This window comes from Plectropomus leopardus, chromosome 3 (genome assembly GCF_026936395.1).
Source record: "Plectropomus leopardus strain MGB_pleo_1.0 chromosome 3, ASM2693639v1, whole genome shotgun sequence".
Classification (NCBI taxonomy): Eukaryota; Metazoa; Chordata; class Actinopteri; order Perciformes; family Serranidae; genus Plectropomus; species Plectropomus leopardus.
The window spans coordinates 25,530,305-25,652,735 of record NC_142178.1 but is presented as its reverse complement, the minus strand read 5'-3'; the positions used below and the strand labels follow the sequence as shown (position 1 = coordinate 25,652,735).

At 38.5% G+C, this 122,431-nt stretch overlaps 2 protein-coding genes and 1 long non-coding RNA gene across 3 annotated transcripts; 2 read left to right on the top strand and 1 right to left on the bottom strand.

Annotated features, from left to right (window-relative positions):
* The first annotated feature begins 35,755 nt into the window (after nt 1-35,755).
* On the top strand, nt 35,756-83,509 carry fbxo41 (F-box protein 41). Its single transcript, XM_042485985.2, has 13 exons — nt 35,756-36,525; nt 37,980-38,209; nt 57,170-57,377; nt 64,913-64,986; nt 69,854-70,242; nt 73,582-73,820; nt 74,319-74,434; nt 74,843-74,995; nt 75,149-75,244; nt 75,362-75,480; nt 76,288-76,446; nt 77,552-77,667; nt 79,448-83,509. Exons 1-13 carry the CDS (start codon nt 35,977-35,979, stop codon nt 79,508-79,510), a joined length of 2,511 nt encoding a protein of 836 aa, XP_042341919.2. The 5' UTR covers nt 35,756-35,976; the 3' UTR covers nt 79,511-83,509.
* A 3,123-nt stretch (nt 83,510-86,632) lies between these two features.
* Nucleotides 86,633-121,622, top strand: LOC148190002 (uncharacterized). The gene is made up of 3 exons (XR_015776278.1): nt 86,633-87,080; nt 117,616-117,681; nt 120,226-121,622. It is a non-coding gene; the product is annotated as an uncharacterized LOC148190002 (long non-coding RNA).
* On the bottom strand, nt 89,977-112,127 carry smox (spermine oxidase). The gene is made up of 7 exons (XM_042485882.2): nt 111,985-112,127; nt 102,507-102,741; nt 100,211-100,437; nt 96,447-96,620; nt 94,439-95,183; nt 92,530-92,690; nt 89,977-90,519 (listed from the first exon to the last, which is right to left on the bottom strand). The coding sequence occupies exons 2-7, from the start codon at nt 102,712-102,714 to the stop codon at nt 90,367-90,369; spliced, it is 1,668 nt and encodes a 555-aa protein (XP_042341816.1). The 5' UTR covers nt 102,715-102,741; nt 111,985-112,127; the 3' UTR covers nt 89,977-90,366.
* Nucleotides 121,623-122,431: the final 809 nt, after the last annotated feature.

The following is a 122,431-nucleotide window of genomic DNA, read 5'->3' as shown; positions in this document are numbered from 1 at the left end:
AAGTCTCCTCTTGTCAAAACGCCTGTGCATTCTTGTAAATGCAGTTAATGGTTTCTGAAACCTCTCTACTAGAATTTAAATAGCGGTGCACGCCATTGCTTATTTTTATGAGCGTCAAAGCAACAAAATTTGTATGTCACTACAAAAAACAGACCCAAACGGTGCTGAATTTTTATTCAAAGTGGTAAAATTCCCAACGCCTTGAGCATAGCACAAATAATGTTTAAGGTAAGCAACTATGACTTGTTTATTTAGAGTTCTTAGGGAGAAGACAGTACTTAAAATGAGAGTCCAAGATGTTTTGTGCTGTGCATCTTTACAGGGTGCCAAGATCTTATAATCTGTCCTTGCAATCCATGCAGGCATGTATAACCAGGAACTCCGCTGTGGTACGTAGAACATGCATGTGCCCATGACGCAGTCGGCTGGCAGAACACTACTTTGCTTGCCCACGGCAGTGCGTAAGTGCCTGCGTTGTCTGTAGCTGACAAACATACTGTACCAGTGTGAAAATGCAAGCTGCCACATGGAGCACTGTGAATAGTATGTACCCATCCTCTCCTGTCTATCACTCATCATCACTTACAATAGCATGGGGCCCCACCGGCATCAACACACACTCCCTTATCCATGTTGTTTTAGTGGCAAACATTGTCCAGTGATGGATAGTTGAGGTTTTTGAATTGCAGTGATGTGCAGTCACAGTGACCATTATCCAGACACTTGAAGATTGAAGAGTTATTGAACTCTGGCCAGTGATGGAATTTCTGCATTTGTGCATTTGGAAGCTCAAATTCACATTTGCATACTGTAAATGGTCCTTGATACATCTACAGCATGTGCGTACGCTTTCAGCCGCGTTGCCTTTCTCGAATACGTTTACCATGTCATAAACTCATGCTTTGATACAGACTAAAGACATAAATCAGTTCTTTTCCACTGACTGACATTTATATTTTTTTATTTTTTTTTTTTTACTCCTGTAGATATGCGTAATTGCTGAAGCCATTAAGTAATTGTGCAGGGAGGGCACATGACCGCCACTGAGAACCATGATTTCTCAGAACGCGGACCTCTGCTGTGAATGGTGGCACATCAAGTCCATTAAATCCTTGCCAGGATATTACTAATGCAAACATGTTAACATTAGGACTGTTGCACCAGAGAGGTTTATCCGAGGTAGTGTCTGTGTGTGACTAACATATTCCATATGAAGAAAACCATGAACAGATTTGATTTCACTTCTTCATTGTCTCATCCAATTAATCGCTTACTGTAGGATTGCTTCTGGATAAGTCAATGGGACTATTTATCTGCTGTACCAAATGAGTACTTTGGCTCAGGATTAAATGAAAAAATCCTTAAAAAATGACAGTGAAGGATTAGATGGGCCCAAATACTGGGGATAAGTGTCATTGCAGAATGATATGTACTTACATGTTCATTACTTGTAAGATTTCTCTTTCGTCTGATTGGCACACAAAGGTTTATTCTGCATAATCTTTTTTTTTTTTTTTTGCATCACACACAAGCAAATACTGACCTCCAGTAGATCTATATTATACAGGCTGATAACTGGAGCACATCTTTTAAGTATCAACCCCATCCACATCTGTGCTGCCATTAAATATCTGAAGTCTATCTCAAGAGGGACAAGTACAGCCCCAGTCATCTCTGAAGAGCCCAGCATCCCTTTTATCCATGCTTGAACTCCAAACAATTCTCTCTCTACAACAATAATCCAATAATGATTTTCAGAATGTATGAAAATGAATTTATTTGCTTACATGAAGGATCAGAGGCAGTTTTGGTGGTTCAAGCTTCAGGTATCAGGTCACCTCAAGTACCTATTAATAATCACAGTCCTACTTGAGACAGTCCATATGGCCACACAGTCTCCTTCGCTCGTGGATTGATCTATTGTGGGGTAATCACCACATAATTTTATGCGCACCTTTAAAATGTGCACCGAGGCACGTCATGGTCCTTGGGGTGGGCTCAGTAATCAAGGTGCATAATCGCATGGCGGTAATGGCAATCAGGCTTAGCAGATTAACTCCTCAGATCATACATCAGCCCGTTGGTCCTGTATCTGATCATGAAGAAGGGTGTAGGTGGTCTGGAGAGTGCAGGTGATTAAAAAGAAGAGAACCATTGCGACGAGAAGGAGCTCGTTATGCAAACATTTTTAAGTGCCTAATTCTTTCCATTGTTCCGGCTCCCAAATTCTTCATTTGTATTACTGATCAGGCAAAGCACAAGACTGAGAAAATAACTTTCTCTTTGCTCCTTCATGAACTACATGTCAACTCTTGGGGTCAAGGAGTCCGATCTACCACTTTTGTCCTGGACATCTCTATGGTAACTAACTCAAAGGGTTTGCAGTATATGCTGCATCTAAAGTGAATGGGAAGTGGCAAGCATACCCTGGCTAGCTGAATGACTTCATAGCAATTCAGTTAGTCAGGAAAATTTACAGCTGCCCTTGGAACATTCCAGGTTTGAGCCCTTACAATGCTGCAGCGACACTGTGGTGCACATGCGTGTATACTGTGGCAACCTCCAATAATCTGGACAGTCAGTGGAAAAAATCAGCCTATACAAACAGCTTTATAGCCGTGTGTTCATTCCTTTTCAGCCTGTTGGTCTTAAATTCCAGTGTGTTGGATGCTTCTTGCTTCACGTTAAGAACAGGGTGCTGTTTAGTAGCTTATAAAATGAATCATAAATTATTTAAAGATTGTCATTTATAACTCAAATGATGATAGCCCCTCTCCCACTGCACAAAAACCCCACCAAAACCCACTAAAATCTGGATTTAGTATTTTATGGGAAAGGTCATAATCTATATACACTTGCAGGACAAGTGGCCCGGCAGTAGTCATGGGTTTTTATCTTTTTCAGCTCTAATCGGTAGTGATGGAAATATGTTACATGGGTGGACCATGAAGCATGAAGCCAAAAACATTAAATTAGCGCGTATAAAATTACCCGGACGATCGACGCTGCCTCCACATTATTGGAGACATGTATAGCTGCAGAAACATTCCATGTATAGTGTACACAACAAGCCCCTACAAACCGTGCCCACCAAGGCCCGAGATATAATTTCTGTGTAACCTTGCGCTTGAATACGTGCTGTCACGCTGTGACATGAGTGCGTGGCAGCCATCATGCCTATGTGTAGTTAACAGCAACTATATCACTGGATTAATGGTACAACACAAACCTACCATCATGGAGGATTTCTGATTGCTGCTACAACACAATGCTGTAGTTAATAAATATGAGGGCAAAAGTCGCAATAATCCACATTGTAATTCATTTTACATAAAAACATTATTCACTTCATAAGTTATGAATTGTAACCCCTCTTACCCTAACCTTAACCACCTCTCTTTTAACCTAATGTTTCATAGCTAATTGCTAACATAGCATTTCCTGGGCTTATGCTTACAGGCAACAGGGCGAAGGGGCTGATTGTGGACTGACATGTAGGTATGGTGGATGAGTCATGTAGCCAGTGGGTGGGTCACGTAGCTGCTCCAGCTGCAGCTATACCTACTCAAATTATTGGACCCAGAGAGCAAGCCCAAGAATGACTTCTTGGCCAAGAGGATTTACAGATGTCTCTTTTGCCATGTAAGTCCTTTATATAATCCATCTTAGTCTAAGCAGTGCACTATTATTGTTCAAAATTAGTCAGCACAGACTTTGAAAAAGAGACTGAATAAATGGATAAATGGAAAAGGATATAAAAATGAAGAAACCGCCATAACAATTTCATTGGCCTCCATGCTACTTTTTTAGTATTTACCAACCCTGTTTTGTGACCTGTCAGTGATGTTGAACGTGACACACCAGAAAAAAAAGAAAGGCACATTTGGTGACCGCAGAAAAATGTACACGGCTCTTGTCTACTGGCAATGGGAAAGGAGTCTATCACCAATTTTAACCAGGTTTTCCCCCCATTTTAAAACCTGCATTTACACACTAATTTTGGTGGAAAAGGTACAAGGTACATAGATTTATTAACTATTTTTAAACATAGTTTTAAAAATGAAATTGCAATTTGTCCTTGATGCTGCATCATCTTTGGATTTAAGGGATAAGTTCATTAAAATCACCAGCTACTATGAAAATTCCATCCGGTTGCTTGGGCATGTTGCTGCTAATGGCATCATACAATTCCTGCAGTGCAGTTTTTGAATTTGCAACAGAGTCTTCTGTCCTGTTGGCTCTGAACAAGGTCCGTCCATCCAGTGCAATAGCTCGATCTGGGATGTGAGGGGTTAACCATGTCTCTGTGAAGATGTGCGCAGTGCAGTATCTGGTTTCACGTTGTTAAGTGATCCTCAATTGCATCTCATTCACTTTATTCTCCTGCGACCGGACATTAGCCAGAACAAGGCTTGGTAGAGGAACAGCTCTTGGTCCAAGTCAGGTCAGCCTCGCCCTGATGCCAGCTCTCTTCCTTTGTTTATCCGATGCTTTTGATGTTGTTTCTTCCCTCTGGTCTGACTGGCTGCGCGGCATATGCTGTTGGTGTAGATCTTCTTGCAGCCTGCTGCATTCAGTCCAAACCCCACACAACTTTTCTTGATGTTGATAAGTGCTTCTTTATTGTAGAAAAGTCATGCTTCGGCAGAAGGGCCATAGAGTTAAAAAAAAAAAAAAGAAGAAAAATACAGAAAAAAGTAGCAATGATTTGAGGAACTTTGGCTGCTGTATCTATATGCACTGCTGCCATGGTAGCGAAGAGTTTATGTTTAATGTGAAAAGGGGACACTCAATGAACCAACAGAGAATTATCACTAGATTCTGTAGTTCACCTCAGCTCTGTGAAGCAACGATAACTGTGGTCCAGGGTAGTTTTGACGGCTGTGACAGCGGCTTGTAGTGACAATAAAATGAAATGTTATCCATTAACCCAATCAGCTGGTGGCAGAGTACTACAGCTTCCTCTAACAGTGAATGATCAGTCAAAATATTTATGTCAGAGTTGATATGCACCAAAAAATAATCTCACCTATGCTCTCATCACTCAAACAGTTAAGTTGTTAACAATGAAATGGCTGGCACAAACACTTTGATGCTTGTGGAGGAAAATAATCTTCGGGTGCTTATATATCATCACCGTAGCTGGGTGCATCCTAGATTGACAGTAATGACTCTGAAGGAAGTTTGTGCCTGTGGGTAAAAAAACTATTACTTGTTGCAAATATCCAGAAACCTGCTGTCACATTAGCATGCAGCCATCTCGCAAAGCATCTCAAATTTAAAAATCCACTCATCTATATAATACCGCCGTATACACATAAGTGTTAACCCCTCTTCCCATAAAATAAATTACCGTATGACCATGTGTCCAGTAGAGCTCTGAGTGATTACTTTAGTGCTTTGACATTTGCAACAGCAGTAATGAGGCATGTCTGTGACAGCTGTGTCACTACCAGCAGCCTATGTCTCGGCTTTTCAGTTCAACGCTGGGAAGGAGGCATACTGTGGCCAAACACTGGCACTCTCTCTAGATAATGATGGCTCACCCATAGAGAAGCAGAGAGAATGTGTCGAAGTCTAAGGAAACTGTGCGCATGTGTGTTTTCGCTGAGAGAAAGAAGTGAGGCCGATTGAGAGTGTATGTGAAGTGTATTAGTGTGTGTGTGTGTGTGTGTGTGTGTGTGTGTGTGTGTGTGTGTGTGTGTGTGTGTGTGTATGCATGTCTGTCATTGCCAAGATGGAATCAGAGACTGGGAGAGGAGGCTGGGCTGGGACATAAAGACTAGTAGTATAAAAATGAGTGGGCTGAACATGCTCAGCTCATACAGTGCACCCTCCCGTCAAGCAGGGCGGCGATTTGCATGTGCACACCAGCCATCGATGCCAGCTGCAGTATGTATTCTGCATCTAAATTAACCATCAAAATCAAGCATGGCTCTTTGGAGCTCCATGAAATGTATGCAAAATGTAGCTACTTGAGCATCGACGGCTTGCTTTCTCTGCTTCAACAGTTGTTTTAATGCCCGCTGAGTTCTGATAGTTTGTGAATTGGGGCCATTAGTGAAGAATAACAGAGAACACAGAGCCTCATTATTTTCAACTCAGGTTCATGAGTGACCTAATGGAATCAGACATCAGTTGTTTGTCAAGGTTTTAGGTCATTTATGCCATTCTTTTCTTTTTTATTCTCCTCTGTTCTGTTATATTCTTTTCTATTCTGTATTATTATTTTATTTTACTTTATATTATTTGTATTCTATTCTGTTATTCTGTTCATTCCATTCTATTTTGCTGTGTTCTATTCTATTCTATTGTATTTTATTCTATTCTATTAGGTTAGGTTATTTTCTATTTTATCAATTTTGCATTCTGTTCTAATCTATTCTTTTCTGTCCTTTCTTGTTCTACTTTATACTTTTCAGTTATGTTAAGAGTTTTTTTTCTGTTCTATGAGTTGTAGTTCACTACATTTTGCTAAAAAATAAATCTTTCTTACGTTTTTAGTCAAATTCATATCAGGACTGACAGATGGACTGTGGCAATATTTATACAATCATATATATATATATATATATATATATATGTATGTGTGTGTGTGTGTGTGTGTGTGTGTATATATATATATATATATATATGTATGTATGTATGTATGTGTGTGTGTGTGTGTGTGTGTGTGTGTGTGTGTGTGTGTGTGTGTATATGTATATATATCTAGAGTCTATAGAGTCGTATTTTCTGTTGCTGCAAAGTTACAACAGCTATATTTTCCATCAGTGGACAGAAGAGGTCAAATCTTTTACTGAAGTAAAAATAGCAATTCCAAAAAGCATAAAAAACTGCCATTACAAACTACAGTGTTTCAGATTTGTTCTTGATTTGTCTGCGTCAGGCTGTTGAAACCTCATATTAACCTTGGATATACTGTTGGAATATATTTTTACACACAGCAAGGACCGTTCTCCATCACTTACACTGACGACACATAAGAAAGGATTCTTTTGACGTCCAGTGTGAATAGCAGTAATGATTAGAGCAATCAAAACCTGTTTCCGGTTCATAGGCACCCGACCATTATTTCATTACAGACTAAAAAAATGCAAACTTATACTTGACGAAACATAAATATACGTTATGTTGAATAGACCCTTTCAGGCAATGGATTGTTATTGTGCATTGGTTAACATTTGGGTTTCATTTTACATATGTAAAAAGTTTAGTTGATACTAATTGTACTTTGTATACTGTTGGATATATTAATTCATATCATTGCATCACATTTTATGCTAATTATATCACTTACTTGCAAAAAACTGCACTGTAACTGCTAACTGCATCTGTCAGATAATTTAAGTGGATTGAAAAAGTAAAATATTTCTGTCTAAAGTGTAGTGGAATATACTAAAAACAATAAAGCAAGACAAAGTTGAAATACTCAAGTACCTCAGTTATATGTAAAAGATCATTACTTGAGTAAATGTTACTTTCCACAATGGTTTCCATGTGGGTCAGTAAGGATATCCTATTACACTGCTGAGCACTATTTCTCCAGTCAGCCCTGCTTACTGTGGTAGCAAGTAACTAAGTAAGTACCTTTACTCCAGTACTATAGCGAAGCACCATTTTGAGGTACCTGAGTATTCAGTTTCCTCCTATCTCATAGTTCTACTCCACTACAATTCAGAGTAAAATACTAAACTTTTTATTCCAATGCATTTACTTGACAGTCACAGTTACCTGTCAGATAATACCAGTATTTAGATATCACATTGGAACAGATTAAACTGTCCAATAGTTAAAATTTACTTCACTTATTCCAGGTACAGCATTTAAGTGTGTACGCCTTCACTCTAAAAACAAATTATTTGGTTTAACAAAAAAAATATATTACAAAGATTTTTGCATCAATCTTTTTGAGTTATGACAACTTCTAATGAAATATCATGCAACAAGAGAGGAATTAGCTTCTCTTCTACAATCAAGGGCATTTTTAAGTAGCTCTACTTAATAGCAGTAAAACACAAGTTTTTAAGTAAGAAAATTTCCTTTGTGTTGTAGCTGTTTGGCCTGCAGGTCTCTAACACAATCTTAACTGCTTGAATTCGTTCAGGCATTTTAAGTAAAGGTGGAGAGTTAGAAGTTAAATTAAAAAAGTTAAATCAAAAGTTAAATTATCAAGCCAAATGCATTACCTTACTACTGCTTACATTTTGTTTTACATCAATTAACACATAAATTTGAGTTTAAATTGCTCACAATATTAAGTTGATGTAATTATCAACATTATTATATCATACCACCAAAATTATGTTTGCAACTTAAAAGGTTTATCTAGAAATTAGAATTTTTATCCTCCAACTATGCATTTAATTAGGCAGTGGTGATAGGTCTCCTGAATTACTCTTTAGAGAGGTGCTAAAAATTCTGATTGCAGAAATTTGATCTCTGTGGAGTATCTTTACATTGTTGTATGACTAATTTAACTTAAGTATAGGATCTGAATACTTGCCTGCTAGTACTTGCTGCCTTACCTCTGGCAGCATAGTGAAGCTATGACACAGTCCCCTCCCCTCCTTATTCCTCACTGTTCCTCCCCTCAGTAGTGCATAATGGCTAGCTCTGCCCCCCCAGTGGCTTTTAGCTGGTGACGGACTGTCACTTTCCTTGGAGGGGGGTTCACCGAGTGACGTCTCTCCCTGTCTGAGTGTATAGGAGCCATGCTGGGGTCACACAGGGGCGTATACAGTACAGTATGTTTCCCAAGCCTAAAAGCCCCGGCCATATATCAGACAAAAGCTGTCTCTGATCTCAAACCTGTAGAGTGTTGCAAACCTAAAGAGACGTGTTTTGTCCCCCTCCTGTGATTCTTGGTGCTTTAAATGGGGGCTTTCATATGTATGAGTCAGATCAGCAGTACACATTTAAAAATGAAAAACACTTTCTGCTCATTGCAGGCCCCAAAGTCTCTTGTCTTGCGTTGTAAGCAATCACCATGTGAATTAACAATGTGATTTAGGTTGTAATTTTTGTAACTGCTTTGGTAGCTTTAGAGAATGTTATGGCCAGTTATAGTTAAAAATGTGGAAGCTGATGGATTTTGAATTTTGGTTTACAGTGGAGCACACTAGAAAGGGATATACAAAACTACACAGTGACTAAAATCTATGTATTAAGCCTTTGAAACCTGAGAAAATTGTCTTGATTTCTTTAAAAAGACACAGGGAAAAGGCAATTAGCAACAAAAGAAGGAGTGGCTTTAAAATTGACAAGAAATGTTAATATAATAAAATAAAATAACAAGAAAATCACCTGATAATAAAAAAGACAAGAAAAAAAGGAAAGAAAAAAGGAAATGACTTGGAAAAAATACTTTAAATCATAATAAGTCTGTGCTATAAACATAGTTTTCTCCTAGCTTTTTTCTTTTTTTCCCTAGCTTTTTTAATAACACTTTTAAAAATCTTGCGTTTTTTTCCTTCCATATTTTTTGAAGAAATCACACAAATTCCCTAATACTTTTTTGCCAAAGGTGCAAATCATTTAATTTGCTTGCCTTTTTTCTGCAAAGACTGAATACAGGAATTAATTCTACATTCAGCTCTGAAAAATTAGCAGCAATTCTTAGTGAGGAAGCAGAAAAGGGAAAAAAGAGTCTGCTCTGTTGTTAGTCATCCATGATCCTGTCACTCAATGCTGTGGCGGCATAGGGTCTGCTTCCTGTTAACAAGATATGTTTACAGCATCAGCATTGGGCTCCCACCGTCTGTGTATTTGTGCATTTATACTCCTTGTCACTCCTTAGGATTGATGCATCCACATGTCCATTAACTATTAACTAATCAGGAACTGCCATCTTTGGGGAGACAGATAGTGACAGGGACCCTGGTCCTCCTTAGGACTCAGTGGCTGAGGCAGGCCTTCCTTTGTTATGGAGCCAAAATGGTGCCCAGTGGCAGGATGCTGTGTCTAACCATTAACTAGATGCTTGGCACATGAGCTTACTACCGAGGTGACAGATCACAATGTCCCCCAGAAACTTAGGCTGGAGAAATATTAACCCCATCTCAGCTGGGGCTCTTCCTCTATCGTCCTGCAGATAAAGAGAGAGATGCTGATCCTTCCATCACCATCAGCTCCTGCCTCCTCCTACTCATCCACTCTCTGTGTTTGTGTCTCTTCTGGCACCACTGACAGTGGCGTCTTGTGAAGGAGGAAGAGATTGATATGATGAGAGGTAGATGTGCTGCTTCCTGCCTCTGGACGAGAAAAAAAAAGATAATTTATGGACTCATCACTTTGCTGGTCGTGAATTTTTTCTAACAAAGAATAACTCTCAAAGAAATTATCATTATGAACGAATCCAGAAGTATGATTGAAGTTGAACAATCACTTAAACAGTCGCAGAGCTGGTACAATCAAGGGCTTTAATTTATGTAGCAGATTCTCTTCATTTGTGATCTCCTGCAGCACCTGTGCTGTACACAGTCATTTTTAATGTGACCGTGCTTCTGTTCATATGGCCCATTCACTGTGCCCTCAAACATTGTAGGTCTCCCTGTGTTTAACACCTCTGAAATATTTCCTCCCTTCTTCCACGAGAAGTTAAAAGGGTGACAGATTTAGCTGTTGCCTCCATCATTAAATCCTGTACCCCTTCATAAAGTCAGCAGACCTCCACGGTGTCTCGGGCCCGCGCCGTAATGGCCGCTCATGGTCCAAATGGACTGAAGAGCTTTCATGTGTCCTGAACAGTCTACTCCTCTCATTACAGCCCATAGTGGTCTCACATCAAACAGCCTCATTATTTTCATCGAGGGAGGAAGCGCACATGTGTGACGAGTTGGAGCTACAAAGTGTCTACCAAGTTCAAATAAAATCTGCACTTTGTGGTTATGCTATGCAAGCAAAATGTTGCAGAGATTAAAATGTTTCTCCAGACTGGTGACATGGGGGCTTTAAGTGACTGGTTTCACTCATATTTATATAGAATTTGGCATGTGAAATCAGGAGCTCTAATATTTTAGCTTCTTCATCAGCAAAACTGCAGAAATCTGCTTCATGCATGCCCAGCCATTACAGTATTAAATACAGTGATTATGATGAACAAGATTAACATTCAGCACCTCTGAATATCCTCTATCATAAATGGCTTTTCACAATCTGATCATTAAAGCGCTGCAAAAATGTTTTGATATCAGTGAGACCATCATATCAGCCCTCAGCTGAATTATGACTATTTATAGTTTTAAAGCATTTTCCAGCATTTACATAAAAAGCCTCTATTACTCGCCTAATTTAATATTAGCTGACAACAATTTGACAAGGCAAGATCAAAGGTTAAGCTAACACACAATGGCTGTTAACTCTATTAACATGGAAATGAATGCAACAACTCAATAGCCTGTTGTCATACCTACAGTGAACAGCCTAAATAAGTTGCAGTGAAAAATCACAAGGGCCGTACTTGATAAGACATACTCGTGTTACTATGGCAACATCCATGGCTCAAGCAAAGAATGCAGAGATCTGGATAATCGTTGTCATTGTGATACATGCTTTTTTTTGTTGTTGTTTTTTTTGCTGTAAGACCTGTGTATTACTATGTTAGAACATTAATGCGTTTGCAGTCAGAAAGATCAGTTTCCCTTCAGGAATCATCTCAACATTGACTGTACATACACTGAGCTGCCTGCAACACAAAAGCCTCTGTCCATCATTACATCTCCATCCTCAAGATTAATATACTCCTTTAATATATTATTATACTCCTTCCTCCACATATTGTGTACATTACACTAATCAAAATGACAATATTGTGACAGTTTCTATGAATGAAATAAGATGACGTTTTTTTGGCAAAACACATGTAACATTTGTTTAACATTCTGCAAAAATTCTATTATTCGGCAGAGTTTAAGATGTATAAAGTGAAGATTAATGTATTCTTTTTTTCTCTTTTTTAACATGCACATATTCTTAAGATAGAGCATTTTTTGAAGTGTTTGCAGGTGTATCAGTAGGCCGGTGGTTTTTCTTTTAAATGAGAGACCAGTATGGAAACAGATCACTCAACACATTGTGAACTGTTTGATTTGCTAATGTTTTCATTTGACAAATACATACAAACAGTCAGCCAATAAAACATCTGATCGGATATTTTAGTGAAAATGAAAACTGGCGCTTTCTGCAACACCTTCAATGGCCTTTGAACCAAACCACACCATTGAAAATGCTTTTAAATATACATTAGCATCAGTGGAGAGATTAGATTATAAATCATCAGTAGCTGGTGCCATAGTCATACCATTTTTGCAGAATACTGATACATTTGTGAAGTGCCAACTGTAAGTAATAAGGCTAAAATTACTCGAATAATTCTTCAATTGATTTCCAAATGTTTTACATCAAGTCATGTGGCCTCTGGCTCCAGAGTGTCCGCGCACACTCGTTTTCAGAGCCGGACTGCTTGATGATAAACTGTACACTTACAGTGGAGTTATATTGTTGTGCAGTAAGTGCGATAATGATTTCCAAGCTGTTAGCCTGCAGTTTCATCACATTTTGGACCTTTAATGAGTATAATTGGCACTTGAGGTGATATATTGATATTGGCCGAGCTCCCACAGGCTTGTATGTTGTTTTATTGTGTTACTGTGAGTGAATACAGGCGGCAAAAGCCCATTTGACTTAGTGATGTAGCAAGAATTCCTCTTCCTTTGAGGAAGCCAGGCTGGGCTGTCATTATGTGTTGTGTGAGGTCTCTGATCAGTGAGTGGATATCACTGTGACATTTCTCTCCAGTGTTTGTAGAATATTTGACAGCAGTCAGCTCCTGTAAACACATTACTCTGTTCAGCTAATCAGTTTCCAGCATTAAGCCGTTTTTTTAAAATAATAGAAATACAGGCTGATAAAAAGGTAACAACCATCCATCAAGACACAATGTCTGCACACACTTACAGACATTTCTGATATATGATTTGATCTTATTCTAAAAAAGTACAGTAACATTTGTCTCAGTAACTGTTACAATGTGTATCAGTTAATCCGTGTATATTACTGGTGCCCCCTGCTGTTCAAAGCTTTAACTGCCTTCTCTCTCCTTTTTTTTATCATGGTGTTGTTCCTAAATCAGACAGCCGTAGCTTATTTATGTGTTTAAAGGTGGGTTATTAAGTCTAACATGACCTATTGAATAAAGTCAGTCTTAAAGTTAAATAGAGAGGTTCATCTTTCATTTGAGAATATGATGATAACTACCTCGGGAGGGTAAGTATTGCCCCAAAATGTTTAATTAAAGGTGTCCCTTTAAGATGAGTTAAATGTGATCACCTCAGTTGCTTCTTTGTGTCTCTGCCCTCCACTGATTTTACATTTACATCACTTAAAAGCAAAAGTGTTGAATGTTGATCGTCATACGTAAAAATAATAATAAGAGGCTTTTTCTCTCTTCCTCTCATTCTTCTTCTCCTTTTCACCCCCACCTTTTCAAAAAAATCATTGCAGCCAAAATAAAATAAACTCCGGGCAAAACGTTTTCATTGTACAAAAATGTCAGACATGTGTTGTGGTTGCTAAGCAAACAGTGACTAATAATATCTACATGGAAGAGGTTTGCATTAGTGCAGCAAGCCAAAGCACAGCATGTCTCCGTCTCTACCAATCTAAAAACAATGAAGGTTCACCACACTGTAATTACCAGACAATGAGTTTGTCAGTCACGTCTCATAAATATGAATAAGGAGGGATGGATAAAGGTGTTCGGTCTAAATTTGCCACGGTTTTTGACGTGAGAACGAGAAAACGGCCTAGCATCATATTCATCCTATCAAAATCTCCCGAAGGAGAGAGTTTTTAAGCTTTTGTGTGTCAGTCTTTCCCTGTCATGACTGGATGAGTGCGGCATGTAGAGGGCGTAGAGGGGTAGAGATTGATGTAACAGGTTTGGGTTTTTACTTTTTTTTTTTTAAATTATGAAAGGGGTTATAATTTTTTTAGAAACAGCCTGAAGGTGTCAGCTGTTAACTGTGTAATGTGAAAGAATATAGCAGACAGAATAGCCTTATAAATCACAAACATACATCTGTGGTTGTTTTATCGTCTAGTTTATTTAAATACTAATGGCATATATGAAAAGCACCACTTATACTGCTGCATATTCGTCACTTAGCATCTATGGAGAGTGCACTTAATGCCACCAGAGTAGGCTCCATCACAACCAGCGTTCTACATTTACATTTCAAATGAACAATATTAAAGGTTATTTTCTCATCAGAAACCATAATCATCAATTAATCTTTATTTAGTCATGGAATAAACCTCCAGCTCATTACGCTGTGTGTCTGGCTCCTTGTTTAATGGATATGTTGCTGTACATTAAGAACAGCTTAGACAGTGCTAGGAACAACATAAGCTATAACAAATCCCCCCTGGCTGCCCAGAGATGACTAAAAAAATACAGCTGAATGGGTTCATGCTGTTATCAGATACTGGTTTGATAACAGCAGGTGTAGTAAAAAAAAATAAAATAAAAAATCAAAGCAGACAAACGTGCAACAAACTTAGTATTCTTATACTGCCTATTAAATGAAATTAAAATTCTGATTATTATGTAGAGTATTGATTTTGCATGTTGGCTAAATAAATATTATTTAAAGGTCAAATGTGTATGATTTTGTGACATCCAGAGGTGAGGTTGCAGGACTGAAACGTCTTCTATCTGCCATGCATGTTGGGGAACCATGGTGGCTGATGTGAAAATGCGAATGACCTTATCTAGAGCGAGCATTTGATTTGTCCTTGCTGGACTACTGTAGAACAACATGGAAGACTCCTGTAGTGAGTTTCTATAGTTACATTGTTCTTCAGTCCAGACACTCTTGCAGTCTAGTAACGTACTACGGCAGAAATGGCATAGCTCTCATGTCATTCAGTTGTTTTGTTGAGGATATTTCTTTTGAATCTAATTCTGCAATGCTTTAATTCTTTCATTAATGTGCAAATATGCAAATAAATTCATGGTGTCATCTGATGACTTTTTGCAACTTTTGGGGCTAGTGCTAAGCTCTCAGGGGCGTAGTGCCAAAATGTGGGCTCTATAGATAAGGAGTCTCAGTGGGCTCCCTGTCCCTCCTCTCTTGATCTATGCCTTTCTCGTGCATCTTTTTACCTTATAATTGTTATTATTGTTATTGTTATTATTATTACTTTATTATTTTTACAATGTTGCTTTCCTTTTTTCCCCATTTCATTCTTTCTTTTCTTTCTTGGAACCCAGATTTCCCTTTCTTGGGGAAAGACATGACAGTGTACGTTGGTCCTCTTCAAACATAAGCAGTCACTCTCTTGTTCCTAGCTGTATGTACAGATGAATTCTAGTGCAGGGGTGGACTAAACCATTTTGTGCCTTAATGGATGAGAGGGGCCTCAGAGAGCTTCTGTTTTTTAAAAAAAAATTTATACAAAGTTCAGTCTTTTAGCCAGGTTATTTCAATTTAGTTTTGGCAGTAATTACTAAGAAATAACACAAAATTGTGAACAAAACCCGACTTTTCAAGGGTCCTCCACACGCTTGGGTCCTGGGTAATCAGTCCCACTTTTCAACAATACTTCTGGGTACGTTCATTGGAAAAGAATTAGTGCTCTTAAGTACTGCACACCTTTAACTGGTATTCAACACTCCCCCCCAACCTGACATTACTAATCACAACACTGACAAATGCCATATGTATATACACAGAGGATGAACATATAACTAACGATTTTCAAAATGCCAAAGTTTTAATTTTACAGGAGCAACAAAACATCAGATTTGTGTACGTGTGTGTTTCCTGTGCATACACATTGACATTTAAAAAGAATAATTTTAGAGCAAAAAAAATCCATCTCTATAACATCAGCATGCTACTAACTGCATGACCACAGAACTATATTTTCCACAGTAAGAAAAGCTTTAAAATGAATTCTCGTCTGCTGTAAAGAACATAGTGTAGCTTTGATCTCCTGTGAGTTTTACTGAGAAAATTAGAGAGGAAAATGTTGACATTTGGCATGAGTAATTTGTCAGGTGCAGGAGTGTGATGAATTATGGACCATTTGACACCTTAATGTTCTGTGTACTGAAGGCAAAAAGGGTTAGACTTTTTAATTGCGATTTCAAAATTAAGCCAGGGCTTTTACATTTTAGACATCACTGTGAAATGAGGAGGGAAAAACTCTCAGTTTACTGAACAGATTTTATCAGTTCATTTGGCATCCTGATGTAGAACACCATAACAAAATGTGTTTTTGTCTGTCACTGCAGGTGACAACTTGTACTTCATTGTGTTTGTTTCACTTTGTGTTAAAAACTGTAATTCTGTTGTGTGTTGCAATGGTAATGATGCAGAGATTTTGTTTAACTTGTTCTAATTTATGATGCGACTGTTTATAGCTTTGAGCTTGTTCTGTTTATAGCAAAACTGTTATCAGTTTACATACCGAATCTGAAAAAAGAGTGCTTTATGAAACACAGTTGTGTGTTTAAAAGCCTGTACTTAATCCTAAATATATCAAGGTCACCCCAGGAGAGACAATTGTGCGTTGCACAGTAAGATTGATGATATACAGTATATTATACCTCATACCATATCAATTCATCACATATAGCGGGAACATTATGGAGACAGTGTGGGAAGTGTTAACTTATGTATTTCAGTTGTTAAATAATGATATGTGCATTCACAGTATTTCCAAATGGCAGTGTGTACATGGTGTACTTCTTGTCTTTGACCAGTAAGTGGTGCCTGAGCTCCTATATGGGATTTCTGGAGAACCTGCAGCTCTCTCTCTCTCTCTCTCTCTCTCTCTCTCTCTCTCTCTCTCTCTCTCTCTCTCGCTCTCTCTCTCTCTGTCTCTCTGTCTCTCTCACACACACACAAACACAAATTTTAAGATAAAATCAAATCAAACCTTACCCTGTACGTTCACTCCAATTTCTCCAGCTTCATCTTGTTTAAGCTAAAAATTACCATATAAATAGGAAGATTTTGTGTTTTCCACCCTGATCTATGTCAAATCAGACATTAATACATTATAGAAAACTTGCCTTAGTTGAAATAATAATAATAATAATAATTATTATTATTATAAATAGTAATAAGTTAGATTTAAATAGCGCCTTTCAAGAAACCCAAGGACGCTTTACACAATTGAATAAAAAATGTAACACAAACTAACAAACAAACATGTGTTGACTTCTTTTGCCCAAACACAGCCTTTTAGTCAGGCATTATCAGAAGTGTTGCACATTTTCAAACTCATGCCTCCGGTTTGCTCCTCAGACAAGATATGCTCATCCAAATACTGTATTATGCCACCTTTGGGGACCAATTAACATCACATGTGTGACGCTGTGTTTAATAACAGGAGTGCAATTTGACAAAAGGGACTGATACTAAGTGAGATTTAGGATTTCTCAATCAAGTCATTGTTTTCACTGTTTTAGCATGCTGTTTCACCATGCAAAAATATTTTTTGTTGGTTCACACCAATTTAAAGGAGCACTTCACCCACAATTTGGTGTACCAATTCGTCGTGCTGTGTTAGCTTGAATTCAAGAAGAAAACTTTTTTTTCCCCGAATGCCTCTGATAAAAACTGTGAATATATTTATGTATTTATTTAATGGGCACCACATTCAAAAAAACGTGTTTCTTGCTTTTTTTCCTAAAAAAATATTATTTAAAACTGAACTAAAAGTTAAACATATCTATGCTCTCTTCAAAGCCAGATGACAATACTAAGGTTTTTATGGACAATGCAAGTGTTTGGAAAGTACAGAGCAAAGGACAGGATAAATGAGTTTGTAAACGGATGTTTTGATATAGTTTTGCTTTTGTTAAATGTGGTCCCCAATCAGTCTGTAGTAGCCAGAATATGTATTTGGCCTGTGTTTTTTTTTTATTAATTGTTTAGTTTGCATGCTTCTTTTGGTTAATTTCAGTTGCAGTAATCTGTCATGAATGAAGCATGCATTTGTTTGAACATGTCACAGTCAAGAGCCTTTTGAGCCTCTTAGTGGCAATTTTACATTGTTAGTTGTCACTTCACAATCAGTAAATCAATATTTTTGCCATTTTCTGTTGAGACATGTGAGAAAAACAAAACTTTCTTTACAAATAACTAATGACTGATTGATCTCAAATGGTCATCTTGTTGATGAGGTATTTCTTTAAAGAACTGCAATGAAAATTCAGTTCTGCAGGCACACTACACACCCTATATTAAGGTTTTGTTCACTGGAAGGTTGGTTGCTTTACATACGTAATCCTAATTGTTGCATCACTGCAGCAACACTGAGGCCTGGTGAACCAACCAGTCAAACTCAAGGATTACATTTGCATCATACAGTAGTAGCACAGAAATTAAATTTAAAATGATATAAGCTAAAAAGTGGATAACAAATGAAAATAGTAGTTGCTGTAAATACACAGCTATTTTTAAGCACTGAGTTAGAAAACATCCTCAGGCTGTGACGCATGGGACCAAAACATCAGCTGGAGAATGAAGCACTGGAAGCAGATTTGTAGTTTTGTTCCTATTTTTTTCTCATTTCTGTCACCACACAGAGACTGGATGTATGATTAATTGCCACAGTTATGACCTGCATACTAACACCCAGCATACAAAGGTCCAGAGTGCTCTCAAACTTTGGGAATTAAAGAACACAACTGATACCATATCTAAGTATCTTGTAGATATTTTGTTTTTGCTCTGTATTCAATTGATTAAAATGAAACATCTAAGACTAAGAAAGACCTTTCGCTCTCAAATTTTGTTCACAGATTTGTTTAAATCAGTTTTAGTGAGTACTTGCACCTTTACTAAGAGAATCTATCCACCTGACAGGTGTGGCATTTCAAGATGCTGATTAAACAGCATCATTACTCCACTGGTGTATGACAGTGTGCTCCAATTCCTGCCAATATCTGGCAACTTCACACAGCCATTAAAGAGGAGTGGGGTAACATTTAACAACCTGATCAACTCTATGTGATGGAGATGTGCTGTACTGCACAAGGCACTGGTGGTCTCAGCAGATACTGATGGATTATTTGCAATACCTGTGACCAAAAAATGCATTTCTGTAGCCCTGGTCATGTAGATTCCTTAGCTGCGAGTGGTCTTTTATTGTAGCCATCCCAAGGCACAAATGTGTAGTAATGATGCTGTTTAACCTTTTGAGATCTGGTCAACTTGGCCTCATTTCTTTCAAAAAGACGAGAAGAGGGCATTGAGAAGCTTAAGAAGAAAAATGGCCAATAAATAAATAAAATGTAAAAAAAAAAAAAAAAAAAAATCTGAAAATTAACAAAAATAAATAAATAATTGGAAAGAAAATACCAAAAATACAATAAGTACATTTAAATACAGTTCTCTGGACATATTCCCTTTTTCATTTTAGTTTATTTTTATTTTTAATATTTCTTAGGTCAACATATTTCTTGACATTTGTAGAACATTTCTTGCCATGTTGCTCATTGCATTTTGTCCCATGTTTTTGAAAAACAAAAAACAAAAACAAAAAAACACTTTGCTTGGGGTTCAAAGTTTTGATTACTTGTGAGAGACAATGAAAGCAGCACAAGAAAAGCGATGTGTATTGACTTGAATATGCTCTTGGGTACTTTTGCACCACATTTTATCCTTTAATCAACCCACATGTGGCCACAGTTTGACCGTCTTGTTTTAAAGTGACAAATCCTTGCTCATTCTAAACAAACCTTATGTAAATCAAACAGTGCTAAGACTGAAATTGACCCTCTTAACCACCATCTATTTAGCCGAGGTGGACCTCCAAGAACAAACCCCACTGGGGGCCCATAGATTGCATGACTCCTCATGTCCTCCATTGTTTCTGTGAAACATATTGTTGGGATGACTGACGGGATGCTAAACAGTAAAAGCGATACATGACACATGGAATGATGTTTCACAATCCCACCCTGTACTTGATTGCCATTGATTTACAAAGGGAAGCAGCAGCTGGCAGGACCAAATTGTCCTAACAGCTTGCAATGCTGAGCTGGATGAATGGGATATACTGTCTGTCTGTCTCCACACCCACAGCCTCACAGGTACAGTATCCTCTCCTCAATCAGAATGGGAGGGATGCATTTTTTATGATTCATGTTTTTGCATCTGTTAGAGCATTCTCTCTCTCCCCTCCCTCCTCTCTCCTCCCTCCTCTCTCTGCCTCTCCTCCCTGGTCGTCCTCTGCAGGCCTGCTGCTCTCTGCTGCAGAGAGGGGCTGCGTGACGTCAGTGAAGGCTGGAGCGGTTCCTTGGTTGAAGCGGAAAAAAAATGGGGAGAAGATTGCGAGGTGAGTGAGACGCACATTTCTTTCGTTTTCTAACCCCTGTCCTCCGTCACATTTGTGTCGCTGCGCGTGTCTTTCCGAGCGTATGTTTGCAATGATCGTTTCATTGACGCCGCTGCTCCTGTGCAGCAACAAATTTATGCAACGCGTCCGGTCCACCGATGAGCCAGTGCTGCTGTGAAACAGGAGAAAATCGGGTGCATGCCAGCCTGTCGCCCTTTCCCTCCGAGAGGGCACAGCTGCTGCCATCAGCATCGGCGTGCGTTAACCTGACTTCAGGCCCGGTTTGTGCAATTTTGAAGTCGTTACGGTAGCGTTCATTGCTAACATGATGACATTTGGTGATGCCGCTCGTCCACACCCACATGATATGCTGCTTATGATTGATCCATGTGCAGTGCAGATATGAGGATCAGTGTGTGTGTTTTTTTTTTTAGCGCTGCATGTGTCAGTGTGTACTGTCACGTCGTTTAGCTGTTGTCAATCGAGAGCCTGAATTAACAGGAGACTTTGACCGGCCTGTTTGGCCTGGATGTGTGTGGGGATTGTACCTGCTGTTGCTGTATGTAGAAATATGAAAGTGAGCTCCATTACAAGTTGAACGTGTCTGCTTTAAGAGTGCACACACAGTTGTTCGTTTTAGTGTATGAATGCGGCATTATTTCTATTACGCATGAAATACATGCATTTGTTATTTTCTTGCAGCCATGTTCACAGGCTAGAGCTTTCATGCATTTAAAAAAATCCTCTGAGCAAACTTGGATTCAGGACACTGAAATCATGACGGTAATATTCACACTCTGATAATAATATTTCCATGGGACACCTCAAACTCTCCTGAGCAGCACACTGCTGAAGTGACAAACAGCCAGGACTGCTGGAGTTTGGGAAACTGTCATGTGACTACAGTGCATGAGGAATCTGACTCAGAGTCAGTGGGCTGTGGCCTATATGCTGCTGTGTTTGTAAATCAGATGTGACAAAAGTTGGAGCAGCCATGCTGAAAAGAGGAGGGATAACTACAAGAGTAAAAGCTGGGAATACACATGTTTTATGGGATTTTATTTGGAGTGAGATTAACTTTCCTAAGATAACTGAGCTAATGTGTTTAGTATCTGCACTGCAGCAGTACACAACATGCACACACATGCTACATGTATGTGTGCAGGCCCCATGACTTCTTCATTCAGTGGTCTGAGACAGATTTTGTCACAGCATACCTGCAGTTTTCCACCGTCTCGTAAATATCATGGCAAGAATTTATGATGCAGAATATTTTACTGTCTATTGTGCAGTTCTTAGCATTGAATATTCCTACTGGTGTGTGTGGTTGTGTTACTTTGTGTGTGTGTGTGTGTGTGTGTGTGTTTTCATTCAGTATGCATGTATGCATGGCTCTCAGAACTGTGACAGTAAATCTCGTATTCATTACCCACGATCCCACAGCAGATAGAAAAACTCTGTTGTTAGAAAACTCATGAATGTATGTTTACAGTGCCGCTTTGGGACGGTAAGGAAACTTTTGTTGATATTTCTACTTATTCACACCACATAATATACTTTCTGCATCTTTCTTATGCTCATACCCACCCACTCACACACCAGCTGTGTGACTGACGGTTACCTCTCTGGATGTGAGGTTCATAGATCAGACAGGGAAGCAGATCTACCTGTCAGGATGCTGTCAGTCACTTCATATACAAGCTAGCAGCGTTCACACTAAAATTCACATATCACCGGTATTTCAGTGCACGTCCCAATGTTAAGACACTGAGCAGGGTTCAACATGAATGTTATTTTTTACTTGTTCAATCAGGCAAGTGGGTCAGAAATCTACTTGCCCAAAGTCAAATTTTACTTGCCGCTATATAAATAGTTTTTATTAATTAGTGGAAAATAACAACAAAGACTAAGGAGGTGGTGGACTGATGCCAGCCCTCTTGCTGCTTTGCAAGTGAAATACTGTTGTCTCTTGTTATGGCACTCCAGCAATATTTTTTGGAAACTTGATGTACCTTTGTAAAATGAACCCATTTTATCCATTTTGCTCTCAAAAGTTGCAGCCGATGATACATAGTAAGAGTCTCGCCCACATCCTCTAACACCACCAAACTTAACTCCTGTTTCTCGGATAGTTTATTTGAAAGGCTGGCTTGCGCTTCAGCTCATAAACTTTGTCTTTCGCCGCCACCATTGTCTCGCAAGTGCCTGATCAGCACCTGCAACCCTGATAAAGAGATGAACACTCTTTAGCTGCTTCCATTATCAGCACAGTACAAAACAACATATTTAATTATTTTTTTTGTTATTACTTACCTGATTGGACAAGTGAGTTTGCTCGATTTACTAGCCCAACATGGCATTTTACATGACGCAGGACAATGGGGCAGTAATAGTCTACATATTCCATGAAAACACCAAAAAAACTAAAACTTCATGACTTCCTTACCTTCTCCAAGCTTATCGCATCTGATGAAAATCTTAATTTTTAAGATAAAGGGTCACAAATAGTATCATTTAATAAAAAAGGCTGAATAGTAGGATCATGGACAAAAGAAAATAGTGAAAAGAATCCTTCAGCTTCCTGGCACCAAAGTCAATGTCTTTGAATTCTTGTTTTGTCTGACCAACAGTCCAAAATCCAAAGATATTTAGGTATAAAACAGAGAAAAGTAGTAAATCCTCATAATAGAGAACCAGAGAATGTTTCCTCACTTTAAAGAAAAATATGGACTATCACCAGCTTTATCTATCATACAAAAGCCCTCTCTCCCCCGACAAATCCAGACTAGTTTTCAGTTTTGTGTCTAATTTGAAACTTGTTATTTCACTGTAGTTTCATGTCCTAAGTGCCCATTCTCTTGTGATCAAGTTTCCCTTTAGCTAATCATTAATTTACAGCTCACTATGTCTCAGGATCCACATCCTTTATAACAAGACAGTGTTTGTGCCCATGCACAGCTGGCTCAGGCATCTCTGGGCCGCTCTGTTATTGTTGCAGCTGCCTGCAAAATGGTGTTCATCCAACCATCAATTAGAGATCAAGGATCAGGCTCATGATTCTGGCCTTCGGGCATTTAAACTTTCTCTGACAGCTTGTGACGGCCAAAGACTGAACGTGGAAAAATACTGATACTAATGTGTAAATTGCTACCATGCAATATTTACTGACTCTTTTTTATTGGTTCAAAAGGGTTTAAAACTGATTAATTGATTGATTGATTGATTAATGACAAAAGCCTCATGATTGACGTTATCAAATTCTATTATGTGGTCTCTCGTTTGTCCTATTCTTGCTAGACAGAGTGCCATATGTGAGTCCAGCTGAAATGGGAAATATTTAATATGCACTGATTCCCTCACTCGTCTACCAGCAACTTGAATATCTTGTCAACACAGGCTCAGGATTAATGAGTATAAGAGGACCTCAGAGACAGTCGAAATGCGGCCACAAATCACAGAGGCCATTTTCTGCATCGTTTCCCACACACGTCTTCTACAGAAGCTACGTCCCCAGTCTTGTTTAGGCTAGCACAGGGGGCTTAACGTACGTACATTAGAAGCTTGCTCGTGTTCTTTTAAGAGGATATAAGATACAGAGTATCTTATCCAGCTCTGACTGGATTAGATGATGTCACCCAAAGCACTCCTTACCCCACGCTTACAAATGGGTAAGCATAGATTAGAGAGCTACCTGCATAGCCAACAGTGGCTGAGATTAATGCCACTAAATGCTTGGTAAACACTTGGTATCGCTTATTAATGGATCTTATTACCTGCTGAGGAAACTGTAAGATGCATTATTTTTTATACTCCTTGATTTATGAGCTGATATTCATCTAATCTCCCCTCCTTGTTTGTTGAAATAAGAAAGCTGAATGTAAAGAGAGCTACCTGCAAACATACTCAAAAATGAACCCATGCTGTAGGTCTTCATGCTTGCCAATATACATAGTGGTCGAAGCAGGAGGCAGTGCTGTTGGTGTGTTTAACAGCATCCTCCTGGCATGCATTAGTGATGTATGTATACTGGAGGGTAATTGTTTCTGCGAACAGTCGTTTGGATCAATAGTAGACGGTGGTGAGCTGGGGAATGAGTCTGTCCATCAGCTTGCATTTGTGAAAGTCAGTCCATCTCACTCGCTGTCCGAGCCTCGTCCTGACCTGCACTCCCATAATGACGCTCACTCAATGTCACTGCAGTGAGAGCTTTGCAGCTTTAGCTTTCTTTTTGTTTTCAGTCTCACATGTGGCAGCAGAAGGTTAATACTGCTTCAGTCTCCCTTTGTCTGGCTGCATTAATGAAAAAATGGTAATCGACAGATAGCTACTATACATTTGTCATTAACAACTTTCCTCAACAGCTACAAAGCTCCTTTCATTGAAAACCATACTGGAAAAAGTTGCTGTGGGATTAGCAAATTATGTAATCACAACATCAGTTTTACACTTACAATATAAAGCAATGGCTCTTTGGCTGCAGAGTGCAAGTTGGCATTATATATTTCTGCGAGCCACGGATACGTTACATTTGTACATTTTTATGTAGCAGATAGGTTGAAACTTAGGTTGAAAGTAATGCTATGGTTAACTTGTGGTTAGGTTTAGGCACAAAAACACTTGCTTGTTGTTTGGAAAAGATCATGTTTTGGCTTAAAATATTCAGCTTTAGTGGCACAGTTCCTCCTGGAAATGCAGAAACATCTAGATAAAGTAACAACCACTGCAGGTGCCTAAAAGGCCACTTGTACGACAGCGACAGGTCCCCTAAGCACAACCGGTTTTGTTGTTTGTTGGTCTGGAACAGTAGTCTGCAGGCGTCTCGCTTAGGTGACATGCCATCCACCTTCCCCTCCACCTCCCGATAAAAAATTGTCAGGTCATATATGTTGATGATACATAAGAAACGTACAAATGTAACATATTCGTGGTTTGCAGAAATGTACAATGACAACATTTTCTTCTGGCAACTTGGCCTGAGCCTTTAACTTTGAACTTTCAGTGAGGGATTTTATTCAGCCACTTACCCTTCAAGTTGATTTGGTTACTACATTCTGTAGTTACAGAGCAACATTATCGTTAATGTGGAATACTGTTTGTGTCCACGTGATCAGTGTAAGTCCACATTTCTCTCTTTTAGCTCAGTTTTGGTCTCTACCAGCTCCTGATGGAAATATGTCTTCTTAGCAGCCTTATGTTGCAATATGTTAACTCTCTAGTCTTTGGCACCTCTGTGTTGGCCTCATTTTTCAGTTCTGGAGGTTGCTGCTTGTTATTATGAAAATACTGAAGCCACTTTAAATTTCTATGATTTTGACAACAGCTGCAACTGACCATCATTTTAGTGTTGCATCAGGCTTGTTTGTAGCCTTAATGTTGCTTTTAAGCCAGTTTATATGCATCCATTTAGATTTTGTCTGCTAAGGTTAGACAGACCCAAAAATGTCCAATAAGCCCAAAGTTTATCCTTTATGTTATTTAACCCTTTTAACAATATGTTTTACCATTACAGTAGATAAGACTAACTAACTGAATCTGCTGGTTAATGCTGATTCTTAGATGGTTAAATAGAAGTTATGGGGTTAATTTTGTTGGTTATTTTGTGTTCATTGCTTTGGATTTTTTACAGATATTAAGTATGGTATATCTGCCATGTGTTCAAGTTTTCCCCTTCAAGTATCTAAAAGCAGGTTTATAAAAGAAAGGGAGTGTCAGGGTAACATTGTCACACAAGATGAAATGTTTTGGTCTGGTCATCTTCAAAAAGGTAGGTCTCTGTATAAAATCCAATGTGTGCTGAGACCTTTTCAACATAAGTGGTTAGGTTTGCCCTCTGCTGTCAGGTGAGGAGCCCCAGGTAGTGAGATTGTCCTGTCATGGGAGTCCCATGGCTTTTCTCAGGACTAACACACTTTGACATGCTCATGTAGGAGCCTATAAGGCAGCTTTTACTAAACCTCTCCTTCAGTTTCTAAAGGAGTCCATATAATGCAGCCTGTCCGGGGAACATGTCAAGGCTCTGAAGGGTTCTCGTCCAAGTCAACTGCTGTCAGAAAGCTTGCAGTCTATCGCATATTTAGGTGCTATCATATGCTATGCAGACCAAACTAGGGTTGGGTAATGTAAATTATTTTCTTTATTTACTTGGATATTCAGTTTTATCATGACATTGGCTGTTAAAATGTGGGAGTGTGTGGAGCACAATATACATGACAAATACAAGCTATAAAAACAGCTCCAGTGTTGAGGTGTAGGCTGATGCTCGTGTCACACCTCTCGTACTGTCTTTGGCACCTCCAGTTTGATATACGGTAGCTTCCTGCTAAACTGCTAGTCAGAGTTCAGCTCCGCAGCATCTCTGGGTGAAGCTTTGCAGAGGAGTGGCATGACTGCTATGATACACCTTGACTCACTCTGCTCCTCACACCTCCGAGCAAAACAAATCTTTATCAGAGAGCACAGGCGCGCAGTATTAGACCTCACCTGACTGTGAGGAGCTCCAGAGCCTCCTGGCCTCCGAAGCTGATCGACATTTTGCTTTTCACTGTTGAGTTTTACCATTTATGAATGACTTCGGACCAAGTTGATCAGGTGATGTTCATCCTTTGGTGCTGAACTTAACAGTCGCATCATTAGTGTAGCCTGAGGGCCAGCTGATGTTTTATGCACATGGTGCAGAGTTTAAGAATTCAGGTGCAATGACTGCAGCGCAGACTGCAGTATTTTCACATAGATAGTGAAAAGAGTTTGAATAAAATAATTTATTGGCATTACTGGGGTTATTGTGCCAATATTCCTCTGGTAGTGTCAGCTGATGATGGTGTTGTAAAAGCCTTGCTTTTCAAATGTAAGCACAGTTTCATCAGACACCCACGTCAAGGACGGATCCTGTTCCTATTAAACACATGAATGGACATTAATTCTTATCAGCGATACCAAAAATATAACCCATTAGGAAATTTGGGGCAGCTAAGGGGCAGCTTTTTAAGGCACGAGTTCAGTGCTGTGCCTAAACCAACACAATGCTTCCTTTTAGTAATAGTCATGTCATTAGCTCATTGGGTCTCCTATATTGGTTACAGTGATGGCCTAATTCAAGTGATGCTTAAATAATCTACACCTCTTCAATAAGTAGTGGCCTTTGAAGACTACGCAAAACCATCTGCTTCTCAATGATTTGAAAAACAAACAGAAGCACAACACAAACCAAAGAGAAACATTTAAACTAAAACTTCAAAGTTGTTCAACCTACATATTCATTTTCTTTATTGTTTATAGTGCCAACAGCTTCTCAACACATTGGAAACCAAGTTAATTTAAAGAATTCTTTACCTGCAAAATGACTATTTGTATATCAGTTATTCACTAAGCTTTGTTTTGCATACGTCCAGGGTAAGTGAAGAATCCACAGAGGTGAATATTCTTCATGAATTGATGTCGTTGGGGACCGCGTTATACAACAGCACAACTACATCAAAACATCAGTTGACAATCTGTCACACAGTATAATCCAGGTCTCATTTATCCAGTCTTATGATCAGTACTTCTCAAACACATGCGTTTTACTAAAACCGTTACAGTATAAACCACTAAAATACACCTTTGAGTAGTGCACATATTTGGGAAGCACTGAGCATACAGCTGGATAAATGAGACTTGGATTATACTGCATGAGTTGTTTGGTGGTTTGTTAAGTGATGTTTTGATATTGTTTGGCTGTTTTATTTTTGTATTCTCCATTCACCGCAGAGGCATTCCAGAAACATTTATACACAAAGCTAAATAATGGCATACAATTTCTTTTTGCAGATGACATAGTTCCTTTAGATCCAATAAATAAAGAATTTATCACAAAATGCTAAATGATTAAAAAAGCATCAGGTCTGTAGATTACATGTCCTTTCCACTTTTTAGCCACGGGTGGTGTAAGAAAAAAAACTTTTAAGAGGACTGCATGACTAGAAAGAGACTTAAAAAGAGAGTGACCTTGTAAGCTGAATCAGAGAGGGATCACCCACTGAGATGGTTGAGCTTGCAGTGAGCGTGGGTAAAATGATAAAACATCTAGCAGCATGGATCTGCAAAGCTTGTGGGTTGAAGCACAAGTCACTGGTGTTAGCCTCTGTTTTCCACGCTGTAGTAGAGAAGATGCTGCTGTGCTGGACAGAGCAGCGCCGCAGGTACAGTCAGGATGTTTGTATGCAGATCTGCAATGGAGCGCTCCATACCTCCTAATTAAAAGTGCTGAAACACTGCTGTATAGACACTGTTAGCTAGTGACCACATCTCTATAGTGATTAAAATCAAAAGATGCAGTGTTATAAGGAGAGGGTGAAATGATAGCATAAAGGTGTTGCTTTAATTTCTCTTTAAAAAAAGCATCAGACTTAAGAGTTAATACCTGCCTCGACATTAATGTCTCCAGCTGTGACACAACACTTTGATGAAAATCCCATCAAGTACACTAGTAATACTGTTAAGAATTTAGAAGCCATATGAACATATTTATGTCTCAAAACTATGATTGAGTGCTTGTTTGTTCTTGATTAGGCCAGAGCGATGGATGTAATCAAAAGGTAAAAGGACTGCATTTATATAGGGATGTTTATACTACAGCACTTTACAATGTGCCTCTCAGTCACCCAAGCACACGTTGTTGGCGTATTTAAAAAAATGCAAATATAGTAACTTTGGAGTATCCCAAAATGAATCAGTTTGAGACTTTGAGACTTGAATATTTGGCCAACAAAACCAAAACCAAGTAGTGCCCCTTTGGCTAATAGACAAGCTTAGCAGACCTCTGGGAACACCGCAGTTACCCCCATAATCCGGCTGGTGTGCTGCAGTGGGCTTCCGGGGTTGGATGGCCTGGAAGTCGGGGGTTTTACTGGTGGAGGTGTTGAGGATGAAGTTGTTGTATGGTAAAACTGCAAACAACAGATTTGTGGCTTGTTGCCAGGCTTTTGCAAGGTAACAACTACCAGGACTGAGGCTCTTCTACTCCATTTGTGCAGCTGCAGGATAAGCAACGCAGTGCCATCTTTGAGGTGTTTTTATTTTATGTTTGTTCGACTTGTGCAAGTAAGAAAGAGAGAAATGAAGGAAGAATCACTGCATCGAAGTCCTATAATAATCAAGAAAACGTCTGCTGTTTATTCTGGCATCATGTAGGCCAAAATGTTGTTGACATGCATGTTAACACCACGGGCAATATTGAGGTCAGCAAAATGATTGAGGCCACGTGCATCTATCACACAATAAGTCTGTAATATTGTTGTGAAAGGTCCAGTGATTGCCACGAGCTGAAAATCAGTGGAAAAATGTGAAACCATGTGCATTCTTGTGCACAAGAGACTACCAAAATGTGGATCTATTTATGAACACACTGCTCCACAGTGCCTCCAGAGGTGGAAAACTTCACAGGGTGCCTTCAGTAACCAATAACATCATAACATCATATTATTTACCAGCTCCACTCTTGGACAGTTGGTCAGCTCACACAATTTCAAAGTTATTTTACAGTAGCTATATGCTTTCCTGGCACTCGACAACTTCTTTACAGTTTGTAACATTCTCGTAGCATCTATATATCTCTTCCCATCACTGTGTAACACTTTCATTGCCTCTGTCAACCTCATTCTCGCAGCTTCCTCTCGCCCACACCTCTGCTCCTCTCTCGCTCTTTGTCATCACCTTTCTATATCTTTATTCTCTCCGTCTATTTGAGCACATCCCCCTGTGACTCCCCCCTCCGGCTTTACGTTAAGGCACCTTTATCTGTGCGATAGAAATTGACGGTGGGAGTTTGCAACCTCTGTAGTTCAGCCTCCATTATTAAACACCCATGACTTCAGGTTACTGCCCTGATGCAAATAGTAATACCTAAAGAGCCTTTTAGTTTTGACCTTGTTGAAAAGAAGCATGGTCAAATTGAAGCCCTTGTTCTGTCTCATGCTGGTCTGTATATGCTTTGAGTGGACCGACTTTAATGGCTTGTTTGACCATCTGAAAGCTTGCAGGGGATTTACAGACAATGACAATGAGATTGTTACGGTTTTCCAGCAAAGAGCCTTTAAAAAGTAGCTTTCAGTTAAAAGTCTGTACATCAGGGTTACTTACGACTCAAACAGAAATAAAAAAAGCAATTACGATGATATTTTTGATGGCCTGCAATGTCAGTCAAGAACATGGTCTGTAGCAGTAACAGTATCCAGATCTTTAGTAATGACTTTGTGTTCCCATCAGCCCTGGACTTTGATAAGCTAGAGAGAGCCAAACACAACAGATGTACTTTAAAGTGCCTTACAGTGCAAACAAGTTCAAAAGAAAATTAAAATGAATAATAAGCATCAGTACTACAGTATTTTCTCAATGCCCCCCACTCTTTTTTTAATACTTAAGTTAAAACACGGTGCTTCCCATTGCTAAATATTATGCCGCTCTCTATGATATTTTGTTGTAGCACCAGGTGGCTGCTTTGTAGAATCATTATTATGGAGCCTTTCTGTGCATGTTTGTATCCCAAAATAGTGCTACAATGCAAAATGTGGCCTTGGGATTGTGGCAGATGTGCTTCTGATCAGTGTATGAGGGACAAAGCACTGAGAGTTTCCTGTTTCCAACCCCACTGCCTTTACTTAAAGGACCTCTTTTTTATATTTGGCTACGCAGCTTGTCAGTTGGCAGTTAGAAGGCAGAGACCACTCTGTTTTGGATGCAGATGGGACAGCTGGTTTGGTAAGGCTGATGAATTTTGGTTGTTACAAATTTTTACAGAAAAGGAGCAGGCTGGTTTGAAAGAAAGCTGAGCAATATTCTCATATATCGATATTGTGATGAAAGACTTATCATTTTGGGTATTTTAATATTGTAAGTGTTTTCTTGGTTTTAAAGGCTGCGTTTCAGTAAAGTGTTGAATTTTTATAAACTTATCAGGCTGTTGTAGCTATTTTATTACTTGCCTTCACCTACTAATGCCTACAAGACTTGGGCGGTATCGATTCTATCATACCTTCATACCTTTGTGGACCTGAACATTCATCACTGTAAAACCACAGTCACCATTGGTTACACTGCAGATGGTAATTCTGCAATGTGGATCTTTAAAAATAATCAAAATAAATATAGAAAATGTACATTCTAAAATGATGAGCCCTGAAGATGCAGCAGACATAGTAGATGCTTTCCGTGTTTTTATGCTTGACTAACAAAAAATCTGCCGTCACTCTTCAGTGCAGGTAGAATTAAGGGAAGCTGGTCGGGGCTTTCTGTGTGTCTAGTGTGTTATCAGTGGTGGAATGTAACTAAGTACATACTTACTCAAGTACTGTACTTCTTGTGTGACTTTAAGTCACTTGTTCTTTACCAAAGTATTTAATTTTCATGCTACTCTATCCTTTTATTCCACTACATTTCAGATGGGAATATTGTGCTTTTTACTTCACCACATTTATCTGTGATGATGTTTGTTACGTTGTCGATGTTAAATTACCACCATTGATAATTACTTTGTTATCAGTCAGTGGATTTACAGAAAATGAATGATTTTGGCCCACTTTTTTTGAGGGTTTTTTTCGTGATTTTTACAGTTTTTTAAATAATTTTAATTTTGTTGGGGGGATTTGTTTTTTCTTTTTTATTATTTTGAGTTTGTTTGTTGAGTTTTTTGTTTTTCTACCTTTTTATATTTGAGGTTTTGCATGTTTTTGAAAATAATTTGGGGGGCAGGTGTTTTTTCTGTTTAAAAAAAATCTTACTTACTTTCGCTGAAGTATCATTTTTAATGCAGGATTACTTACTTGTAACAGAGTATTTTCACAGGGTGGTATTAGTACTTTTACGTAGGTAAATGATCTGAATATTTTTTCCACCAGTGTGTGTTACACATGGTCGCCATTCAATAATCACAATAAACCATTAAAGGCAGTCCTCTGGGATGTCTCAGCTGAGCTCCAACGGCAGGATGTGACATGTGGCTACCAAACAGCCTCACTTCCTCCCATTTCCTGCCCGGTTAAATACCTCACTTTGTAATTTTAAGCAGATGGGAATGCCTTCTGTCTGCAGTGTAGTGACTGCATCTGTGAATCGTCCTCCTTTAATAAGTGGGCACGGCTTGCCAGTACACTCCCTGTTCTACCCTCACCAGACTTCTAATAACAGTCTCAGTGACTTCTGGGGATTTCCAGTCTATAAGCCCTCTGCTGAGGAACGGTCTGCATCTGTGATTTGTGATTACACTGCCAATGTCTGTGCCAACTGCTTCTCTGAGTAATATCTGCTGTACAAAGTTGTGAGTCTTGGATTCGTGTACAATGCTGTTTCTACCCAGCTGTAAGAGTCCAAACGGTCCACGTTGAAATACAGACTGTGATCACTCTGCAACATCAGCTGTACTTGATATGCAGACCATATGGACTCATATTGTTCGGCGGAAACAGAATTGTGCTCCATTCCAAGTTCGGGGCTTTAATATTCTTGGTTTGAACCAGCACCCACTTCGTTGTTGATTTTATTCTAATAATATTAGCAATAGCAATGTAATGACGTATCTTAAAATAACTCACAGTTTACTTGTTTTCACACAGGACACAAACACCGGTCTTTTGGGGGAATGTTCTGTGTTTTTTGACCCATCCACCACCTATCCTGCCTCCTCTGCTGTTTAAATGACTTCCTTCTTTACTCCCATCAGCGCATTGGTCACGCTATTGCACCTTTTCCAATTATGTGGATTATATACAGATTACTGCATCTTTATTTCATTGGTTATGTACAAATTTTGGTGCATTACTTCCTGTAGGTGTGGTGCACCAACATTGCATGAGAACAGCCTGTGTATTGACATTACCAATTTTATAAAAAGTAAATGCTTTGAACCTTTGCTGGTGTATTATGATGGATTATATCTGCTTCCAATCATAAAACTTAGCCACAGAAATACACATTTGAATTTATAACTTGTAAGTTGTTTGATGTATGCAGCAATGTTGACACTAGCTATGTTCTCATGATTATGTAGACCTATTTCTGCAAAGCGTGCCAGATTTACTTTTTTTTAACCAATTTCAGTGAACTGGTCTCTGAGGCTAACTTAAAGATCTTGTGAAAATATTTTTGCTTGATCACAGAATTGCACTTTAATTAGAAGACCTGATGTAAGGGAAATAACATAGGCTGGCATCCTGACTTTCACCAGGTGCATCAAGTGCGCGGTAATTGGATAAAGACAGTGATTCAATGTTCTTGCAGCGGCTCGACTCTGCTTAGCATCTAAGTAGCAGATGGAAATCATAAGTGGATTACACTTTAAATGATTGAAAATCTTTTAAGAATATTTTTGCCAGACTCCAGTCATAGATGTAAGATTTATTGTCATTCAGAAATTAGTTCAAGGAAACTAGCTGAATAGCATGCTTTTTCATTTATTTTTTGGTGTGCACTTAACATGCTTTCTTCACTTTCTACAAGGGTGTTTTTTAAAATATTCGACAGAATGTGAGGCTTACAAGGAACTGAAAAGGCTGAATAAAGAGGATGCAACTCAGATAAGAGACAGTGTGAGTTACCAGATCCCCTTATAAAGGATTTAGAGTATTGTGCTGCTGACCTCGTAGACTTCAGACTAGAAGATGATGTTGGCGCTAACGAGCACTCTCACTAATGGAGCCATTTCCTTTTCCCAAGTCTTCCCCTAGTCTCCCTCTGAGTATTTAAAGGTACAAGTGCAGGAGTTTACTTTTTAACCCTTAAGTGAAATACAGGTTTCATGTTTCTCCACCACTAAACTCATCGATCGATATTCCTACTGAGGGAGTTCAGACACAGCAGGCTGCTGGAGTGGTAAATAGAGAGAGATGGACTCATACAGTGAAGAGCTCTTTACTCTCATTCTATTCATATTAATCCAATAAACAGTAAATATATTATATACATATATATAATCACATTTTAAGTCTTGGAATGCTTATGTCATGCTTTTAATTTTACAACATTTTTGTTCAGTGGTGGGTAACATGCATACAAATCTGTAAATTTGTCTTATTTTATACTTCGTTTAAAACCAAATATGTTCTGGTACTAATTCAGATTCTTGAACTTGTGTATTGGCCAATACAGAGCATCAATCTGATACCACTGCATTTAAAAATAAATAAAAATTAAAGTACTAATCCTGCATGGATATGAAATGATTGCTGTCATTGTTTTATGGCATGGCTCAGGTGAAATCTTTGTAAAACACAAACAAATACATGTACAGAATTAGTGCCATGGAACTCTGTTTAAACCAGTGTGAAATATTGCCAAATTGCTGAAATTTTGCTGACAGCCAATGTGACACTATGTACCAGAAATAGATTATTCTCTCTCTTCAGCTCTTGAACAGTAATTGCCGGTGGTGGCACAGCGTAACTTGCTGTGTAGGTCTGCTGTTTTAGTGCAGTGCAGAAGAATTATCCAGGAAAACTTCCATGTTATCCAGGTTTGAAACTACTTTAAAGTTTGTTGTTAAGTTGCATGGTGTTGGATCTGTGCATAGACTCACGTACTCTCCAATACCCATTCCAGAATTTTAGGCAATATCAGTGGCATTTCTGATATTGTCACCAGTATTGGAACAACTCTAACAGCTAGCATTTTAAACATCAGGATTCATAATTATTCTAGAAAGTAAGAAACTGTTTTTTGTAGTAGCCTATACATTTACATTTTTCAGTAACAAAAAACTGTAGCTTTTACTAATAGTATGTCATATTTCCACTTTTTCTACTCAATAGGCTTGGGCGGTGTCTATTTTTCATTCCTTCATGTCTTCCAAGTATTTCACCAGGGCATATGGTAAATGAAGGTATTTCTGTGCAGCTCCTCTGTTATTGTCCTGTGACATCATCCCCACAACTCGCAGTCAGCTAGGCTGCCCGTTTGACCCAACGTACCTCTGGTGGCACACGATGTGCACTTCATGGTCATTACAGCCTCTGCAGTAAGAGGTTGATAGAAAGATGAGAATCTGTAACTTTAAAGGTATTCAAAATCATAGTATCAGGACTTCTAAATACTCTGGTATACCATAATACAAGAAAAAAAACATAGAACAAGAAAAAGAAAACATTTTAATCAACAAGTAGTCCATAAAAATTAAAGTAAGAGGATTAACTTGGCCTTGTTGCAGGAAAATACAGGATATATTTTTCGAAACATGCTTTTCCCCCGCATATTGTTTTGAAGTTGCACTAAGATAAGATAGAACTTTATCTATCCCAAGAAAAATGATTGTCTTGGATTAGTCCTCATCATTCACTCTCTGTGAAATTTCTTTGACAAACAGTATAAAGCCCTTAAACGTTGTTTTCTCTGTGTCCAGGACTTCAGGCAGGGGACCCATGATGGATGAAGAGAAACGACCAGTTGAATGTTGCCACTATGTGTGGTCATGTGACTGAGCTGGGCTCCTCCACATCACATGGGATCTCTGTTCATCCTACTGGCTTGCCGTTGTCGCTCTGTTGCTCTGTTTTCACCATGAGAGGATCTGTCAGGTGCGTGACCTCAGTGCCCTCATACTGGCATCGTTGTTGTGCCGCGTGAGCGCCCCCTCTCCTCCGGCAGTTACTGCACGGAATGGCCTCTCTGGACCTGCCATACCGCTGTCCTCGCTGCGGGGAGCACAAGCGCTTCCGAAGCCTGTCGTCCTTACGTGCCCACCTGGAGTACAACCACACGTACGAAACCCTCTACGTCCTCTCCAAATCCAACAGTGTTTGTGACGCTGCTGCTCTGCTGCCACTAGTCGCTGAGGGAGCTCTCCTCGCACCTGCCAACAACAACGACCCTTTTGAGCCGCTGCGGCCTTCAGCTTTAAAGGAGCGCCGCTTCCCTTGTCGCGAGCTTCCTTGTGCGGACGACCTTAGTTTGACGCCGGCTAACTCCAACACAGCAGCCCGGTATATTCCCAATGTGGAGTTTCCTCTGGGGGAGATTTTCATGAAGAAAGCCATGACATCTGCAGACCCTGGTCCACATGGAAACCCCAGCACAGCTGTAGCAGTTGCAGCTAATGTAGCGGCCAGTGCGGTGGAGGCGGCCTATGAGGAGGGCCTGGCCAGGCTGAAGGCTCGGGCGTTTGAACGGCTGGAGCTGGATGAAAGGCTGGAGAAGCTGTCTGAAGAGGTCGGTGCAATTATTATGATTATCAGAGTTACTCTTTTAGCAAAGTGTTTTGACACATTCAAGTCACTCATGTTCTCAGTAGCCTCAAAATACGTAGAGAACAAACTTACATGATACAGATTATACGTGCCACTAAAATGAAGCTGACAAGCTAATCAAACATAAGCAAACGTAAACACATAGCTATTATAGACAGGCAAGACCTGGACACAGATTATATAGTCACTGCTCAGATTGTTACTTGGTTTACTAATAATTTTAGTGGAGAAAGTTTGATCTTGTTGAGTGGAATTAAAACATTTTTTACTTTAGCGCCTCTTGTAGTTTTATCAAGCAATACATGTCAAGTCATGATCCAAAGATGCAGCCAGGAGACATTAAGAATAAACAGGATAAACACTCATATTTTCATCTTTAGATTAATATGAAAGATGCCGTAATCACATAAAAAATCTACACATTTGCTTTAAAGGTCCAGTGTGGTGGTCTAGTGGTGCAGAACTGACACTTGTGTGTCAAGCGTGTAGGAGATTTACTGTAGTTGATGCAGAAACGTGGATCTAGATCTAAAATGAGCATGTTGGTTAGATAGCACTTTGAATGTAACATTATGTATCTTGCTGTCCAGAGGTGGGTTAGTGCACAGTCCAGAGGCCCTGGAGGAAAATACTCAGACGCTACTCTCATCTCAGTCTGTTCTCAGTCTGTGTTGAGAACTTAAAGCTCAGCACCAGAGAGGAAATTATTGATATGATGGGAATAACATGTTGCCTTTAAGGAGCTGCATAATTGTATTCTGGAAGTTCTTTACTGACCAGAATTAGTATGTAATGAATAACATTTATCAAAGAATAAATATGCTAAGACTTAAATAACAGTGTCCATGTTTTTTAGCCAAAAGAAAACCTTAATCTTTATAGTTTTTCTGGGTGAGAAGAGGCATGCATCACTGATTCATCTTCTTTACACTCAAACATGAATCAGAGGATTTTCATACACAGGAGTCACTGAGTCACATTTTGGACAAAATAACAACAACAAAAAGCTATTTTATAATTTAAGCACTTTACTACAGGTCAAGGCCAGTATAACAGTTTCTAATTTGGCTGAATCCATTTTTTAAAACTGTTTTCATTCAATAGGTTTCCATCATGATCTTTGTCCTCATGTGGATGTTGGCAATAGACAATAGAGGACTTTTCATTACAATAATTTCATTATGAATCTAAGCAGACCTCTATCTAATTTTGCATCTAATTTAGGAAAAAGTAATTTCCTTCAAACAAATTTAAGATGTATATGGACATGTGAATATGTTTACGAACAGAAATCTTTGTTGATGAACCTGTTAATTTCTCAATTAATGACCGTATTTGCATCGCCAGTTATGTTAAATACAATGTGGTGGTTATGGTGGGACTTAAGCTTAAGCTTAAGTGGCTCTTGTCTTGTAGGTGGAGCAGAAAATAGCGGCCCGTGTAGGTCGTCTTCAGGCAGAGCTGGAGAGGAAGAGCTCGGAGCTGGAGCGGGCCAAACAGGAGAGCGATCGGCTGAGCCAGGAGAAACAGGACCTGGAGGACAAGGCCTCTGAGCTCTCTCGGCAGGTGGACGTCTCTGTGGAAATGCTAGCCAACCTCAAACAGGACCTGGTGAACAAGGAGCAGGAGCTCAGTCACAAACAACAGTAAGTGATAAATCCATTCTTTAGACTCAGCGTAGGCCCAGAGCTTCAGGTGGCCTGGTGGTTTGCTTTAATCAAAAAACGTGTTTCAGATCATTGACACATAATTTATTGCAACAACTTTGATAACAGATTCAAGTAATTCAATGGTTGTTAGATTGTTGCTTGGACAATACAAGCAAACTGAAGACATCAGGGTTCCTGTGGATCCTTAAAAGTCTTAAAAGGCATTGAATTCATTAATATAAAAAAAGGCCTTAATTTGTATTAAATAGACTTAAATTGAGCGTTTAAAAGTCGTAAATGCTGATTTACGAGAAGTAGGATTTTATTAATGTTTTTTCTGACGTAAAACCTTAGAAATGATTGGTTACATTTATTTTTAATAATAATAAGTATTTTAGTAAATTAATTTTCAACTCATCATGTTCCAAACATGTTCATCCAAACTGTGGCATCTTACGTGCAGATTTAGAAACACAATATCGCCAAGAAAACTGTTCAGAAATGCCAGATATTTCCCACTTCTAATGGTAATCCGAACAGATACTTTTATGATAATATATGATCATTGTCTTCCATATGTTCCACTCTAACTTTTTCACTGGACAAAAAAAGTAATCTTTTATGTTATAAAAAACATTTGGACAAAATAAGATTGTCATTCTTCAGTTTAAAAAAAATGTCTTTAACTTATTTCCCAGTGGCTTTAAAAAAAAGTCTTGAAAACTCTTAAATGAACTTTGCCTTAAGCTGCAGGAACCTTGTTAATTAATGATGACAATAATCCATACTTACAGCCCTAATTTTCATCATGTTTCCAAAAAACACATGCCATGCTCTACATGCTGCTGTTTTGATGATGGGTGATGTCAGTTTGTTGGTGTACTGGTCTGTCCATCTCTCTCACAAAGGTTAAACTCAACACATTCTCACTTCCATCTCATCAAAGTCAAATACAGATGCTTAGTCAGTGGCCCTAAACGTCAAATTGTGACATCCTAGGCTTCAGCTTCAGTTTTGGATGTTTGCTTTACACTCTTTACATGACCTGTACCTTTTCAAAATAAACTAGTTGTCTGTGGCAGAATAAAATGGAGCAACAGGAAATCGGTAAAACGAGAGCATCCTTGGATACTAATTCCTTCACCCTTGACATCAATACAGTTGTCTCTTTCACTGCTCCTTCTATAAAACACATTCTCGTGCATAGAAATCCTCACACACTCCCCTCCTCTCCTTCACCTCTACCTCTCTGTTGATGGTGTAATTCTCAGTCGCATCCACCCGCCAGATGTGGCCAGCATCTGTCTCGCTGCTGTCTCAATACACCAGTGCCCTGCAAGGCTAGTTAGCTGCTCACGCTGAGTGGAGAGTTGGACAGGAGCAACTGGGGACGGCAGCAGAGATGTCCCCCCTCCTGCCCGTCCCTCTCTCAGGCTGGTCCCTCAATAAAGTGGCCTCGCTGCTTCATGAACTAGTTAGAAGTACGGCAGCTGTAAATAGAAGGAGCACTTGGATGTAAATCACAGTGTGGTGATGTGAGTTATTGCTGGCTCTGAGTCTGATCAACATGAGTTGGAGCTCTCCCACAGCATGGCACAAAGAGTGAGTGACACGAGGGCTTTATTTTTCTGTTTTTCCAAGCTTTTATTGAAATTAATCCCACAGTCCTTTATTGTGTGCTCCAAAAAATTGATGCTATTTTTAGTTTAAGAGGCTTGAAGCAATGCATAAAATATATTATGTTTACCAAGTCTACGTTAAAATGAAAAGTAAAAAAAAAATGAAAACAATACATTCTTTATTATACTTTACAAAACATTTTCCATCCTCACTAATTAGGTTTTTAAAGATGCATGATATTGAATTTCCATAAAAACATTCTACCAATGTCACATTCTCATTCAGTTTCTTATTTATTATTAATGACAAGCATTTACAAAGGGCAACTATGGGGGACAAAAGCAATGTAATGGGAAAAGAAAGCTCTGGAAACAGAAGAAGTTCAAACCCAATAACGGTGTCAGGAGGAGGTTTTAAAATAGTTTTTTAAAGGCAGTTTTTTTCCACCTGTATTGATTAGGTGTAGTACTTTCATAACCTCAAACACCAGCTCGTTGCTTGTTTGCTCCTGTTTTCTTTGTTAAATTGATCAACGAGTGTTGACAAATGTCATTCAAGGCTCATTTTAATGTCATCTGGTATCTGTACCATGTCTTTATCAGGCAGGACAGCCAGCCTCGTCTCTCTATCTTCCTCTGGGTTTTTTATCACCTTTTCGCTTTCTTTATCTGGCCTGAATGTCAACAGTAGGTCAGAGACAGAGAGGCGCTTTCCAAAGCATCTTATCTCATCACAGACACACAACTGCACATGTTACTGGACTGTATGCATGTATGTGTGAGTGATTGTGCCATTCTTTGTTTCTTTACAAAGACTTCAACGAATGACACAAAGTAATAAACAAATCTATATTAAAGGCCTTAATGAGGCATTATGTGTGTCATGTACGTCTGCAGATACCAGTTTCATTATCCGTTAATCTGATGATTATTTTCAGTGAATAGTTTCATCTTTAAAATGTCCAAAAAAAAATATCCATCATAATTTCGTAGAAAACAAATGACAAAATTCCTGTTACAAGATCCACTTTGTTTTTATTCAGCAACATTTCATGGCCTTCATCAGTGGATGAAGTTGCTCAGTTGTCATGCGGATAGTTTGGTTGTTGTCATGTGACCTAATTGTGGAGCCTCGGTCTACATGGGGAAAGACCGTAACTCCTGTCAAGGGTGACTTTGGCAGTGGACGTGAAAGTCCTCTTTCATATACTCCTCTGATGTCTGTGCAAAGACTTTGACTCTTTGCTAGTTGAGGTTTGACTCTGTTTTGGTGTTCACAGAAAGTTTATGTAGTCTGTTTCCAGTGCTCATTCACTCTCTTGTTTGGGGTCCTTGTTGCCTCACAGATGTTGTGTTTCTCACTGTAAAGTGCTTGTTGTGTCTGACAAATGTTCAGTTTCTGATCACAGAAGATATAGAAAAGAGTTAAGTCAACTTTATTCAAATTCCACATTTTATATGACAGGTGTACGCTCAATGTGCTTCGAAATATTAAGAAAAAAAAGACAAAAATCATACATGATAATAACAATAATAATGATTTTTAACTAAAGGTTGTACCCTCTTAATCACTTTGACCCACTTGAAGGGTGTGGCATTTTCTTATTGTCGTCTTATTTGTCTTCAGGATGTTTACAGGCTTGTACCGCCATTGCATTCAGGTGAGGTTGGGACTTAATGTAAAGGAAGCAACGAGGTGCCTGAGCATAGGCAGCATCCAAGAGACGCCGCACAGAAAAAAAACATGAATATAGCAAGGCGAAATGCCAAATGAGCGTGAATCTTGGCTTTTACTTTCACTTTTTCTGGCGAGCAAGTTAACCAGTAACTTACAATCCTTTAACAATGACTGTAGGCACCATAAGCTGATTTAAAATGTATACTAGGTATTGTGAGGAGACCTTTACTTGATTACTAAGTGTGGTGTGTATTCACTAAGCATGATAACTATGTGGGAAGGAACAAAGCCATTTATAGATTTAAAAACCTCTTTGTTTTACTGGCGGTACAATACATATCACAATACAGGGGCTACAGTTCTGTGTATTGCAATAAATTTAGATAGTATAAGTAAGGTGATTTTTTTTTTGCATTTTTTAAAATGATTTTAGGAAAACTGTTAGTGGCAGTGGTCTACCGGTTTCATAGACCTGTTTTTTTTGTGTGTGTAATGATATTTTGTTGTTACTTTAGAGCGGAAGATTCAAATGGATGATTTATAATACTAATCTAGTGGTCGCAGGTTTAAAAACAACACAAAATGAACCACTGCTACAAATCTTTGTATATATATTAATTAAAATTTGATACAGAGCTTTGAGAATTGTTACAACATCACAAACATAAAACTCATGATAATCAAGTTTTTCAATACTTTCTCATAACTCTACTGGGAGCTACTGAAAGTAAGTTTAAACAGGAGAGATGTGTTCAAACCATTCGGTTTTAGTTGATACTGTTTATTTAACTTTGTCAGAACAGCAAAAAGTGCATTACAGTAATTGATTCTACTGGAAATAAATGCACATATCAGCTTTTCAGAATCTGACTAAGACAGAAAACATCAAACTTTAGATATATACTTCCGAGATGACACATGTTAGTCGTGGAAATATTAGATAGGCACTTTTTGAAGTTAAGATCAGCATCTAGAATCGCAGCCAAAGATTTGGCATCATCATCTCACAATGTTTTAGCGACAGGGGAGTAAACAAAGACTGAATCTGGTGCCTCAAAGCCTTGAGAAAGAATCTCAGCTTTTATCTAGCAAAAATGTTCGTACAAATGACTCACTTAGTTTGAATTTAAAAGAAAAGTATATATTTTTTTAAATGTTGTTGCTTAACTAACCCCTTAGCTGACATGTTGAAGCAGTCGTCCATTGTGTTCCAGTGCTCCTGTTATAATGTGAATTTTGCAAATGAAAATAAATATACATATGCCGTTTCCTATCCTACAGTCTTATGACAGAGACAGCTGAACCCGTAATAGAAGTTGACTTGTCTGATCTCGTGATAGCGGGATACAAAACAGTGTTTCATCGGGTCGAATGAGCAGAAAACAAGTGTGCTTTTCTTCTACTTAGTCCCTCCCTCCTGTTGTAAAGGTTGCAGTAGCTGTGGTCATGCATCTCAAACCTGGCAGCAACAGACTGGGAAGGTCATACTCTTAAAATCCCTGCCTGGGCTGTGCGACTGCCTCCTAGTTATGCCAGGAGCCCAGTCTCCTTCTCTCTCTCTCTCTCTCTCTCTCTCTCTCTCTCTCTCTCTCTCTCTCTCTCTCTCTCTCTCTCTCTCTCTCTCTCACTCACTCACACACACACACACACACACACACACACAAACACATACACACACACACACATTTTCTGTCTCTGTCTCTCTGAGGAGAAGCTGGCAGCAAAACAGAAAGCTCATTCAGAGGCTAAAATACAGAGTAGGTCTGAGGTGGAAAAAGAGCATCACAGTCGGTGAATGTTCAGCATGGTTGATGACTAAGCAGAAGTTAACAGACACAGAGCAGCTTATGGGCTCAAACATGGCCGTCCAACAACACACACACACACACACACACACACAACTGACTCTTTTAAAACCTTTAATATTCTCTAGTGACTTTGGAGAGTCTGTGAAACTCCTTCAAGGAAATATGCATCATGTCAGTGCTGTCAAATGTTAGAAATGCGAGTCACCTCACTGTGAGTTGCTATGCAACCAGAGGAAACTCCCACGTACTGATTTTGCTTCTAGCAGTGCCATGCATAAAAATATGACACGGGCTAATAATTTATTCCCCTCTCAGAGAAACTGTAAATAATTATGAAAAACGCTTCAGGTGCGACTGTTCAGTTCAACTTTATTATCATGTCAGTGTGCAGTTTAGTTTGGAGCAAAATTCATTCACAAACAACAAAACACACAAAACACACTGCATGCCTATAAGAGTCACTGAGAGCACGTAATGATAAACATCAAGCTACAGTGCAGCAGTCAGAACTGAATGAAAAACAGAGTCCCTCAAGCACGGCTGTTAAGTGGTTTGATAGCAGCTGGAATAAATGAGAACAGCTGTAATCAGCAGAAACTGGAGCCTGAGGAAAAATGAAAAATGGTGGGACGGTTATCTCCATCATTTCAGCGTGCTACAGAATCACTCAGAGAAGGAAAACTGCCTCATTTTGTGTCTGTCAGAGAAATATTTCCAATAACGTTGCAATCTTTCCAGACATTACTGATTGCTTGATGACAAACGACAAGCTTTTTTCAGTTGCTGAGGAATTATTACAATCCCTAATGTGCCAATTGTCTTATTATTGTTCGAGTAGATAATTTTAAGAGCCATTTCTAATTAACTTTGATCTTGATCTTCAGTTTGTGATCCGTTTCATACATGGGAGTGATGGCTAGCCTGGCTGAGTGCTCCTGCAGGAGGACATAATACTGAACGCTCCAGTGGCAGCTGGATTATCAGCCACTCTGCTTTTAATACTTAATTGTTTCTCTTCTCGTGGGAAAAATTAGTATGAAATGTGCAGGCATCGTTTAGTACTGTGCAGTGTTTGCAATCCAATACTTCAGCCCTACGTTCTGATGATTCTTAGATTCGTAGATAGATTTATTAATTAGTCAAGAATTTTAATTATTTATTGATCATTTAAGATATATGTCAAGCACAAATGACAAACATTTCCATTTACCAGCTTCTCAGTTGTGATTATTTGCTCTATTTTTTGCTTCTTTTGATAATAAACTGAATATCTTTTTAACTTTGTACTCAGTCAGACAAAGCAAGTTCCACTGTGTAGGATTTAGGGGGATATATTGGCAGGTTTGGAATGTAATATAAGTATGTTTTTCTTGTATACGCCATGTTGCTATGCCATGTTTCTATAGTAGTCCAGAACGCACAAACCAAACACTGGCTCTTTAAGGCCATTTGCTTTTTTTGCATTTGCATGTCGGCAGCCCCTCCACGACATGTTGCATCTAAAAGAAAAATACTGATTCTTTAAAGGGGGATATTGCTTGAACACCTTGTAACAAGTTTTTTTTATCTGTCTCAGACCAGCAGAGGAATTGGAGAAACACTGATTTTTTAAAATGTGAAACTGCTTTATTCAGTGTTCTTACTGGTTTTAATCACCTGGTCCGTTTGTCATGCTCCAGGTAAAAACAACTAAAGGACTCCTTACCTGGAAAAGTTCAGCTGATTGGGATCTGGATTCCTCACCACTGGATAGCACTAAATCCCCCTAAATTGTACACACTGCTCCTTAAACAGGGCCAGTGCACATTAAAGAACATTTGCGCTACAGTTAGACAAGAGGCTATTTTTCATCTAGAGTCCCTGCACAGACGTCACCCTAAAAAAAAGAATAGAAAGATTTAAATTGCAAAGTTACTGAGATCATTTATAAACGTGGAGTTTTAATAGAAAAGAAAGAGGCTGGACCAAAGCAAACTAATTAAGTGAGAATATAATTGACAAAGTAATAGACAATATAAATAATTGCTAGTTGCAGCCCTGCAACAAATGCTTCCTTTGTGAAGCTAATAGTGTTCCTTTGTGTTTGAAACATTATTATTATGGTAATTTTTTTGTAGCTGTACGTTTTGGCATTGTTGTGTTGCATTGTGTTGTATTGTGATTTTGTATTGTACCACCTCATGTGCTGTACAAACAGGGCAGGAACTAAATGTTGCAGTGCTGCAGTTTGTATTAGATTGTGCAGGTGTTCTGTATTGGAGAGGGAGGAAAGCAACTACACAGAAAAGTCCTGTCAGGTTTTCATCTCGCAATCATGCGCGTGCACGCACACAAACACACAGACACACACACACACACACACAGAGAATAACTGCAGTAGGCCACAACCCTGAGGCGTGATTTATTCCTACAACCAGCTATGATAAAGCAAGTGTGCTCTGTGCAGCATAAGGAAGCCAGAGGCCGAGTCTGGCTATTTGCTGTCACTGTGTCTCAAAACACAAGCTCGAGCAGCAATCCTGAATGCAAAGTGAAGCTGTCAGGGTAGCGAAAGAACTCGGCTCATTAACGGCAGTGTCTGAGAGAGAGGAGCATGTAGTATTAGCAAGGCACAAAGGCTCTCTAATGAAAAGAAGTCAGTGGAAGAACGTGATCTGCAGTGAAAATGTGGAGGGTTTGGACTTAGTTTGAAACCTTACATAAACATGATGTAATCAAAGGTCTTTGTTTTAATACAAAGATTTAAGTGCAGTGTATTTCAGAGTGTCAAAGTACAAGACAGCAGAGAAATATTTGTTTGAACCCTGGAGGAACAGATGTCATGTAAGCCAGAAAATTATTTGTATTACAGAAAACATTGTAGCACTGATGGCAAACACAAAAATGCACACATAGAATGCATTGTACATCATTTTTTTATGTTTAAATGTTTTGATGAACTATCAAGATCTCAATATTGATCCAAAAAACGTGATAATTATTTTGGCCACAACCGGGAGACCCTTGTTCCAGGTGGAACCCTCTCAAAGGGTATCAGGAACCAAAGGGGTTCTCCTATTGTGACAGCCAAAGAACCCTATATGGTTCTAATAAGCGTATTTATTTCTGTTTTTACAATGCTGAGCTGAAGGAAGAGTAGCTTAGGGAGAATTATGCTCTGTGTAAATTTGGGCCATGCGATAAGATGAAATATATCGTCTGATGATTTTTAAAAAAAGTCTATCGTTTCATATTATGCTACATCATTTGTTTCGTTTACGTCATCTGATAACGCTTTGCGTCTGTCCCTGTGGCTGAGGGGGCGTCTACACGATGCATATCACCAAAACAAACAAGCATGAAGCTGGAAAGTTATACTCAACTTTTCATATACACATACTTTATTTAACTTTATACTTACTAGTTTATTTAACATTATAACAGTATTTGATTAGCTTATTATAGCAGTAGTTTATGTAACTTTATTTCATGGCCACAGCAACCTAATTTATAACTGCAGTTAATTTAATAGTTTTGTATTTTAGTAGTTTACATTAGTTTAGAGGAGATTTCAAAATATTGAAATTTATATTGTGTATCACGATATAGCCTAAAAATATAAAAATATTATTCTAAAGCCATATTGCCCAGCCCTAGAGTAAATTTGTAAATTAAAACATATGCAGACGCAGATATCCAGCAGCAATATCAAGTGGCATATAACGAGAGAAGGTTCAGCATGATATTACCCAGTTTGTTTGATTGATCCAGTGGATGTGGAGCCTCAGATAGAGCAGGATTTATGAGCGGAGGGCTGTTCATGTCTGTCATTAGATGGAAGGAACTGACGTGTGTGTCCTTGAGGCTGGATGAAAGGCTTTGAACACAACGAAAACAGGAAGGATGGTGCAGCCAGTCTCTCAGTGGACACGTCTGTCTTCTTTCTCATTTCGTTAAGACTGACATGAAAGGTTGAAGTAACCAGTGCTTGTTACTCTATTCGCAGATGGACTCTGATTATTGGAGTGTAAGATACTTGGAGGATATACTGGAGTTTAGTGTCAGAATGTGTGTGGTTCTTCAGTGGAAAGCCCATATTGAGACAATACTGCGTTTTTTTTTCTCTCCTTTGAGCTGTCGAGCTGTCATAGAGCGGACAGAGTGTTACTGATGTGTATAGATTGAAATGCCTGTATGACTTGCAGAAGTCCACGCTAGAACTGACACATTTATCCAATTTATCCTTAAGACGATGGTCAGAAAATGAATCAGATATTGATTGATGATAATTTAAACTTTCAAGCAAAAATGCCAAAAATGATGTCCGTCCAGCTAGAGATGGGCATTCACTGATAACACTCAATGTATCATGGCTTGTTCAACATGTAATGTATAAAATGGCTATATTCCTAACATTGATTATAAATTGTCCTGTCTTTTTTTTTTTTTAAGCTACCAGCATGAGAATCACGTTTCAGTTCTCCCAGGGCTCTCTTGCTCTAATGGACACAAGAAAAAAGATTCACAAACATGATATATCACACACACTCTCCTGTCAATCCAGACCACTTTCTGTTGGGCGATAGTGTGTGAGCAGACAAGCCGTGTGTTTTTGTATCTGCAGAGCTCCTGACCACGACTACTTAGTTGAATTTTGCGACCATGGAGCACCAGGGCATCAGTGGTTCCACGTTGCTTTATTTCCTAATGGCAATACTTTAACTATATCTTAACAGTAGACAAAGTATTGTTACAATAAAGTTAATTTGGTACTGTTTATACTATATTTAACTTTACTGTAACAATTCTTTGTTTAACTTTATTATAATAGTTCTACTTTTACGGTCCTTTTACTTAATAACAGCATTACATTATTTAATTTTATTTAAACAGTACTTTATTTACTTTTATCATAACAGTTCTTAATATATCTTTATTTTTACAGTACTTTATTCAACTTCATTAAAACAGTAGCATACTTTATTTCACTACATTTTCAAGAATACTTTATTTAACCTAATTGTAAATTGTGTTATTTAATAGTTTAGTATTTTTGTAGTCTACAGTAGTTTAAAGGAGATTTTGAAATATAGAGATATATATTGCATGTCTCGATATATCCTAAATATATTGCAATATTATTTATAGGCAATATATCACCTAGCCCTATATCCAGCCTGTTAGATGTGATGACTTGCTGCTTTTCTCAGTTTATATAACTGTAAAATAAATATCTTGGAGTTTTTGACAAAACTGGCAGTTTGAAGACACCAGTTTTGGCTCGAGGACAGTTTTGGTAGTTTTCAGACACTGAATAATAACAGATTTCATTAAAAAATAATAATTATGATGAGAAGCTGCAGCCCCACTCAACACATTTTCATGCATACTATATCTGTTGTTTTCCCCTACAATTTTGTTCCAGTTACCCCTGTGTTTTTCAGAAGAAGATTTCATCTACAAGTAATTTCACTGCCATCAATGCAATATGCATGTGAGGACTGATTCGTTTTTGCACGTCTGACAGCTGAATTTCAGGTGGCCTTTTCCTCCATCATAAATCCATTTCCGTCATGCCTGTTGAAATGTTAAATCATCATCTTGCCGTTGTATCTCTTGAGTGACTCAGTCGGGTGTGATTTGCACCGGGAATTTAGATTTTGAGAGGACTTCTCGGGCCACAATAAAATATTTACTTTCCTATGATTGATCGGTACTCAGAACTGGATTTGTGGTTTCTTGGGAAACCAATTATGCTTTTTCTTCACCTAAGAGGCTTTTAAAAAAGTACATTTTCTCTTTCATCATCCCCTTTCTCTCACCCTTTCATCCTTGTTCATTTCACATCTCCCTCTCATGTCGACTCTACATATCTCCTCAAGCTGCCTTCCTCTTTGTGTGTTTGTGTGTAACGCATACAAATGTGTGACATTATGACATGATAACACAATGTAGCCTCCCAAATATGACTCACCAAATAAAAAAAAATCACCATTTGATCCAAGTGTCAAAACAGAACGACACACGAGCAGCTGTCCTTTGTTGGAGCGGAGAAAGCTCGTTTTCATGCAACAGCCTCGTCTTCCTCATGCAGGCCTTTCAGTCAATCATCTCCGCTCTTTAATATTAATGAGGCATAATTTTGAATTAATGGCCAGAGATGATGACAATTGTGAAAGGAGGCTGACCAGTGATTGTGATTAACATTTAAACAGAATCCTTCAGAAGATCATGCCTTATTAATCATGCCTGTTACAGCTGGATGTCTTTGCTATATAGACTATATTTGTTATGGCTTTTAAGATTCAGGGAGATGAAACATTGTTGGCTTAGCTTTTCATTATTTCTCCGAGCATATGTAGTAGCAAAGGACATTTGAGGTCTTGAAAGCCATTTGATAAAAAACTGTGGCTTATATTTTTATTAGCAAGATTTCAAGGCCTAAATTTAGTAAGACTGTAGCTTTTTTTTCAAGGAGGCATCAGATTTGAAATGGATATGAGGCAAACAAGCTCCTTATTGTAGTCTCATTGGAGGAAAAGCAGCAGGGAGCAAAGCAGTGTTGTTTGAGCTCTGAGGGGGAACATGTGGTAAAACTGAAATGTAGCACTATGACCTTATTCTTTTAATCAGCAGTATTGATTGTATCTCAACCGCTGTGTTAGTGTTCTTGTTAGGATTAAGTGAGGCACATTGTTTGCACCAGAGCTTAGCTATTATATATAATGTTTAATTCAATACGGACAAATCAATCGGTAGTGTGTAACAATATGAAGATAGAGAACAATGTAAACTCAGGTAGGACTGCAGGTAGCGGTGATGATGTAAAATAGCAGATTTATAAATATTTGATTACTGTATTCAATTATATTTTCTTTCATATCAGACATAATTCCAAGCCAGTAAATCAAAAAACTTTGCCTGTAAAGTTTCAACAAAATCTACTCAGAATGAAAGGGTCTTGATCCTGTGAGTCCATGTTGCAAAATTAAATTTGTTTGGGCATGATTAGGCGAGGGATGGCGCCTGTGTAGAGCGCGCAGGAGGCAAGACATGATGTGAATTACACAACTAGCACATATCTGGTTTGCAGTTTGGTGATAAATAACAGTTTTGTGCCGTTTTCTGACAATTTTAACTTTGACCCTGGCCAACAGAAACTTCTGAATCTTGTCATCTCTCCAACATATTTGTTGCCGTCTTTGTGTAAATGACCTTTAGTCACCCTCAGATGTTTGTTTTCTTCTGGTTTTGCGCACATAATAGAAATGTCGTCAACACACCCACTTGCTCGCTGTGAGTTTTGCAGACAATTACCTGCCCTTTTAACACATGGACTCAATTTGTGATGTACTATAGGAAGCTGGCAGGGTAAAGTCGGGCACATTTTTTGCCACGTTGCTCATTTTCTTTTTCCCCATGTTTTTGAAAGAAGTCACACCAATTTTCTCAGAGTTCAGAGGTTTAAATACTAGAGAAAGGCATCTTAAAGCAGCACAAGATGAGTGATGTTGCTCAAGGTTTCAAAGGGTTAAACGCACAAAATATAGTGTGTTAACTGGTTAACTTTGGAGGTTTTTGTCTGTGGATTTTGTTACCTTTACAGTCAGACTCAAGGCTAGCTGTTTTTGATTGTTTCCAGTCACTACGTTAAGCTAATTGGTTTTAGCTGTATATTTACCACACAAATATGAGAGTGGTGTTCATCTTCTTATTTATCTCTTGGAAAGAAATCAAAATAGGATTGTTTCAGAAAAAAATCATTTGTGTGCTGCTGACTCAGAACAACATCCCAGCAGTGAGTGTGTGTGTGTATCTGGATGCTCAGTGTGTGGGTGAGATTGAGAAGATAAAGAGTAGACAAAAACTCTGCTGCACCGTCAGCAAACCAGGGTCACAAAGATGCATGAATCAATGCTATGAGGACATGTGGAGCCACTGCAGAGTCATCGTGTGAATCACGCCCCAGACTTAACAACCTGCATGTTCGTCACCCAGAAAAGATGGCGGCCTTCCTTTCCAGCTCCCCCAGCGTCCGGGTAAACACGGCGGCATGTTTGTCACCTTGAGGCTTTCTTTCTAAGGTGCTGGAGTGAGTCACGCTTGTTAGAGTGAGGTGTGTGTGTACGTCTGAGTGTGTATTGAAATTAGGATTGACAACAGGAAGCAGCCACATCCCATTTCTCTCCCCTCCTCTGTCAAACCTCCTGTGCTTTCAGCTTCCACATGACTGCAGATTTCTGTTTGCTGTCTGTTGCTTTAGCCTCTGCAGTGTTTTTTCCTCGCAGCCTTTGTGCTTGTTCCCTCCTCTTCATCTGGTTTTTTATCATCTCTGTTTTTCTCTCCTCTTTATTCTGGTCTAACCCCCTTTCTCCTTACATGTCTACCGCAATACACCCAAGATATTTTTTTCCTTCTCTCCCCCTCTGCCCACCCTCCAACATCTTTCTGATCAAATTCCTGATTCCCTTGCTTCTTCTCCATGAGGATTTCCACACTGAGTGAGGTTCCTTCAGCTAAGTGGTTAAGCTGCCGGACAATGTTGTGCATCCGTGCTTTTCTTTCTTTCACAGAGAAAGAGAGGGAATGGCTTTCCTGTGTTGCCTCTAACGCGTTCCTCCTCCTGGGATTGGTGCATCTGTCTCCAGTAACAGCAAAAATCTGATACTGTTGAATAATTAACTGAGACTAATTACAAATGCATCACAATTTGGATGCCAAATCACAATCTGTGGTAAATACAAATCAACCTCAACTACCCTATTAATAGCAGAAATGAGATAACTATATGTCATTATATTGGAGGCTGAACTAAAAACAGTGCTCAGTCATTGTTGTTCTCCGTTTATTAACTTGAATAATGAGAGCACAACTTTTGCTCCAGGCTGCTTAATCATACACCACATTAGGTACAGCTCCAATCATTGAATTAAAATAAATGATACTTGGTCTCATTAATTGTGCACCGTAATGAGATGCATCACATACAGTCGGATGAATCAGTGATATAATCTGCCGAGACAGTCTGCTAATACATGTTATTTTGACATGAGCTCTTCTACTCCCAGCGTCTGCCGTCCCTCATATTCAATGTGTTTTTCTGATGTCCTCACGAGCCTTATGACTACTGTAATTCACTAAGAAGTGCCAAAAAATTGTTGTGCGATTGGATAGTGGGAGGTTCATTTAAAAAAAAAAATCTTTTCAATACTGTGTCAGTTGCAAAATTGAGTTTTGAGTGAATTCTCCATGTAGATCTGATTTATTTATGGGAGCTAACCTTGTGTTTGTATTGCAAAAAGCAAATGGTTTTCTTCCCAGAACACAGTTCAACCATACTTCATTCTTTCCCTCCCTCTAGGCTAGATAAGATTTTTTATTGCACATTTCGTACAGTAGATGAAAGAAATTGTGGTTCACGTATTGCATTAGAAATAAACAGAAAATACTGCACAAACAGTAAAACACAAATTTCAAGGGGAGCATACAAAACTTATTTGAAATAAATTAGATAAGAGAAATTGTGAAATGTAGAAAGTGGATTAGCATGAGCGCTTGAAGAAATACTTCACATGCAAAAAAAGCATTTGTATATCAATTACTCTCTGCATGTTACTTTGAATTCGTGACAAACAATTTTTCTTGCATGCCTCCAAGGCTCATACAAATACGCATGTTCTACTTATGGATTGAAATGTTTTTAATCATAATGTTTCAGCAAAAATGCACGTGTTTGGAAAGTACTGAGCATACAACTGGATAAATAGACTTGGATTTTTCTGTAGGAGTTGTGGGAAAGTTTGTAAGAGGATGTTTTATAGTTTTACTGTTGATAAACATAGTCCCTGTTTACTTCAATTCATAAAGAATATTTGCCTATTTGATAATACAGTATGTCCACTGTGGAGGCATGTGAGAAAAACAAGTTTTTGTTCACAAATTCTACATAAGGCACGGTGAGTATTTAATATGGACATTGCCATTTTGTAGGTGAAATATTTCTTTAAAGCTGCATTATATAAACAAAGCCGCATATATATTAACAATGCATTGTGTATTATGAAATGGGCTGCTAATAGTGATGAACCCACAGAGAATTATCACCAAACTCTGCAGTTCCCCTCAGGTCCATGAAGCATTTTAGCATCTTGCAGTTCATTGTTTTGGTTTTACAGACCAGAACTTAACTGTTCTGTTTCCGTCTCGCTGCTTTTAACAACATCGTTTCCAGACACACTAGCAGCTGTTTTTAGCAATGAAGCTCTTTACACTACATGCACAGAAGAGCAAACAGACAAAGTCAGCTGGTGAAATAATGAAGCATTAAGGGGTGAATATTGGTCGCTCTGTGTCTGCTTATGTCTGCTTATGTGCCAATATGCTACTATTTGCTAGTAACTTAACCATGTTAACATTATATGATGATATCATCTCAATGTCTTCATCTGTCCCAGTGAATGGAGATCAATCTGTCTAGTTTTTATCAGGATTTAAAGGCAGGCCAAAGCTAGAGTAAAATGTAGGTTCTCTTAGAGTTGTTTTAGCTTTAGTACTTTAACTGATGAAGTCCATCCTGTCCCTTAAAATGGCTGAGAGCAGTCCATGCCTCCTATCTGCATCTTCAGTTTGTCCCTTAGGAACACCTGTTGATACAGTGTTCCTTGTGTGTGAGCTGGAATCAGAGGTGGTGGCTTATAGTTTGATGAGGATGAGATGATTGGAAGAGCTTGGCGCTCAGCCTGTTTATGTCTTGCTCACAAACACTCACATTCTTTACATTTTATCTCCAGCAGTGGAGATAGTGTGTACAGTAAAAGGCCTCTTAATATTACTTTACACCCAGGTGCAAGTGAGCCCAGAGTAGATAAAAATCATAATATCTCACTTTATGAGCAATTACCAGGAGACAAACTATGAACAGGATGAAACACAGAGGAGAGGAAGAGAAGTTATGGCCACTTAATTTTCATATCATTTACTGATTCACTGATTGTTTACTCATACGTTTGATAGCAGGTGTGCTTTTGCTTCTCCCCTGCAGTCAAACACCTAGACTAATTTTGGAGTCATATTTTTACAATCATAGCCCGAGGATAAGAAAAGTTAACTGTGCCAGACGGCAAACTATTTTTATCTCAGAATGCCCCCATTTCAATAAAACTCACTGTAAGTGCCGGTACTGTTGTTTGGATGGATTCTGGATTATATAATGGTTAGTAGTAATGATTGTTTGACATTGCGAACTTAAAAGTATCCATCCTGCTTGGCTTATTTCATGAGCACGAAGCTATTTAAAACCAGAGGGACACAGATTTTTATGTCCTCATTCCCTGTCTACAATCTTTTAATGGTTCCTTTGGCTTTGTCAAGGTCAGATGTCTGAATTGCTTTGTTAAGCTCTCATGACTGCATGCTTAGACTTTAAAGGCCGGGGCTGTTTACAAGGACACAAATAGAGATACATAAGGAAAGCTTTAGGGGATTGCAAAAAGTCTCATATGGAGTTAGTTCTGCATTAACAAGCTTGAAAAGACAAAAGGAAGTTCTGTTGAAGGAGGGATGTGGGATGTTGGGTTGGGTGGTAATTAGATATAAAGAGGTTTGTCTAGATTTGCAAAGTAGTGCTGAGCCAATTCTTATTACTAGATATCCAAACATATAATAGATAACCAGGATAATAGATTTGTTGTCTGTATCAAGCAAAAAACAATGCTTTTTGCAGCTTCTCAGATGTAGAGATTGGTTACTTTCTCTTATTGTATATCATATTGATTGATCATCTTTTTTCCTCGCTGTTTTGGACTGTTGGTCCAGCCAGTCAAGCAACTGAAGACTTCCTCTTGGGCTCTAAGATAATAATGGGATTTTTTCAAGGACATTTAACCAACTAAATGATTCATTAATTAATCCAAAACAACCGACTCATCTGTAATTAAAAAAAAAAGATACTGGCATTATTAGTTTTAGCTAGTGCTGTAGTATCCCAGATCAGTCTTGGCCTCACGACCACTTTTTGAAGGTCTGGGTCTCATCTTTGACTTGACAGCATTTCTGTTTCAGTCTTGGACAAAGAGGACTCTGGATTTTATGTTAAGACTATTCAAGACCACAACTGCAGGGACATCACTATATTGCCAGTACAAAAATGAGTGTTAAATAAAGATAATTAAGTTTTATTTCAGCTTCTTAGTTTTTATATTTTGTTTGCTCAAAGAAAGATAAGGTAAATTCCCACACATAAAATTCAGTTCTGCTTAGCCTTTGATTTTTTTTTTTTAGACATTTCACATGGTGCGTGGTATAGGAATGTGCATCTGTCTTATCAGTTTGAAGAATGCTATTTTATTGTAAATGAATCATGCAGTGTTGGACTTGCACTGGTCTTGACTTCAACGTGTCTAGTCTCAGACTCAATATATTCTTGTCTTGTTAATGACCTGGTCTCGGTTTAGGTGGTCCTGACTACAACGCTGGTTTCAGCCCTTATGAAAAGCATGGTAACTTAATGTGACTGTAATACATCTTTTTATGTTAACAATCTATCAAATGTGAAACAATGTGACAAACATAGTAATGAACCAACGGAGAGTTATTCCACACATTTGCAGCTCTCTTTGGCGTTATGGAGCTTCATTGTAAGTTTTATCTCAGTGTTTAGCTGTCTGGCTTCATTTTGACTGCTCTCATAGTGTTTCTATCAGCAGCAGCAGGCAAAGCTCTGTGAAACCCTCTGTACACTACCTGCTCAGCACCAAACAGCAGACAGACACAGTTAGCGACTAGCTGGTGGAGCATTTAGCAGCTAAAAAGATAGATTTTCCCATTAGCAGTTGTAAGAAACCAAAACTCAAGATGAAAGGAGGGGGAATGTTAACCCTACATTTATGAGGTGGACATAAAACACAATGCAATGTAGATAATAATGATCCTCCATAACTGCTCGATGTGTAAATAACCAAACAAATTCACAGTGTCAACTTGTAAATCAGTGACATTGTAATGTTACTGTCACAACTTGTTTCTGCTGCCGCCAAGTGGCCAAAAAATAATCAATTATTGCAGGTTTAAAGGGTGAACAGAGTTAATTGAGGACAGAGATGGCATTAGTCAGATGAAGTTAATCTTCATGTTAATTTTCATAGTGTCACTATTACTAAAGTAACAAACAATGACATTTTCCATTGACGTTATCATTTGTTTTAACTTTTGCATGTGACCGGTTTCAGCATAACAAGTCAAAGCCAACTCCCATCAATGCAGAGACTGCTCATTCGCGCAGGACTTCAGGGGCTGCTTATATAACTCCCAATCCAAGCTTTAACTAATCACATCTGATCATTTAGGAATGTTTATCACCAAACCGTATCTAACTTTTTCAGATGACTTACAATAAAATCACTGCAGGGAACTCTAGAAATATACAGAGTGTCGATCAGGCTGCAGACAACAACAAACACTGTCTGAGTTCCTGGGTTGTCTGCCTCTGTATGAGTAACACACTGTCCCTTAAAATGACGGGAACTTGGCCCCGCTGTGCCTGCGGCAGTATAAATATCCAGCTGCTCTCTCACCCTCTATTCCTTTTCTGTCTCTCCCTCCCTTTGTGTTGGATTTGTGTATTTATCTCTGTCACCAAGCCTCGGTGTGCATAGTCTCCATGCAGAAAAGGAAGAACAGCAGCTTGTGAATGTGAGAGGTTTTTTTAAAAAGTGTGCTGCAGCAACCATTTAAGCTGAACAAGTACATTTTTCCCTTAAGCAAAGTTCAGCAGATCTGTAATTTGACACCTAATGAGACAGATTTTCAAACAAGCTTTAAGAGAGCACATCACTGTATGTCCCATTAATATTCTCGTTCCCCCCTCTGCCTTCAGGGAAGTCGCCCAGATTGACCAATTCCTTCAAGAGACGGCGGCACGTGAAGCCAATGCAAAGGTGCGGCTGCAGCAGTTCATCGAGGAGCTGCTAGACCGAGCAGACCGCGCTGAAAAACAGCTCCAGATCATCAGCAGCTGTGGCACCACGCCGAACGGCAGCCTGGGACGCTGCAGCCTGCAGGCCACAAAGGGCAATGGACGCCAGGTGAGGATATCCTAACCTGTATCTTTTGTTGCATCGATGGGTTGCTGCTCAAAACACAACAGAACGCAATGTGAGATATTTTGTCTCAAAAGTGTTTTCAAATTTGACTTGACTGTATTGGTTATATTCAGTACATTTCCTGTGTTTCAGGCAACAAAATAAACAATATACATATAAATACTGGTCTCATAATGCAGACAGGAAGATCAAAATGTACTTATCAGATCATATGACCTGTGTAAGATCCAATTAATTGTCATTACAAATGACAATTTGTAATCTCAATAATTCAATATTATTTAATAGCACTGTGATTCTTTTATATTTGTTTATAATTTTTGTTCTCAGTATGCTACTTCCAGCTTTCCGACAGTCCTTGACAGAGCAGCTTTTTGCTTTTGAATAGTGCATAAGCATTGATTATGCTGAGTAATGTCCCTGTAATGCGCCACAGGTCAGAACCATAATAGACTTTAAGATGCTCAAGACAACAAGTCTACTCTTTATGCAGCGGAAGTGCAGTTACTGCTGAGGACTCTCCCATGTTTTCGTACACCTGCAGGTGAAATTAAGTAAACTGAAATAACTTCAAAATCTGAACAGATACAGAGCAAGATGATTCTGCACTAAATTAAACCTACAGGCTCAGGATTTGTTAAAAGGCTGGAAGATCACTCTAGTGTGTACGTAAATGTGATGTGAACGTGTGCATGAGGTCTTTTAAGTCATTTAGCTCATTAGTTATTCCTCCTGTTCCGGGAATCAGTCAGTCATTTCCCTTTTGTTGACAGCATTCGCACGACTGTAATTAAACATCAAAGAAATGTTTCTTATAATATAAAAAGATTTGTAGTCACAAGGTGTGGGTATGAAATGGGTGCTTCTGTTATTTTATATTAAGTATATTTTTTCTAAAGCATTTAAATTTTGTTTGACATGTAGTCAAAGGCTTTCAAGCTTCCTTATTTCATCAAAGAACCTCTGTTTCTGTCATTTAGTTCATCAAACTTTAAATGTTCTACTTACATATTTTGATAAACTTGGCTCAAAGAATGTGGGAACCTAAACATGACACTCATATGTGATGGAAAAGTTTGGGATTTTTTAAGTGGGGCTGCATGAGATACTTATGTATAGTTATTGTTTTACATACAGTAGCTGGCAGTCGGCGCGCTCTCAGTGTAGAAGGGTTGATATTAACATGTATTTTAGCCACTTACAAAAAAAGGCACACTTAAAAAAATGAATATCAGTCTAGGTGGAAGCTGTATTAAGAGTATTTTCACTGCTTTATGTGGCCGTCACACAGCCTTTTCCTTTGGCACTACGTGTTCTCAGCATGTAACTTCTATATTCCTACGCAGGAGTCCAGCTGAGCCATGAATTGAATCAAGCCGCTACTCAGCTGTTTGGGTCAGAAAGTGCTGCTACTGGCTGTAATGTGATCTGACTGAAACAAAACTTCATGTTTCTTAAGATGTCACAAGCTTGTGTTTTTCCAGGCTGTTTAAATAAAGAAATGAAAACTGCTGTTGTAGTTCCACTGAATATGGACATCAACACTTCACCTGACAGACTGTGTTTACAGTGAACATTTCTCTTATGAGGATTGTATAAAACCACTGCCAAATAAATGACAGAGACTCCAGAGAGCACTGCTGTACCCAACCATCAGTTGAAACAACTCACCAAACAACCAGTAGAGTGTAAAGTGCTGACATCTTCTGATCTTCAGAAAGATCCTCAGGTGGTGTTGTAACCAAGTCCAGGCAGCAGCAGCTCTCTGTGTTCACAGTCCGCAGTGAGCTTGTGCTCCCACAGCTTCCACAGGAATTTTCCCTCTGTGTCTCATTTTCAGCCACTTCAGTCTCCCTGCACAAAACTTCTTCTGAGTACTGCGGTTCATTAAGTATCCACAGTGAACGCTATTCTGTCGTCGCTGACATAATCACACTTTCTTTTTCTTGTATTTGTTGTCTCTTCCATAAACTGCTGAGAGTTTGACTCAAACAGCTGACTGGCAGCTTGATTCACTTCATGGCTCAGCTGGGCCTCTTGTAGGAATACGGAAAATATACATTGAAAATATGTAGTGCCAAAGGAAAAGGCGCTGAAAATACCCTTAATACAGCATCTACTTAGATTAATATATTTTTTTTAGGTGTGCCTTTTTTAAAAAGGCTTAAATATGTATTGATCTCACCCCCTTTGGGACACGTTTCTGCAAACCGGGAACTCGCAGACCACCAGCTACTTCATTTAGTACAACAACTATACACAAGTATCTCATACAGCTCCGACTTCAAAAATGCCAAACCATCACCTTAAAAATCTCTTTGCCAAAATGTGGGCATAAGTATGATGATCTAACAGCTTCCACACATCTGGGAAGGCTTTTAAAAAGATTTTGACACCTGACTGCAGGAATTTGCTCCCATTCAGTCACAAGCGCTTCAGTGAGGTGTCACATTGAAGTTGTTTGATGAGATCTAGCTTGCCGTTTCCGTTTCATCCCAAAGGTGTCAATTGGGTTGACATCAATGCTCTGTGCCAGACCAGTCAAGTACCTCAAAATCTGGTCTCCATCTCTTAATGAAAATACTGTGTTTTCTATTACTTGTAGGGCTATTTATGAATCTAGATTGTTTTGGTGTGAGTTGCCGAATGTTGAGATATCAGCCGTAGAGGTGTCTGCCTCAAAATATAATGAAACCAGATGATACTCGGCTTGTGGTGCTCAAAGTGCCAAAAACCTGGCAATCATGATCCAGTTACTAAGATAATCCACAGACCTTGTTATGAGCAGTTTCATGTTGGAACTATTTTTTTTCACCAAACTACACCCATAAACCATATCACAATGCAGAAGTGAGTGTTACATACATTACATTACATTATAGATTACAGCTCAGCCAAGGAGGACACATGAATGTTTACATCTTGTGCTGTCACCAGCAAAAACGTCTTGCCCATGAGTAGATGCACACTTCCTTCAGCACGTTGATTTTGTTGGGTATAGTTTGGTATATAGAAAATACTTCCTTCATGAAACTGCTCACAACAAAGTCTGTGGATTATTGTGAGTGACCAGGTCATGATTTCTGAAAAGAGACACTGTCATCTCTAGACAAGCAAACATCTCTAAAGCTGATATCTTCAACACTGCAACTCACCAAAATAATCTAGATTTATAAAAAAAAAGCATTACAGGTAAGTGGGAAAATATGTATATTTGATTTTGGGATGACCTGTCCCTTTAAGCACACTTAATCAAACTATTATTAAAATATATCCTAATTTAAATCTTGAAAAACAGCCCTGGACCAAAATTACATAAAATATGTGGACGTGGGTGACTACAGACTTTTGGCCACATAGTATATGTATGTATTTACACAATTTACTTTGTAATAAAGTGATGCTGATCTGCCATAGAATCATAAAGTCAAACTACAGTTGAGACTTTATGTCTGTCTGCTTTGCATTCAGCATCAGTAGTGTAGCTCTGCAGCAGACGACATCCTGACCAGAGAGCGCACTCACATAAAAAGCTTCCTCGTGCTCCGGAAACTGGAGATCGGCCCTTTGACTCCAGGCTCTACACAGCTTCCATTGTGGCGACCCCCCCACCCCCCCTTCTTTCGCTTATTACACAATGATAAAAATGTAAAAGCAGGCACTTTCTGTTCTTAAAAAATGTCACTTATTCAAATTATTATCCAACACCTCTTGAAAGAGAGGTGACCTGTTTCATTGCACAAATCTGTGTGCTGCCATGGAAACCAGCATTCGTCTTGCTGGAGGTTCCAGCGTGATTTTGAATCAAATGTAATGTGGTACAGATCTGCCTGAGAGGAACTGGCTGATTCATTTTTGGCTCATTATTTGAGAGATTCTCACTAAAAAATCTTTTCCTCAGATCAATATCCCTGAGCGTTACGATATTATCGCTTATAAGTGATACCCCTTTATACTGCTGAAATGAACCTGTTGCAATGACATCTGCAGACACCTTTCACAAGTTTTTAAACCTATAAAACCAGACAAGATTGGTTTGATTTCTTTCAAAAACAGGCAATCAGCAACTTGGCCAAAAATCTACTGCAAACTGCAAAAAGTTATTAAAAAGTAACAACAAAATTGCTTAAAAATTAGCTAAAAATATATATATAGAAAGAAAATAACTAGAAAATTATCAGAAAGGAAAAACAAAAAGAAACATGTACATGTACACAAAAAAAATGTACAGAAGCTATATTTAAAATGTCATGTTTAAAAGTCATTATATGTTACAGGTTATTTCCTTTTCCTGATACTTTTCTTTTTAGTGCTATTCGTAATTCATTCATTTATTTATTTTTTACTTTTTTAAAAATTAATATTTGGGTCATTTCTCATTGCTCATTGCCTTCCTTCCATGATTTTCAAAGAAATTAAACCAATTTGCTTAGGTTTGCACCAGTTGAATACATTTTTAAATGAAATATACCATATTTTCTCAGCCATTTGACCTGTGATTAACCCTAAATGCTGCTACCTAAATTTAGACGTCCTCTCTTTGGATTTAAACATCAGTCAATTTCACGTAGGACTGTGAATAATCGACATGACAAGTACAAGTGTGGAGTCGCAGACTGGTTGGCACCTTGTTACACTGTCAAGGGAAGCCCGGAGATGTCGTCCTACCAACACCACACCCTCACAACCTCACTCTCCATCTCTCTGTCACGACATCAGCGGGGTCGCCCTTATCTCCTAGGAGACAGGTTTAAGAGCCACAGAGGTATTTTAGGACTGACAGCCAGAGGAGGGATTGATGGCTTGTTTCCTGCTCATTCTCTAGTTCAACTCAGGCTGAATCTAATGCATTTCTTCTCAGGGAGTGCAAAGTGAAAATAGCTTTAATTCGGTGTTTTATAAACTTTTGCCCTTGTAATGGAAGGATGAGTAGCGGGAAAAAACGTTTTAGACTGAACTTGAATCACCAGATTGGAGTTTTACCCTCCGCTGAAGGCATTTTGTTCCATCCATTTCGGGAAGATTTGTCCCTGCTCTGCCTTCACTGCAGGCTGGCCAGGAATGAGAGCCACGGATGGTGTTTGCCTGTTTCCTCCATGGTGCATTTTTGCTGGCACGAGGCCAGAAACAAGCTGTGTGAGTAGAAGCGGAGAAAAAGAACAAGAGAGAAAGAGGGAGGGACTGACAGTGTTTGTGTTTGTGCACATTCTCCCTCTGTGGCACGTCGCCAGTCTGGTACAGCGAGTTCCACCTGGCACTACTTCACACACGTATATATATATACACACACACACACATACAAAACACTACACACAGCATACTTCAATGTACAGGCAGCTTTGAGAGGTGTATGAAAGAGTGACTAGGAGGATGCTGCTCTCAGGCAAATAGAGAGTCAAGCTGCACACCCACCATCAAATGCACTTAAAAAATCTCACGTGCTCTCAGAGCTACAGCCAAATATTTTAGGTTATAGGAGAGATGCTGAGGGCTTTTGTGCTGCTGGAGTGATGGTTGGTCAGTTGGTCTATCTGTCCGTCTAGCACTTTGTTCAAGAGCAAGATGACGGACTCCTGCTGGCTACATGGCCACAAGGTTTGTCTTAGGTATTCATGATCTGAAGTGGATTATTCCTAATGACCCTGGTGACCTCCATTAGCGTCACTATTTGGCAAAAGCTTGTTTGACATTACAAGGGCAGCCCCCTGAAAGTCAAAGATTTGAATCATCAGTCAATCTTGGAGACGCCTCGGTTGACTGAGATTTTTCAAGTCGAGCAGTTGTCTTTTTTTTTTTTAACGTTAGCATGAGTTGTACTTTTGTGGATGTTTCAGTCCACAGTTATAGCAGCACAGAGAGCGCTCTTCGCTTTCAGACCCAGGGTGACTCTGAGTTAGACAGCAGCAGCTGCCTGGAGAAAGAGAGACTTTGTTCTGTCAGGCTCTGGGATAACTCTATCTTCACCCGTCTTTTGTTTAATATCTAGTGTTGGCAAAAAATTTGTTTCCGATCCTTCACCTTACTGTAGTTAAAAACTTTCAAACTTTATATGGAAAAAAGGGAACCAGGAATCAAAAATCCAATTTGCCTCACATGATTTTGAGTCATGTACAGCCCGGCAACACATTTATTGAGCATGTTCTTGCTCCTCAGCCCTTTTACATTTGAGACAGTCCACAGTTCTTACTGTAGTGCCACCTTCAGGGCATATTGCCAGTTTTGGACACAGGATAGTGATGTGTAATAATGACAGTTTTCTATGACATTATTGCTAGCCCCAAATTCTGATTCCTTTTCATATATGTTCAGCATCAACAACATCATCAGCATCAACACTTTAGTCTGATCCTAAAAAGTTACTGAATTTCTATGAAATTTGCTTTCTTGTAGTGCCAAAAGTTTCATTTTATATTAATAATTTTACCATAATTTCACAATGGTGTGTGAACCATCCTTCTCCCCTTACAGCTAAACAGTACACTAAAATATATTTCTGAGAACATTTGAGATTAGAAATAAGCAACACAGTAACAGAATCTTGATTCATATTTGATCAGCGCTGCATAGTTTGACTCTTTATAAGCAGTGATTGATATGATTGACAGCTGCGCTAGAGATTCCTCGGCTCTGATTGGTCGTTCGTTAACAGCTTGAGTGGATTCTAGAAAAACGCCATTAAAAGCACTGCAAGGTGAAGGAACATTACTTTCACATATCACTTGTCTCGTGTGCTGCTGTGTGAATATAGTGACAGTTTCAGCATTTCTGACAAAGCATTTTTTCATCATCGAAGTTGCCAACTGTAGTTTTCATGCTCCAAAGAGACCCCGTCCATTTAACAGTCGCGTCTTTAGCTTTCCTTTTGTGCCACCTTCACAAAAAAAAACACAATTATCCTAACAAGCTTCATCTTGCCTAACTTACCATCTGTGACTGATCATCATTTATTCTTAGTGTGTCTCTGTATCTGTTGTTGTTCTTGGTTTTTGTCCTGAAGCTGTCATCAGTTGTAATGTACATGTGAGATCAAACCACAGAGAAACTCTTCAATTCACTTGAGTTGTTAATTTCAATTTAGATGTTTTGTTGAACTTCTGAGCTGTCACAGCTTTTTGGGAAATAAAGAGAAGCCTCCCACGATAGCAGCAAAATAGGTTACTTTTTGATTTACTTCTATCATAATTTCTATGGGAATTTATAAAGCAGCCCTCTGTACCCATCCCATTTTCATAGCAGTGCCAGCTGCTTTAAAATTAATGATGCATTCGCCATGCTTAAGCTTTGAGTATATTGTTTTTTATGATATTTTAGGAAATGTGCATGTTCTCATATGGGAAATGAGAAAGTCCTAATTATTACAATTATATGAAAGTCTCCTTCAGTTAATGGTATTTAGCAAAACAAAATCTCACACAACCAAATAGTGTTTGAGCAGAAGTCATGTCTCAGGAAGCTAAATGGGTCCCGAAAAGTTTAACTAATAACACTTTTCTTTCTGCATGTTTGTGTCTCTTCAGAGAAACTCCAGCCTCTCTGGGAGCACAAGAGGCATGTACCAAGTGTCAGAGCGGCGTTCGTCCCCCAGCACAGGGTAAGTCAGCACACTGCTCATATGACACATTTCAGATTCAGATTCAGAAAACTTGTCATGACAGAAAATGGTCTTAGACGTGACTCAACACGCAGTGCAAAATAAACAGGGACAATAAACATACAGCATGTGTTCCTAAAAAAAAACAAAAACAAATACCAAACACAAAATACCTAATTCATTTACACATAATTTCACACCTCTGAAATGTACTGCATCTAAACCACCACCATGTAGTCCCCCACTTAACAGTCAATATAACCATCCAGAAGTAAAGAGAGGATGAGCTCCTAACTGCCACTGTACTTGTGGTGTGGTTAGGAATTTTATTTGTCAGGGATACATTCGGTCCATCTGCCTGTTTATTTATCTAGAAATAAAGCTGGTTCTTTGGTTTTCTGGTCCAGCTGGAGATTTTGTGGCTCTTGGCTGACTATTAAATTTGGTGCACCTTCTCTTTATTGCCATTTGAGAGCTGATGTAGTGAAACACAGTTTGTCAGTTGTGTGGAAATAAAACAAAACCCTTGGAGCCACAGAGCTTTTAACCAACATTTACTGTGCTCGCTGCCCCTTTCCTCTGGGGTACAACTTCTCGGCCCCGTGTATAAATGTTTTCAAGCATGGCAGTTGCAGTTAAGTTAACTCAGATAAACAATGAAAACGATGTAAGTGCTATCTTTACAACCTGTTTTACTTTATATTAAATCATGTTCTCACATTAGTTGAAATTGAAAATACAGAGGTTATACTGTACATAAAATATAGGATTAGGATTTTATAACGTTCGTACACCAGTAAACGTGCACGAAAGGTAGGATTACCCTATGGCTCCTCCACAGAAATAAACCAACCCTTTATGCTTAAATAATTATTAGTTTTCTATGTGAATCTATATATCAGTTGTCAGACAAAAAAGTCCCCAGCCATTTTTGTAAAATATTTAATAATCATTTTTCAAATCATTTTTAACAGTTTTTTAAAATTGTTTTTAAATGTAATATATTATTGAGACTAACAGGTGGATAAAACAAGCAAACTAAAGGTGTTACCTTGGGTTCTGAGGACATTTAATAGGCTTTTTTTTCAATATTTTGTGATACTTTTAGATTAAATGACATGAAAATAATTGTTTTTCAGTCCAGTTATACTTCCACAAAAACAAAATTTATTGTTGAAATGAGCTATAGAGACACCACTGTTTTTTGTACAGGGGTTCTTTTTCGGGAGTTTTTCCCCAGGTGATGTGAGGGTCTAAGGGCGAAGGGATGTTGTATGCTGTAAAGCCCTCTGAGGCAAACTGGGTTTTGTGATATTTTTTTCTGCTTTACAAATAAAATTGACTTGACTTGACTTGTGTCAGACTGTAAACATGGTTATTTAAGTCGAGTCAGCCTCAAGTGGCCATTCAAGGAACTGCAGTTTTTGGCACTTTGCACTGGCTTCATTTTTCAGCCCTGGAGGTTGCCTATTTTAACGCTGTAATATGAAATGGAACAGATCCCAGTTTTAGTCAGACTCTCATTCAGCAGCGCTGTGAGGTGCAGGTTGGACGTCTCTCTACATGTGGTGTGAATGAAGTATTTCTGCGTCCCTGCTGGAGATTTCAGACACATGGCTGCGCCATAATACTCTGACTAACACAACTGTCACTCCCAGTTGGTATGTGAATGTGTTTTCCAAGCGTGACGTCACACAGAACCTGTCAGGCCTTCCCCATTGAATCACTGATGGCATGACGCGCACTCAGTGTCACAACAACAACTCTCAGCCTTCTGTCTCCTGAGTATTAATAGTTCCTCATCAGGGATGGAGGTCATAATCTCAAGAGTGCAACGATTTCAGTGATTACTGACCTCACTAGATATTTATGCAGTCATGAGTCTGCATGTGTCAACACCAAAATGCCTCACACAGTTTGCTCTTTTTTACATTTTGTGTATCTTTAATGAACACAGATTTGGTATATTATCCATCTGTACATCCATCCATCCATCCATCCATCCATCAATGCAAGCTGAGCAAGGTATTCCAGACATCCCTCTCTCCAGGAATGTTTTCCAGCACTTCCTGGGGATCTCCAGACATCCCCAGACCAGATGAGATAAATATAGTGTTTTGGGTCTACCTCTGTGCCTTCTACTAGTTGGACGAGCCCAGAAAACCTCAAAAGGGAGGAGCCCAGGAGGCAACTAACCAACCATCCAACCACCTCCACTTGCTCCTTTTGACACAAAGGAGAAGCGGCTCTACTCCGACCTCCTTCTGCATGTCTAAGCTCCTCACCTCATCTCTGAGGCTGAGCCCGGCCACCCTACAGAGGAAACTCATTTTGGCCGCTTGTATCTGCGATCTAATTATTTTGGTCTCTACCCAAAGCTCATGACCAAAGGTGAGAGTTGGAACATAGATGGAGCAGTAAATTTGGAGCTTTGCCTTTCTGCTCAGCTCCCTCTTCACCACGACAGTCCGGTGCAACACCTGCATCACTGCTGACACCACGCCAAACCGCCTGTCCATCTCACTCTCTATATTACACTCACTTATGGACAAGATCCCGAGATTCTTGAATTTCTTTGCTAGGGGAAGTAACTCACTCTCAACCCCAGAGGGGGCAGCCCACCATTTTCCAATAGAGAACCATGGCCCTTTGGCTAATTTCTGTGTCATATATTTCATATATAATAGTTATTTTAACAGTTTTAACATGCACAGATCTTGATAAAATATATTAGAGGATTTTCATCTTAAAATGTCTAAATCAGTGTTGTTTTTGACTCCCGTGCTTCTGCTCAAGTGTGCATAAAAAGCCTGTAAAAAAGTTTCTAATTTAAATATAATTAATCTCTGTCAGAATCAGGACATCAAATTTTACTATTCAAGAGTTTAAACTGCCTTTTCATTTTGATTTGCACATTAGAGAGGAGATGAGACGGGGGAGTGCATTTCTTTCACCCATAATTGACTTGTTTTTTATTTACTCTCCGATGCCACTTTGCATTCTGGATACACACTCTGAAATCATTAACTAGCAACTGCTAATCATGAGCTCCCCATGATTGGGATCAGTTCATATCATTACATCTTGGCTATTGATTCAGTGTTGACAAAACATTCAAGCAGTTTTCGTCAGGTTACCACTTTACAACCAGATCATTAAACTGTAATGAATCAGTTTTGTCATTGACCCAGTTTGGATTGTTGAAACTATAAACATGCCACTCTGTTTTGGTTTGACTTAATCTAAATTCGTATTTGTGGCATGACATGCATCTCATCTTCTGTGCATCCTTTTCCCTTAAAATGCTGATAAGTGCTACCTGCAGATTCATCTGCAATTCCCTTTTATTTTTATTCCTAAAGTAATATATGCAGAAGCTTCTTATTATGCTGAGAGAAAGAAGGAAGCACTGAGATGGCAGAAATGGAGAAGAGAAAGAAAAATGTCCTACTTTTTAGAGGCTGATATTTGTAACTGCTCATTACTTGTATTGGCTGGGAGGTTATTTTAAGTACTGTAGCAGCAGTACGTATGTGCAAAAGCTGCCCTCGTTCTACTATAAATCCTCTGAAATGCAGCTGTTCCTTGTCAATCATACAGTACCTGATTGTGGTTCTTTTTGGTTTCAGAAGTGCTTCCACTACTGTCAGATTAAATACTTATACTATTGTTGTCCTCAGTGGACCTTTCAGGATTTTACTCTGTGCGAAAGGGACTGAAGTTTCTACAGAAACAAATAATCAGGATGATCAAATGAATAAGTCTCCAGAGGATTTAAAGCAGATTTAATGCCGCTTTATTTTTCTAGTATTTGTGACAGTGCAAATTGTTTTGCTTTTTCTAATTTAAAAATAGTACCAATAATAGACCACTTCAAACACCCACCTTGGGATTGTAATTCTTTGTTTGTTAAAAGAAGGGCTGAGCTACCGATGCTCTGATGCATGTCTCACTCCTGTAATGCGCATTGTTTCGAAATATTGTGTCAGAGCATGAATGAAATCAGGAAGACTTATGACGTCTGATGCTTCAAGCGTCACTGGTGCTTCGGAAAGTGCTTCATTCACGTGTAAAGTTTTGCAGCTTAACTATGTTGCTATGCAATAGAGAAAAACTTAATAATCATAAGCATGAGAACATTTCCACCTGATACCATTAACAAGATAATTGAATGAATATCTCCGATCACATCACTTTGCCAATTATATGAAATGTTACATAGAAATCAACCACAAAGTCAAAGCACATGAACCCAAAGTGACACTGTTCCTAAACTACAGCAGCAGGATACATCAAGCTTTTTGGGAAAATGTATCATTTTACTGTAACATTACACCCAATACCACCCTCATTTAATGCATCACATCAACAGATATTTTGTTTGTTTGTTTGTTAACATATGTTTATTGATGTTAAATATTTACCAAGTTATGCACATATATTCTGTAGGAACTCCCCCCCGGGTTGGAGCATACAGTATGTCATCATATAAATAAACTACTACAGATTCAATGATAACATGCAGGCTTGCTGAACTTTCTCACATATGACACTAAAACTTGTAAAATCAGAGAGGTGACATTTAAAATCTTTTTTGGCACAAATGCAAAAAAGACAGCCTCTTGGAGCCTGTCACATGTGGTCAAACTGGTGTCGTCACAAAACTAGTTCTATTACTAAGTTTAAATGTCCTTGTCTGATAATAACTAATGATTAATGCTGATATATAATGAATTATGTTGGATTACTGTTTCTTCATTTATGAGCTTTTTGTGATTTTTAGGTAATTGTGTTGAAAAATAGAGCATTTAATAACTGATTTGGCCAATGATAGCCTTAATGCTCTTTTTATTCTCTTTTGCTGCAGAGCATCAGGGCGGATCAAGTCCGTCTCACAGGGCTCTGGAGGTTATGACAGTGACAGCGTGGAAATGCATCCCATGGAGGACTGTCCTGAGGCTCAGTACTATCACATGCAGTGCCGGCTGGGTGAGGGGGGTTACGAGCGCTCCCCTGGATGCGGTGGCGGTGGATCGAGAAACTGGGGTCTTCGTAAACAGGCTATCCAGAACTGGCAGCGCCGACCGTACAGGAACAGCACTGAAGGCGAAGAAGGAGACGTATCAGACGTGGGCTCCCGAACCACTGAGTCTGAGGTGGAGATGTGGGAACAAGAGAGGAGAGCTGTGGCTGAAGTCCAGCAGTCGGCGCCTCCCTATCCTCACCACAGCAGGGCAGGATATCGCCCTAACACAGGTAACAACCCTCTGGGAAGTTCTTCAGACCTGTTATTCTTAGAAACGTACACACTTCCACACACTCTCTCCAATCTAACTCTCGGACACATGGGAACCAGGATTCACAGAATAAAGGCCTTAAAATGACTCCCACAGGAGCAGGGACCGATGTGGATCTAGGTCAGGTGAAGTTGCAGTCACTGTAATGCTGCTGGAGCTGTGTCACTGACCAAAGCTCGCTCTACAAACTGAATGTGGATCAGCCATGAGCATATATGGTAAACATGGGAGGAAAGAGGCCCCATATCTGCTGCATTGTGTTGGCACAACAATGTAAACACTTCATGATAAATGACTTAACAATACCACAGATGGTTTTTGGAGGTTTTGCTTTTCCAAATCATGAAGAGAGAGAGTATAGTATGCTTTACCACCCACTGATTTTGGCCTTTATAAATAACCTTAACTTGACCAGTTAAAATGTCAGTACCACTGTCAGCCATTTCAGCTATTTATGATTTATCAGATTTTTCAGTAACATGAGTCAAATAACTGAAAATGATACATTATGTGTAAATTGCAAGTACATCAGTCAGAATACTGGAAAAAAATAGTATGTCCAGCACTGCACAGACTTAAAAAAAAAAAAAAGCAGTTTTCAGCGTATAGTAACCCACAAAAAAGGGAATATAACTCCATCCAGAGTAGGATTAGGTAACGGAACTCAATACCTTTAAGGCATCCCCCAAAATAATCCAGTACCAAGTAGTATCAAAACTTCTGCAGTTTAGTGTTACCTGAATTTGATCCTTTTTGCGCCGGAGGTCTGATCTCTGACCGTCCTGCGGATTAGAAAACTTTCTTTTGCTGCCATCTCCAGAGCCGCTCCCCTCCCAGTGAACGGTCAGTCTAATGTCTGCCTGGTTTGCAGGGGTTAAAAAACAGCAGCAGCAGCTTATATCCAAAACTGAGCCGTTAAACACTCCCAACAAACTCACACTGACAGCTAAACATCTTGACTCCGTTGTGTCACCCATTAATAACCGCAGGTTAATGTTAGCTGTGTGAAGCTAAAACTGTTAACCCTCTCACTGTATGTGTGGTGGGTAGCGCTGTACCCAACTCAGAATTATGTTAGTCCAATCAGATCTGGCTGTTCACTACGAATATTTGACGTTTCAGGATTTTGTGTGACAGCAGCATTTATGTAATATAGAAAACGGACTGGCAATGTTCACTCATTCATTTAACCAGCCCAAGTGCTTTTCTCCATGAGGTGTTTACACTACTTTGTTTACCACCAGCATGTTTGTTATAGATGATGAGTAAACCAAGTCATACATTGCTGATACACTTTCTTTGTGTGTCTTTGGTAGAACATATTTGTATTTGCCAGAGCGCTGTTCCTTCTCTCATACTAAGCTTCGCTTCTACGAGCGAGCCAAATCAGTCTGCCAGTCATACCCGCACATTTCTTCAGATCCACCACAGATTGTGCATCTCTCTGTTAACTTCCTGCGCTGCCAAAATCTTTAAACTTACTGCTGCTGCCCTCCATTTTTCTTCACCTGCTGTCAGTTTTTTTTTTTTTAAATGCCAGGTGGACTGAGGCAGTCTGGGAAACTGGGCCTGAGCCCGGTGACAGATTTGCATGAACTGTCCCATGAACTCAAAGGTTTTTCTCACGTAACACTCAACATGTTACTGGCATTCCTCTGCTCTGACGTAGATCTCCTTATTGGGAGAGTCCCTGCCAGGTTTTGTCAGATGGTATGTATCTACAAGCACACAGTTTTTTCTCAGCATGTAACACACAGCTCGGCTTTTTTAGTGCATTTGGCAGTTTTGAGCGTAGGTGGTGTGTGTGAGAGAAAAAGAAAGAAAGAGAGAAAGAGGAAGAGAGAGCGGGAGTGTAAGTAATGGTTCATAGCCCTGATGGTTTCGAGCAGACGCCTTCCAAGGCCAAAGATGAAATGAGTCATCTCGGAGCAATCTGGCTAGGAGGAATAAGAAGGGCTTAGATTGGATGCACGGTATCAGCCAATAGATAGCAATGGAGAGGATGAAAAGATGGAAAGAAGAACAAAAATTATGTAATCTCGTTTACTGTCTTGTTGAAGGTTGGCGCCACCATGTGACAGTATGTCTTTTGAACATTATTTATGTGGCTTTTACTTTTAATGGTTCTTTAGAAAATGGGCCAAACTTATAGAGTAATACAGTTATTCCATCTCCTCTTAAATGTATATTTACATGATTAAGAAGTGACAATCATATTAAAGTTTATTTATGTTTCAGTTGTTAGGGCTTAAAATTGACAATTATAAAGTGATTTACAAAAAGCAACAATTATATCAAGGAATTCATTTTTGGGGCAGTAATCATATAACACTCATGTTTTTTTTATGCCAGTCAAGCCTTTAGTTTTGTATCAGAATATACTGACAAACCTTACAAATATGATAATCCCGAATTCAAAATCCTGGAAAACAGATGTCCAAATTCACCACACAGGACTAATGATCAAAAATGTGTGCTTTGTTTTAACTTTGGAGGACCACCTTAACATTATGTTAAAGGTGTTGCTGTGTCTATACATGGGAGCCGTCTCAAATCAAACATGACCGTTGTGCACTTAACAGAGTTGAGAGATCCAGCAGCTGTTCGTCTTCTGCTCAGCAAATTGCAACCACCCATATTCGCTAACATTAGACAAATGATTGTCAGTCACCAAAAAATATGCTTGCTATATCTGCTTGTTGGCTCACTTGACTTTTTTCTGTATTTATTTATATATTTGTTCATTTATTGAATTTAAATGAACATGCTTTCATGGCACGTTATAAATGTCCGTGGCTAATACTGTCTGGCTCCATTACCAGCTGATCTACTGAGTTAATGATAATTGCTGCATTTTGCAATTATTTACAACTTGTCAAGCGTCTGACCACAAATCTAGCTCTAAAATCTTCTACAGTGAAGATGATAATTTAGCATGCATAAACATCAAAGGTGACTGTTGCCAAAATTGTAGAGCTTACGCCTCAACACATGTAATGTCAGTGCCTGTTATCCAGGTAGCAAACAAATGTTTGTAGCATTTTTGTTATAGCTTGTGGTACCAAATTATTTCAAAATTAACCCAATAAACAAACAGCTGGCTTCTATCCAACAGCAGTGTCAGCCAGCATCCCCAAGTTTTAAATGTGTTTTTGATCATTTTGAGGACATCATCTTCTGGGTACTCATAGTGCACTATTTTGCCATAGTTCTCAGTGTGAAGACACTCATGTACTCAAAATAGCAAGTGCAGATTAATCAGATTTGAAACGCATCATCCGGCTTTTTCCTCCCACAGGTCGGTCCGATGGGGTGTACAATAAGTCATGCCGCCATGAAAAGAGCCCATCTAAATCCAACGAAGTGATCAGTCCAGAGATTCTGAAGATGCGTGCGGCTCTCTTCTGTATCTTCACCTACCTGGATACTAAAACCCTGCTGAGAACCGCTGAGGTCTGCCGTGACTGGAAGTTTGTGGCTCGTCACCCAGCCGTGTGGACCAGAGTGCTGCTAGAGAACGCTCGCATTTCTTCCAAGGTGCATAGCAAACATTTAGACACTGTATGCACTGCATAGTGTAAGTCAATAGCATTATCAAAGCTGTATCATATGATGCATTTACCTGTATCATCTTCAGATTCAGACTCAGACAACTTTATTTATGTGGCCACAGGCGATTTGTTGCTGTGCATACATACAGTAACATGTACACATAAATATTAATAAATGAAAAATAATAATATGCCAAGGAGTTTAGTGGAATAAAGGAATCCATAAATAGAATAACATTAAGTCTAATTATCAGTAAAATTAATAAAAAACAATACAAAAATAATGTTTACAAAGAATTTGACAGACGAATGGCTGAGGGAATAAAAGATTTCGAGTTGCGGTTAGCCTTACAAGCAGGTAAAACGTAACAACACCATTACGGCAACAGAGAAGATTCACCAGCAAGAATGTGTCCAGAAAAAACAAAAGTGTCTTTGCTTTGTATTTTGAAGATTTTCACTGATCTCTGTGTTTTTCTCTTAGTTCCTGAGCACACTGTCTCAGTGGTGCACTCAGACGCACTCCCTCATCCTGCAAAACCTCAAACCAAGACAGCGGGGCAAGAAGGAAACCAAGGAGGAATACCTGAAAAGCACACGGTGAGACACAGAAAGTTACATACACAAGTTACATCTGTATACAGTGTATAAAAACATACCACTTTTTTTACTGCATTGCTTTATGCTGATGTTTTTGTGCTGTTTGCTTACGATCAGCATGTAAAATATCAGGCGTCATTTCCTGCAAGAATACAAGTAGAAATTTGATTTGAGCAGAAGTGAAGTTGTTTGCTTCTAAAGTTTTTGTGTGAACGAGACAGCTGAAATCTGATTCAACAATGCATAGACGTGCGGCTTCCTGCATATATCGCTGCAGACACTGGAGGAACATTTTGTTATGTGCTATAAATGGTAAAAAGTGTTGCTTTGAAGGACAGGACAATTACTTCCCCTGCTCTGTCTCTGCCTGCCTTTTTCTTGTGACCTTCCCTTACCTTTCCATCTAAGTGGCTGTCTGGAGGAAGGTCTGGAGGCGTTGTTAAAGGCCACAGGAAGTAACCTGCTGATACTGAAGATTTCACACTGCCCCAACCTGCTGACCGATCGCTCCCTCTGGCTGGCCAGCTGCTATTGCAGAGCTCTGCAGGCTGTAACCTACAGGTAGACCAGGTCCCATCTCTGTCTGAACACATTTTACAGTTTAACCCCAGTGACATGCTTTCATGAGTCCATAAGACTGCAGTCATCTTTGTGCTGCAGACATAAAAATATGTGTAATATAAACGCATATTGTGTACATTTATCGTTTTCCAGAAGTGCCACAGATCCGGTTGGCCAGGAGGTGATTTGGGCCCTGGGAGCAGGTTGTAGAGACATTATCTCCCTACAGGTGGCGCCACTACACCCATGGTAATAGATCGAGAAATATGCTCTGTAACTTTTGAATAATGTCAAATATTTTATATGTCATTGTGACATCAATGCTCCCTAAATGAATGAACACGGACTGTATTTTGTCTCCTTTAGCCAACAACCGGCTCGTTTCAGTAACCGATGCCTGCAGACAATTGGAAGATGTTGGCCACACCTCCGTGCTCTTGGCGTGGGCGGAGCTGGATGTGGCATTCAGGGGCTGGCCTCTCTAGGTAAATATGGCTTGTAATTCAAAAAACACATTATTTTCCTCATACTGTGCTGAAACACATTTTTATATTGTATTCACCATCTGTCTGAGAGGGCTGTGTTTGGCGCCTGTTCTTTAAGTTCTTTACTGGTCAGCGTTAACTTGTATTGAATATCTCATTGCTGCCGAGAGAATGACTGCAGCGGACATTAGCAGCACTTTTATTTGTGAAAAAGAACCCATAAAAGCCTTTTGTTCCAGCAAGAATATGATCCAAAATTGGGGAGAAATTTCAAACATTGGCAACAAAGATTTCATGTTTCCCTAATGTTAGCATGTAGCTTCATTTAGCTGCGTAGGATATATGATGTAAATGCTTGCAGAAGCACGCCTTGTGCATATGACCATATAAAGAAATCTGACACACTATGACATCATATGGTAGCCAGAGTAAAAGAAACTAATGGAAACGTTGTTCAAAACAGGAGGAAACCTAAGGTTTTTGCTCACAGGGATTACCTTTACAAATATGTTTACCTTATTATTTTAACCTTTGGCCACATTTAATATGAACATCCCCAATGATGACACTATTTATGAGATACAGAATCAGGAAAAGAAAAATAGGTTCTCTTTAAACAATGTCACTGTCACAACATGACAAACTTTTTTTTTAACCAGTGTCTTAATTTTAAGCACTATTGATGTGACCTTAGACAAGCTGTCTTGTACTGCAATAACCCACTGTTGTTCTTATCTCAGCACTGCTCTACTTATCTTCTCCATCTCTGCATTACCTTTCCCTCCTTCACCCCCCTCAACCCACCAGCGAGGAACTGCATGCGCCTGCAGGTACTGGAGTTGGATCATGTTAGTGAGATCAACCAGGAGGTGGCAGCAGAGGTCTGCAGAGAGGGCTTGAAAGGTCTGGAGATGCTGGTGCTCACCTCCACCCCAGTCACCCCAAAAGCCCTGCTGCACTTCAACAGTGAGTTTGTTGTGAAAGTACAATGTGTTGTTAACTGTAATATTGTTGCTGTGATTTTAGCACTTGTGCTGCGAGTGTACCTTTGGTATTTTTTCAACCTGGACCCTATTTTCTGACTCTTTTGTGTAGAATAATTTTTTAAGCTGGTGAAGAATTTAGCCAGAATTTAGAGTGTGGCATGAAACTGGCTGTAATGTAACCAGTATTAGTGTGTTTGCACGGTCAATGTGCGTCCACTTAAAGTGTTTGTTTTTGCCACTGACAGGCTCAGAATATTATTCTAAGTGTCCAATAACATTATTGAAAGGATCTCTAGAGAAAAAGACCTCTTTATTAAAGACTAAGATCATTTTTGTTTAACAAGAAACAATCCCAGAATTACGATTGACAGACGCACCAGACTTAATATAATTAAATGGTCATTTTTATGATCATAAAACTCACTTCATTTAAAGTTGACAGAAATAATATAAAACTATAAAAAAAAGCACTCTTGGTTCATCTTGACACTGATCCAACAATCACCACCTCCGGTTTGGTGACCCTTAATTCACCCGTTTCTGGTTAAACACGAGGGATATTCCTCTTTAACAATAAGGTCTACCTCTGTAGAGATTGTTTCCATAATGCTGCCAGACACTTATAATAACAATCTGAGCCTGTCAGTGGCAAAACAAGCACTTTTAGTGGATATGAATGGATGCTGCACAGTCGCCTGCAGGGATTACGCTAAAGGTAGTTTCCTACCAATTTCAAAAATGTTATTCTTATTAGTCACTTAAGACACAAAAACATGGATAATTGGGTTGAGGTTGGAAAATACCAAAGTTACCATTTAACTGTTCTGAGCAGTGTTATCTCATGCAGTATGTCTGTAATATAAAGGTATTATTAACATCAGGCACTAAAAATATTCTGTTAGACTACTAAAACATTTAGGCAGCAAACTGTTAGTCATTTAAGCAAAGAAGAAAAAGAGAAAAATAAAACTACAATATATTTATTTTCACAGTTATAAGCACAAATGTATCATAAAAACATCCCAAAAGGAAAAAAAATCCATCAAATAACAAATGCTGCCTAAATCCTCCTTCCACTCATGTAGGTGTGTGCCGTAACCTGAAGTCCATCGTGGTTCAGATTGGTATAGAAGACTACTTCGAGGACCCCAACAGCCCTGAAGCGAGGAAATTATTTGATGAGATGGTTAACAAACTGCAGGTAACAGCGCCTCTGTGTCTCACATTTCAAAACAGGGATTATATGCCCTCAGACACTTCTCATACATGTGAACATACAAGTTTCAATGAGGAAAAAAAACTATTAAAACTGAAAGTTTAGTCTGAAAGTTTCTGATCTGTTGTAAACACATAAATTATATTTTCTGTGCACATTAATACTCTCAACAGAAAAAAAACATGTTGTTTTTGGTTCTCTTACTGTATAACTATTCTGCCATCCATTGAATGTGGTGTTGACTTTATAAAGGTGATGGTTAACATGGAGGTGAGCTTTTTTAACAGACCTCCTTGGAGTTTTGCACCACTGTATGCACATGACTAACAGTTTGGCCGATGCTTGTTCAGAGGATAAGATGCGTCTATTTTTACCACAACTACACACCATTTAAACGGTGACTCAATCCTTGAGGTCCCAGTGATGGTTGGTTGTGGATGCTAACTCACTCGAGCAGAGGCTTACTGTGAGAGGCTCGGGTCATCCCTATAGCTGACCACACACAAACAGAGATATAAAAGCTGTGAAATCCCAGGTTTTATTTATGTTTTGTTTTTATGAGTCAGTTTACAGTGTGTTCCTCTCAGTTATCACACTCAAGATGGTGGGGTTGCTCACAGCAGTTAGGTAACCTCTCCAAACAGCAATGATTTATTTTTATCCCTCCCTCTTTAAGTCTGCTGTGAAGAGGAAGCCAAAGTTCTCCTCTCGTGTTTAATCATCCATTTTTTTGAAGGGGGTTCTGTAGAGTTGAAGCTTAAAAAGCAACACAGTCATCTTTAACCTGCTGCACCTCAATGCGTTACAGTCTTTTAAAGCTTTCTGTCATACATCAGTTACCGTGGGCACTTGCTGCTAATGGAATGAAACAGGAAAGCATGAAGACGAGGGGGAAATAGCAGCCTGGTCGCCAGACGAAAATTATTCTTTAAATCGTATCATATCAAAGTTTCTAAGGTGACGTAGTATGTGAGCTGACTGTGACATCAGAGTGCTGCTTAAGGGATGGTGGATGGCGTGACACCTGTGTTTCTTGCTGGTATAGCGTCTTAAAAAGTGGTTATTTTTTACCAGGGCATCACTGTTTTTCCTGAAAGTGGCACGAAAATTTTATTTTATTTTTTTTTTAGTACCGAGACATCCCTGCATTTCCTGCCAGCATAGTTGTAAAAAATTGGTTGTTTTTTACTGAGACATTGCTCCGTTTGCTGCCATGATAGTGTCATGATTTTTCTTTTTTGTTTGTTTACTGAGACATTGCTGCATTTCCTGTCAGGGTAGTGGCACAAAAAGTGGTTGTTTTTTACTGAGACATTGCTGCGTTTTCCACAGGATAGTGGCAGGCAAGGCTGTTGTGTTTGATTGAGACATTGCTGTGTTTTCCTTCTGGTTTAAAAAAATTTTAAAAAAGTGATTGTTTTTTACCAAGACATAACTGCGTTTCCTGTGGGGATTGTGCTCCAAAATCCAGGTATTTTATGCTAAAACACGATCTTTTCCTAATCACAACCAAGTGTTTTTTGTGCCTTAACCTAAACATGCATTAACCACAGTGTTGTTGTAACATTAAGTTTCAACATATCCACCACGTAGTAATGTGTAAATGTTATGTGTCTGTTGTTTGCAGAAATGTACAATGCCAACATTTTTCCTGATAATTGGTCTGTAAATGGAGCATTTTTGTCTGTCAGATGTTTAGAAAAAAAGTCGTGCACAAGTTTCCTTTGAGAAAATCAGATTCTGACGTCTCCTCCCGTTCATCCAGGCTCTGAAGAAAAGACCCGGCTTCTCCAAAATCCTTCACGTGAAAGCAGACAGTCTCTGCTAACATCTTTTGTGCAGAATCTTCAAGTCTTTGAGAGGCGCCATCTTGGCTCCAGTCAATCAAAAAGACCCAGCCGTTTTAAAGCCGCTCCACGGGGTTGAATACGTCTGCAGCACTGACAGAAACAACAGAAGATCGCCATGATGAACCAGGACCGAGGCTCAATGTCCATACTCCACTAGTACAAACTTCAAACAGAAAAAAAAAATCTCTGTCACTACTTCAGTAAGGTGAAACCAGTATCTCCTTCATGTTGGTTATGACTGAAAACCAGTCAGGCATGACATCACTTGAAGGGCTTGTCTGAAACCTTACAGACTCAAATAACGCAACAAAGCTGTCAGATTCCTTTTTCTCAGTCGTCTTCTGCTTTCACCATGAAGATGGTGAAAAGAAAAGATCCCTCTTGTAACGCCTGGAGCCAGGTGACAGCGCTGTATTTAACTGTCTGCATCTACGCAATGCTTGACATAAACTACCTTCAACACCATCAGCTCGTTGGAAGGAGCACATTATGAGGCGTTCATACTTTTCAGAGAAGTACATAAAACGGTGGCAGGAGCAAGAAATTATAGAGAAACTGATTTCCTCAAGAGATCTTGAGCTCTCAAGGTAAAGAGTCTTGAGAAAGGAGCTTTATGTTTGTGTGCGTGATCCGAATAAATGCTTTTCCGCCCAGGACAGAGACAAGCTGCACCAGCTCCAGGCACAGCGGAGAGAGCAAGGACAGCCTCCCTATTACACACTTGACAGTCTTCTTAGCCAATTGCATGGCAGCAATGCATTTCCCTTCTTCTACCATCCTTTCTGCTTCCCCATGTGAACATCGTCGTGTCACAAACCTGGACTCTAGTGTTTTTTGACAGTTGTAGAAACTCTGAGAGAGCAGGGCGCGATGTCTGATGCTGCTCAGGCTGGAAGGATGATCCATAATGCATTTCTCTCAAAAACTAGTGCCATTTGTAACAGTGTCTGTCCTCATTCCAGTGAGCGTTTTCTCCAATGTGCCATTAATGAGAGAGGAGGGACCATGTACAGTGAGGCAGGTGTTTAATCCCTTCACATCATCACTTATTGGAGTGTAAGCAGCTCTCACTGAGCATAAGGGTATTTAATGTGGAACATGGTCTGCAGGTGCATACAGGTGTTACAGTGTTTATATATCATGTGACTTTCATACTTCATACTAAACAGTGCCATTCCTATTAATAGTGCTCATCGTGGCTGAGGCCCTGAGCAGTCCTTATCTTCAGCTGACATCCTCTGGCTCCCTCTGCTGGTTTTTTTCAAGCAGTTATGCAGCCAGTGGCCAGCTGTTATGATGGCAGTTTGCACTCTTTGAAGCACGGAACATGTATCACCTTAGCCATTTTGCAGCGCTCAAAACCAAGGGATCAGGTCTTCAGTATCTTTAAAAATTAGGAATATGATTTGGTGCACTTCAGAGTTTAGCCTTTGTTGGAGAAATTCTCAAGAAGTATGCGTAGCAATATTGAGGGTTAGTGTCCGCTCCTCTGTGCTGCAGATAACTTAAAGGGGGGGTTTCAAGAATTTTTCCCTGTAAAATCAGTTTATTATTCACAAGTAATACTAGTCAGTCTGGGAAAACTACAGTACAGTGTCTTTTGGCTTTGGGGGAGCTGTGCCAAGTGTGAGCAGCTTGAGAACTACAAATTAATAGCACAGAAAGTTGCATCAGAAGCTGGAGGGCATGCTGTTTTGGAAAATGTTTAAAGATTTGTCTACAAGAAGGTTTATATAAAGACTATTTATGGGAGTTTTTGGAGTTTGACCCACTCTAGGGACCAAAAGTCAGGATTTTTCCGCCTTTGCTGCATTGATTTTTTTTAAAAATCAGTCTCTTTTGAGTCCCCGAACAATATGAAAGTGCAATACGAAATCACAGAAGCTCCTATTAGATGCTTACAATCACTTTACGTTCAAGATATTGTGAACAGCATGTTAAAACAGGTTGACAAAATGATTCACACATCAGGCAGAACATCGCGTCCTTTCCCTTTGGACACCACAGGTTGCTTAACAAGTTGCTCATTTTACCTTAGAAACCTCATCTGTCTCTGTAAGAACATGCTTGTGGGCAGGGCACACAATGGAGCAAAGTGACAGTTTGCAGAAAAGCTGAGCAGCTGTTTGTCACAGGGGGTTCAGAGGAGAGCCAATGTTTTTTCTGCTTTATCTTCAATCTTGTGTCTATGAGGACTTGTGTAGCTGCATATTGTAGTGACGGTGTTCCAGGTGAATGTGTGAGAACAGTTGTGGGTGTCCAGTTATTCATGTTCTTCCAGTACTGCATATTATTATCCTACACTGGTACTGATTCATTTGAGGGAAGTCGGTTCGTGGACAAAGGTGTTTGCTGACACAATAGAGAAAACACAAAGCACTTGTTGATTTTAAGTTTTAGACAATCCTGCCTTCGCTATCAACTTCTCTGTACATAATGTTTGTAAAAAAGAAACAAAACAGAAACAAAAACAAGAAAAAAAGGACCAACATTTGATGTTATATAATATTAAGGTCTTACTTATGAGTGGAACAAGTTGAAGTTTACAGGTCTTCATTCTGTAAGCATTTTCTCTCCAAAGTTGAATGAAAGATAAACATAGAGAATTATATTATGTATAACAGTAGTGTTGAAATTGCAGTTGTGTATTAGATACTTTATATTAAATGTGCATCAGAGTCATATAGAGATGGAAATTATTTAAGAAGAGGATAATTCAGCTATTTATTTCTATAAAAAAAAGAGCGATGTGTATAATGTTAGCATGTTTGTGTTCGAGCATCAATCATTAAGTTGCCTTCTTAACTGTTCTGCTACTGTGACGAGAAAAATTATTAGATGTTTAAAGAGCTTTGATTGCCTGCAGGTTAATTCTCTTTATTTGATCCAGTCTGTTGTTGCACTAGTGAGATAAAAAAAAAAAAAGATATTTCAGATGTTTATTATAAGAGTGTTGTTTTTAATGTTCAGCTATTTCTCAGTATTTGACAAAATATGATGCACTTTTTTTCCTGAACACTTTTGTGGTCGTCGGTTAAGTCAAAAAACGACCATGGTTTCTGTCAGCGGGACACTTGGCGGCGTTTTCTGTCGTGGTGTGAAACCGAACGTTTACATGTTTGGTTTCATCGGAGGAAGATTCTGGAATTACAGCGAATACGTATGAACTTCTATGACTGAACAGACGTACAGTTTGCCTCTTTTTTTCTGAAACCATCTCTCATATCTCAAAAGTTAAACTGGTTCAAGAAGATTCAAGTGCTTTTTAGGTTCATTGCCAATATGACCTTATGCTCACCTTTGTTTTTGTTCCTGTCTTTGTTTTAGTTCTGAAGATTTCATGCTCATACCGTTAGATAACGTTTGCTTTATTGTGAAAATGGACCTGCTGAAGATGTAACAGAGCCTGTGTGCTCTGAAACTGCAGATTCGAGGTGCCAAGTACGCCAGAATCCTTTTTTGGCTCCACTCTGCCTCTCCAAATATAAAGCAGAATCATTTCTAATATATTTATTTTGATTCAGAAACTGAAGCATCACTTATAAACCAAGGTGCTTCCTCACTCTCATGTTTATTTCATATTTTAAATTAATCACTCCTGTGTTGCAGTTGTCATACTGTACAATTGAAAAACAGTGTCTGAGTCTTCATGTACCTCTCTGTACATATTTTATGTATGAATGATTGTACTCTGCCCGTTCATCTGAATAGTATTTTACACATTACCTCAACACTTATCTGGGCAATTAAGTGTGCAGTTTGTCTATGTACATTTTTTTTTTTCATTTACGACTGCCATCGACAGGTACCACCCATGAACTTCATCCGTGTTGCTACAACAAACAAAATGGATTCTGTCGCATAAAAAAAATCTCCCAAAATATGATCAGCCTTCTGCGATGACTGCAATAGATGGAAATGTTTTACTACTCATTTTCACTCATTTGTTGTCATCAATAAAATTGCTTTAAATTGTATTTGTGTGTACTCTGCTACTTTTTAAAATAATGTTTAACCCTTTGAAACTTGGAGCAACGTCACTTTTCTTGTGCTGCTACAGCTTTTATAAGTATTTTAACCTTTGAACCCTGAGCACATTGATGCAATTTCTTTCAAAAAATGTGAGAAAAAAGGCATTATCCAGAACTATGGTACTGTGTCTTGAAAGACACTTTTCTGTTAAATTCCTTAAATGTATTTTTTTTATGCAGAGCCTTTTGAGTACTATTAACACGACCCTAAGAGGGCCACAAACATTGCATATGATAAGCCTAGATACCAATGCAGGTAAGTGAGAAAATATTTCTTTGTAATTTTGGCATATCTTTGTTTAAGCTTGTATCCTGCAGTTAAATTGTATCCATATATTACAGCTTAGACTGCATCATTTGCACTGACAAGATTATCACCCAACTCTGCCACAGTTCCAACAACTTTTAGTTTTGGTTTGATATTTATGTTCCTATAGAGCATTTTTATGTCATACATTGTAACTTGTCTCAGCTAGAAACGCGCAGGTGAAAAGAAACAATGGCTCTGTATCAAGTGCTTAATGTTATTAGTTGATGAACTAGATCAAACATGTAGCAATTAAACAAGATTTTCTTCTCAAGATAGATGGCTTTAAAGGGTAGTCCATATTGAAAATACATTTATCAGGTGACCAGTAACATTACTTAAATTGATATATTCTATAATGGATATTTTGCCAGTTGTAGTTTGTTTGCATGTTAGCCAAATACTGATTACAGCGGCTTTAGCAACATATTAATCGTGGCTTGGGAGAAAAACAATTTACATAATGTTACTTTTTTATTTTTATAAATGGTATGAAGACACATTTTAAAGTGTTATAAAGCAGAAATTGTCTGAACCTATGTATACATTTTTAAATCATTGTCATAGTTTTTCTGAGTTTCCTGCTTGTTTATTTTTCAGTCTCCATCTGAGAGGAAAAAATTATAATTGCAGAAGCAGCGCTAAAATGATGAAGTGTAGTTTTAAAAGATACTAAACAGGCCGGGAGACACAGTGTTGACCAGTTTTCTGTGGGACAACAAAATCTAAAGTATTTACAAATCTTTTGGTCATTACTTATAATGATTAAAAAAATAATTACAAATCATTCATAATATTCAGACATTAAATATCAATATTTTACATGAATAAATGTGATTATTCATCATAAAAGGCTTATAAGTTATAAAATGCCACATGTAAACTGTGTGATGATGGAGGTTACATTAGGTTACATACATTTTTCTGTGGTAAAGTCAGAAATCTGTGTCTTTATTAATAGGCAAGGAGCACCCGAAAGTACCATCAAGTTCTGATTAAAAAAAAAAAAGACACCCAAAATCACCCAAATCAAAATCATGAAAGACATGAGCTGACCCTCTAGTAATTGAATGGTTAAGTCCTCTGTAGCCTCACGTGTTCTCCTGCTGGACTCGGGACTCCTGCCAGAACTTTGTCCCTGTGTTTCCCTCTCCACTTTCCAACTGCCTGAGTGGAAGAGGAGGGGGAGTACACTTCCCACAGAAAACAAGGTTTCAGTTTTAAAGCTTTCTTCACACAATCACAACATGAATGCAAACCCAGAGCAGCTGATTTCATAAAATTTCTCAATGAATATAATGTTTATTTTCACAGGTCTGTCAATCAATCTTTATATCAACAGTGACTCAAACATCAAGGTGTGATTTGATAATATTATGATAGAAAGTCTGGAACTCTGTGCAGATTTAACCTCACTTAGCTCACTGTTTTAATTTTACAGCAAACAAACCTATTTTCTGCAGTAGTTTCAAGCACATAATTTGAGCAAAAAAAGTTATGGCATTATCATAACAATCAATAATTTCAATATTGGGGAGAACACATAAAATGAGGTTTTGGGTCTACTTCAGCAGAATTTTTTTAGGATCTGGAGATTTTTTAATGCATTTAATTGTGCCTTTTCTGCATCAATTTATATTGTAAATGCTTTTTATTTTGTCAAAGTAAAAGTCTTCTGCAACTTTCATGTTTTTATTAGGGGGTGAAAAATACACGTAATAAATATTGAGGGGTACATGTCCCCTGTGTCCCCACCAAAATCTGCACCTATTATCATCACCATAATGACAACGCCAAGCACCACAAAATAGAAGACAAAGTTAGGAAACCAGCTAGGATCCAGACATTTTTTTTCCGAAGTTAGAGTAGAAAAACACAAGTAAAAGAGTTAATGTTGGACTTACATTTATCAAATGGAAACAGAAACATGAAACCCAAAGTAGACATGTGTAGACAAAGTAGACAAAGTGGATGCTAATGTTGCCTTGTGCCTGCAGGATTTTAAATAAATGTTTATGTGTTACCCAGAATAACTTTTTTATGGAAGTAATGCATCAGCACTTTGTTTTTTTCCTCAAGTTTATCTCTCAAAAAGAACATTTCCTAAAGTAAAATCTGCAAATCCCATGTTGAGGCAGAGCTCTGCCATGAAATGCAACATGAGCTCTGATTGGCTGTGAGTGAAAATGTTGGCCGGCTTTCCTTTGTTTGTGCCCTTGAGGTGTCAGGAGGAGAAGAAGCTCTTGTTACATCTTGCAGTGGATTACCAAGGTTTTGCTACTACAAGGCTCCAGAGAGCACCTTAACTGAAGTAAAGTCTTTTTTAATAAATGTAGATTATTAATTTGTTAATTCAAGTTTTTCCTTTAGCATCTGTCTGTGGAGATTCTCAGTCATGCAGGCCATGGTTGTCTGAATCTGCAGTGTATTTAGAAATACATCTACTTACAATAATTATGTATTCATAAACCCCTGCTGAACCTGATCTATTTAATGCCCCTCTTGTTTTATTGTCCAGTATACTGTTATTGATGAATTGCCTCACAATCTTTTTCAAATATGTTGTCTTGTGTGGTTGCTGATGTCTTTTGTCTGTGTTTTTATATGCTCTCAGTGCAAGATAAATTCCCTCCGGGGTAATCAAGGTTTCATAATAATAAATAATAATAATAAATACTGATTTCTGGAGCTCGTAAAGACAAACCGGTGGCAGCTTCTCTCACATTCTCTGAAAGGTGCTGCAGACCCACACAGGTGTTTTCACTTGTGACTGATTAGACTTCTGCTGACACTGAAGTGTGCAGAGCTATGAAGATAACATGGGTGTTCTGCAGGCAAATCAGATTGTTTCTTAATTCAGAACTTTAAGGCAAACTGTCCACACTGTTACTTAGAATTGATCAGATCAGATTTGTGTGTCCAGATGGCACCAACCTATTTGATTGGATTGTTGTGATAACAACATGGTGTCAGTAGCCACGCTGATGATGTGGATTTCCAATGCAGAAGCATGAAAAATGGAGACTAACAACGTTTGCAGCATGCGAAAATGGATAAAAAACCATAGTGTCAGATTTATCATTATCGATAATCTACAAAAAGACAACACAGTTCAAGGCTGGATTACAAATCTTCTGAAAAGGGACACAATTGCACCAGAGCCGTGGCTGGAACTACACGATGGAAATGTTGACTTCTGGGCAAAATTAAGTAAGTTTCTAAGCTTTTATAATGACAGGAAATGATACAACATGTGTGACATTGGATGTTAAACTGACAATTAACCCTTTGAAACCTAAGCAAATTCCTTTGATTTCTGTCAAAAACACTGAGCACTGGCAATGAGCAACTTAACCAGAAATGTAGTAACAGTTACAAGAAAATTACCTCAAAATAAACAAATAAAAACAAAAGTGAAAAACCAAAGGAGACAGGAAAATTACCTAAAAAAAAGTGCAAAAACTAAAAAAACTATTCGTTTTCTGAAACAGAATTTTAAATATATAAATATAAGAACTTTAAATATAATTTTTCTAGACATTTTCTTCCTTTTTTGGAGGCGGGTAATATCTTATAATCTCCCAACAGCAATTTTTCAGGTCATTTTCTTGACACTTTTTTCTTTTCTTTTTTTCCCTTTTTTTGCATATGTCTTGTCATGTTGCTCTTTGTCTTTTCCCCAATGTTTTGTTTTTTGTTTTTTTTTAAATCAAAACAATTTTCTCAGGTTCCATGGGTTTGAATGCTTGGAAAAGGCATCTGAAAACAGCACAACAAAGCTGATGTCAATCCAGGTTCTAAAGGGTTAAAGTTGGTTAAAATGTCTGTTTTCAAACTGTGTGTAGTTTCTCCATTTTATTTGTGCATTGCATCATGGGAGAATGGTGTGCATCGACAGCCTACTCAAAAATCAACTGTACGTTGTGTGGTTTGATATACTTCATTTTGTGACCTTTCTACTTGTGAACACATGGTATACTCAAAAAACTGCTTAGTAGAGTATACAGTAAAGATTTCTGATGAGGCAAGTGATGTTGTCTTTAGTGAGTGCGGACCCCTTTTTGTTTGATTTATGTCTGTAACGTGGCTGCTCATTAAAGTTGCCTTTAATTCAGTTGCAATTAAGTATCAGGAGAATGACAGAGATTTCAAGCAGGCACGGTCTGCACACACCCACACAGTCCTGAGAGGACAGGTCTCATCAGGCCAAAAAGTGAAAACACTTGTGTGCATGGACCAAGAGTGTGCAACTCTGAACATTTGAAACTGAGCTTGTTTTACAGAACTGAGTGTCTGTTTATCAGCAGACAAATAAACTATGTTGGCACCGTTGCTAATTGCTGGCTTGTTAAATTTTTGGATGCATGTCATGTTCTCACATTGGAACTTTGGTCTTTCTGTCCCTTCTCCTCCTCCAAGTTACCATCTGATGGTCCTTGATATTTATGGCTGGCAACAAGTCGACATCCAGGGAATGTAGTTCTGTCCTTGGCACTTGTTTGGTTTTGAATTGTCGGTCAAAAGACTAAACTTTGTCTGTTTCCCATAAGGACATATATTCTTATTCCTAAAAATATTACTGTCATTGATTTTATGTTCTCATGATCATGAAAATGTCACTTTATGTGCATTTAGAAATATCAGGAAATACCTAAAAATTTGTGTGAATGATGACTCTGGAGAAGCTCCAAAAAGTGAAGCAAAGTTTTTTTGGGATATTTTTGGACACACTGAGATGCCTCAATATGTAATGAAATCATATTGTTGTATTGCATTTATTCCAGAACAAAAAAGTACATCTATTCAATTTTGAGATATTGTCTGCAACTTCTACTTGTTGTGCTCCACAATATTTTGAAATATTGCACTTTTTTACTCCAATACATTTATCTGTAAGCTTGAGTGAATTTGCAGATTAACATTTTGCATCATGCACCACAGATTCCTTTAACTTAAGCGAAGGAAATCTGCTATTGTCATCTGCTTTTGTGAATGTTTTAGTGTAAAATAGTGTAAAAAAACAAGATAAAATAATAGTTCATTTCTAAAGTGATTTTTAAAAAAAAGAAATATAGCTAGTCTGCTAGACTGATTTTCAGCCCACTTTTGCTAGAAGTAAATTCATGATATTCATATAAAAAAGTAAAAAGTCAGCCCCACCATGAGAAGTAAAAAGTGCTACTTACATGTTGATCAAGGCAGTTCTCACATTATTTACTGAGCGCATTACTTCTGGTTTTAGTATTGCAGTTAACTGCAGTTTATTGCAGTTCTGCATGTGGTTTGCTCAGAACAATGCTCATGGGTGTATTCAGCTACTGTTAATGTCTTTACGATTAAAGTGTCTATCATTTCTGTTGCGCTGCTTGTCTAATTTGTGTAGACAGTAGCAGTTTTCATTTACTGCATATTCATATAGTATACCGTAAAACTGAATTTGCTTATGACAAATAAAATCATATAGTAGAAATTAGTTTTAATATACAGTTTTTAAAATCATATCTGGTCTATGATAAGAAAATAGTTTTATTTTTCTTTATTCTTTATTTGGTCTCTATTAGCTTCCACAAAGAGGTTGGAAAATACAAATTTAGTCTTTTAAAATCTGTCTGTCTGTCTGTCTGTTGCAAGTTATCCAACTTTAGAGAATACATTTCTTAAGAGCCCCTTTTTCATGGTATGGAGGGGTTTGTCATGCTATTTGCTTATAAGTAGGGTGGATGTACAGGGTTTAGAAACTATTTTTCCTGTTGACTATTGCAAAATAAAACTTTCCCAGTTCTTCTCAGCCTCTGATTGTGTTTATCACTGCAGAAGAGGATTAACACTGTTGTCCAACAGAAGTGAGGACTGGGTTAAGGTCTGTTCTGACACCATCTGTCCCTTTGGCTCAGCGTGATGGCTTTGGAGCCTTTTCTTTTCTTTCCATGTGCACTCACTCTCTGCCTCACTCTCACAGATTTAAAAGGGTGATAGTATGGAAACAGCTCCAGCCTGTGGTTGTACTTTTCCTGGAAAAATATTCATGAGGACAGAAGTGGATGAAGAGGAGATATGTGACAGCTACAGCAGCGGGTTTAAAACGTTGATGAATTAAGAAGACTGGTCTTTTTAGATCACGATAGAACTTTAATTTTGTTAAACCTTTTATCCATCATTTATTATTTTTGAAATAACATAACATTACGTACAGAAGGCACTTACAAAAACAAGTTAAATTACAGATGCTGTTATTATAAACATTATATTAATGATTTAAAAAACATAACAGAATGATAAAGACATGAATGACAGCACCATTGGCAAATTTTTAACAGTACATCTCAAATAAAATTTAGCATGATTCGAATCTACAGTACAATAAAAAACATTACTCATTTGTTATCAATGTAATAATGCCCGAGCTATGCTTGCAAGTATAACTTAAGCATCAAGATAAAAAGCGTAAAACTCAACAGTTTTTGTTTTTTTTCACTAGTCAGAGGTTTGTTTTATTTTACATATTAGGCTTTGTGGTTTCTGCTCTGTGCAAGTCCTGGTACATCTCTATTAGACGAGTGGCCTCTCTCTGTCCTGACAGCAAAGCACCATGGGTAGTGGAATAGTATTTTCTGTGGGTGGCCTCTCCAGCGAACAGGACCTGTAGAGGCTGAGGAGGGAGGACAGGAGAAAGATTTTGAGAGAAGAAAACCAGATTCAAAACAAGAGCTGTCAGTGTCATCTTGACATATTTTTGGCCTCTTGCGCAGCTGCATTTTCTATTTCCATCGCTGATTCCTCCGTTAGCGCTCCACATGTAGGAGGCTGCAGTAACTTTGCTTCAGGGCTTAAGATTTCAGGTTGACAGGGTTGAAGGACTTCAGCAGAGAGGTCATGCTATTCCTTCAACAGTGTCAAGTGAGCACACAAACCCCCGCCTCCAGCCCCCTTCACCCAGAACGCATCAGGTTTCATGGTCTAGACTGCTGGCCAGGAAACAGCCTGCTAACCCCCCCCCCCCAAACACCAGCTGTATTTGCTCTGCATGTGCTGCGATGTGACATGGTAGTGATGACACGGCCGCATTAGCCAGATGCTCTCACAGTTCGACCAGGGAGTGTAAACAAGAGTGAAAATACTGCTGTAAAGGCTCTCACAGCTCAGTTTTTCTACAGCGTGCAATGAATAGCTTCCATTATGACGGATTTATCTTAAATATGTAGCCTACACTTTGTTTTACAAGTTCCTTAGTTTCCTATAATTTATGAGCAGTAAATTCACCTGACATTTTCTATAAAGATATATATCATTTGGTGATATGTAAATAGAAAACTGGGGCTCAGCTTGCCTTTGTTTAATTCCATTTAACTGATACCACAACATAGAGGCTCTTTTTATCAGTGCACAGCAGGTCAGCTAAACATACAACAAACATCCAATTTAACATATGTGAGGAATAAAGTTTCCAATAATAAGTCAATATTGGATCATTGTTAGACTGGGTTTATATCAGGCCCGTGCACAGAAATGACTGGGCCCCTGAAAAGGTCCACTGATCTTTTTTTTTAGTTGCCAACATGTCAAATTCTACCGTTCTGTCATTTATCTCAGTGTCAGACGCACCGGGCAGTGAAAATTGTTGACGTGCCAACAACCCAACTCATCAAAAATCTGAACTTTGTCAGTGGACGTTGATGTTAGACACCAGCGCACGGAGGCACTCTTTGTGGCAGTATGATACACAGTGTGCAGCGGCGTTACCTAAAGAGCGAGAAATTCTGTATAGGGGTGTGGGAGGGGTTGTTGATAAGTTAAGAAAACTCTGGTCTTTCAATTTATAGCTGTTTGTTTGCTGTGTAAAGCCAAAATTCAATGGAGTTACTTTAATAACAACATATTGTACTAGTTTGTGATGTATGTTGACCTGATTAGTAAGAACTGTGCTCATTTTAAGCCAAACCAGATGATTTTTTTCTACACCTTAACTTGTGCTAACCCAGTGTTTGACCTACATTGTAAATTTATTTGGAAAAACACTGTGTGTACGTAATGAGCAGAAAATGTAAATTTCCCTTTGAAAACCAAATCATTGCGAAAAGACATAATGACGCCTTTCTGACCCAATCTTACAGTATAAAATCTGACATATTTATAAATTATTTTTTTTAAAAAATATATCTTAATTTAGGTTTACTTTATATCTAATTGTTAAATGAACCCAAACTTAAAAATGAGAAGTGAAATTACCCTGTTACCCTGTTCTGTTAGCAACTTCAGTAAACCAAGCTGGTCTGATTGAATGTAGCTATTGATAAATTTAGGAGATCTTCAAGTTCAGTTTTCCAAACATGTCTAAAAAAAAATAAAAATATGATTGGCTAGTTTGCAATGAACAGAACACATATATTTAGCACAGTAAACTTGGTTTACTGAAATTTATCAAATCTATATAGAATGATTTAAGTTGCAACAACTTCACAAAATTAAGTAAAAATAAGAGATTAATAGTTATATAAACTCAAAATTCTCAGGGCAATTGGGTTCCTAGATTTATTTTTTTGTTTATTTATTTTTTTGGTAAAATCTAATTTTACACTGTATATTGTAAACTTCACACAGGGATCTAATTTCAGTTACATTAAATCTTAGCAGTGTTCGTATTTTGTTGTTATTGTCTTACCGCAGCCTTGGTGGTGTTGGCATAAGGTAGTGGCATGGCCAGCCTCTCACAGTCTCCACCGCTTGATCCCACCCTGGTGAAGGAGTAGGAGCCTCGGATGAAGGGGTTACTGCCCCACGAAGAGCGCAGGACACGCCAGGGCTTAGGAATGTCAGGGTTCCCTGCGGACAGGAGGACAGAGACGGAATTAGTGCACAAATTTAATGATGATTATGGATATTCTGGTGTCCAATGCATCACACAAACCAGTTCAAACTAAGAAAGTAGCGGGTGTGAGTTTACTGGGACATCCAGTCTGCCATCTCTAATCAAATGGTGACCCTCTTTGAGCAGAAAGGCACCAGCAAGTCTATATGTAATTAAACAACAGCTGAGGGGATTAAAGCACTTTGACCTACATGAGGAATGCATGCGATTTACACTCTGCAATCTATGGGAAGTCCACCAACCTCATCATGACGGGACAGTCACTGTTTCCATATTCACTCTGTGACCTATTTCTGAGGCAATCACTTTACAGGCAATAATCTGAGTCATTCCTACAGTGCAGGATGTGCACATTTCTAATCTATTCCCAAGAAGTGAGTCAACTGATGGTCATACCATCAGTACCACCACTTTTTATTACATTTTCTGTTGCAGCCACCTTGAAGCAGCTTCTTTTATTTATCCAGGAAAATTCCTCAGTTGCGCAACAAGTGATGTGTTTAGGTAACTAGTAGCCGCAACACTAGATAAGACTTGGATAAAATAAAGCACACATGACTTTTTTGTGTATCTGTGTCACACAAAAATGAAGTAGGACAGATCAAATGTCAAGGCCTCTTCACCTTATCTAACATATGATCAGTGTTTCTGCTCTGTGTCGCTTTTGTGGTGCTGACACCGGACCAGTTAGCTGATGCTCACTTGAAACAAAACACCCGAGTCTTTCAGCTGTATTATCTGTCCACCTATTGTCATGAGAAAGCTTCTCACGTCATAGTTGAAGCTTATGTCATTTCCTATATACAACCCAACGAAGTAACTTTTTGTATGAGTCACTGAGCTCAATCTCAGACTCCCAGGGCTGAGGTTGAGCTGTTAGTTTTACATCACTGATTGTTGGTGAAAACTTAACTAGAATAGAGCCGGAAGACAGGAAGACAAGTTGATCTGTTTTTTGTCAAACACAAAGCATTTGTATCTTTTATAAAGAATATATTTTTCTTTAAAGATACAGTCCATAACCTTTTTGAGAAGAACTTTTTGTCATATTTGCTGAAACTGTCACTATATTCCCAAAGAAGTACACTTGAGAGATAGTCACTGGAAAAAAAGTATGTTCCTCTTCCTGTACTGCCTGTAATGGCATTCGCTAGGAATCTATCACACAACCAATCACAGCTGAGGAGTATCTATAACAGCTGTCAAGCATTTTAATCACTGCTCATAAACTACTGTCAAGCTAGGCAGTGCTTATCAAATAAATATAATATATATAATAAATATCTGATCAGCACTGCCTACTTTGATATTGTGAGTGAAGTTCACAAGCAGTGTATGATATAACTGACAGCTGTGCTCGAGACTGCTTGGCTTTGGTTGATTTTGTTCATGTGTAGTAAGGGCAACGAAAGTGCTATAGATGGATATAAACTAGGTAGAGGAATATTTTTTTCACAGATTATCTATTTATTTAGCGCTATGTAAAATTTTTTCATAAGCTGTCAACTGCAGGTTTAAGAGATGATCTTTGATTAGATAAGGATTTAAAATATCAGAGTGGGGATAAGTGAAACACAGAAATGACTCCTGTGTAGAGATCAGTCTAGAAAACCCGAGGAAGCGTCTTTGGTGTAAACAGGATGTATGACAGGTAACATCTGCCCACAATACACAGTTCTGTTTCCTGTGCGTTCGTCCTGACCTGTAAAGCGCCTCAGCAGCTCAGTGCAGGTCTCAGCCACTGTTTCGTCATCGCAGCGCTCCATATACAGCGCCTCCTGTCCGCAGATCCAGCCGCTCAGCATGTAGCCGTAGCGCTCGGGCGGGTAGAGGACGTCAAAGCTGCAGATCTTCTTGTACCACAGCTCCTCGGGGTAGGTCAGCTGCTCTAGCTGAGCCTCGTCCTCCCACACAAACTGGATGCTGTTGCACTCAGGGCTCCAAAAGGGCTCTTTGTACTCTAAGAATATCTTATCGGTGGTACTGATGCCCAGCTTCTCGATGGCGAGCACTTTGTCCTCAGGCAGTGAGGGGGAGAACATGACCTCGTGGTTCTGTTTCAGGACGCCCAAAGATGCTGTCACGATCACATGGTCAGCTGTGATCCACTCCTCGTCTTCGCACTCCACGTAAATTGGGTGCCCCAAGATCAGGGGGTCCTCGTGAGGTTGGCAGCTATGGTTGTTTTTGTTGTGGTTGTTGTCCTGGTGGGTGTCGCTGTTCTGGGCAATGACCTCCCGATGCTGGGCTGAGAAGTTCCAGTGGATGCAGCGGATTGGTTTGCTAAGGCAGATGGTGCGGGAGGGGATGTCCTGGGCCAGGAGCTCCACGACCTTCATGAAACCTTCAGGAATGACATAATGTGCACCAGGGATCTCCGTCCACTCGCCAAACTCACTCAGAGACACCTCATCCATACTGGGAGAGCTGCTTTCACAGCTCTCCACCTGAAAATGAAAACACAGAAAATCAGATCAATTAAGTTTCCACAGCGGTGGAAGAAGTATGCAGATCTTTTACTTAAGTAAAAGTAGTAATACCACCATGTGAAAATACTCTGTTACAAGTAAAAGTCCTGCATTGAAAATGTTACTTAAGTAAGAGTATAAGTGAAATTACGAAAATATACTTAAAGTATTAAAAGTAAAAGTACCAAATGCAGAAAGATATTTAAAAAACAAACAAACACCAAATAAATCAAATTTATATACAAAAATAGAAAATATTTTTTTTAAAAAAAACAATAACTCAAGTATTTTAAAAAAACAGAATTACCCAAAAAACTAAATGATGAAAAAATGAAGAAAGACACCAAATAACCTAAAATTAATATAAAAATAACACTAACAAAAGCACCCTAAAAAAGTCAAAAATATTTTTGACAAATGAGAAAAACCAACAGTCAAACACAAAATTATTGCACAAAAACATCGAAAACTCGATATTATAAATAATGAAAAGAAAAAAACTAAACTCTAAATCATTGTTTTTTTTGAAGAAGAAAAACTCAATTACAGAAAAATAAGTAAAAATACCCCTAAAACACTCAAAAAAAAAAAATTTAGAAATAAAAACTTAAATATTTATCAAAGAGAATTAATTTTCTGTCAGTTGACTTATTGATTAATCAACTAATAATTGCAACGGTACATGTGCTGTATGTGTATTTTTTTTTCATTAAAATATGCATTTAACCTGAGAATGTCTTATTTAAAGAATAAAAATCTACTTTACAAAAATGTGCGGGCCAACACAGCCAGCAGCAGATTTAAAAGAAAAGTTGCAGACATCCAACATATGACAGGTAATTTTATTCTGAAAAAAACTGAGGCAAAAAGTCTACACCCTGATGCACCTTTCTGCAGCTTCTTCAGCTCCTCTAGACCCAAACCAGTCTGCAGCAGACTCTAAGATGCAGGGGTTGCATATCTAAACGTTTTTTTTTTTTTCAGTTTCAAGAAGAACATTGAAGACAGATCATTAGCTAATTATTGTCTCATTAACCCTTGCTGTTGGAGTCAGGAGGCACACAGTTTAGATGAATATTTGCTATCTCATCCCCAGGGAGACTGTAGACCAGTAAACCAACTCTGTTTTCATATAGTTTCTCACATTCCTTAATTGTAGATTCATGAATGCATGGGACACACACACACACACACACACACACACACACACACACACACACACACACACACACACACACACACCTTGAGGTACTGTTGAAGCATGGACAGTTTGAGCTTCTTGGTGCTCTCAGAATCATCAGGATCCAACATGATCCTCTTGCGCACCACGTCCCGCGTAAAGACGCCAACGCTGTTCTGGCTCTCGGCGCAAACTGGCTTCCCATTCTGGAAGAACTCCTGAGTCAGCTCGTACACCTAAAGCAGGGGGATCAGGAGGAAGAAGAAAGAGGAAGGAGGTAAAGAAAGCGGAGAAGTGTGAGAAAGAAACCAGCTGAGTTCAGTTCAGGGAGGTCAGGTCAGATTGTCTCACATGGTGAAACTGCAGCATGATGGAGAGACACCACAGGCAGCACAAATCACTGCACATTAAAAATAAATGCTGCCAGCAGCTACAAAAGCATCACTTTGTTAATGAGTAGAAAATAGAAGAAAGCAGGAAAAGAAGACTTGTTGCTACGTTGATAAGATGCTACACAATGGCTGTGTTCTGTCTATGTTAACACCAGACACATCAGAGGTGATAATGCATCATTTCTTTGAAAGTAACACCAGTGACGTATCAACATGTATCAAGTCAAAATATTAACACTAAGAATCTGGACCCTGTTTACTTTAAAAGACCAGAAAGAATAAGCATTGGGTGGATTTATTGTCAGAAATTGAATCTAACATTACTACATAATTTCATTAGTGTATAATCACCAGAATGAGACCTTGATGGCTATATTGGGAGTAAGTCCTCTTCCACAGAGCCTGTCATGTTTCTACAGTAGCTCTGAATGGACACACCAAACACTGCCTCTAGAGAGGGCCATTTGCATTTTTACTGACTCTGAAGGCCACTGTAGGTTTTCTACATGCTTGGAAAGGAAGGGGCATTCAAATGGTTGCAATCTCAAAATTGACCAACAAATGCCACTAAATTCTACACACTGGAATTTGAAGTTAATGAAGTTGGATTTTAATATATAAAAGTGTTTATATATATGTATGTATGTATATATTCAATATGCAGAACACGATGCCCAGCTGTAAGTGCATGTGTCGTCTGGTAAAGTTTAGCATTTGCTGAAGACAAAGGCTTTGGCATTATAATTCAATAATTAAATATAACTTTGAAGTTTAATTCATTATGGTGTTGGACTGTACAGGCTGTTGTCATGAACTCTTATGTTTTTTCTACAAAATACATTTTGCTAAACCTACGTTAAGTATGTTACATCATTCATGGGACACTAAGTCATACGATATCATACAAACTGTTGTATTAGGATATGTTGGATTGTGTGTTGACATAGTGCTGGCACAATTAGTTAATTTGTCAATTAGATGATGTGATGTCAGACTGTTAGCTTTGCATATTTTCACAGGATTCAGGATCTCAGATGTGAATAGTATATATTTACTTAATTCTTTGACTTCTGTGGTAGTAAACTGTATGTTTTGGGTTTTGGGGTTGTTGGTTGGTCAAAGAAGCAATTTGAATTTGAGTAATTTTGGCTGTTGTTTTTTCTGCATACCAAGTGATTAAAGAAAAAATACATTAATTAAACATATTAAAATAAAAATAGGTGTTATAAAGAACAGTTGTGATTCTGGAGGTCTGGAGAAACTCGCTCAACAAAAAGATGAAAACCATAAAGAGTAGAGCCCTTAGCATAATGAGTCATCTTCACATGATGTTGACCATGACCCTGGTCCTCATCACTCTACAAAGTGACAGACAGCGCTAAATGGCATCACAAAGAGTGATAAGAGTGCGTTGACCCTTACGGATGGTTGGTTATTGAAAAACACATCCTGGAGAAGGCAGCTTAGCGGCTTTACTTGTCTGGTCAACATACACAGAAAGTATGATGAAGATTTTCAAAGGCTGAGGATGACTTCACAATGCTGCTAAATCTAAAATAGGCAACCAAATCCTCAGTCTTTAGGATGCTGAAACTGTGCCTGTGAAGGTAGGGTAGGGTTTGCAGATGTGAACTTTCAGTATGAATATTTTTCACAAGGAGGCAGATTGGTTGATTTATTTTGGACCCAAGATCACACACAAAACACAGACGTACAAAGGGTTAATAAAATAATAAAAATCCCTTCTTTGTGTCCATACCTTCTCTCTCTAACTGCTTTTCCAGACGTGACCTACTTAAGCTATAATAATCATTCTCTGACGGGGGCTGCTGCACAGCACGGAGCAGAGAACCGAGCCAACGGAAATGGTCATTTCTTGTTAAATTCAGCCTGCTTTTGTGGACATTTTATTGGTTTTCCTTTAAGATAGCTGAAGCTTTATTTAATAATGTTGTGATGGATGTTAGTAGTGGCCTTTATTTCCCTTTGAATAGCTTTAAGATTGTTAAAATCATCTTTATCATCACTGTCTGACAGTATCTGACACGCACTACATAATCAGTCTGTTCCAGCTCTGCAATAAAGCAGCATGATGTTTGTTCAAACTCAGTTCTCCATGTTTTTATGCCTCTGTGCCGACCATAGCCGTGGCCTGAGGTATTATGTTTTTGTGAATGTAATATCTCACAAATAGCTTGAGAGAATTTCTTTAAATTTGGCACAAACATTCACTTGGACTCAAGTGTGAACTGATTAGATTTTGAGGGTCATAGGTCAAAGGTCAAGATCGTTGTGACATCATCTATTTGTTTTCTCATGAACGCAATATCCCAAGAATACCTAGAAGGAATATCTTCAAATTTGGCACAAAAATCTACTTGGACTCAAGGATGAACTGATTTTATTTTGGTGGTCAAAGGTCACTGTGACCTCGTATGCATTTTAATTCACGAACGTGATTTCTCAAAAAGAAATTACCTCAAATTTGACACAAATGACAACTTGGGATCAAGAATAAACTGATTAGAATCAGATGGTCAAAGGGTAAAGGTCAAGGTCACTTGAAGCTCACAAAAGAATATTTGGCTATAATTCAGAAATGTATATGCTAATTTTTTAGAACATTTCACACAGATGTCTAAAAGGACATAATGCTGATGAAATCAGTGACGACATTTGATTGTCCTAGAGGTTAAAGGCCAACTGTAGTATAGTAATAATTAGCACTTTTCTGGCCATTACCCCATATCATATCTCAAGAGCAGAACGGCATCATTTGCTCAGATACTGAACTGGTGACAGAAATCTTGAAATCCTGCTGAGTGTACAGATCTGCTGTGCTGCTGGGGGGGAGATGTATGTGAAGCATTCAAGTTTCACAGACATGAATGTAAACTGTACATATAACTTGACTGGTGCGCAGACAGATACAACTGCAAAGTGGTAATTTTAGTTATGGCTGCACCGTTTTGTCAAGAGGAAATATTCCAGATGTCTTAGTGTATCATTTTATACTCATTTCCTCAAACATACATAATATCATATTTTGTATTTTGAATCAGTAGAGACTTTAAAGTTTTGAAGGTTTCAACAATATTTGGCTGCATTGCATTTGCGGCCCTGTGATAGTCTGGCGACCTGTACAGGGTGTATCCCGCCTTCCGCCCGATGACAGCTGGGACTGGCTCCAGCCCCCCCACGACCCTTACAAGGACAAGCGGTTACAGAAAATGACTGACTGGCATTATTTTTTAAGGTAGATACCACTGGTTAATGTGCTGCATAAATTAAATTACATAACATTTTTATATGCTAGGCAGGCTTAACAGTGAGTATCTGTGCTCTCCTCCATGCATGCATCCATTTGTGCATTCAAGTGTGAATTCCACATGTGACCACAGCACGCATATCTGTGTGCATATGTGTCCCCTCACCTCGTTGTACAGGTCACTGAACTCCTCCACCAGGTCCTTGGGGATCCTCTTTCCAACATTAGTCTGGTAGTGAGCCACACCATTTTTGGTGTACAGGCTGATGCGTCCCACGCTCCTCTCCGCGTCCGCGGTGTGCTCCAGCAGCCCGTTGTCCTTTGCCAGGTGGTACACTGGGTTCCCATTGGCACCATGGATCCAGGTGGCTCCAAGCTCCAAAGTTGCTTTTCCTATAAAAATTAAAGCAACACAGATCAGTGTGAGTTTGAAAAAAAAAAAAAAGATGTGTTTGAACTCTGCAATTGACTTTGTTGAAGCACAGTCACACTTGAGTGTTAGATAACTGGACAGTTCAACAAGGAGGTCAACTCAATTAGCATTCTGCAGTTACTTAAGCCCACTGGAATACCGTGTCTTTAACATTTTTCCTGAGGATGTTGGCATCACACACTGTTTTTCTTTACAATCATTTATATAACAGAAACACTGGCCAACAGAAAAATGCTTCTATGATTACATAATGTCTAAGCACATTAAGAGGCATTTATATAACGGATGCAATCATCCGTGTACCTGACATACAGGTTTATGTTTGACAGCATAATATGCTTTTTTTTCCCTCTTTCATGTGCATACAGCAGTAGCACTAAGAGCAGATGCTGTTCCCTTTTTGTTTGTTCTTGTGAGTTATAAGAATTTGAATCATGCAACCTTTTTCTGGCGTTAAAACCTGCAGTTCAGCCGACTTTGTTGGGAAAAATACCAGCGTCACGCAAGCAGATAAAGTATAAAGCATATGACGGAGGATATCCACTTGTCCATCCATCCATTTTCATCTGTTTATCAGGAGCTGGATTTGCAAAGTCATAATTTTCAGAAAAAAGTTGACCAGTTTACAAGAATAAAGTCATAATATTACAAGATTAAACTTGTAAATTTACAGGGAAAAGTAGTAAATTGTTAAACTTGTTCATTTATAAGAAAAGAAAGTTGTAATAATATAGGATTAAACTTGCAATTTCATGGCAAACAAAGTCCAAGATTAAGACTAGAGTAGGGTAAAATGGTATACACAGCATACAAAATTCATTGGAGCATATATATGAGTTTTTTCCCAAAAAATTGAAACTTTTTTTTTAAAATTATGACTTTATTCTCATAACATTGTGACTGTATTCTCAAAATCTAAGATATTTTTTCTTTATAATGGCCCTTATCCTCTGTTGTAACTTTGATACAAAAGAGGCAGATGCAAGCATGGCTTTTAAATTTGTAACTCCAAGTTGTATCGGAAGATTCTTTACTCTTGTATCAGCAATTGAATAGTGCGTTGTATGTATCTAGCAGAGAAAAATGGGGAGGAAATACTTTTATCAAGTGTGCCAGAATTGTCTGTACAATAATAATTTCTAATGCTGAAAAATTATTACTATTAACCCACATATTAATGGACTTCAAGAAATAGTTTGAAAATAGGACCTTGGTAACATAAGACTTTGGGAACTTATGACCACACCTTGGAAACATTGGTATCCTGGGAACATTGGACCATGGGAATGTAGGAATCAGGGAACATAAAACTTTGGAAACTTAGGCCATGTTTAGACGAGAACGGCCCTACTAAAAACAGCAAAGGTTTTCCTTTGTGTTTTTACAAAAATCTGTGTTAATTTGTAACATTGTGAGAATGATCCTTGTGTACACAGAAAAAATGAAAACGCTGGAGTATGCATGCCAGGCCAGTAGTTTGTGGTGTAACTTTATAATGACACATCACAGAAGAACACCACGTGCATGGGCAAAGTGCGGCTGTGACGTCAAAATTCTCAAAGGATCTGCGCATTGCCAGTTTATATGTAGGGGTTGCATTTTCATGTGAGCAAAAGGTCAAACAGTAACAAAAGTGTAAGTTTTTAAGTTTCATACAAGAACCGTTGCCATGTAAACGGGCCCTTAGTATCTTAGGAACACTGGACCCTGGGATCATGGGACCCAGGAAATATGGACTCTGGGGAACATTGGACCACGGGTACTTAGTATCTTGGGAAAATAAGACCATGGTATCACAAAAATGCTCACATGAATTTTAAGGACATCTGAGCTAAAATAATGCACATAACTACAAAGTTAAATTCATGATAACCCATTAAACTGCTTGATGTCTAGAGAAATGAAAAGGCAGAGGTACGTTAATAAATGTGTTGTATGGTGAACGGTTATGGTGTTTAGGTGTTATTCACAAACAAGTTTAACACAAAGTTTGAGGTAACAGCAGGTTAACAGAGATGTGTTCTCTCACCGAGCTGAACACTGTGAACTCTCCCGCCGATGTGGTCTGACGCCTCTAGGACAGTGACATCCGTGAAGCCGTTTTTCAGTAGGATCTTAGTTGCAGCAAGGCCGGCCAAGCCAGCACCAATCACTACTATTCGAGGCTGCCAATGGGTGCGTAGGCCGCTACTAAGAGGATCATCAGTGCTGTCTGAGGAAATTTCACAACTTTGCATGCCGTCCACGATCCTCTTCGATGGAGTCTGTGGGCAAATTAGAGAAAAGGACTCAAGTTAAAAATGGCGCCATTATAACACAGAGTCAGCAGGCGACAGGCACTCACACTGCAGAGTAATACTGAGTGACAGAAATGATATACTAACTCATAAATACACACACTGCTGGCTGGGTGGGTCATGTTGGGTTGCAGTGTGTTACCTTCAATGCACTCATCTACCATATCCCCAGTGAGTATTTTCAGCTACTGATCACTGCTCATCTCTGTTGATGCAGTTTGTCTGTATATGTTGTCAAGATTTTACAGAATATTGGTCACATAAAATGATTTTTTGGACAGCACTGAAAAATCCCATTTAAAAAACATCAACAACACGGTGTACAGAGACAATTTATCTTATGAGCATGTGAAAATAGCTTGTGTGCACAAAATAATTTATTAAGTGCAAACAAGATCCATATCATGTGAGCACAAGCTAATATGCTGTGCAAACAAATTATCATAAATTAAATTAGCATTATAAATTATTAGCCTGTGCTTACAAGATAAAAAAATATTTCAGGACTCCTTGAAGGTCATTGTATTACATACAGTAATACAACATGGAAGCTAAGCAATTTACTGCTGTAGAAGCTGGTTAGCAACTAAATGTATTTGAGCCACCGAAAGAAATTCCCCCTAAAAATCAGCATCAGTTTAAGTGTATGCTTTATTTTAGAATATTTTCACCGCTTTACCTTAATGTCAGACAGTGATTTCCAATTTGAAAATGAAGCTGTTTTATTGTTTTCTTCAAAGCCGCCACACTCCATTAACAAAAACAGTCATTTTAGCTCACTGAACACAAGAGCTGCTGATCCAACACTGTGTCGACCATTTAGTTAGTGTTATTTTATGACTATAGCGAATCCAAACATCTGGCTTTAAAACACCAAAGTCATACGATAACACTTTAAAAAATTGTTGATCAAGGCAGTGTTAGAGCAACAGCTCCTGTGATCAGTGATGTTAAATCACTCTTTTTCTTAATAGAGTCTGGCTTTAAAAAGAGCAATGTGATGGTTTTATTGTTGTCTGATATAAAGGTAAAGCCGTGAAAATATTCTTAATACGTATATTCTGCATATAAACTTTTTTTATTTTATTTATTTTTTTTAGGTGGGACTTTTTTAACATGGCTAAAATACTTTTCTTTTTTTTTGCCCCGGTCATGTAAGACTCCAGCCTGCTTCTCCAAACTGGGGACGTGCCGACTGCCATCTACTGTATGTAATATACTGTCTATGGATAAGTCCCTCATATAGCCCCACTTCAAAAAATCTGAACTACCCCTTTAAAAAACAGTGTCCATGTTACTTTTGATGATCCACAAAAGATGCTATAAACAATTATCACTAAAACTCTAAATATTGTTGTAGTGAGGTCTGTGGATTATAACACCAACACTGTTTCTGGAAAGGCACAAAACGGTCAAATTTGTAAATGCAATATTTCAGTGCTGTGACCTCCACAAGCTAAATTACTGTACCTCCAATCAGCTGGGTGGAAATCTCAGAGAGACAGATTTCTCAAAACGTAGCAGGACTACTACCACAAGAAACATCATTTAGCTGAACTGATTCTTTACTTAAAAAAAAAAATGAGCTATGCACCTTCAAGCTTTGCACAGATAATTTGGCCTCTTTGGAGCTCTGTTCTCTTGAGTTGCCTTTTAAGTGCTGATTATCGGCATTCCCCTCAATATGACCCATGTGTACAGCTGTATTCATAACTGATTAATTTAATTTCAAGTCTTTTCTATCACGTGTTTGTATGAAGTTGTCTCTGTTGAGCATATGACCACATTAAAGGTCCCCATAATGTGAGGGAGCAACCCTGTTATATCTGTCAGCTAATAGACTATGTGCAAACAAAAATCTTTTCTTATTGCACATCTCAAAATTGCTCAGGGATACTAACATTCAGAGTGGAAAATACACATGCCACCTTGTTATTCCAGTGCAAAAGGTTGCTTGCTGTGAATGTATGACCAGCTGTGTGCGAGAATAATACAGTGAGAGCCTATTCAGAGGACATTCCTGTTAAACCAGAAGAGAAATTTATTGACTGTTTTTCATTGAAGGCATACGCAGTTACAACTGTTATCTAAGACTATCCCTTTAATATGAAACCAGTGTGTTTTTCCAGTCCTCCCGTGCATGAAGAAGACAGTGACAATCCAGCCTGTTCTCATTCTGAATTTATCAAATATCGTCACTTTTGCAGGGATTTTGGCGTAAAATCCCGTCGCTAAATGCCAACTTTAGCGTCTGTATGAGACGCTGCCGTGCGGATTTAGCTGAGAATATGGCCAGATGGAACCTGCACATCATATCAATCATCGCTATGTCCTATGATAGTGTGCCAGCTATTGAGCCTTTCGGCAAGTGCAGACCAAATTTTTATACCCGTCTTATATCCCAGTGATATAACTTGACAACACGCCGTGACTTTTCCACTTTTTCAACCCCCTTGGTTTTGAAACCTTGAGTTTGGCTGTTGCTATCTTGGATTTTGAGGAGCTAGAAGTGACTATATGTTAGACAAGTGGGTGGAGCTGAAGACGAGTGAGGGTCTGACTGAGTTAGAGGGCTGACTTGCTTTTGGAGCCAGCCTTAAGGGCCCATTGGAGGAACTGCCGTTTTTTAGCACTCCCTGTTGGCTTCATTTTTCAGCACTGAGGTTGCTGCTTGGCCAGGACTCATCAAATACATGCACTTTGTGCACTACAATTCAAGATCACTGTGAAAGAGGACAGTGGCCCTCTTAACTTGTTTTCAACCTTTATTTAACTTTGACTTAAGTGAAACTGTGTTGTAATTAAGATGTCAGTCTTGACAGCTCTGCTGGATGAATCACAAGAGCTGACAAAGAGAGTCAGAGAGGGAATCACCAGTCAGCACTGTAAGAAAAGATATGTGGAGGCAACATATGTTGAAGAAAGACCCAGCATGGGATAAACTAAAGAGGATATATACAGTACAGGGAGTTCTGTAAATCTATGTAACATCCTTTTTCAAAGTCTACCAGAGTCTTGGTTTACCGCTGACCTCCAACACAGATGTGGATTAAACCTGCTGATCTTAAAGGGTCAACACATGGGTCATCTGATCTGACTTCATGACCCTCGTCCTGAAAGTGGGTTGGACATGGCACAGATTTACTGAACAGGCATTTCCAATAGAAGTGGCAGTACATAAACATACATCAGGAGACAATTTGCTATCTAAGATTTTGCCATTTATATCATCTTTTCAACATTTTTGGGTGTATTAGGCCATCATGGGCAAGGTAACCCATCAATGAGTTGAGCTGTTTTGCAGCAATATTGCATTTTTATGATTTTTGCATCCATGTAATGAGATTTCTTGATTTGAAAAGTATGTAATGCACTGAATTTAACTAAAACAGACCTTCTTTTCTGTTATTTTCATTCATTTATCAACTATCTGTAAATTGATTTTTGAGAAAATGTATTATATATTAGTGCTCATGTATACAAGGACATAGGTTTTGTTTCAAAATTGGGGTGAGACATATATATATATATATATATATATATATATATATATATATATATATATATATATATATTTATATAAAGCACTTTGTAAACTTGCTTTTGATAAGTGCTATATAAATAAACTATAGTGTTTGTGTGTTATATGTAACAACTGAGTAATTTATCCATATTGCGCAATCCTGGGAGACTTTGGTCTGCGCTTGTAGTTTCTAGCACATTACTGTTGAACCACAAAATTACACTGAATTACATCTTTGTATTACCAAATAAAGCCATGTTTCAGTTCCAGTTCTATCTCTCTTTCTGACTTATCTCAGCAGTGAATACTTTGCATTAACACAGAAAACACAGAACAGTGTTGTTAATCAATAGAGGATTCCCAGAATCTGAAGCATTGATACATCAACATGAATGGACTCGTTCTTAGGCTTTGAAGAAAAGTAGGCTGCACGGTGATGTTAGTTCCACTTTATACTATTCGTAAAATCAATTATTAATAGCACAATTATCTAAAATGAGAGGTGGTAAAACTTGGTTAATTTAACTGTTTATTGAATCTGTGGTCATGAATTGAGCTCAACATGTTTGTTTACTGCTGTTAGATACTACAAACTAATCAAAGAATGGATGGAACAAGTTGTGATGTTTTTTTAATGGATGTTTTTCCAGTACTCTGCTGCTCTTTTATATTATGCTGCTCTTTGAGATGAGGATCAAATGGAGGACACTGCTTTGTGGCAAACAACAAATGTAGACAACATATCTGACCAAATGAGGATGCAGTGGTAGATGGGATTGTTTTGTTTTCTGTAAATTACTGTATTTGTTGTATTTAACTTAAATCGACAATTATGGGCAATTTTGCCCGGACGCACAGATCTGGGAAATACCTGGTGTTTGTTGGCAGATCGTCTCAGCAGTTTAGTACCTCTCACTCTACATTATGCCTTGATTTCTGTTTATCATGCCAAGTTTGAAAAACTTTTTGCATGAATTACACTTAGCCTTGTATTGTACTGATTTCCGCCATGCTGTGAAATCTTGGTCAAATAGTTCATTTTCATTGAATTTACACTTCCAAATGTCATCCAGGGTCCAGCGACAGTTAACTGGCAGACAGTGGATCCTCTGCTCTGAGCATCCAGGCCGGGAACAAAATATGAGTGTTGTTGGTTCTGCTATCCTGATCTATGCAATGTTATTGCAAGAGGCACCTGGTAAATTGTTTTTTTTTTAATAATAATAATAGATGTTACAAATTATTTGGAGATTTGTCATTGCAACATCAGGAAACAAAAACTCCATAAAATCATACTTCCCATGTCTTAACATGTTTAATTTTAAAGATTTAATTAAGGCCTTGTATTTAGATTAAGTCAATGATGTTTAATGCATTTTAAAGAACCTCATAGAGTATTAAATATTTACACTGGCAGCAGGTTGAACATCTACTGTTGTATGAAAAATGATGGTTTAAAAACCTGCCCCTAGTAAAATCACTTCTGATGAAAGGTAATGTCTTTCAAGCCCCAATAAGCTTGTGTCCCGTGAGTAATAGAGAAAACCATTATATAATTTCAGTAAGCAAATATATAGGGTGTGAAAATGTTTCCTGCCAGGAGACCCCAGGGTGCAGGTGTTCACAGATGTTTCCAATTTAACACACATGTTGCCTCATACAACATTTTAGTAGCTATTTGGGACTAATTGAGTTAGTGGCACATTAACTTCCTGAGGAGTAAAAGACTAAAATCCTACATATTTAAAGATCTGCTCATACTGTCACACAGTGCAATTGTATTTTATGTGTAAAAATGTGGATAAACGACTCAGCCTCTGCTTTGTCTCATAATGTAACTTTAGTGAAGATACTCTTAAAGAAACTTGCAGGCACTGTTACTGTCAAGGCCATATATCTTGATAGTTTTGATCAAAACTCCAGCAACAAGGTCAATATTGCAATATTATAAAACCCATTACAATGTCTTTCTATTTACTGGAGTTTTGACTTCTTCAGACCTAAATTTATCCTATATAAGGACCTTGATAGTAGGTGAGGCTGTGCCAGAAATATAAACTTTACTTCCAGAAACCAGATGAACAAGCAGGTTTTACTGTTTACTTAAACAGTCAAATGAGGTCAGAAGATCATGTCAGTTCACTGTAATGCAGGAAAACATTTAAACTGTAACAATACTTGCATCGTTTCATAGGAAAATCTGCTTTACAGATTTAGTGTTTACTCAGAAATAATCTGTTAATGTTGGGATTGACCTATAAAATAAAGCCTGTTTCAGCACAAAAATCTATAAATACACACACAGCATTGATTTTAAATGACTGACAGATCGAATTCATAGACAGCCTTTGATCACTTCACAAACTGGCCTCTCTGACAGATTGCGCATCTCTGACTGTTTGCTTGTAATTATTGCACGGCTGGTTAATACACTCACCACATGCCACCTCTCTGTGCTTTGCACCACCACTGCAGATTAACGTGTGGGCCAGCCTTGGGTCGACAGGCGGCTTGGGGTGGGGTGGAGTGAGGAGGGAGGGGGCTACCACTGACCTAGAAATGGCAACCTACAATACAGTTCATCTGCCAGCGGCCTTTTTAAGAGCAGGGCCAGCCTTGAGCAGTAATTTTGAAATAATGTGTCTGACTTCCCGTCTCCCCTGCTTTCTTCTCTCCTTTAATTGTGGACGCTGCTCTTTTAAGCCAAGGCTACTCATGTCTGTCTTTGTCATATCACAGGGGTCTTTGTCAGGCCAAGGGCCCCTTAACTGAAAGACAGGCAGAGCAAGACCCCGATGACATATATTATGCAAAATTGAGTTGCATATGAAACTGGGCTAACAATAATGTAATGATAATAATAATAATAATTATAATAATTATGTGTAGATTAGCCTAAAGTGCCTTGTATAAGCTCTTATTTAAAAGATTGTTTTTGAGGCTTTTACCTTTATTTGATAGGACAGTTTAAGAGTGAAAGGAGGAGAGAGAGGGGATGACATGTGGCAAAGGGCCGAGGTCAGAATCTAACCCACAGCCGCTGCGGTGAGGACTTAGCCTCTGTATGGGCACACGTCCTACCAGCTAAGCTACTGGGTGCCCTATATATGCTTTTTAAATGTGCATGCAATACTAAGCTATAAAAATAATAATTATTGGCATATTCAAATTTATTCATCATGATTGTTTCTGAAGTGGATGGTGGTCACAAAACAATCCATTGTGGCTCACAAGAATGTGGGTACACTTGGAATAATTATACAGCTAAATGTCTTAATAGTATACAAATTTGCATTTTCTAGTATAGTGAAGGAACAACCCACTCTAGTTTGCCACTGATTGTCTTCGCCTAACGTTCTTATTCTAACACTGACCAATCACACTCCTCTTGCCTAAACCTAACCAATCCAACCAACAAAGACAACGACTACTGGCCAATCATAGGGAGAGTTGAGCGGGTCACGTCTATGCCGTCATTAGAAATGCAAATTTGAATTTAAGAATAGGCCAATTTATCTTTGTTAATTTGTTGGATTCAAGTCTGGTGACCTCTCCAGGGCGCATCCTGCCTCTCGCTCAATGCCAGCAGGGATAGACTCCAGCTCCCCCGCAACACTAAATAGGATAAGCAGCTACGAATAATGACTAAATGAATGAATAAATGTTGGACTCATGTTGATTTGTATTTTCAGACATACTTGAGTAAAAAAAAATAAATAAATAAAAACTCATTAAACTACCAAACAATAATTTGGCTGTCCCCCTGCAGTAACTCTGAGGACCCCCTGTTGAAGACCAAGACTTTATTAGTGCCGTTTGAGTATTAGCATGGTAACAAACATTTCTACAAATATGCATTTTTAAAAAAAAAAGAAAAAAGTGTTGTCTGAGGGCTTCGTGCCAAAGGCATGACATTCCACACTTTTCTCTCAGCTCTGATTCTCCCAACCTGGGTTGATGGAGTGATGACACCATACACACACACGCACATACACACGCACACATATACACACGCACACACATGCACACAAGCATGCGCTCTGGATATATTCCCCTGCTGCAGATAAAGAGTGCCCTGAGACTCGTAGTATTCCCAAAGATACACACAACAGGCTCAACTGACTGAATAATGGCAGACAAATTATCACTAGTGAGAGATAATAGAATTATAAAAGTTTTCGTAAGTATGTAATTCTGTAATTAAGAACACATCCTTGCCTAAAGCCTTGAGAAATAAAATGTGGGTACCACTTCCTCATTAGCCACATGTTATTAAGAGTTTATAAATTAATAATAAGAAATGTAATAAAGCTTCATGAAGCTGTTGTGACATAATTATAATAGACACTTTTCTGTTGCCAGGTTGTACAAAACATCTAGTTGGACAGTTATAAGAGTTCCTTGAAACAAAATCATTTTTTAATAACGAGCGTTAACATTTATACCCACAAACCTAATGGATTAAAACCCTAAAGTACCAAATTATAACTGCAGAGAGAAATGATAGAAAAACAACATTTATGCTTTGGTGGGCTAATTTAAAAAACACACCATCAAAAGCCTTAAAATATAAAATGCAGGTACCAGTTTTTCAAAAGATCCCTGTTACAAAGAGTTTAAAAATTGTAACAAACATCTTTATTGGGAGTTAATAAATCATTTCCCAATACTTTCAAGATCTACTATGAGACAGTTACAGCCAATTTTGCGTTGCCAAGTTGTACCAGTTACTCAAAACAAAATCTATTGTTTATTAGCCTGACAAAAGTTAACATTTATACCCACAGACTTTATGGATTGAAAACCTTTTATTAGTGACTCATTAACATTTCCAAACGCAGACTTGATAAAAAGTTAAAAAGCAATGACACGTGTAAACACAATGATTTTTTTTTCTTATACTAACTTTCTTCTTGATATCTTATTATTATTATGATTATAACTGAGCTATGAATTATTCGCCATACAACAATTATAAACCCTTCACAAAAGCGGGCATATTCGAAAGTAGTACCAAAATGCCAAAAAAAAGAAAGAATTAAATGACAATAAAAACTTTTAATAGATGAGAAAAATCTGACTGAAGCCAAAGAGAGGATTAAAGTGTCTGATGTCATCCTATATTTATGCTGCCTGGCTGGGAAACTCATCTGTAGCCTATAGGAAAACCATTTACTGCCACGTATAAGCTGTGATGCCAAAGTGGCAGCAGTTGGAAACAAAGCGAACAACTTCACTGAGTTACTCTGATTCATCATCTGTGAAAGAGAGCATGGGATGGAGACACAACAAGCCCCTTTAACACATTCAAAAGCGCACGAATGAAGCTAAAAACACAAATCCACCTTATTCCAGGCACTGCAGTTTGTCCCCTTAAAAGCACACAGCGACCTACAAAACATCAGTGCAACTAACATTTCATGTGATCTGGGATCGGTGTGTTGATGTTGTTGTGTTTTTTTGTGCGCAGCGCTTCCCGTCTTATTAATATTAGTTGACATTTAGTGTAAAAAAAAATATCTACGGTGACAACTACGGTAAATAATCTGTTCTCACTATATTTCCAGCGATATGTATTGATACAGCTTGTTCTTTCTGATCATACATTTAAATCCCGGCACTCGCCATCCCCCGCCGTCCGAAATAATAATTCAGTGAAATGTGTTTGTAGTAGAGTAGCTGGTTACCTGACTCTCTTGGTCTTCAGCTTTAAAACCTCAGAGTGCTCCGCTTTCCTTTGTGCCTGTTTTCCCTCAGACCGGCTCCGCTTTGTATTTATGCCTGGAAACCAGAAGCAGCCAGTTTCCCCGTGGCCGCTGCCTCCTCATTAATAAAATATGAGCATGATGACGACAAAGCTCAGCCCTCCACTGCCTGCTGTCACCGAGCTGCCCGCTGCTGCGTAATACACACACACACACACACACACATCCTGTGTGCTAGATACGAGGGAAAAAAATCCTTTTAATCTACGAAAAATAAAAAAAAAACAGAGGTTTAAAAAAAAAGAGGTGAACTGTAATATCTATATGAACACAATTAGCTAATGGTTGTATGATGCTGATCTTTTTAAAATTAATTTATACCTATATATATTTTTAATATCAAGCACATCTGTGTTCAAGGCATGAAAAAAACATCTTGTGATGGGATCTGTGACTCAAAGGCCCTGACACTGCAAGCCAACGGTCGGCCATCAATCAGTGTTGGGCCATCACTAAGCATCCATGGCATGGCTGTATTATGGGAAGTCTGGATACAGCCATGGGAGTGGGCCTCGTTCATTCCTGTGAGAGCTGCTTATTGGAAAGCTCTTTTGCAGGTGTAGAATCAGTGCTGGCTACCCTGATGTACTGACCCATAAGGCACATGCACTAGAGCAGCTGAGCGCAGCGTAACATGGCCGAGCTGAACATGGCGCAGCTGAACAGTGTGGCTGAGCAGGTTACTTCTGCCGGCAGGACAGCTGAGTTCTGGTTTAGCACTTCGGTAGCTTGAATGGCAGTATAAAAAAATAATCTTGAGGCTTTTTTCATCTTTACAAATGTTATCAAACAGATCGCTTAAATCTAGATAGTGAAATGGGTCATTTCGTGGGGGTTTTGACGCTCACAAGAAATTATTTACCGATTACAGACATCTCTTTCCCGATGTTAGTCAATGGGCAAGTCTATCTGGCATCACTTGACCAACCCCGATGGTGTAAAAGTTGCATCAGAGCCTGGTGCACTTGCTGGGGGCTTTATCCATGGCCCTAATCTTTTTCATGTGTCCTGCAATGCTGGTCTTTGTCATTTTTTTTTTTTTTTGGACTGATTCAGCTTGTTGAATTGTTGACGACGGAGCTTGTTTGTGAACTCTGACTGGCTGTACAGCTCAGTGCAAGAGAAGGGAAATGGAAATGAGGAAAAGACACAAAGAGCTCCAGTCAAGAGGGCATGAGATCACTTATATAATTAAGATTTTTACCCACTGAGTTCTTCAGGAGAAACCTTTTACCAATAGTTTGTGTTGTTGTTCACTGGCACATAGTAAATATGCTTTGTTTTTTAGACATCGTGTGATGTTGGTAATCTACTTACTGGCTTACTAGCATCAAGATGGTCTCGAATCCCTTTTTAATTGATGATTACAGACTACCACTGTCTGCTGGTATGGAGGGGTATCTCCTCTCATGCATGCACAGAACATATGTATTGGTTGGCCTTCATTTTGGTGTGTTCATGTGCAGCATTTTGGCTGAGACATGGTGAAGTGAGGCGATGCAGCAGGGGGCTTTCATCACCGCTAGATCTCTAATGTCGTTTTATTGTGTGGGGGGGCGCAATGGCACTTTCCCTACTTCCGACTCTCCTTCCTCTGCTACACTTGCTCAGGCCACACAAATCTTTAAACTCAGCCCTCATTTTGATATGGCACCAGACGTCAATATGCTGTCAGAAAAATGTTGGACTCTTGCATTAGACAGAGCAGAAAATTTTTGTTGGAATGAAAATTGGTATAACAATATTTTAAATGTCTTATGATGTGCGTATTTCATATTTTGTGGACGTTAGGATTAGAACGTTACAGCGTTTTGTAGATGTTGGATTTTGGTCTGCATACCACATGACTGTATGTCATTTTTCTATGTCATGATGGCGAGACATTTGGAATATGTTTGGTTATTTACACTATTTAAATCCAACAAAATATCAACATTGCTTTTGTCAGTATTCTACATCAAATCGACACTGGTATTAGATATTGTCCTGACACTGAATTTTGGTCACTCAACGTCACTACCTAACTTCAAACGAATAACAACATCAGCATCAGTGGTGACATGTAAAATTTTGTGAATGCATCTTGCATAGTTGCAACGCCCCAGATTGAAAAAATCCCAGCACAGACAGGCAGAGTTCCATGTAAAACAGCTGTGAATAGGATCCCATTTTTCAAAGATGACATGCCACTGACACACAGTGAAACACAAAAGACTACCAACTGTAGCAGCATTGTCGAAGAATCAAGCCAAAACACCACACAGAGGCCTCCAGGTATTGTCAGTTAGATATGCGGGCTATTAATAACTTTATCAGGGTGGCAGTACTGGTTTAACTTCTCTCCTTGCTGTAGGCTGTAGGTTGCCATCACAGTTGGGTGTAATTGCAGGTGCAACTGAGAGTTACCATGCCACAGTAATTGTTACTGTTGTGATGGCCTTTGATGAAAGCAATTAAGATTGACATGGTATACTTTTCACGTGGGAACTGGTAATAGTGTAAAAATGATGTACTACATTACACAAAGAATTCCTGCATTCAAACATTTACCTAAAATGAAGTACAGAAGTCTTTTCAATAATCAAAGCAGTTAAATTCTAAGTAATCATGAGCAAAATTTCCTCTTTCAGGCTGTTATATTGCCTTATCATTACTGATGCAATATTGTGTAAGCACCATTTTAATGTTGAAACTGGTCAAGGTTGATGAAATTGTAATTAATTTATATGTTGTAGCACAATTTCATCTATAATGATGCGTCACAGTTATACATAAGTGGATCATATGTTTTGGACATAAAATCTTGATGTTCAAAGCAAAAAATAACTGTGGCTGTCAAATAAAAAGTATAATATTTCTGTCTAAAATGTTGTGGAGTAGAAGCAAAAAGTAGTTAAAGTATACTTTACTTTTAATTACAACATACTGTGCTAATCAATTTGTATGATCTACGATGCTGATGAAGACTTTCCATATTATAGTTTAGGTAATGAAAGCCTGTTGTGAGCTAAAACAACATGTAAATAAAGAGCATATGTTTTCAGAGACATCAGGTCACAAATGCAAGTCTAGGATGAATTTAAAAGAAACGGTTAACTGTGTGTGACATTCACACACACACACACACACACACACACACACACACACACACACACACACACAAAACACATTATTCACACATTGAGAATTTATTCAGGAAGTAAATTAATGTTTTTAAGGTTTTCTCAAGTCAGCATTATGAGGTGTAATTAAAAGGCAGGATGATGTTTGGTTACTTAACGCTATTTAAATCCAACAAAATATCAATGCTGCTGTCGTCAGTATTCTACATCAAATCAACACTGGTATTAGATATTGTCCTGACACTGAATTTTGGTCACTTGATGTCACTACCTAACTTCAAACGAATAACAACATAATCATCAGTGGTGACATGTAAAATTTTGTGAATGCATCTTGCATAGTTGCAACGCCTCAGATTGAAAAAATCCCAGCACAGACAGACGGACAAACAGTCATATAAACGCCTGACACTCATAGCAAAAAACTCATAACAGCTTTTCCATGATGACAAACAGACTCACTCAGAAAAAACAACAGACTACTCACCGTCACACCGTTGTCACTGCTTGTAAACATAATGTAAAATCAAGTCGACTCAATTTCAGAAACTCCAGTCAGAGTATCTTCCATTAGGTGTGTAGCTTAGTAGCATCACTGGTTTAGCTTCTCTCCTTACCACAGGTGACAGCTTGGCATCATAGTTGAGAACAATAGATGCAGCAAACCAAATTAAACATCAAGGGTGTGGTTTTTGTCATGGCACAAATAAAAAGTAAACATGAAACAGTAATTATTAATTTTGTGATGACCTTCGATGAAAGCGATTAAGAATGAGATGGTTTACCTTTCACGTAAAACTGGCAATAGAGTAAAAATACTCTACTATGTTACACAAAGAAGTCCTGCATTCATACATTTACCTAAAATGAAATACAGAAGTCTTTTCAGTAATCAAAGCATCAATTAAATTAAGAGCAATCATTACGAAGCAAATGTCCCATTTCAGAGTGTTGTAATTCCTTTTTTGATTATTATTACTGATGCAATATTGTGGGAGCAGCATTTTAATGTTTAAACTGGTCAAGGCTGATGAAAATGTTGTTGCGGTTGGTTTAATCAATAACAATGCATCACAGTTATACATAAGCTGATCATATTCAAAGTAACTGTGGCCTTCAAATAAAATCTGGGAAATAAAAAGTAGAATATTTCTTTTTTAAATGTTGTGGAGTTGAAGATAGAAGAAAGTAGAAGGTAGATTTTTTGTCATTTTTTCTGTTTAAAAAATGAAATTACAATGTCCTTGATCCTGTTACATCTTGTTGAGTTGAAGGATGAGTTGATTAAAATCAGCAGCTACTGTGAAGATTCTGTCCGGTTGTTTGGCATGTTGCTCTTGTTGGCATCATTTAATTCCTGCAGTGCATTTTTTGAATTTGCATCACAGTCTTGTGTCCTTATGGCTCCCAATAAGGCCTGCCCATCCAGTGCAGTAGTAGTAGAGGAAAATAGCAGTTAGAATATACTTTACTTTGCTTACCACCACTGGTAATTACAACATACTATGCTAATCAATTTGTATGATCAATGTTGCTGATGCAGAGTATAATAAATGGACATATCACAGTTTACGTAATAAAAAGGCCGTTGTGAGCTAAAATATGTATAAATATGGATATTTAAAAGGATGAGTTTAAAAGTAGAGGTTGACTGTTTGTGACATACATGCACTCTCTAAACACAACAACAAAACACATTACTCACACATACAGAATTTATTCAGGAGGTAGATTAATGTTTTTTAGGTTTTCTCAGGTCAGCACTGTCAAGTGTAATTAAGAGGCAAATGTACAACATGTTAATTCTAAAATGCACCAATAATTAAATTACCAAATTGATAAAAAGAAAAGAAACCAGCAAACAATCTAAATTGCTGAAATTGGTGTTTCAGAGAAAAGTGTTTATGGCGTCCTCTCAGTGACAAGACACAGTATTTTAAATGAACAGTGGTGCCTGTGGTGGATTTGTTTCATGTAGTTGAGCAGGAAATCCCTCAGGAAGCACTGTTTTGTTTTGGTGGCTTGACCCTTTAACTTCTCAAAAAGGCCACCCCCAGCTGTTTTGTCTACAGGTCCAAACCCATAAATCAACAGGAAGATGATTCAGTGGTGTGGTGCACCTCTCGGATGTCATCAGCGTTTGTCTGTATGCAGGCCAATAATAATCGCTGTGGTTCATCAGCAGGTTGCCTCCCTTCCTTTTCTGTGCTTTGTTAAAAGAAGGAAGTTTATCAGACAAGTATTTGAATAATCAGCAGAAAATGGCTTCTATAGAAAAGTTAAGACCTTTACACAAATCATTATATAAAAGTACAGGAATAGTTGCAATATTATATTAGTACAGGAATAGTTGCAATATTAAAATAAATGACTTTGTCATAATGAGGTTGCTTTATGATCAATTTCTTGTTTTTTTTTTTTTTTTTTGAAGATATTGTTACTGCTGGAAGAATAACTCTGGCCTCTATACAAAGTAAAGCCACTGTGGACACTGAAGGTATGTCACCAGGAGTTTATATCTTTAAATTTTAATATTTTAGGCAGTGAAATTTAAAGCTGCTGGCTCTGTAACAGTACTGTGCCCCGTGCCCAGTGGTTACAGAATACTTACAGGATAGGTAATCTCTCCTTTCTCCTAAAATTCCCAATTGTTACTGCCTTGTTCTGTTGTATCTATACATTTAAGTAACAGTAGGAAGTATTTTACATGTATTAATTGATGATATTACACTTTGAGTTAAGAAGACTTAAACTGTGTGTCGGGTAATTACAATGTAACTGTATTATAAAGTATTACATTAACAATGTTTCAAACATTGTGATAGTGTGAAAGGGGTTACTTGTTGTAATGAACCTACAGAGAGTTATCACCTGAATCTGCAGCTCCCGTCAGCTCTACCAATTTATTGCAAGTTTCAGTTAATTGTTTAGTTGTTGGTCCACAACTTTAGTGTTTTGGTTCACTCTCATCGCACTCATAGAGTTATTTTTACAGCAGGCAGCTGTTTTCAGAAGAAAAAAAAATAGCAGAAAGATAGTAACTAGCCAGTGAAAATAGTGGAACATTTAGCAGCTAAAGAGCCATATCTTTTGAACAGGAAATGGTAGAGACCAAAACCAGAGTCAAAAGTCAATGAGTATTTGTCCATATAAACAATAGTGCTGTTGTGTAACAGCTGGATTTGTAACTGTGTGCTTACAAGTTAACTATATTAACTTAAAAGTGATGATATGTCACATTTTCCCCCAAAGGCCAAACAACTGGTATTACAGGCTTCAAATTGAACTTTTTTAGGCAAAATTTGAAATAAATGAAAATGCAGTCGTCATCATCAAGTATTTCGACCCCAGAAGTATGTTCATGACTTCTTTCATGACTGGAGAATTCTCTGAGACAGCCAAAGTCATCATAAAATATAACTGATCTGATCTGTCCTCTCAGCTCTTTTCTGTTGTCAGCAGACTATATCATACCTGAAATGTGATTCACACCTACCAGCTGACAATGGAAGCTGTTTTATTCAATCATCATAGAAAATATGAGATTTTTTTTTGTCTTGTCTGTATGTTTGTTTGTTTGGTGCCTGATTGACATATGTTCATTGGAAAATTCAAGATCTGCAAGATACAGCAGTAAATGAATTATCATATCTTGAGAATGGGTACAATAGTCCAATAGTCCAGGACATGACCTGCATGCTTTTTCAGGACAGAGCAATCATTATCTTTGATCAGTGGGTCATACATTTGTGCAAGTCTCCAGGTTTATACTGACAGGTTGAGAACATGCATGGAAAGACCCATTCACTGAAATTATAGTGTCTTGTGCAAAGAGTTCATAAGAGTTAATTAACTTGTGCACTGTTTGGAAGAACTCTATGTGCATAAAATACAATCACTTTTATACTTATCAATTAAGCATATTATGACCCAGTTTTCCACACTCAAGATTGTGGATCATGTGTATACCCTTGTATATTATCTGGTGTGTTATAGCTGTGCAAATCAAGGCAAAGCATGGTTATTTGTGTAGTATTTTTTTAACAATAAAGAAATTCAAAGTGCTTTACAAAGAGCATAAAAAGACACTGAGACAAGATGTAAAAGAAAGAGGAAACAAAAAAAGAAATATAAGCAGAATTTAAAAAGAAACATTTTAATTAGTGGAAAATGAATACATATAGGAAGAATAAAATGTTTTAGTACAGTGCAAGATATAAATAAATAAATGAATGAATTCCAGAAAAATCAGTGTATATGTTCATAATGATCATATATATATATGTGTGTGTGTGTGTGTGTGTGTGTGTGTGTGTGTGTATGTATATATATATATATATGTATAATCAGCTATACTATGTTTTATTTAAAAAGCCCCATTGCACATTACATACTAAATTTGTTAGTCACCTCCTTTTTTAAGACAAGGAAAAATTTAAAAATTCAAAGTTCAAAAATTGGGTTTAAGTGGATGTATTTTATGTTGTAGAACTAAATGGACATTTTTAAAAACTTTATTATATGTTACATATTGTTTTTATTGCCTTATCAGTACAATTTGGGTTTTTTCAGTTATTTCTAGCTTTTAGATGTCTCCGTCCAGTGTGTTTGATGGTGACTGTAGCTGCCATATAAAGTAGTTTGCTGTAAGGATCAGTACAGCATGAAACCCTGTGGGACCCTATAACACCAGTTAAGTAATCAGCCAGTCTTTTATTTTAAGGATTATGCAATCACTAGACAGTAATGTCCTTTCTATGTATTGGTCCACTTGGATCACATGTTCCTTTGCTTGCTTAATTGCTTTACAGGGTGTCCCGGGCAAGGTGACGTGATTAGCACGTGAATATGCATGTGTTTGCTGCATAATTAAAGTGCAGAGGAATGTTGGCGTGGGATTGGGGAAGCAGTTGAATCCTGAGAAAGACTTCTTTGTTTGTTGGTCCAGCAGGGCACAGAGACCTCACATTGTGAGTCTGGCCAGCGTTGCGTTACTGTATTGTCCGTCGTTTTCCCACCTCCCTCTCTCTCTCCTGTGCAGCCACGCACCAGAGAGGGGGAAGAAAGTGGCTTTTCATTGATGGTTCAGTCGGAGCATGCACAGGAACTCAGTGAAGAGGGGAGTCAGTCAGCTGGCTACAACTGCCTTTCATGATCCAGAGCCATTCCCCAGCAACCACCAACCTGCATGAATGCTACAGAGTGACTCATTACCACCACCGCCACCATGCAGCAGTAGGGGTTGTGCAAAAGACAAATCAAAGTGCACTCATTAATGGCAGGTTTATTGTTATAGTGTAACTTCCATTGGTCAGACTTCAAGGTCCTCCGGGGGTATGAAAGAACGTCCGCTACAGAGCTTCAGGGAGTCAGCTCCATAGTTCAGTGAAGGACAATTTGGACACTTGTGTGAGAGCAAAACATGTTATATGGAGCAAATAAAAACCTTTGCAAGTTCAATTTCATGTTGTCATATTGCATCTCCATGCGGCGAATTTCAATCAACACTTGACACCTGCTTATTAAAAGGCTAACAACAGGGCTGTAGCTAGGACTTCAAAAATTCAATTCAGTCCAAGTCCAACTGACCGTTTGCTTCACCCCCCATTGAAGTCCAATATGTAGTTTGTAGGGGGATATATTGGCAGAAAATATAAACGGTTTGTTTTCTTTGGTGTATAATCACCTGAGAATAAGAATTGTTCTGTTTTCATTAACTCAAAATGGGCTGTTTATATGTACATAGGGAGTGGTTCTTCGTCCACGGAGTCCGCCATGTTGCACTACCATATTTATACAGCAGCACAGAGCAGAAAAACCAAACACTGACTCAAGATGGGGCCTTTTGTTTTTTTGCATCAGCCATTGTAGTTAGCAGTCCCCTCGCAACAAGCCCTTTCAGAAAAACACAGATTTTTAACATGTAATAACTTTATTCAGTGTTTTTACCAGTTTAAATTTCATTTCCATTTGTTTTGAAGAGGATGAGACCTCTGCAGGTAATTCAGCTTCGGGTAAAAACTTCCTGAATGGATCTTGAGTTATTGGAAAAAAAAGGTGAGTGCAGAGCAGCTGCTGTGCCAACAGCCACTCTCTGATGGGTCAAACAGTGTTAGAGAAACACTGATTTTGTAACGTGAAACTGCTTCATTCAGTGTTTTTACCTCTTAAAATCACTGGATTTGTGGGTACTCTTGAATAGCATACTGATTCTTTTTAGTTTTAGTAGGTACTACGGCTGCCCTGACATTGTATGTACTATTGCATGAAGTATGCACACAGTCGGGACATACTACTTTTTCATAACACTGCACCCTGAACTTTGACCCTCATGTATATGGACATATCCAACACTATTCGTGGAGCTCATCAGGGACAGAAATCTGCTGTTGTTACTTTGCAGTGTATACAGTTTATTATTATTATGTTACAGAAGTAAAGGAGAGAAAAAAGGAAATGATAATTTTAATAAGAAAGAAAATAAAAATTTTTGACACCTTCTTGGGATTATTTTCTTGATTTTCGTTTGGTTTTTACTTTCCATTTTTCTTTTTTCCCCATTTTCCAGTAATTTTCTTGTAATGTCCTTTAAATTTGTTGATAATATTTGGGCCATTTCTTATTAAGTTGCTTGCCGATGTATTTCAAAGAAATCAGGCCAATTTGATTAGGTTTCAAAGGGATAATGTGTTTGCAAGAGAATGGACATCCACAGAAACGGCTTAATCAGAAACTTCACGTTTTTCTTGCTGTTAAATGATAACACTAAGTCATCGTGCTACCTACGCTATCAAAATGTGTAAATGCAAACAACACAACATTCTTTTGATACTAGCCCCTTAACATTCATAACAGGGCACACTGTGAGGAAGGTGGATGTTTCACTTGATGGAAAACCACGTGAGTGGAGATGTACGCTGGAATTTCATCCCAAACAAGGAAGTCAGGCAAACTTGAGTATTTAAATGTGAGTGTTACACAGAGTTAGAAAACACACTATGATTTACTCTGTTATCCCTTCATCTCTGCTGCCCCTTACTCTATTTCACTCCCTTTTGTGTTCACTATCACACCACCGGTTGCGCAACAGGTCTTGGCCAGAGGTCTGAGTTTTCTGTTGATGTAGTGTAACAAGGAGCTCTGTCACAAAAGAGTTTTGGCCAAATCCTTCCTCCCTCTCTGAAACTGATGCCCCCTCCTCCTTCTCTACTCTCAAGTCTCTCCTGATCAAACATGTTAACTAGTAA

What these genes read in the sequence shown, in the direction of transcription:
- smox (XM_042485882.2), bottom strand. Translation starts at nt 102,714, where the DNA reads ATGCAAAGTTGTGAAATTTCCTCAGACAGCACTGATGATCCTCTTAGT. An exon ending in AGTTCACAGTGTTCAGCTCG is followed by an intron (nt 100,438 to 102,506) that starts GTGAGAGAACAC and finishes TAATTTTTATAG; the next exon opens with GAAAAGCAACTTTGGAGCTT. An exon ending in CCAACACCACCAAGGCTGCG is followed by an intron (nt 90,520 to 92,529) that starts GTAAGACAATAA and finishes CTCCCTCCTCAG; the next exon opens with CCTCTACAGGTCCTGTTCGC.
- fbxo41 (XM_042485985.2), top strand. Translation starts at nt 35,977, where the DNA reads ATGGCCTCTCTGGACCTGCCATACCGCTGTCCTCGCTGCGGGGAGCAC. An exon ending in AGGATATCGCCCTAACACAG is followed by an intron (nt 70,243 to 73,581) that starts GTAACAACCCTC and finishes TTCCTCCCACAG; the next exon opens with GTCGGTCCGATGGGGTGTAC. An exon ending in GAATACCTGAAAAGCACACG is followed by an intron (nt 74,435 to 74,842) that starts GTGAGACACAGA and finishes TTTCCATCTAAG; the next exon opens with TGGCTGTCTGGAGGAAGGTC.